The 144,179-nt window shown below is 32.1% G+C and overlaps 3 protein-coding genes and 1 long non-coding RNA gene across 6 annotated transcripts in view; 2 read left to right on the plus strand and 2 right to left on the minus strand.

Annotated features, from left to right (window-relative positions):
• Positions 1–35,248: 35,248 nt before the first annotated feature.
• Positions 35,249–77,962, minus strand: LOC143083963 (uncharacterized). 3 transcript variants are annotated; one of them, XM_076260382.1, is made up of 17 exons: positions 77,784–77,962; positions 76,395–76,529; positions 75,262–75,441; positions 67,824–67,919; positions 65,434–65,541; positions 61,364–61,474; positions 59,346–59,438; positions 53,657–53,927; positions 49,662–49,783; positions 48,163–48,368; positions 47,027–47,148; positions 45,474–45,609; positions 44,070–44,327; positions 42,216–42,457; positions 41,199–41,335; positions 38,131–38,414; positions 35,249–35,526 (listed from the first exon to the last, which is right to left on the minus strand). In XM_076260382.1, the coding sequence occupies exons 5-17, from the start codon at positions 65,459–65,461 to the stop codon at positions 35,488–35,490; spliced, it is 2,049 nt and encodes a 682-aa protein (XP_076116497.1). In that variant the 5' UTR covers positions 65,462–65,541; positions 67,824–67,919; positions 75,262–75,441; positions 76,395–76,529; positions 77,784–77,962; the 3' UTR covers positions 35,249–35,487. The 3 variants fall into 3 exon arrangements, with proteins under 3 accessions (XP_076116497.1, XP_076116495.1, XP_076116496.1); XM_076260380.1 differs by having other exon boundaries at positions 74,968–75,441; XM_076260381.1 differs by lacking the exon at positions 44,070–44,327 and having other exon boundaries at positions 74,968–75,441.
• A 9,966-nt stretch (positions 77,963–87,928) lies between these two features.
• Positions 87,929–89,521, minus strand: LOC143083970 (uncharacterized). The gene is made up of 2 exons (XR_012980960.1): positions 89,102–89,521; positions 87,929–88,477 (listed from the first exon to the last, which is right to left on the minus strand). It is a non-coding gene; the product is annotated as an uncharacterized LOC143083970 (long non-coding RNA).
• On the plus strand, positions 89,511–104,595 carry LOC143083969 (uncharacterized). The gene is made up of 3 exons (XM_076260386.1): positions 89,511–89,789; positions 94,329–94,562; positions 99,592–104,595. The coding sequence occupies exons 1-3, from the start codon at positions 89,609–89,611 to the stop codon at positions 100,263–100,265; spliced, it is 1,089 nt and encodes a 362-aa protein (XP_076116501.1). The 5' UTR covers positions 89,511–89,608; the 3' UTR covers positions 100,266–104,595.
• Positions 104,596–131,777: 27,182 nt separating this feature from the next.
• LOC143083971 (uncharacterized) overlaps positions 131,778–144,179 on the plus strand; it is a 22,951-nt gene continuing 10,549 nt past the window's right edge. The window contains exons 1-9 of the mRNA XM_076260387.1: positions 131,778–131,834; positions 135,365–136,160; positions 137,072–137,326; positions 137,973–138,135; positions 138,633–138,680; positions 139,275–139,319; positions 140,275–140,316; positions 140,956–141,000; positions 143,133–143,177. Of these exons, the coding sequence (XP_076116502.1) occupies positions 135,624–136,160; positions 137,072–137,326; positions 137,973–138,135; positions 138,633–138,680; positions 139,275–139,319; positions 140,275–140,316; positions 140,956–141,000; positions 143,133–143,177 (1,180 nt within the window). The 5' untranslated portion in view covers positions 131,778–131,834; positions 135,365–135,623. The remainder of the gene's footprint in view (positions 131,835–135,364; positions 136,161–137,071; positions 137,327–137,972; positions 138,136–138,632; positions 138,681–139,274; positions 139,320–140,274; positions 140,317–140,955; positions 141,001–143,132; positions 143,178–144,179) is intronic.

Here is a 144,179-nt window from a genome sequence, read left to right on the forward strand (position 1 = left end):
AAAAATGATCAGCAGGAGAGGTTTTGGCCCACAGATATTCTTTTTATCATGAATATGTTTATTGCAATGTATTTATTTTATGCAAAATTACCAAGTGAACAATACAAAAAACAGCTATAGTTTCAATATTGGCTGCTTCGGCTTGTTAACTTGAAAAAAAATCATAAAAGAGCTATATAACAATATGGGTTTATTATGACCTTTTTTAAAGTTAACAGCGAAGAGTTGTGATAAAGGAGACAAAGTAATGTGCTAGACCTACGTTTGTGTTGAACACACTTACTTTTTACATTAAATGTTTTTTAGCGCTTTAATTTAAAAGTTTCTAAACAAGTATAATGACATCGCAATTATATTTGTTTTACAACTACACCTGTACACTGTGTTTATTTATGTCAATTATAACGAGCACGATAACATGTAAACTAATTATGTCTGAAGATTTAACCACGTGATATTGTGTATTTTCATCATAGACTTAGGAGAGAACATTCTGGTTTTAATATTTATATTAGATCGGAAAACAGAAAGAGGATATTATTATCAAAAGTATTTAATTTAATCAATTTAATAGAAATCAATGAAATATATACAAAATATATACCGTATTTATATTTCGGTAGAAACTAACAATAATTGAAAGTCAAAATATTTTCAGAGTTGCAATTAAAAAATAATTAGGTATTTTATATGACAAGATACTCTGATTGGGTATTTTTAAATATTCATTTGTAAATGAAACATAATAATTAAATCTGAACATATCCTTGCATCATAATTATTTCATACCGTTTTAGTTAAGTTTTTAAATAATTGTTAATTATTTTCTTTGTATTGTAATATATCCATAAAACGGAAAGTAAAATACATTAATTAAATATTTAAATTTTATACGGTCATGAATAAGAATAATTGTGTGTTTTCAATTCACAAAGATTTTAGATCCTTGCAGCTCACAAAAAAACCGAAGTAATACTTTACAAAAAGCATAACAAAATGTAATGACTATCATAACCTTAATTCATGATTGTATACTGTTTTAGTATGGATTTATAAGTCTTTGCTTATATTTTGTATAGTAATATAGTCATATAGTGGAATGTTAAAATTTGGAAAAAGATTCATATGATGAATAAAATGTTCATCCGTAAACATTTGACGTTTGTGTTAATTGATATTAATATATTCAAAATTTTCGGAAAAAATTACTAAAAGGAACGTATTTTTATTATAAAATTTCAATTCTATTTGTGTTTGGTTTTTTTTAATAGTTTTACCTAATAGCATCTACGTATTTGTACTATGGTACGGTTTTGAAAATTGCATTCACTGTGTTGACCAACTATACTACACATCTTCATTTATTCACATTATAGATTACATTTCAAACGCACACTATCGGTTTGCGTTCTCAGAAATTCCGGATAAAATGTCAATGAATCCAGAGTCAAAACACTTGAAGTAGGTAGAATGACATTCGAATTCAACTATTTGATTAATATATGTGATGACGCAAATGCGTATTCTTTTCTTACGTTTCAGTGCGTATGCTTTTATTTACTATTTCGTGCGCTAAAATACCGCGTGCATGCAATAATATTAATTTTACTCGTGAAAGCGGATTTTCGTTTTTCTTTTCTAAATTCAGGACACGGCATGTTACTTTCAAGCACGGTCATCGTTATTAACAGTATTCTGACCTCTAGCTGTTTCTCTTTTATTTCTTTTTCGAGTGCTTGTCTTATTATAAACTTTTACCTTTTTCGAAAAGTTAATGCTTGTCTACCCAAGGAATAGATTCCTTAACTTTGTTATTTATTTGGCGTTTTAACTTTTTTTCTTTCGAGCGTCACTGATGCTTTTTTGTCGACTTAACTCGCGTCTGACGTTTATAATTTTAATTCTGGTATCTTTTTATATCTACATACCTTTTGATATAAATTGGTTATTTTGAAAGTATGTACTGGTATTTATAAAACTTTTGAATTAAGTTATTCTTCGGCAAAACCAAGTTTCCTATAGAATAAATAAATTGATTTAAGTAAAATCAGAAAATCCTTAAGGTTTTAGATGTTTTATGAGATCAAAATAAGAAGTCCCAATCAATTGCATGCCACAGGTTTCACCGCACATGCAAATTGGACTTTTAAATGTATCTATTATAGTTGGAGAGATGTCTCATTGACACTCATACCATATTTTCTTATATCTTGTTACAGTATTATAATCCTGATTACTTTTTGTTATTACATTCTGATTAAAATGGAAAAAAAATATCTAAAATTGTGTTTATTGTCAATTACAATATATCATGTATTAAATGAACATTGTTATTAATCATATTTAATAAATATCTAACTTGTTAAAATAGTCTTGTTTACTTTCAGCATGTTAATTGAGTTATTTAATTCAGTAAAAAATAAACTGTTGGAGAGTTGTCATCATTGGCATTCATACCATATCTTTTTTATATCTTGTTGCAGTATTGAAAGACATCATTAGTTTGAATAAAAGGTATTGTACATATATATTTACAATTTAAAGGTGTATATGTACTAGTCAACAAAAGAAACGATACAAGGCAATGTATTTTCCATATATATAGTCTGTGTTATTTTCTCATCAAAACTTTTGATTAAAGGCAAATACGTTATTGTTTTTTCTCCTCCAGATTGCACTCCAAACACAATGATGATGGGGGGATTGTCTTTATGAAATAATTATGCTTGTAATTATCATGATTATGTAATGATAGCGCATTACTTCATTCACCTGAATTGCATATTAAAGAGTTCAACTGATTGCACCAGGCACTAGCAATCTGAAATCAAATATCTCATCAGGAAAAAACAAAAAGATTTGAATCAATGATGAATACAAGAAATCCCCAATCTACAAAAGAAGACCACACTCAGGACATATAAAGGATAAATCGGACCGCAAAATTTCTGTTATTGTTGTAAATTGAGTTCGACCTTGAAAACTTATTTTATATACAATATAAGTACTACGTGACTTTATAAGTTGAATGTTGACTCATCATAACAGGAAGATGAAGGGTGTAAATATTAACGATTTGAACTTGACATCATCCATAGGTTACAAGTGGAAACATTATAGTATCTACATTAGCTTGGTTATTCCTTATATACCTTATTCATTGTATCATCCAATGCCTTTATCTTGAATGTAGTATTCGGGAACTATGTTACGGGTGGAGGAGGCTAAAATATGTACACGTTTTTATTTTATACATTAAAAAGAAACTAAACAACTCACTCAATGCGATATCACACCATGTTTCGAAATCTTAAAAAAGCAATGGTTGCATACATTTTCATTAGTAAGTCTAGTTTGGAGATTTCTATTTAGAGGTATTAAATTACTTCTAACGTTATCATCTAGTTAGAAGTTCTTTCTTCAAAGGGATTACACGTCATTCATTGTTGAGCGTGTTTATGTTCTTACATAGCGGTATTAATCTATTTTTTAACGCAATATATGATAGTTAATATATTTCATTTCCTCATGACATATTTGGTTTGTCCTTACATAATAGATATTGACAATTTATGTTAATTAAAGTTAGGTTGACAGTGCTCTTTTCTACTAAAAGAACGTTGCTCTCCTAGTCTTTAAGGTTGACATAACTTTTAGCTGAAAAGACGTTTCCCAGCATCTTACGAACGGATAAATCTCTACGAACGTATCGTTAAGGAGCAGTTATTTTGTTACTTACGAACGGATAAAACTCTACGAACGTATCGTTAAGGAGCAGTTATTTTGTTACTTACGAACGGATAAAACTCTACGAATGAATCGTTAAGGAGCAGTTATTTTGTTACTTACGAACGGAAAAAAACTCTACGAACGTATCGTTAAGGAGCAGTTATTTTGTTATTTACGAATGGATAAAACTCTACGAAATGTATCGTAAAGGAGCAGTTATTTTGTTACTTACGAACGGATAAAACTCTACGAACGTATCATTAAGGAGTAGTTATTTTGTTACTTTCAAACGGATAAGACTCTACGAACGCATCGTTAAGGAGCAGTTATATTGTTACTTACGAACGGATAACACTCTACGCACTTATCGTTAAGGAGCAGTTATTTTCTTATAATAAAATCCAATAATAAATTTCTACCGACATTGCAGTGTGTTCAACGACAACAGTTAACAATTTGATATTTTTTTTGCAACCTTGCATTTTATTGTTGTGGTTACACGTCAGTGTTCAAATTCTGTTTTTGAATGTTGGGTATTCTTACGTTGAGTTCCGTTTGTTTTCATATCGTGTATGTCTTCGATTTATCTGCCTTATCCATTTAAAAATAAAATTGAGAATGGAAATGGCGAATATGTCAAAAAGACAACAATCCGACTAAAGAGCAGACAACAGCCGATTGCCACCATTGGGCTTGCAACGCAGCGAGAAAATCCAGCACCCGGAGGTGGTCCTCAGCTGGCCCCTAAATAAAGTTTGTTACTATTTCAGTGAAAATGGACATAACACTTAACTACAAAACATATAAATGAACTAAAATTAAAAAGCATACAGGAATAACAAAGGCTAGAGGCTCCTGACTTGGAACAGGGGCAAAAATGAAGCGGGGTGAAACATGTTTTGTAGATTCTCAACCCTCCCCTTATACCTCTAGCCAATGTAGAATAAAGAAACCCATAGCAAAACGCACAGTAAAACTCAGTTTAAAAGAAATGTCCGAGTCCGATGTCAGAATAGGTACCAACAGAAACTAAGCAAAATGATAATATACACATAGATTAACAAAGGACTACTAGCTCCAGACATCGATTAAACTGATTAAAGGATTATGTCTTCATCATATATAAAAATAACATTGTTTCTGAAAGCCGTTGTTAAAATAAAATGGGGCATATGGTTTGCATTTGATTGATTGATTGTTGGATGTTTAACGTTCAGTGGCAAGTATTTCATGCATTTCACGACGAGATTAGCGTTAGATACAGGATTGAAAAGTGATTGAGGTGACAGAACTTAAATATGCTTCATTTATTATATCCACACGTCCTTTATATTGAACGACTAAAGAAAATGTTTTGGTAAATACTGTCTCCCTAAATATAGCACACAACAGGAAAGTCTAAAGATACGCAAGGTCCAATTGGTCCGAGTTGCTGATACGCCTGAGCGTCATTGTCGTGTTCGAGAGTATCTTGGATAGACATGTCGTTAACACCGCTAAAATGAGACGGGGTTAAAGATGTTTTGTGAGATCTCAACTCTCCCCTTATACCTCTTGCAAATGTAGAATAAAGAAACACATAGCAATACGCACAGTAAAACTCACTTTAAAAGAATTCCGAGTCCGATGTCAGAATAGGTAACAAAAGAAACTAATCAAAATGACAATGATACATAAATTAAAAAAGGACTACTAGCAGTTACTAAAATGCAAGCTCCAGACCTCTATTTAACTGATTGAAAAATATGTCTTCATCATATGAAAAAGAACATTGTTTTCTGAATGTCGTTGTTAAAAAAAAATGGCGCATATAGTTTGCATTTAATTGATTGATTGTTGGATGATTAATGTTCAGTGGCAAGTATTCCATGCATTTCAAGAGGAGATTAACGTTTGACAGATGATTGAAAAGTGATAAGGTGACACAACTTTGATATGCTTAATTTATTATATCCATACGTCCTTTATATTGAATGACTAAAGAACATGTTTTGGTAAATACTGTCTCCTAAAATACAACACCCAACAGCAAAGTCTAAAGATACGCAAGGTCTTATTGGTCCGAGTTGCTTATATGCATGACCGTTATTTTCGTGTTCGAGTGTATCGTAGATAAATATGTCGTGAACACCGCTATTTATTTATGTTTTAAGAATATTTATTAGGAATCAGTTACAGAAATATAAAGGTGCACTCGATATATCGTAAATTGATAAAGTTTTGTGTATCCTTGTTGAAAGTATGAGTCAGAACCAACAAAACTGCACTGTTATCAAAAGGTATATTTTTGTTTTAAATTGCATGCCCAAAATGAAAAGAAAGAGATGAGAAATATAAAAACAGAAGAAAATATAAACAGCATGCCATGAAAGCTCCTCAACGAAAACAATAAACAAGAAAAGAAAAAAAAATATATATGTACTAATATTTGGACGATAATAAAAACATACACAAGCAAGAGGCTGTCACAACGACAGCAGACCGAATTTATTAACATGTATTTGTGTCCTGGCAATATTACAAGAACCATAAGTGATGAGCAGTGAAAGTGAAAATCATCAATATCAAACTTGACCTCCATTTTGTCATCAGTATCAACATATTAAAATTTGAAAAGCTTGGGTTAAATAGTTCATGAGTAAATGCAACAGCATGAATGGAAGCATCATTTTTCGATCTTTCAAGGACCATAACTCCTGAACGGTAAAAGTCAAAATCGACATTATTGAACTTGACCTCCATTTTGTCATCAGTAACAACATTTTAAAATTTGAAAAGCTTTGGTTGAACAGTTGATGAGTAAATGCACGGACACGACTTGAAACGCCATTTTACAATCTTTCAAGAACCATAACTCCTGAACGGTAAAAGTCAAAATCGTCATTATTCCACTTGACCTTCATTTCGTCATCAGTAACAACACTTTAAAATTTGAAAAGCTTTGGTTGAACAGTTGATGAGTAAATGCACGGACACGACTTCAAACGCCATTTTACAATCTTTCAAGAACCATAACTCCTGAACGGTAAAAGTCAAAATCGTCATTATTCAACTTGACCTTCATTTTGTTGTCAGTAACAACATATTAAATTTTAAAAGCTTTGGTTGAACGGTTCATGAGAAAATGTACGGACAACATTTGATTGCCGCTCGCCCGACCGGCCGCCCGACCGCCCGCCGTTCATCCCCAATTATCAATAACCGACATTTTTGTCACAAAAATCCGGTTAAAAGAATAAGAAAGGCTATACAATTTTTTTTTTTAAAAACAAAGAAAAAAACACAATACATGACAGAACATCTTTTTATAGTTTTAACTGGTTTCTTTCAAATATTTATTTCAATATCTCCTTTTCTTTATTTGTTTCAGTATACCAGTTTTAGCTAAAATATAAATCAATAATAATCAATAAAGGTTAAGACGTGATCATTTGGATTTAAGGGGTTAGGGCAACGAAGTTATCCCGGATCCGAGTATGTTGTTTTTGTTTTGAAATTAAAAACTAGTGGTGTTCGCTCCTAGATTTGTTTTACCTCATGTTTGAGAAAAAACTTTTTACCGTTGATCTGATCCTAGATATGATTCAGAATGATTCCTATCCCCCTTCCATTCCAAAGGTTTACATGTATCCTTTTTCACATATATGTACTAAAAAATTCGAACTAATGTTGTAATGTTTATCAAAATCTCTTGGACGATTACTGTACTTGGTCTAAATATTTTATATGCTTTGCGAAAAGAATTGATCAATAATATTTTGTTAGCATAGTTTAGAAAAATTCTTTTAAAGTGCATATTGTTAAAACAAATCACCAGAAGCCTATTTTTTAATCGTAAAAGGTTCATTTTATTTTCCGTTGAATCTTGATACGTGCACATATACCTATAACGATTAATTTTACAACAAAGTTTTAAAAAATGAAAATAAAAAACAATATCCAGATTTCATCGTAAAACATAGACAACCACAATGTTATTTGAGCATATGTTTGTAAATATATATAAAGACTGCTTTCAAACAGGAGCCATTCATTCTGAGAAGGGCAATATGTCCTCAATATTACTCAAAGTTATAACTTGACCAGGAACTACGGGATCTTCAATTGTAAATAAAAAAAAAAAGGATTACAGTTTACTCTTTGTCGGAAAATATATCTTATATATGTCTTATGAGACGATATTACGGTCATTGATAAAAATTTAACAACGACAGCGACGCCATTGACACCGATTACCTATAATAAATTACTTTAATCATTCAACCCTCTAAAAGGGAGTTTGAATCAACCTACAAATCTGTTTAATAATCAGGAAAATGTAGACAATGGTTGCGAGTTAATTCTTTATTTCTATTGAGTAATAAGCATATAACAAAACTCTTCAACCATCAACAATCAGACACCAACAATCTACAAATATACCACTCGGTAAATATATATGTTAAAACTCGGCAAATCTACAAGAACAACACTCGGCCAATATACACAATGACCACTCGGATAAAAAGTCATATCACAAAAATAGCGAACTCCGAAGAAAATACAAAACGGAAAGTCTCTTATCAAATTGCAAACTGAAAATCTCAAAAACATCAAACGAATGGACAACAACTGTCATATTCCTTACTTATTAAACATTGGCAAATCAAATTAAACGACCCTTGGATAATATACATGTAATATGACACTCGGTTGATCTATAACATTACCAGGAAATATATTAAATAACACTAGGCCAATTTAGAAAAAAAAACTACTTGGTTATTATATTTGATAGCACTCCGCTAATCTACAAAATGACTACTCGAATAATATATTAGATAAATCCCGGCCAATCTACAAAATGACCATTCGTGTCAAACATTTTATAAAAATCAGCCAAAAAAGAGCACGACCGCTCGTATAATATATACGATAACTATCGCCAAAAACAAGTACGGAAATAAAGACGATAACACTCGCCAATCTTCAAATGACTACTCGGATAATTTATAAGATAACTCTGACCATCATATATTCTGTCATTGTTCATTTAGCTTGACCTTGAACAACACTTTTTTAAATATAAACAGGATAAGTACAACGTGATAACATTATTTGATTGTTGACTCATCATAACAGAAAGATATAGGTTGTAAATATTAACGATTTAAACTTGACATCATCCGAAAATTACAAGTACACACGTTATATTATGGTAATACACTTGTTTTGACTTTAATTATTGTACTTTCCAATGCATTTAATTATCAGTCTAATAATATTAATTATATTAAAGGTAATATGATAAAAATAACACATTTCAGTCAATGCTATAAATACAACTTGTTTCCAGAACTTATCAAACAAGGATGTCTATTTCATGTCTTCAGTTTACGACACTATGGCGGCGCCGAGAGCGATGCGTATAAACAATAGTGTGATTTCCCTTTAATCGTGTGCCAATATCTTAATTCTTTACCTAAAAACGGTATTATTTAAGTGAATTTTTTTTTCGGTTACGTTTTACGGAGGTTTATTAGAGCATACAATAGTAGATATCATTTGTGTCCCTCTCTCTGTAGTTTCAAATATGAGTGCTATATTATATGTGTCTGACATCATTGAGGCAGACATCATAATCAATCGCTGTATTGTATGATATATTGCTTGTTGTCTTTGGGAGGAACAACATAATCAATAGGCGAATTCTATTATGTGTTCAATGGTGTTGTCTAATGTCGTTGAGACAAACTATTTAATCAATCAGCGGATTTTATTACATGTTGTCTGGTGTCATTGAGACATACATCAAAGTCAATCGGCAGATTTTATTACATGTTGTCTGGTGTCATTGAGACAGACATCAAAATCAATCGGTGGATTTTATTACATGTTGTCTGGTGTCATTGAGGCATACATCAAAATCAATCGGCGGATTTTATAGGTTGTCAAGTGATTCTATAGGTTGTCAAGTGATTCTATAGGTTGTCAAGTGATTCTATAGGTTGTCAAGTGATTCTATAGGTTGTCAAGTGATTCTATAGGTTGTCAAGTGATTCTATAGGTTGTCAAGTGTCATTGAGACAAACATACAAATTAAATCGGTATAATCAATCTGTGGATTCTATTACATGTTGTCTGACGTCATTTAGACAAACAAAATAATTAATCGGGGGTTTCTATTATATCATGTATATGTCGTCTGTTGTTATTTAGGAGAGACAACATAATCAAATGGTGGATTTAATTATATGTTGTCTGACGTCATAAAGACAGACAACATAATCAATTGAGGAATTTTATGATATGTTTCCTGGTGTCATTAGGAAAGACAACATAATCAAAAGGTGGATTCTAGTATATGTTGTCTGGTTTCATTGAGACAGACATGATAATAAATCGTTGGATTACATTGTTTGTTGTCTGGTGTCTTTGAGACAGATATAATAATCAATCGTTAGATTATTTTGTATGTTGTCTTTTGTCTTTTAGACAGACACGATAATCAATCGTTAGATTATATTGTGTGTTGTATGGTGTCTTTGAGACAGCTGTAATAACAAACGGTTGTTTCTGTCATATGGTGCATTACGTTGAATTTAAAAATATGTTTTTTTTTAACTTTGAAACCTTTACATCAATATACTTTACTGCATTACACTCATAACAACAACATATTAAAGACGTGTTTCCTTCATCAAAGAGCAAATTATTCTGGCTCTAAGCTAGCAATTTCTATGATAGGTTTATTGTCCTGGGTTTATAATTTCTGATCCCCTTTCACAAAGTTGATACACAACTATCTTGTCTTGTTTTATTATAAAATGTTACTGAACAGGCATATTATTAGTCAGATAGTTGATAAAGATGTTAACAAATATACGGCACTACAGAATCAATTTTCAAAGGGAATGTCATTTAAAACTGACAACATCAATTAAATGGACTCATCTAATTTAATAAAATATGTTCACTGTTTATCAAATAGAACATCATTAGCAAACTAGTATGTCGACACTGTCTGCCAAGTGCTATCACGAAGTTAAGTGTACAAGATGAATTTATTCTGGTTACTAATTATTAACGTTATAAGAATGCAAGACCAATATTACCTATTTTTTTTTATTATAGTTTTATTTTCTTCAAAGGTACAGAATAAGACAAATATCATTCTACACTTGTTTTTATCAGCCTTGTTTTTTCACCTTTCTTATTATACTGTTAGTTTTACCTTTTAATTCCTCTAGACAATATCTTCAAATGTATAAAAGTAAATCAAAGTGCCCAGATGCAATTAATATGCAATACATCAACGACCGTCTATGTCGTTGAATAAGTTAAAGTGGGCTAAAATAGAACAAAACAATATATAGAACAAAACAAGCTTACTTACCTACTATAGCTATTACATCTACATTTTGCTGCTTTAAAATAACATCGTCGCCTATTATAGTATTACCTCATATTGAATAGAAGAGCAGGAAGCAAACATTTATTCAGAACGAGGCAGTGATTAACTGCTCTTCTTTTAATTGTACATCCAAGTAATTTAAGTGTAATACAAAATCGTTACTGTACTTATCGTCTTGACTTAACATGATAAAATAAAGACAGGATAACCAAAAGGATTTGCAATACAATGCCAGTACAACATAGGAGAATAAAGACTCTTTAAATGTCGTGCGTCCGATTGGATGTTCTGAATTTTATTTCATCACGACCTCTCAAATCTATATATCATTGATGTATAGATACGTCAACACGTGTTGGGACTAGATTACAAAACGGTACCTACCAAATAATCAAATTCATCTAACATAGGAACTATATAACAAAACGGTACCTACAAAATAATCAAAAACATCCAACATAGGGAGTTAGAGGCTTCGCTATTGTTAATAATCTATAAAATATTCACCAACGCTAATTTTTTTAAACATATGTTATAAATTGTTTCAATACCAAATTACCTAATGACTTTATACACTGACTGGTAGAATAAAAAAAGTCAGTCAAAAAGCTAAAAATCAATAAGTGCTTTATATGTCTCATTAAAAGCCTTCTTACACGCAAAACAAAGTAGAGATACAATTTTGGATAGAAGATAATTAATTGATACATTTCTATCTACTTCTATATTACATCATCTTAAAATTTTTGCTTTAAATACATGTAGAACAAATGCAGATACGGTCGCTTTTTAAGATTTAATATGGTAAGAAAACATTTGTTTAATGATATACGGCATTGCCCTTTTTAGATGGCTTTTGGGGAGGGGATCGTTCTTCGATTTTTATTAAGCTAAGACTGAAAAAATATAACGGTCCATTCATTAGAAGTCAAACATTATCGTTTAATATTGCTTTACTAAACTACCACCTTACACAATATGTCCGATTACCAATTGACAAGCTAAAAGTCTGACGTAAAGGAAGTACACCACTAATTCATGGCCCCATTGCTTTCTATGTTAAATTCCTCAATTTCAAACAGACACAGCTCTTTTGTTTGAAGTTCAAATAAAGTGACAATCGGTCCATGTCAAAGCAACACTTTACGGTGTCTTGTACTTGAAAAATCAACATATCTTTAATAGCATATAAGAAAGAACTGGTTCCCGGAACTTTGGATGTACCAAAAACAGGTACATCAGATCTGACAAACAGGAAAAATGTACCCTCTTTATAAAATGTATTAATATTCACAATTATAAGTCAAACAGTGTTCTACAATGATCATCAGTCATTCAGCTTTCATTTTATACCAACAATACCTAAATATTCTACATATTTTGAAAGTAATACTCATGCGTAGGAACTATTTTGTGTTAAATATGTACTACGTTCTGGTATGTGCTTTCTGTCCGGGACGAATTAGTGGTGCTACACCTAAACCCTGTATTAGAACCCATTACATTCCACAGAGTTTAGGAAAATGATGTGATATATTGAACTCGACGCAATCATCTAAAATCAGTGTTAATTCATTTGAAAGAGCACTAACCTGTGTGCGCAATGGCGGTTCATGGTTTTATTATCATAAGTAATAAGTGCACTCTTTTTTTACATAAACAAAAGTTTAAATATCATTATACTTAGACTATTCACATTTTATAAAACTATCTAATCCATCGACATGACTTCTTGGAAAAAGCGTTGCATTTGCGTAGATACATGTACAAATCAGAAATTAAACACAAACAAGAAATGTGTGCATTTTAAACAATGCGAACAAATATATACTATCTTTTCACTTCTGGCCAGATGGCAATATAATCGCCCTTTGATTGTTGTTGTCTTCACATATTACCCCTAGTATGGACATTGTTTTTCTTGCAAATATTTCTCATTAACCTTCCGAATTTATGTTTTCATATTCATTCCTCCAGTAGCAAGTTGGGGGTATTACAATTACAGTGTAAACACATTGGGTCATGCATTTTAACGATAAAGTATTTATATGGTCCGGTTGAAAAAGGTCAAAAGTTAGAATATCTGAAGATGTAAAACTGAATGCAAGTCCTCCTCAACATAAAAATATCCATAGTTGGAGTTAGATCTGATCAGTTTATCAATTTGTCCCAAAGGTAATACATCATACTGTAAGAATCAGCTTGCACTCACAGAAATACATAAGTTCTTAGGCAGCTTGCACTCACAAAAATACATAAGTTCTTAGGCAGCTTGCACTCACAAAAATACATAAGTTCTTAGGCAGCTTGCTCTCACAAAAATACATAAGTTCTTAGGCAGCTTGCTCTCACTAAAATACATAAGTTCTTAGGCAGCTTGCACTCACAAAATACATAAGTTCTTAGGCAGCATGCACTCACAAAAATACATAAGTTCTTAGGCAGCTTGCACTTACAGAAATACATAAGTTCTTAGGCAGCTTGCACTCACAAAAATACATAAGTTCTTAGGCAGCTTGCTCTCACAAAAATACATAAGTTCTTAGGCAGCTTGCACTCACAAAAATACATAAGTTCTTAGGCAGCTTGCTCTCACAAAAATACATAAGTTCTTAGGCAGCTTGCACTCACAAAAATACATAAGTTCTTAGGCAGCTTGAACTCACAAAAATACATAAGTTCTTAGGCAGCTTGCACTCACAAAAATACATAAGTTCTTAGGCAGCTTGAACTCACAAAAATACATAAGTTCTTAGGCAGCTTGAACTCACAAAATGGAAACTTATTGTCATTTGTTGAATCAATTTCAAAAGAAAGATCTCAACGTTGTGAACCCTATCAAAAGCTATACAAATGGTATGAACAAATTGCCAGCAAATCTGTTCATTTATTTGATTATTTGAGTCTTCCTATTCGTACATAAAATTGTGAAATTTGGTATATGGATGTGTACAGATCTTGTAATTTCTAGAGCCATAGAAAGATAACTCTCCTTTGGTTAAACTCAATTTTATAGATAAGAGTCCCCCTAAAACTTTTCTGGAAATTAACACATGGAATAAAGAAATGTGCCGGTAACATTACCTCTAGATCTGAATTTATAAAGATTTCCCATTTATTTTTCCATTGCCTCGCAATCACTTGTGTATGAGAACGACTTTTTGAGTGATTTACTTAAAGGGTGTTAACTCTTTCGAAGTCACTTCATGATCAAGGCAAATATTTATGGTACTCACATGTAAATCATATGAGGTCCGTCAATATTATTAGCAAACCCAAAGATGAAACTAAAAACAAATACATAGTCTGTAAGAATCTTAGTAAAACATACAATTTTAATTAATTTCAGCAATGATATAAACAAAATATTTAACAATAAGATACCATCTCTTGACCAACATTTAAATTTCTGTTGTTTAAGCAGATGCATGTAAAAACTGAAAAAAGACAAAAACAAAACATTTGACATACCCTAACCTTGAAACAAAAAGAAACATTAAGCAAATTTGAAATTAGTTATCGTTCCGTTGCTATTGAATCTGGAATAGATAAAGAAAGTGATACAGCATCTGGAAAATTTGAGATAAGAACACTTTTCTTGCTTTATCAAAACCAATTGATCTTTTCATACAAATTATCGGAATTTCAATGGGGACTAACTGTGCACCATTTATTGCGGATCTGTTTTTGTATTACTATGAGTTACAATTTATGACAAAAATCAGCAAACACCCATCGAAACAACATCTGATAAACAAATTGATTAATAATTTTAGATATTTGGATGATATTTTGGCTCTCAACAATGACAACTTCAGTATGTATACTAAAGAAATTTATCCTGTTGAACTTACTTTAAATAAAGCTAATACTAACAATGACCACTGCCCTTTCCTCGATCTTGATATCTTTATTACTAACGGAAAGTTTAATACTAAAATTTATGATAATAGTTATCAGAGGTATCAGGATTATAATTTGTTTAGGGGCCAGCTGAAGGACGCATCCGGTGCGGGAATCTCTACATTAAAGACCTGTTGGTGACCTTCTGCTGTTGTTTTTTCTATGGTCGGGTTGTTGTATCTTATAAGAAAACAATAAGATGGCGATTTCACGTATCTCTTAAATACAGTTTTGGGGAACGACAAGATGGCGATTTCACGTATCTCTTAAATACAGTTTTGTTGGGAAACGACAAGATGAACACAATATAAAAGAATCGTCTTACAATCAAATCCATTCTACAACAATTCACAATTATATATATATATTTATCATTAAGAGAAAAGTCTTTGTATTTCCCCAAAATATCAATATTCTGTCACGAACAAGTTTTGTTTTATTTCTTAATTAGGAAAATAAAACGGTCTGTATTTCTTTGTCTTCATAGCACGGATAATTACTTTGTAAATGAAACGCATGTTCCAAATATCTTAGTCCATAACAGGTCTTTAGATATTCGCAACTTGTCCTTATACTATTAGTTCATGAGTTTTCATAAGTTGAGTTTATATATATATACTTCCAAGAAATACACTTAACCTATTTTTCATCGTGGATGGATTTTACAATCTTTCAAAATTCCAAATTGACGAGAAAAACATCCTGTTAAAAGGAAGTTGAAACTTATGTACAGATGAAATTTCTGTCATTTTGTTTAAATTTAAACCGAGGGATTAACATTTACTGATAACAAGTTCATGACGCGTATTTAATTCACATTCGGAAGAAAATAACATCATAACTTCCATGAAGGTTAATTTCGAATCTTTCATTTCAGCATATTTCTAAGAGGCGACAGAAAGCCACAGACCACTAAACATTTCCCTATCATTTCTTTATAACGTTTTTTCGCATTAAAACAAAAGGCACTGCGAATTTGCAAAATGTTTGGTGTGTGTAATGTACAGTATTAGTCTCACATTATATCCAACTTTAAGGAAAATCCCTTTTGTGCATTTCATAAAATAAGCCAAAACAAATCCCTACTGCTATGGACAAGTCAAGAGATGTTTCGAAAACTATAAATTGTACCTTTTGCAACTGACCTAATCACTCATTCCCAAAACTGAATAGTTAAACTAATGCATCTAAAAATGTATTTTAACTTACTCCTTTCATTTCCACCCCATAAAAACTAAGAAATGAATCAGGAAAGCAAAGAACAAAAATAAAGAAGAAAGACTGTAATAACAAGGGACTATATTCGTGGACAAAGATAAGCGGGGTCATTAATTGTGGTCTTGGGCCAGAATTTGCAATTCTTCATTTCTATTTATCAAATTGTGTATTCTTTCAAGAATTTTATTAAAAGTTAGTTATTGCGGTAATGCAATCATTCGAATCATACTAAAAAAATGAAGGTCAAACAATTTGATAATTTTTGAAAATATGAATTATATAAATTTATGAAAGCCTAGATGACGATGTCATATTTGTCTTAATAAAAGTTTCGGAGATAGCAAATAGAGTTTTTATAAGATTATTTTAAATATTCAATACAAATATCATATAGCAATTAGTGTTATGAAGACTATAATGGAAATATATTATAGGTCTTTATCAATCAATTCTGAAAGTCTATGTGTCTGTCAGCGTTTAATAATAACGGTCAAATTAAGGAAATGAGGGACACAAGCCCCCTTAAGTTAAACTGTTTAAATCTTTCCCCTGAAAAGTCAAGTTTTAATAAACTGAGAACCATTGTTTTCTATTACTGTTCACCTTCTATTTCCCGTTTATCTGCAAATATCCGTCTTTGCGACCTTTCCAATACAAATGTAGAAAAGATTTAAATGATACACTATATCCAAGTTTATAATGTATAAACTAGGAATTGATGCAATTAATATCGGCAACGTTCTACATCACAAGGAGGTAACATCTAAAATTCCTATTTATTTTCAAAATCAATATATTCCTATTGTATCCTACAGTTAAACCATAGCACCTAAAATATTTAACTATAAACAAGCAATGCAGGACCTTGATTTAGAACAATACTCCGACATGTGACTGTTCCCACTCGCCTTATAAATACAGCCCCTCTGGTCATGTTATACCTGGAGGTCTAAACATAATTCAACATGAAAATCTCCGAAAGGTGATTTCTCATGGTCCTAAGTTTAGAGAACCCCAACACATCAATTGGAACCATAACTTCAAAATAATTATGGATTCCATTGAGGACTACGCCAGAGCATGGTCTAAGCGAGAAGAAATTGAACTGGATACTTTGTCAGAATGGGTTAAAACTATCAAGTCTCTGATAAAACGTCGCATTCACAAGTTGAAAAACTGTGTAAACAATCGACCAAAGTCCGTTTTCAGAGACAAAGATGCCATAAAATGTATATCATCTCTTCATGATAAGTATGTTGTTGTTCCTGCGGACAAAGCTTCAAATAATATTGTCTTTGTATGTAAATCGTATTACTACGAATGTCTTGTAAAAGAATTGGGTATAAAGGAGCACTCAGGTAATCCCACATACAAAGACATATCATTTGACAGGATGAGATTTTAGCAAATCATAAGGCCTTCATGGCTTCAATAAACATTACATTGAACACCAAATCGGAGGACTAACCTTGTTTGTATTGAAAAGCTTCATAAAATTCCGTACAAACAACGGTATATTGCTGGCTCATCGTGTTCCACTAAAGAATTGTCCATTAGATTGATAAAATTCTATCCGCAGTGAATGGGGGTCTTCAGAAATAACTTTTTTGGATTAGAGCGTCAATGATGAGTCTTTTGAAGACGAAACGCGCGTCTGGCGTATATACAATATTTAGTCCTGGTATCTATGATGAGTTTATTAAGTGACGAGTTGACAGTTCTCGATTTACCAGAAATAAACCATTTTTTTATTTATAAAAAAGAAGTTGTGGAATGATTGCCAATGAGACAATTGTCCACAAGAGACCAAAATGACACAGACATTAACAATTTTAGGTCACCGTACGGCCTTCAACAATGAGCAAAGCCCGTACCGCATAGTCAGCTATAAAAGGCCCCAATTAGACAATGTAAAACAATTCAAACGAGAAAACTAACGGCCTTATTTATATATAAAAAAAATGAACGAAAAACAAATATGTAACATATACAAACGACAACCACTGAATTACAGGCTCCTGACTTGGGACAGACACATACATAAATAATGTTGCGAGGTTAAACATGTTAGCCGGATCCCAACCCTCCCCTAACCGGGGACAGTGGTATAACAGTACAACATAAGAAACGAACTGTACAAATCAGTTGAAAAAGGCTTAACTCATCAGATGAACAAAAATACAAGTGAACGTGGCCAGGTACTTATACATCCCGGTATAAAAGACACAATGAACAGATCTGAGAGTACTCGCAGTTATCTGACAGCTAGTTCAAAGCCACTAACAACTAATAAAAAAAATCATGTATTTAAAACTAAACTATCAATCCGTACACATCCAACATCCAATGGATTTAGTGTAAAGACGTCATAAACAGCCAGAGAAAAACATGACCTTGTGCGTTGTCTTCGATTCCAATGTATCGTACATTCAAGTGAGCTATTTAATGTGACGCAATATGAGGCAGTAAGTATGTATCATTTCCTCAGGACATACTAGATATTGACCATTTATGTTAGTGAAAAGTAAGGTTGACAGTGCTTTTTGTTACTGAAAGACATTTGCCCGCCTAGTCTTTAAGTTCAAAATAACTTTTGGCTAAATCTGTGAATTCTGACCGTTAAATATTTAACATATTCTGGATGCATATTTTAATATACTTTTTCATTGCGGGTGTTAGAAGGGTAAATTTTACTTAAGACTTTGCATTTAACGTGTATATGCCAATTCAAAGCTAGGAATCGCATTAGGTGTAACATCATTAATTCGGACCCGGCCAGAAGCACTCACCAGAAAGTAGGACATTTTTAACACAAAACAGTTCCTACGCATGAGTGTAACATTCAAAATATGTAGAATATTTAGGTATTATTTGTAACAAATGAAAGCTGAATGACTGGTGATAATTGGAGAACACTTTTTGACTTATAACTTTGAATATTAAAAAAAACTACACCAAATTTTAAAAAGAGGATACATTTTGCTTGTTTGTCAGATCTGAAGTACCTGTTATGGTACATCCGAAGTTCCGGGAACCAGTTCTTTCTTATATGCCATATAATGTTTGTTGATTTTTTCAGTACAAGACCCAATAAAGTGTTGCTTTGACATGCAATGATTGCCACTTTATTTGAACTTAAAACGAAAAAGCTGCGCCTGCTTGAAGTTGATGAATATAACAGAGAAAGCAATGGGGCCATGAATTAGTGGTGTACTTCCATAAAGGTTGTATAAATGTATCAAAACGTTGTCGAAATAATTTCTGTAGAAAGTAAAATATCGAAAATACCGAACTCCGAGAAAACGTCAAATCGGAAAGTCCTTAATCAAATTGCAAAATTCAAAGCTAAACCACATTAAATGAATGGAAAACAACTGTCATTATGCTGACTTGGAACAGACATTTCCAAATGTGGAAAATGGTGTATTAAACCTGAGTTTATAATTAGTTAAACCTGTCACTTGTATGACATTAATGTTCTCCCTTTGAAACAATAACATTTAAGCATATACATGTAAAAGTATTGAGTTCAAAAACAAATGAAAACAACACATTATAAATGTCATGCGCACGAAGCACTTCTCTGGATTTACCTTCATCAGGAACGATCAAAGCCGAATATATGAAAGCCAAGGATAGGATCAAAAACTTTGAAGAGCAATAAACATTATACAAAAAAGTTCAATGAAATGTTTTAGTGAAATGCTTTTTGAATATCTAATAACAATATTTCAAAATTATCTGTATGCATCTTAATAAAGCTGCGTGTTTAATTTTAGGAAAACATATTTACACATGAGTCTGTTGCTTATGTACGGATCCTAGTTGGTCTCACACAGATTATACAGTTTCCTTTAAAGTCCTGCGCTGAAGATGTGCAAAGTTTAGCGATGGAGATGTAAAGTCTAGCGCTAGAGATGTAAAGTCTAGCGCTAGAGATGTAAAGTCTAGCGATGGAGATGTACAGTCCAGCGCTGAAGATGTAAAGTCTAGCGCTGAAGATGTAAAGGCTCAGCGCTAGAGATTTAAGTCTATCGCTGGAGATGTAAAGTCAAGCGCTAAAGATGTAAAGTCTAGCACTTGTGATGTAAAGTCTAGCGCTGGAGATGTTGCTCAAGTTAAAACTTGCAAATGTCCTCCATGGGAACTTCCCAAACCAAAAATGATATTTGATCTCCGTGAACACAATAAAAATAAAACAAATCCTCTTTTAATTCAGCAACACTATGCTGAAATTAAAGCCGATTATCTAGATTTTTTAACTGTCTATACTGATGGAGCATAAGATGGTGACAGAGTTGCATCTGCGGCTGTCTTCAGGGACAGAGCCGAAACTCTTCGTTTGCCATCTGATGCATCCAGCCTTACTGCAGAAACAGAAGCAATAATTCTGGCGTTGAAATTTATTGCTTCTTCAGATAAATCAAAATTTATGATATGTTCTGATTCACTTTCATGCTTACAAGCTATACAAAATACTATAAATTAAAAACCCAACAATTCTTAAAATTTTATATGTAATGAGGAATTTAAAAATTCTTCTGAAAGAAATAATATTTCTATGGGTTCCGAGTCATGTTGGAATCCTTGGAAACACAGCTGTAGACATTGAGGCAAAGAATGCCCTGGGTGACCCTTTATCTAACTGTGATATACCATGTACTGATTTTAAATCTAATATTAGGGAATATGTGTTTAATATATTGAAAAGTAAATGGAGTAAATGACAATAAATTACACGAAATTAAACCCTTATTTAGGCAAATCTTTTAATAATTTTATGTGCAGAAAAGATCAGTGTGTTATTTCTAGATGTCGTATTGGTCATACTAGTATAACACACGAGTATCTTTTAAAAAATGAAGATGAACCACAATGTGTACCTTGCAACTGCAAGTATACTATTAAACATGTCTTCATTAATTGTATTGACTTTGCTGGTATTCGTAAGAAGCATTTCAATGTCAATAATACTTGAAACAACAGAGAGAGGAACACAAGATTATTTACTATTTTACGCTCTACAGAACCGAAAAAAATGAACTTAACGAATAAGCCAAAGTGGAGAGTTGAAATTAATATAAAGTGCGTCAAAAGATCACCTCAATTTGTCGTTAAATATGTTAAAGTGAGCTGACATAGAATATACAATATATAGTACCTCTTTTTGAGTAATTTTAGTATTCAAAAAATAAAGCTTACTTACCTTCAATGGCTATCAAATCTACATGGCGCTAGTTTAGAACTATATCTTGAGCGTTTTAGTTTATAACCGCATAGTGAATAGAAGAGCAGGAGGCGAATAGTTATTCAGAACGAGGTAATGGCCAAGTGCTCTTCTATCAATATAACATACTATTCAAGTCATTAAAGTGTAATAAATAACCTCATTGACCAAGATTACAAAACGATTTTGCAACAAACATTACAGCACAAAAAAATGAGAAATAAAAACTTGTTAAATGTCTAGCGTCCGATATATTAGTATTTGTTAAGTTTAACTGTTGTTATATCACTATATTATCTTGGTGTAATTGTCAGCATGTGTTATGTCTAACGGTCTCAATATCGGTGTTGTCGTCGGCATATGTTATGTCTAGCTGTAACAATGTCGGTGTCATCATCAGAATATTGTAGCAGCTCAAGGGAAAAATGGCAGAAACATAAACACCGAAACCTCTGATACAGATCTGCTTAAAATCTATAGCGAATTTAAAGGGTATTCCAATTACTGTCTTCCAACAACTCATATGCATCAGTTTCAAAAATTGTACTTAATTTTAGACATATGTATATATACTTTTTAACCTATAGCTGTTCAATGTAACCTATGGGAGTGCAACCCGAGTATAAATCTCAATAACCGAAAATTATACCATAGCTATCCATGGTATAATTTTCACAATTATACCATGGTTTTGTTGTATAAGGTATTCAAAAGAAAAACATTGTCAAGACCTAGCCGCGGCCGTCTGAATTTTTTGATAGAAACAACAAAGTCAGTGTGGGGCCACTAAGCTAATTTGCCCGCTTTGCACCAGCTGAAATAAATGATTGCTTAGGGTGGGAATCGAACCCACATACACCAACTATGTTGTCCTATATTTTAAATGAACCAAGATTCGCTCCCAGAAAAAAAAAATAAAGTTTAAAAATATGTTGATTTTCGGTTATTAAATGGTAAAGTTTCTATAGGCTCCACTGTACAGCTACATTTACATGAATCACATCTAACCGTTTGTTTGGCAAGGTGGGTTAGTTTTTAGGGGATGGAGGGGACAGGAAGCACGCCCCTTTAAAGAACTTTAAATATGGTAAACAAATAACCTGTCACCTATTTAATAGTATTTTCAAATGTTGGCTTGCTTTACCCCCACCCCCGCTTTAAAAGTGTTTGATCCACACCCGGTTTATTAAACACTGCTGACATCTAGACTTTTAATGAAGCTACTCTATGTTTGACCGTTAAAATTAGATAGCGTTTTACTCTAAACAGGAATATATATATATATGTTAGATATATAACTGTTCCCAGCTCTAAATGAGCTATTTCTTCTTTTTTTTTAAATTATTGTATATCGTCGCATGTCAATGAATTTAATGGTAAACATTTTGAAATCCCGTTTAATTAATGTACGCCATGGGCGAGGGGGGATAGGACCTTTATCGGGACTCCGGGATAGGGTGTTTTTAAGCTCGGGATTTCGGGATTGACCCTTTCGGGATCCGGGAATTCTTTTTTTTCGAATTTCGGGACCTCGGGATTTCGTGTTTTTAAGCCCGGGATTGCGGGATCAGGACCCCTCCTACCCTCCCTCATGGGCTTCTGGTTTCAAGTTAAACGTGGAATAATGCATACAAACTCTCAGACAGATTCTTGTGAAATTAATTTCCTCAAAATCATTAATCAATATAAAAAATAAAAAAAAACATTTCGAACATTTTGAAAAACAAATAATAAAATTTAAAAAAACCTACCTTTTGCAGTTCAATTGTACATAAGTTTGGGATTGCAGCAATCTTCCAAAATATCAGAAATCTTTACTAGAAGTTTCTTGTGTCCTTATCCAGAACATCTAAGACAGTTTTTTCGTCACCAATGTAAAGATGCATCCATCGCTGTCGAAAAATCTTTTCAAACTGATTACCCGCTGTTTCTGAAGCCTGTGCTAGTTTTAAAAAGTAGGCGGAGCCTTAAGTGTTAGGTCGGAAAAGGGTTATTTTACAGATTCCTATTAAAATAATTTCGAAGTAAACAAACAAAAATATATGAAATACACAATTTTAAACAGCGAAAGATGCAATAGGTTAAAACAGATATTTCATATTTTTTGGAAAGTTTTGTGTTGTTTCGTAAATTATACCATAGTTTTTGTTGAAACCCCCTCGGCAACCTCACTCGACTTCGTCTCGTGAGGTTATTGCCGGGGGTTTCAACAAAAGCTATGGTATAATTTACGATACACCACAAAACAGTCCAAAAGATATGAAATATCTATAACATAACAACAACATAACAGTGGCATATATTTGAGATCAAAATTTAGTTAAGCTCAAGTCCAATAAAAAGAACTTGCAAATTTATTAATAATAACTACACCTTTAGTAATTTTCAAGACTTTTGCCTATGGTATCTTTAAAAAGGTTGATTCAATACTCATAAAGAGTTAAACAATAACTGCTATTATGTTCTCACGTTTGTTTAGAATATGAGCAGATATGGACAACAAATAATGAAATACAATTGACCTCACAGAACAAAATATTGGATATTCATATATTAAAAGTACACGTGACCTCATACTAATTATAGTGGATGTAATTCAAATGAATATACACGATAGGTAGAACTAAAAGAGTTATTTTTTGTTTAGTGTAATAGCTAACACTGAAATAACACCATAACTTGATTATTACAAGGTTTATAGTTGATTCCCTCGGTTTTAGTTTGTAACCTGATTTTTTTTCTCTCAATCGATTTATGACTTTCGAACCTCGGTATACTTCTATGCCTTTATTTACTTATTGGTAGTTCAATGATTCAGTTTAAGTTTTCATAATATGAGTTTTAGAAGAGACTTTGTATTAGTTTTGTCTCACTTAAAACGTATATCTCATCTTTGGTCAAACTGACCTTGACAATTAAAGTGAACAATACTACTTGGTTTTTATATTAGATAACACTCCGCTAATCTACAAAAAATACCACTCAGGTAATATAAAAACATAACGTTAAGCCAATCTACAAAATGACCCATCGAGTATTATGTGACATAACTTTCGGCCAAACTATCGGCCAATCTTAAATATAACGTTACGCCAATCTACAAAATGACCCATGAGTATTTTATAAATTACCTCTAGGCCACTCTCTCGGTCAATCATGAAATGATTTCATGGTTCATTGAATATAGAGCTGTGATAGTTTAAAATAAGTATTATTAGATTAAACTTCAAACTTAGTACAAATTGCAATTTAGAGCTGATTTCACGGTTCACTGAACATGAACATAGGATAGAGTTACTGTCGCAAGTAATGTAGGAAGGAACAATGGTACGGAAGTACATGTATACGGTTTTTCATAAATGAATATTTTTTTAGATGTACAAAACTTTTATCAAAGGATGTTTAACTTTCATGGTGCATATCATCTATCATTGTAAAATTTCTTTATCTTAATTTAACCCAAATACAAATATATCTGACACTCTGCAAGTAAATCGAAACATTTTACCCTTGGTTAATTTGAATAGAATAGTATTTTCCCTGGCAAATAATTTGTCGAAATACACCCCTTTACATTACTAGACCTTTGCTTGAGAATTATTTCCCAAGTCATCTAAAATTGCTTGCTTAAATGTTTAACTTCTGATATACATTTTAAAATATAGTAATCTACTCCTGGATTGTCCGGAAAAACGGCTAATATAATCCCGGGTTTTATTAATTCAATGAAACGGGTATCGTCGCTGCTTGGGATTAGTCTTTTAATTACCTCCATTTCATGCACATGTTTATATTGAACGGACTGCAATAAATTTTGATTCACTGCAATTTTCATTCTCAAAATGGATTGTTTTGAATCATTGCAAAATGGTCAAATGACTATGGATTTTCGCTAAAAATCTAGGAGTTTTATTCTTATACAATGTCATATCTGGAAATCTAAACATATCTCTTGAAGAACCATGTCATAAAGGAACAACAATTCACATCTTTTCGGAAAACCACAGTTTTGCTTATGTTAGAAAAATTACATTAAGCTTAAAATAATACCGCTGAATATAATTTTTCTATTAAAGAAAAACCAATGAAAATTCACAACAGCTTTCAAATCAACCTGCAATAAAAATAAAAGAAATAATACGCTTGATAAAACTTTAGCATTCCACTTTTTATGCCATATGATACACAATGAATGTATAAAACAAAACTAAACTTTTAGCTTATCGAAACTAAAAACTGAGGGCTAAAATTTTAGCTTTCAAACATTTTGGGTTCAATTTTTTCTGCTAAACTTTTAGCCATTAAAACAATTTTAACAAGTACATAAATTTTGTTTTTTTCATGATTTAAAATGCTAAAGTTTTAGTTTTTACAAGGATTTGTATAGTACTATACAAACCCTTGGTTTTTACAACAACATTTTAATTGAAAGTGAATGTTTATCTATTAAAATCAAATTTAACGGATTTCGCAGATGAGATTTAATGTTTGATCTAGACAAGTTACGTGTACATGTATACATGTAATTACATGAAAAAGAACTGCATTTTCCACATTCATTGATTAATATGCTGAACATGCTGATTGGTAACCTCAAATTATATTAATCAACGTTTGGTGGATTGCAATTGCTTAATCTATAGTTGTTTATGTTGTTTCAGAGGACTTATTTGTTAGTCCTCATTTGTTAATCAACGCTTTTCGACACAGAATTGTCAGTTATTTTAGCTAAATGAATTTTGATGATGCTTCTGGTATTATTCACCTCTTGTATACTATAAAGCCATATACTGAACTAGGCAGTATTGTATATGGTGTGTCCATATAACACTATTATTACATGTATTTTATGACGTTTACTCTACGGACCCTATTTGAAGTCAAAAGTCATAAAAAAAATTATTTTTGGAAATATGAAATAATGTATACCTGCAAATGGACAACAACCAACTATTGGGCGAGCTGCTTGTACATTTCAACAGCTAATTGAACTCGTACATGGCCATCTGAATACCAAAGATATTTTGTTTACATATTGTCATACAAATCAAAAGTAGTAAAACTAGTCAAATATATAAAAATACTTATCTTAAAGTTTGAGAGTTTCTCCTCCTTTTCTGGTATTCCTCTATCTTTTAAATAACATTATCATTTCTATTTAGAAAACACAAACAAGAGATGTTTTTGATACGGCCATAGATTCACATAAATTTGCGCCATTTTGTAATGTTTATAATTCTTTGTCGTTCAAACGCTTTAAATATACAATAAATCTATACATTTTCAAACATTTTGGTGATTTATATTTTTAAAGCGCTTTTATGATAAAGATTTTGTCTCTAAAATGTTTGGATTACCTTTGGATTATTTTGTTTATATATTAAATATTGTTACTACATTGATGGCAATTCATTAACGTGATTTTTTTTATGTGAAATAATTATGAATATCACAGAGCTGAGAGGGTGATAGAGCAGAGTGCTACCACAAGAAAACATTGTCAAACGCGGTGAAGCCAAGCTTGACAATGCTTTTCCGAGGGGTACCAATATGCTGTATCACCCTCTCAGTTATCTGTTACTTCATTTATTATACTGAATGTCCTCTCATTATTGTCTTTTACAGATGAATTTTATTTAAAAGTATTTTCTATGAAGTCACATTCGTAACAACGTTACGGGTATTAGAAAAATCAACAGAAGTGAAGTAAGATGTTTTATTTTTTTCATTTCGGACAGTTAAATAATAAAATCTGAGCCAAAACGTAGAACTTAAGCATTGTCTTTAATAACTTGATGTAAATTCCATTCATTGTCCTTTAAATTACCGATTTTAGATTGATCTAGAGGAGAGGGTGACATTAAAAAAAAAAACCCGCTATTATAAGCCATGTGATAGACTAAATTAACACCCTCGTATTAGCCAATCAACATATGATTTTTAACGTAAATTATTATAAACTCGATTATTTCGCTTCTCTGTTGTCGTACAACAATGTTGTCGATAACGTTGTATCAATGCACATTTTGTGTTGTGTAGTATTTGCGAAAATCGTATTGTAGGTGAAAGCTTTAAAAACGGGTATTTGAAAAAAAAGGAACGTAAATTTGATTCATGGCACTATTGGCACTCTAATGAATGCAGTTAGTAGCTATAAATCTATTGTCTTTTTCACCACAGCTTAATAATTATAAAAGACCCCCCATAAACGGAATGCATATGTGAGCCAAAATGTGTTCCTGTGAAAAAAAGTTCCAGAAGAATAAATATTACAGGAAATATTCAGTGGCGGATTCAGAGCTCAGCGAACTTTAATACCTTCGCCCCCCTCCCCTTTCCCCTTTCAAAAATTTAAGTCCGCCCCTGAATATGACCTGAGAGAATCACCCTTAGTTGCATACCAGAAACACAAGAATTTAAAAGAATATCTAACATCTTCTTAACTAAAATAGAGTATTTGCAATTTAATATAAAGAAATATGATTCACCGAGTGTCGTGCCCCAGAATTTTCGTTTATTTATATCATGTAGCTATAAGGCTAGGTTACCTGATAAGAACAATGCCTAGGTAATATAAACTTAACAGGAACACCTAGTGAAATTATATCATCAAATCAATTGTTTCTTACCAGCACATATATGCGTGTATTTTTGAATTATTCAAGTTATAATTAAATAGAAATTTGCCTACATATTTTTTTGGTTCAAAGTAAAACAAATTGTTATATTGACCGACTATTTCAAATATTCAAGAATATAAAAATATACAATGTGTATAAACTGATGAGATAATAAAATCTTATTTTGATTCTCTGAAGATATATACTGATAGAAAAACAGAAGATTATGTCCGAGAGGTAATATTAAGATGTTTGGATTGCTTTAAAGGACTCGTTGTTATTGCAACATCTCTGAAAAAAATGACTTCACAAGAAAAGGACAATTGTGTCTTTGGAATTGTATGAAGATATTTGGATTGGTTAAAGTATAAAAAAGATGTGGTATGATTGCCAATGAGACAACTGTCCACACGAGAACCAAAATGACACAGACATTAACAACTATAGGACATCGTACGGCCTTCAACAATGAGCAAAACTTATAACGCAAAGTCAGCTATAAAAGGCCACGAGAAGACAATGCAAAGACTTTTTTTTTTAAACAAAAACATTATCTGGTAAAAAGTAATATAACAGTACTTTTATTGTTGCTCATGTCAAACACAAAGTGTGGCCTTTAACACAGAGGAAAAGCTCACTGAAAGCTGCACGATTGATACAGCACAGGTTGGAGTAAATTCTACCTATCACCTATGTGTGAGTTTGCATCTTATTTTTTGTAACCACAAGAAAAAGTGCTTTCAACTCGCATCATATGTGAAAACGTTTTTCAGTGATGTGCCGAAGGTTGATGTTTGGTTTCCAGCACTCAGGTTTTCTCCACAAGAAAAATAAAAATGATCGCTATGAGATGGTCCATACAGATTAAATTGGCATGAAACCACAATTTAAGGTGGTAGGAAAATGACAAATTTTCTATACAATCACTCCTTGACTGTACAGATATAAGTAAATACAAATCATCTCAGAACTGGGGAACATTTGCAAAAGAGACCGGCTCTAGCAATCCGTGAGAATTGAAGGAATAAAGTATAAATAGACACTAACAGAAACACACATATATATCTGCCGAGTTAAAAAGGAAAAGAGCTTTCTAGTGGTGATCTCTGTGGCTTGGTAAACAACTTTGTAAAACCTTTGTATTTCAGATTATTGAAAAGCATGTCATGTTTTTTTTGTATGTTGATTCTTTAGGATTTCTTTTTGTGGCAATTAAACCTGCCCTATGCTAGCACAGCTGTTTTGTATATAGTTCTAGGAACTGAAATATGAGCCATTGCACTCCTGTAGAAAGTTGAAAAGTAACTTAGACAACTAACTGAACACCACAGATCTAAAAATGCTAAAAAAAACACCTTCAACTCAACATACATGTAACAGGTTCCAGACCAAATGTAAAATAATTCCCTTTTAGAATTCAAGAAAATAATTTTCCTTGTACAATCTACAGGTTTATTTTCTTTTTTACTATTGCAAACAAGTGGCTGCATGGCAGACCTTAAATGTCACAACCTACCATTCATAAGCTCAACACCAAATATAATATACCCCTTTAATAGAAGCCAAAAAAAACTTTGAAAAAAGTGATAAACATAAGTCGATAAGACAGACGGAGCGGAGCCTTTACACGACTTGCTTTCAATCCTCATCTTGGTGAAGCAGGTAAACTATGCTGCATACTTTAATATCACTTCTAAAGAAAAATCTTTGATAAATATAGATCTTTATTCTCACAGACATTCTTGATACAAAGTTACAAAGAAACTCTAAGTAGTACAATACAATATGTGATGTTAGAACAATTGGTTACTTATATATATAATAATAATTTTGGCATAGTAGGATATTATTTATAATGTTGGCTATTTATTATACTATTATGCAAATGAGAGTTTCTGGGATATAATAATTTATCATTTTTTTCCAGGATAGATGACACCAATTTCATTTTTCGTTTAGCCTTAAAAATATTTGCATTCTTTGTTTCACTGAATATATCAACTTTTTAATTAATATGAATTTTTGAATAATGATTTTTTTAAACTTCTTCCATAAAAAAAACTCAGAACAAGAAAGAACTGGGTTTTGAAATGATGATTTGTTGATAAAAAAGATTAAAATGAAACAAATTAAACAATGAAGGTGTCAGAAGACAGATTTCCACACACTGATTAAATGATACATGTATGTAGTTTCTATACATGTATTTTTACTTGAAAAGGGGTGATAATTAGCTAAATCTATTTTGGAAAAAGTTACTTCCAGTCTGATCTGAAAAAAAACAGCTGCGCCATGAGTGCATGATACGCCCAACGTCTTGTGTGGAAGTTTTATGCAATAATCATAAATAGTTTCTGAGAAAATTCTAAGTGTTTTTGAGACACAGCAGGACATGTGAAATCTCCCCCCCCCCCCCAGATCTTAAGATAAATATAACAAAGAAGTGTGTAAAGTTTCAAGCAATAATCATAATTTTTTTTTGAGATACGGCACGACATGTAAAAAAAAACATCCCCTTTTTTACAAAATACTCAATAACTCAAAAATAAAATTTTAAGTCATCACCAAAAAGTATACAGATATTAAGATTAATATAACTAAGAAGTGTGTAAAGTTTTAAGCAATAATCAAGAATCGTTTTTGAGATACGGTGCGACATGTGAAAAATAAAACACCCCTGTTTTAGTTACAAAGTGCTGTAACTCAAAAAGTTTAAATCTTATTTTCACCAAAAAGTATACAGATCATGTGACCATCATTAGAAACAACTATATTAAGTTTCATAAAATTTAGATAAGTTGTTCTCAAGTTACAGTGTGACATGTTTACGCCGGACAGACAGACGGACGGACACTGGACATTTGTATACCATAATACGTCCTGTCAAAATTTTGACGGGTGTATACAAAACAACAATAGAAGTGATACAAAATGTATATGAAGAAAAAATTGGTACATTTGGTCCAAAGTCATAAGAAAACTCATAATAGCAAGCATAGATGAGACCATGGATTTTAAATTGAAAGACCCTATGTATCTATGTCTTACCGTTATAATGTTACACTTATATGTCCTTTATGTTATATACAGAAGAGGAAATAACTCATATAGTTTCTAAATGGTTGGTAAAATGTATGTGTATTTTGTGTAGTGACAAAAGACAGATCAAACCCTTCATATATTAATACCACATACAAATTTAATAACCAATATAACGAATTTAATACAAATATCAATTTTGCTAACTAACCTGCCAATAGAAATAAGATGTGGTATACATGCTAATGAAACATATAACAATCCAAATCATGTGTAAAAAATAAACAATTATATGTCCAAGTACGACCTTCAACACAGAGCTTTGGCTCGCACTAAACAGCAAGCTATTGAGTGCCCCATTATTACTAGTGTTAAACAATTCAAACATAAAAGCATATTAAAGGTCTTCCGTGTACACTTTAAAGAACAGCTAGATATATGATTACAAAAAAGGTCTGATTGGACAAATGACAATTCTTGTTTTTAAAACTGTAAAAACTGACATTTTTCTCCTATAACTAGACAAAATGGAGGAAATTCATATATGTTGCTGATATTGCATCTTTAAAAATCTGCAAATGTAATTAACATTTTTGGCTGACCACTATATAATTAACATTTGTAAATACATAATCTTTATAACCTAATTACAAAAAGCAAACAACAAATCTTCTAGATTTAATACAGTTTAATATACTCATGCTTATGACTTCTGCTTCAAAGTAGGTCACTTATATTAACATGTGTATATCAATAGTAGTTAAATGCACATTATATAGACAAATAATTCCTTGTAATATTAATATGACAAAGCAGAGCATGTAATGATTATATAGTGGAGGCAGACACCTTGCAGGTAAAAAACAAACAGGAAGACATTTTTTATAAACAAAACAGATAGTACATTTTAGGTTCTAGAAATATTGTTGAGGAATTTTAACTTTAATTTTTTTAATTTTTATTCGTACAAAAAGTACTGAAATCATATGACAGTTAATAATATGCATCAAAATAAATCAATAACTACATTCTTATTCCACAAAAATAAAAGTTTAAGTATTTAAATTCTCATTATATCTGAATTCTAATTGGAAGACTTGTCTCAAGATGGTAAAAATAACTGATTTTAAATAAAATAGTATCATTTTTGATAAAAAGAAGAATAATTTTGATTATTTTAAACAATGCGAAAAAAATTTTAGTATGATTTTTCTGATATTCTTTTAATTTATGAAAAAAAACTATTCTTAAATATAAAAAGTACAAAAATCCAATGGCGGTCAATAATTTTCAGTAAAATGAAACAATATTTGCATTTAAGGAAACGCGTACAAAAATTTTATATCTTTTTTCTAAAAGTAAGCATATTTTATGAAGAACAGCCAATCCAGATGTACAAAAAGTACTGAAATCATATGAAGATTAATAATTTGTATCAAAATAAATCAATAACTACATTCTTATTCCACAAAAATAAAAGTTTAAGTATTTTAATTCTCATTATATCTGAATTCTGATTAGAAGACTTGTCTCAAGATGGTAAAAATAACTGATTTCAAATAAAATAGTATCATTTTTGATAAAACGAAGAATAATTTTGATTATTTTAAACAATGCGAACAAAATTTTAGTATGATTTTTCTGATATTCTTTTAATTATATGAAAAAAAACTATTCTCAACTATAAAAAGTATAAAAATCCAATGGCGGTCAATAATTTTCAGTAAAATGAAACAATATTTGCATTTAAGGAAACGCGTACAAAAATTTTATATCTTTTTTCTAAAAGTAAGCATATTTTATTAAGAACAGCCAATCCTGATGTACAAAAAGTACTGAAATCATATGACGGTTAATAATTTGTATCAAAATAAATCAATAACTACATTCTTATTCCACAAAAATAAAAGTTTAAGTATTTTAATTCTCATTATATCTGAATTCTGATTAGAAGACTTGTCTCAAGATGGTAAAAATAACTGATTTTAAATAAAATAGTATCATTTTTGATAAAAAGAAGAATAATTTTGATTATTTTAAACAATGCGAACAAAATTTTAGTATGATTTTTCTGATATTCTTTTAATTTATGAAAAAAAAACTATTCTTGAATATAAAAAGTACAACAATCCAATGGCGGTCAATAATTTTCAGTAAAATGAAGAAATATTTGCATTTTGGGCAACGCGTACAAAAATTTTATATCCTTTTCCTGAAAGTTAGATTATTCTATGAAGAAAAGCCAATTATGATGTACAAAAAGTACTGAAATCATATGACGGTTAATAATTTGTATCAAAATAAATTAAAAACTGCATTCTTATTCAACAAAAATAAAAGTTTAAGTATTTTAATTCTCACTATATCTCAATTCTGATTAGAAGACTTGTCTCTAGATGGTAAAAATAACTGATTTCAAATAAAATAGTATCATTTTTAATAAAAAGAAGAATAATTTTGGTTATTTTTAACAATGCGAATAAAATTTCAATATGATTTCTCTGCCATTCTTTTAATTTTATGAAAAAAAAACTATTCTAAACTTTAAAAAGTACAAAAATCCAATGGCAGTCAATAATTTACAGGAAAATGAAGAAATATTTGCATTTTAGGCAACGCTTACAAAAATTTAATATCTTTTTCCTTAAAGTAAGATTATTTTATGAAGAACAGCCAATCATTATGTACAAAAAGTACTGAAATCATATGACGGTTTATAATATGCATCAACATAAATCAATATTCCACAAATATAAAAGTTTAAGTATTTTAATTCTCATTATATCTGAATTCTGATTAGAAGACTTGTCTCAAGATGGTAAAAATAACTGATTTCAAATAAAATAGTATCATTTTTGATAAAAAGAAGAATGATTTTGATTATTTTAAACAATACGAACAAAATTTTAGTATGATTTCTCTGACATTCCTTTAAATTTATGAACAAAAAAACTATTCTAAACTATAAAAAGTACAAAATCCAATGGCGGTCAATAATTTTCAGTAAAATGAAGAAATATTTGCATTTTAGGTAACGCCTACAAAAATTTAATATCTTTTTCCTTAAAGTAGGCATGTTTTATGAAGAACAGCCAATCCTGATGTACAAAAAGTACTGAAATCATATGAGGGTTAATAATTTGCATCAAAATAAATCAATAACTGCATTCTTATTCCACAAAAATAAAAGTTTAAGTATTTTAATTCTCATTATATTTCAATTCTAATTAGAAGACTTGTCTCAAGATGGTAAAAATAACTGATTGCAAATAAAATAGTACAATATTTGATAAAAAGAATATTAATTTTGGTAATTTTAAACAATGGGAACAAAGTTTTAATATCATTTCTTTGACATTCTTTTAATTTCATGAAAAAACAACCTATTCTAAACAATTAAAAGGTCAAAAATCCAATGGCGGTCAACAATAACCATTTTCGTAGAAATAAGTTCTCTGATGTTTATAATATTTAATACGAAAATATTAATCAACACAAACAATTTAACGCTCTAAGCATCTTATTCTGTTAAACTATTTTTACTTTTGTATTGCAACTAATTTTATTACAAATTATAACGTGTAAATTAAGGTGTCTTCGTAGAGGTCCGCGTTCATCGATTGTAAACACTGTGGAGTTCGGTTTACATAAGAATTTTAAATATATACGTATCCGTCCGATCCGTGCATAAATTTAATTTACTGATCGATCGGTGACAGTTGTCAGGGTAACTCTCACATAGGTTATTTGACTTATCTGACGGATCCTATGGGTCACCGATCATCGATCACTCATCGATCAGTCAAACATCCGTCACCGATCATTCACCGATCAGTCAAGTTCACGTCAAACAGTAACGCCTAAGGTTGCAAGTACTGTACACTTCTCAATTGCAAACAATATGAAGATTATATCATGCCTATATTCATTTCTTGCAAATGCAGAGTGCAATTGCTTCATACTGGCTAAACGCTAACAGTATGAATAACATTACAAGCCTTATATCTATATTCTATTCGATCCAATATTAACCTTATTTCTTGTTAATGGCCAAAAGCCAACAATAATAATAATAGCATGTTGATACAATGTTACATAATTCAAAAGATATAATCTCTTAAATTTAAATGCCTTCATTTGTTCTTTGATCAGGTATACTGCCGTTCCTCTTTTCTTAAGTATAAAAGGATGCATCATGCATTTCTATTAGCTCTATTGTTTCCAAGAAAAACATATAAAAGCTGTAAAACATCTTCCATCCTGATTTCAGTAGAAAATCCTGCTTTAGTCACTTTAAGCATCTCTGTAAACCAGCAATACTGCATAAGTTACAGATGAATATAGAAGTCATCATCAGTTTACTCCTTTCTCTTTCTTTTTCCTTTCCTTGTCTTAATCTTAAAATAGAATATCCTGTAAATTACTATCTCACAAAAACTATGTTAAACCAAAAAAAATTCAATGGTTAAAGGAACATAATTTTCATAAATATCTTTGAGAAATGAAGGCTTGAAATAAAATGCAATGTATTTTGGGAAAAATTAATATTTTCAAGTGGCCTTAAACTCTTTTGAAAATATTTTATCTGCAATGATTTTTCAAATTGATCTAGACATTGCTCATATGAAACTATGATATAAGTTTTATAAAACTCTGGCAAGAGAGCACAAAGAATATAATTTTCCATCTTTACTACTGAAGGACAAGACCTATTTCGTTGAGCCACAACTCCTCTGACACCATACAAAGTCAGATATATTTGCAATATGATGAATGAATGTATAATGTTTGTACTTCCTAAATATGTTTTTAAAACCATCTGTTATACAGAACAAGAGTGCACACGCTGAAATGTCTCGCCTTCTTTACTAATCATTGATATTATGTTGATAGTCCTAAGTATGAAACTTTATTAAAAACTGTCACATAAACTTAACATTAACCAAGATAACTAAACAAAGACCAATGAACCATGAAAATGAGGTCAAGGTTAGATGAACCATGCCAGGCAGACATGTACAGCTAACAATGCTTCCATACAATAAATATAGTTGACCTATTACTTATAGTTTAAGAAAAATAGACCAAAACACAAAAACTTAACACTGAGCAATGAACCGTGAAGCTGAGGTCGAGGTCAAATAAAACCTGCACGACTGACATATAGATCATAAAATATTTCCATACACCAAATATAATTGACCTATGGCATATAGTATTAGATAAAAAGACCAAAACTCAAAAACTTAACTTTGACCACTCAACCATGAAAATGAGGTCAAGGTCAGATGACATCTGCCCGCTAGACATGTACACCTTACAATCATTCCATACAACAAATATAGTAGATCTATTGCATAAAGTATGAGAAAAACAGACCAAAACACAAAAACTTAACTATAACCACTGAACCATGAAAATGAGGTCAAGGTCAGATGACACCTGCCAGTTGGACATGTACACCTTACCGTCCTTCCATACACCAAATATACAAGACATATTGCTTATAGTATCTGAGATATGGACTTGACCACAAAAACTTAACCGTGTTCACTGATCCATGAAATGAGGTCGAGGTCAAGTGAAAACTGTCTGGCGGGCATGAGAACCTTGCAAGGTACGCGCATACCAAATATAATTATCCTGTTACCTATAATAAGAGAGAATTCAACATTACAAAAAATCTGAACTTTTTTTTCAAGTGGTCAATGAACCATGGAAATGAGGTCAAGGACATTTGACATGTGACTGACGGAAACTTCGTAACATGAGGCATCTATATACAAAGTATGAAGCATCCAGGTCTTCCACCTTCTAAAATATAAAGCTTTTAAAAAGTTAGCTAACGCCGCCGCTGCCGGATAACTATCCCTATGTCGAGCTTTCTGCAACAAAAGTTGCAGGCTCGACAAAAACACCAATTTTAAAGAAAATATTCAAATTTAGAGACCATTATTGATTGGTGTCTTAAACGCTTTTGTTCATGCTTAGTCGACATACTGCACACACAATTTAAAAACTTTATTGATTCAACACTTGCCCAATATTGTACCACTATTTTGCAGGCATCTTCTAGTATATTTAATGTTTCCAAGAGGCATTACTCAATATCATTATTAATCCTCGGCACTGATTTTTTAACTTATCCAAGACATTGCTGATCCTAACTTTGAAACGAGTTTTATATGATCCGGCAAGAATTGTAAACTAAAGACTTCATTATACACCTTTTCCCAGTTCTAGTAGAAAGTTAATCTTGACAAGGCTGATATTTGGTTTATGATGAGACTATTCTTTCAATATTTTTAAACGATGAATTGAGATTTGATACTTTAGAAAATGCCTGTACTTAATCAGGAATATGACAGTTGTAGTCAATTCGTTTGATGTGTTTGAACTTTTGATTTTGCCATTTGATTTTGGACTTTCAGTTTTGTATTTTAATCAGCATTTTTGGTGATTTTACTTTTTGGTATATTCTGAGTTCTGGCATTTTGAACATTGTCACAACCTTATCTAGAGACAGAAATATAGATTTCACCACTGCAACAAGTGTTATTTGATATTTCTCCACTCAATACAGTCACAGTTTTTAAAATATTTTTAAAAAAAATGAGGCCTGAAGAGAATTTTATATAATTACAATTCAACTGTTGAGAGTGGACAAATTTCATAATACACGATTTAAAGAGGTGAAATCTGTTTCTCTTATGATTTTTATCCTTCCATTTCAAAGATTTGTAGAAAGTTGTGTTCTTTATATGCAACATCATCAGACATAGTCATCTTTTAACATGACGCCACAAATACAAAAAATCAGAAGAAACCAAGAAAACTTTACATCATAATAAAATTTTGACCAGTCGTTCAATTTGCCAAGATATTTCACTAGTGAGGAAAAATATTTTTCTCACACCAATCAAGAAACATGAAACTATCACAAAAATTAGAGACACTAAGATTAATGTACTTTTAAGAAGTGAATGTAAAGGAAATCATACTTCTCTTATTAAGCCTTCACTTTCTAACATTTCAGAAATGCATGAAGGTCCAGGATCCTCTGTTTGCACCAGCTGTATTGGTACATCTATAATCTTGTGCGTTTCCAGTAAATTCGTCAATGGCCATCTGGTTATTTTGGGAGTGGATTTAGTTGGATTGTTAAGAAATTCCATCCACCATGTATATTCTTGGAAATTCAAAAAATTCTTCATTTTCATGACGGCATGTCTGGCCATTTCAATCCTGCTATCATCATAGTGCTGTTGGCATAGTTTAGGTATACCTATTCAATGAAATTATATCATAGTTTTATAACCTTAGAGCTATTTTTATAATGCTTTTAGTTTCAATGTTTGGTTGGCTTGATTGCTTTGTTTATATATTTGTTTGTTGAGGCATTGTAATTATAGATTGATATCTGCAATCAATAGATAGGCAGGACTTTTCAGTTTGTATACTTTTGATACTTAAATTTTATTGGATGTTAAGTATAATGCAGATTATAATGTGTACAAGCTGAAGCTGTCAGGGGAGTTTTCACAATTCAATTATACTTTACACAAGTAAAGCTATTGTTTTAAAACATCTGAGAGTCCAACATATTTCTTGATATTCCTAACCGGATGATTATAATCAAAGAGCTGAAGAGCTCTGAAGGGAAAAGACGGCCATTGTTCCAATTTTTAGGGGGGTATCTTTTGATAGTCTACATACAAAGAATGAGCAAAAGAACAGCTAGAACATATAGAAAGGCTGACAATAATGAAACTAATTGTTGTTTATTGTTATTTCATTTCCTTAGTCAAGAATTCATCATAGAGACAATTTGGACCAATGAGATCTGCACCTTCTAAATCAAAACATTTGATTTAAGTTGGGAGTTAATTATCTAAAATTCAATTGAATTTAACAACTACTACATTATATTTTAAAATTTTAATTATGTACAACTGAACGGCAGGCTAAGACTATTCTCAATTTTTTGTGACAATATTCTCAAGAAAGTGAGGACTGAAAAATCTATTCAGTTTTAATTTTCCATTGATAAAGTTCCCAGTTACAACTCTAATCACAGGGATACATGTACTTATAAAATCAAAAATGATTGATATAAAAGCTGTGTGAAGTTTGTTTCCAGATCCCACATTTTGATATATCTGTAAAATTCATGAATAAATAGCTTTAAACTACAAAAAGCAATATTTAAACAAAAAAATGAGAAAAAAAAATGACCACTACAATAATTATGTTGGTACGCAAAATTTTTTTTTAATTGATGACTACTTATATAATTATCATATATATACTTAATGTGACATTTTTAGTGTTCATATACATTAACTTTAATTTTAGTGGGTAATTACTCATCAATTGAGGTGCTCCTTAATTGGAGAAAGATTCTAAAAACATAACTTTACAGAAAGAATGAAAACTGCAGTTGCTCTCCCCAATCTCAATAGGTATAAACTACAAAAAGCAATATTTTTTTTTTTTTGTTTTTTTTTTTTTTTAACCATTTCAATAATTATGTTGGTACACATTTTTTTTTTATATATAGAAGGCTACTTATCATATACTAAATGTCACATTTTAAATGTTCAGAAACATTTACTTTGATTTTAGTGTAAAATTACTCATCAATTGAGGATTACTCATCAATTGAGGTGCTCCTGAATTGGAGGAAGATTCTAAAAACAGAACTTTACAGAAACAATGAAAACTGCTGTTTCTCTCCCCAATCTCATGTATCCCCATTGACATTGTTTACCGCGAAAGTTGACCTACATATCTGATTATAGCCTCAGATTCAAGTATTTCTTGTTGGTGTGTGAATCATCTACACTACAGCAAACATCATTAGGTTTATATTTAACAAATACGGATTTTAAATTAGTATACAAGTACTGTGAATGATTTTTATAATGAATAAAGGATATCCCTGTGTAGTGTGGCATTCCAACAATGACGTCACTAGGTTAGATATATTTAGAATATTTCGCAATACTGATTTTTCCGGACTGTAAAAGAAACGTATATAGTGTAAGGGAAAGCTCAATATACGATAATTTCATGAGAAACAGAAGGGAAATGTGCAAAAAATGTATTTCAAGTCAATCTGTTCTCCTTGTCATCAATTTCAGTATGACATTTTGAGGGGGTTTCCAAACTATCAAAACAAAATGATTGACGTGAGGGAATGATACTCTGGCCAACCCCATTAGGGAATTGACGGCTTGAAGCCGTCTTTCCCCAAAAACAAAAGAAGAAGTATACTTAGCAACAAAATTATTTTCATTTACCTGTGTATCATATAATGTAATTTTTTTTCCCAATTTGATGTTTTTCTATAAAAAATAACATTTCACAGCAGTTTTATACTTTGACTTTTAATAATTCATCCCTTATTTTTATTAACTCAGTATTTACATTGCAACATAGATCAAATTTATTTGTTCATTGTGTGTTTATTTGTGTCACTTCGTTTATGATTGAGTTAAGTCATTCCAATTGATATTTTATAGTGTGTCTTTCTATGTTGTGATGTTATACTACTGTTTCAGAAAAGAGAGAAGGTTTCGTACCATTAAAACGTTTAATCCTGCTACAAATGTTTGCACCTGTCCTAAGTCAGGAATCTGATGTTCAGTGGTTGTCGTTTGTTTATGTGGTTCATAAGTGTTTCTAGTTTCTCGTATTTTATATAGATTAGACCATTGGTTTTCCCGTTTGAATGGTTTTACACTAGTAATTTTTGGGGCCCTTTATAGCTTGTTGTTCGGTGTGAGCCTAGGTACTGTGTTTAAGACCACACCTTGACCTACAATGGTTTACTTTTATAAATTGCAACTTGGATGGAGAGTTGTCTAATTGACACTCATACCACCTCTTTCTATATATATATATTTGTGCTGTTTGGTCTTTTTTAACTATCTGTTTGGTTTCAATCAAGGTTATAAACATGAATGCACTCATGTTTTAAAATCAGTATACAAACGATTGCTTTCAAAGCAATGGAAGTAAAAGAAATAGACATCCTTTTTTTAAAACCACCTAGGTTGAAACTTACCCTGAGGAATAGTGTTATTTCCTGTTATATCTAAATCAAACAATTCTATTTGGTTTTGGCCAGCCTCAGGCAACCAAGAATCAGTTGAAAACTTCCTATATTTCAAAGTAACATGGTTAGGACGGTCACAATAGAGCCTAAAGTAAAAAAATAAATATCACATGAGTAAAACAAACTAAACAAATGTTGCTCGTTTCTGGATCCTATTTGCTTATATTACATTATCTCAGGTAAATATATATCCTAGAAGTATGAAGTTAAAGTGAAAAGTAAAGGTTTCATGGACCTTTACTTTACTAGGTTGATTTTCTAGGCATTTCACTAAGCTATGAACATGATGAAATTATAGTCAATGTCATGTCACATGTGACAAATGGAAACTTCTTACATGGCATCTTTATATAAGGTATTGAGCATGCAGATCTGCTGCCTACTGGAATAAAAGCTATGAACCATCACTTTCTGCAGATTAACATTCTATTATCTTGCAATCTGAGACTCTTTTCCATGGAATACAATAATTTCTGGGAATTATTTTATTCATCACACTTGGCCAAGGTATAAGTGCGAACATTAATTAATAATGAAGATACTCTGATAAAACTGCAGGTTGTTACTGCAGTTACAAGTATAGATATGGAATATTCTAATATGATCTTTTCCAACATAATGGTGCCCTTCCTATTTTTTTTCTGATTTTGTCTGTTGTTTCCCTTATTCTTGCAGCTCATTTGAAGAAAATCTGATCAAAAATGCTCTATAAGTATTAGAAATCAGTTTTTGAAATTTCAAAAAAAAAACTTTCAAAAAAATGATGGTTCAAATCAGATTTTTCTGATTATTCCTAATTTTAATTAGAACTTCATTATCCAAGTGATAAGTGTGAGAAATGTACAATCATTTCTAAATAGTTTGTTACTTTTGCTAATGTTTTTCTTGCTATGAACTGTTACATTTTAATTATGATTAATTTATTTATAAGAGGCTCTAAGCTGTATGTCACTATAAAATACATACCAAAACTGATGTTGGAAGGAATGGAATGACATCTCACAAAGAGAATTGTCTAACCATGATTTGACATCTCGTACACATGCTAACACTTCCTGGTGTGGTTTATCATGAAAACTTGATTCTATTTCCTTTTGTAGCTGAGGAAGTGTCATGGCATTAATCCGTCGTAATCTGTGTGAAATTACTGAAAATCGTTGATCAATGTCCTCATGTGTATGTCCCTTCAGAAGGAAGGACAGATAAGCCTAAAAGTATGCAGAACACAAGAACAATAAATTGAAATTTATCAAGAACTAAGACATATTCTACATATATATATAGAAGAAGGGAATATTTGTCTATGGACAGCAACCCAGCAACAAATAATAAAATCACAAACAAACTTCTTTCCTTAGTGACTCAACAAACCTAACAGCGCACCATACACATGTTTTTGAATTCAAGGATCAAGAGTACAAAACTATAGGTTAAATTAAACAGAAATTTTAAATTTATGTTGTACTGCTGCATGCTTATCCTATTTGACCTTCAGATATTTTGGGACTTGGCATAGATAAACTTGTTCTTACAAGCATGTTGTGTGCAATAAGTTTAGTATGGTCATATAATTTTTCTATTATCATGATTATGCAATGCACCAATAGCAATTACTGGTATATATATAACAAGAGGCTCACAAGAGCATAAATCACTCACCACTAATATTTTGTGTTAAGGGCATACCATACAGTTACAGGGGAGGTAATGACATTGCTAACGTAAAATGTTATTTTCGCGACATCAAACTATGACATATCGGGAAAAGATGCATTTTTCAACTATTTTTTATCATTCAAACTGATTTAATTTGAAAACGAGTGCATGGACCCCTATTTTTTAAAACGACATGTTGTTTCATTTTGCAGGGAGATTATGTGGACCAAATTTTATAAAACTGTAAATAGAGGATTTTTTATTAATTTTGATTAAAATACAGCAAAAAAATACGATTTTTTCTTAATTCATGACCATTTGATAAAAATGAGTTATTTCTGAATAAAAAATGCATAATTTTTTAGGATACTTATAAAATACAAAAATTACAAATTATCTCACAAAAAACAATTTGTGTTTCTCTTTTAAAACAAAAAAGTGATGGCTTTCTATCGAAAGGAAAAATACGGCCACAAATTCAAATTTTGAGCAAATATACAAAATTTCGACCTCATTTAACTCAAAAAGTAGCACATATTTTTTTTTACATATTTGATTTAATCAGGCAAAAACTAGCCTACATGGAAATTTTCATCAAATTGTAAATTCAGGACCAAAACTGTATTGTATGCCCTTAATCAGTATCATTAGTTATTTTGAAAGTATGAATGTGCATTTAAACATGCCATTTTAAAGTTATTGCAAATTATAGTGTCTGCAAACTAGATCTATCAGCAAATCATTGAACATATCTTTTTTTCTAAATGGGCCAACAAATATTTAATCTTTTTGTATCAGACTATCAAAAATATTTGCCTAAAGTATATCTGACATTTGCCTGAATACACAGTGTTAAAATTTGCATATCATACATATAGACAGCCAGACTAACAATTTGCAATGAATTGCAACATTTACCTGATTGTACACAAATCTAAGTAATTTTCACATCTACACACATCCTTTCATAAACTTTTCTCCAAAATTCTTTTCAAACTTGTTTTAATATTTCATCGATCTATTTCAGTAGTGTGTTTTCCATATTTTATTAGGACACAAATTCCAAGAGTGTGGCATTTTTTTCTCAGATTTAGGAAATTTAGTTTCAATTTGATAAATCATTGTCTTAACTGTACATACATACATATAAACATATATAAGTACCTCTTTGACATATCCACTCAAGCAAAGGTAACCAAGGAATCCTATCACATACTTGTTTTTATTTTCTCTTCCACAATTGTCACATTGCACATATAGTTTTGGGGGTAGCACATTTGTATTACTGGTTATTGCATTAACAAGGCAGGTAATAGTTAAGTTAGGATCATGTGGCCATTGTAGTAAATCTGTATACAGATAGAGTTGACTGCCATGAACTAAGCATCCAGTGATGTGGGTTTTTAAAGCTGGTGCTCCACACTTCAAAAAAAATGTTTGGATTTAGTGCATGGACATGTTGAACTTCTGTACATATGTGAATCCTATAATCAAAGCTAAAAAATTAAAAAGAAGAATGTATCTATAGTACATGGATTCCCCAACCACATTATCATTTTCTATGTTCAGTGGACTGTGAAATTGTGGTAAAAACTCTAATTTGGCATTACAAATAGAAAGATCATATCATAAGTAACATGTTTATTACATTTTAAGTTGATAAGTCTTCATCTTCATCAAAAACTACCTTAACCAGAAACTTAACCGTGAAGTGGGACAGATGGACAAACAAACACACAGACCAGAAAACATAATGCTCATAAATGGGACATAAAAACAATTTTTAAGCCAGACTCCTTTACAGAACAAGTGTCTTAATCACTACTGTTGAAGACAAAGTGTAGAGGTTTCAAACATATGATATCTCTAGAGAGAGAGAGAATATTACATCAGTACTGATTTTTATAGCCAATCTGTTCATTTGTTTTATCCTCTATATCAAGAGAATACTAAATTCTATGTTGTTTCTAAAATATTAAGCTTATTCAACCTCTGAAAATCTGCAAATAGGACTCTATTCTAATGTCAATTAACATGCTCATATCTGTAATATTAATGGATATTTTGGAATTTCAACTTGTCAAATATATTGATCTTAAACCCACACATTTGTACCATTTGTATCTACATTATCAATGATTATAAAACAATTGAAAAATGAATAATAATTTTTATTATGAACATCAATTTAGTGTTATCATTTTTGACACAATTACCCTTTCCAGATGTCACACTACTTACAGATATATGTCAATAACTTTTTAAAGTTGTGCATGCCTTATCAAATGATCAATATTGTTTAATTTGATATATTTTATAGTTTTGGCAATTTGGTAGAAATATTGAACATTATTGTAGACCATAACAATCGCTATGGTGAATTCAATGTTTTACCTTTTACTTTAACCTAACAATTATCAAACCAAATTTAAAATCATCATTATGAGATTTGGTAGTTTCTAATCCAGGTAAATTTTAAAAGAAAAAAACCTGATTAAAACTTCATGGTGACTTACTGATCATCTCATATCTTATTACTTGGATAATTGACAATGTACAACTGTATACCTTTGGTTTAGTCCATCCCTTAAAGTGTGGAATGTTAGTCTTTGACTGATCCATTCCATCAATGATAATACTCATCACTTCCTTTGACTTCATACATGCTTCGTCTTTCTTCTTGTAATAGTCTCTTCTTTCACTCCTATAAAAAAAATAAGCATTTGCTTCAAAATATTCATGATATCGGATCTTCACTATTTGGCATTTAGTTTGGTTTGTATGCTGTAGTTACAAAGAAAGTGGAATCAAGGGAATGTACTACAAAATTGATGGCAGCATACAAATATATTGCTAAAACACATCTATAACAAAATATTGGAGAGGAAAATAACAAATGTCATGTGTAAACAAATTAAAGTAGAGGCTCCGCCATGTTGCATTATTTGTGATTGATTGTATAGTGTTCTCATTGGAAATCGAAAAAAAAATAAAAGACAAGAGGCTGTCAGAGTGACAGCAAAGCAAATTTTTTAACAGTTACTTGTGTCCTGTCATTTTCAATATCACAAAGACCATATCTCATGAACTGTTAAAGTGGAAATTGCCTATATTAAACTTGACATCCATTTTGTCATTAGTAGCAACATTTTTGAAGAAGCTTTTTTTGTCAAATGTAGTACAATTTAAGAGACATTAATATACTTAAACGATTCATTCTATTTTTAAAGTAACACAAGTGAAACTGCAAGCTACTGCTCAATGATGATACCCCCACCGCAAGTGTATATTATTAATAGTGTAAAAATATGCAAGTGTTTGGTAACCAGGAAGTTATTGAGTGATGAATCTGAAAAGGCATCACACGGTATAGCTGACTTATATGAACCCTGAAACCAAATTTCAGAAATCCTTGTATTGTAGTTCCTGAGAAAAATGTGACGAAAATTTTCAACTTGGCTATCTTGTGTAAAATCATACAAGTATTCGGTAAACAGGAAGTTGTTGAGCAATGAATCTGAAACACATCACACAGTATAACTGACTTATATAAACTCTGAAACCAAATTTCAGAAATCCTTGTATTGTAGTTCCTGAGAAAAATGTGACGAAAATTTTCAACTTGGCTATCTTGTGTAAAATCATACAAGTATTCGGTAAACAGGAAGTTGTCGAGCAATGAATCTGAAACACATCACACAGTATAACTGACTTATATAAACTCTGAAACCAAATTTCAGAAATCCTTGTATTGTAGTTCCTGAGAAAAATGTGACGAAAATTTTCAACTTGGCTATCTTGTGTAAAATCATACAAGTATTCGGTAAACAGGAAGTTGTCGAGCAATGAATCTGAAACACATCACACAGTATAACTGACTTATATAAACTCTGAAACCAAATTTCAGAAATCCTTGTATTGTAGTTCCTGAGAAAAATGCGACGAAAAATATTCATGGGACGGACGGACTAACGGACTGATGGAAGGATGGACAGACAGAGGTAAAACAGTATACCCCCTTTTTTAATGCGGGGGCCGGGGGTATAAAAAGAAATGTGAATTGTATCATATAAGTTTTGGTTCAAGGGATTCAGATTCAATGTTCAGTTGAATAACATTACCTTTGTCTATCAAGGTGAACTTTTAAATCTTTTTTCAGCTGATCTTTTTTAACAGCATCTTTTAATTTATGCATCTCCATTTTAACCTTCATGCATATGTCACAAGGATTAATATTCTTTGTCTAAAAAGATAAAAGTATTCTAAAAGCAGATGAGATTATTGATCAGATATGTCCAAGTTTTGGAATTGAAAAGCCTGAATCACTCAACTGTAATATTTTGTATATCAATGATTATTTTTTTGCTATTTAATGATTACAAATATGCACACGCTATTTCCATTTTCTTAAAATTATAATTTTTAAAGTTGTTTTTTATAATTAGCCTTCAATACACTGTTCAATGACATCTGCCAGCTACACGTGTACACCTTACAATCATTCCATACACCAAATATAGTAGACCTACTGCATACAGTATAAGAAAAACAGACCAAAACACAAAAACTTAACAATAACCACTGAACCATGAAAATGAGGTCAAAGTCAGATGAAACCTGCCAGTTGGACATGTACACCTTACAGTCCTTCCATACACCAAATATACAAGACATATTGCTTATAGTATATGAGATATGGACTTGACCACCAAAACTTAACCTTGTTCACTGATCCATGAAATGAGGTCAGGGTCAAGTGAAAACTGTCTGATGGCCATGAGGACCTTGCAAGGTAGGCAAATACCAAATATAGTTATCCTATTACTTATAGTAAGAGAGAATTCAACATTACAAAAAATCCTAACTTTTTTTCAAGTAGTTACTTAACCATGAAAATGAGGTCAAGGTTATTGGACACGTGACTGACGGAAACTTCGTAACATGAGGCATCCATATACAAAGTATGAAGTATCCAGGTCTTCCACCTTCTGAAATATAAAGCTTTTAAGAAGTTAGCTAACGCTGTGCTGTAGCCGCCGTAGCAGCCGCTGGATCACTATCCCTATGTCGAGCTTTCTGCGACAAAAGTCGCAGGCTCGACAAAAATCATAATAACTCAGTTTAAATATGAGGCATATGTTTATAACAGGTTGTAATTTTCCTTTATCAATAGAATAATAAATTCTTTTTTTTTTAAAAGGTTCAAATACTATGTATTCTTTCCTTCAAATTTATGAATAAAAGATCAATTATTTACCTTAACAAAACTAACAATTTTCTCAAAATTTTCTGAAAAAAGTTGATAAAAACGTCTTTCTTTTATGCAAAGTCCAGGTATAGTTCTGTACTCATCATACATATACTTTATATTAATGCAATCTGGCAATAACATTACATCTCTTTCAGGGCTTGGATCTCCGTACTCATCTATAAAATTGTCCATAAATGCTACAGCGTGAAGACCTATAACAAAATAAAATACAAATTGTTGAAAAATTGATATATCTATTTTAAGTATTAATCCAAAAAGCAATATTCAACTAGTTCATTGTTCTATTTATTACTTTTAATCAATAATTTACAATGGACAAAACGATATAGAAATCTTCAGAAAAATTCAGAAAGGTTAGCATGGATCCTTGCATCATATTACTTAAAATCTAACAGAAGAATCATTTGAATGTTAATACTTCACTTTAATTAATAATAATATTTTAAATGGCTGACATTTCTTTTCTTTTCAAAGAAAACATACCTACAATCAAGGTGTGTTCTTGTTTCGTAATTTGAAATTGTATGCAACTGAAAATATGAGTTTTAAAAGCTATATATATGTCGTGTACAAGTTGCAATTTTGTTCAGGTTATAACTGGTACAAAATTTGAAAATAAAAATATAATCTTTTATCACAACACAAGCATTTAACCGTAAACATTTTTTTTATCATTTTTTTGTTATTGTCCGTTAATGCGATACCATTTCGGTACAGTTAAAGAACCCCTTTGAAGCAGTATAAATTATTAACAGCTGGAACCCTAGAAAAATATGGAATTGAACAAGTTAAAACCATGTTTAAGCAATATTTTGTACATGTTATAACTTGTATTTTTGCATTGTACCAATTATAACATGTACAAATTTTTGTACATGTTATATCCTGTACAAAATCGCAACTTGTACACAACATAATTATATATTTATAACAAGAATGTGTCCAAAGTACACGGATGCCCCACTCCCACTATCATTTTCCATGTTCAATGGACCGTGAAATTGGATAAAAAATATAATTAGGCATTAAAATTAGAAAGATAATATCATAGGGAACATTTGTACTAAGTTTCAAGTTGATTGGACTTCAACTTCATCAAAAACTACCTTGACCAAAAACTTTAACCTGAAACATGCACTTTCATTTTCTATGTTCAGTGGACCGTGAAATTGGGGTCAAAAGTTTAATTTGGCTTTAAAATTAGAAAGATCATATCATAAGGAACATGTGTACTAAGTTTCAAGTTGATTGGACTTCAACATTGGACTTCAACTTCATCAAAAACTACCTTGACCAAAAACTTTAACCTGAAGCGGGACAGACGGACGAACAAACGAACGAACGAACGAACGAACGAACGAACGAACGAACGAACGAACGAACGGACGAACGAACGGACGCACAGACCAGAAAACATAATGCCCCTCTACTATCGTAGGTGGGGCATAAAAATAACTATACATGCTATATACGCAAAATCAAACCTTTGATATTATGGTAATGGGTTTTTCTCACTTTCTCTACCACCATTATGTCTTTCTTCAAAAGTTTATATATCCTGTAGTAAGTGGCAATACTAATTCCCAACAGATCAGTCCATTTCCTCCTGTAAAAAAAAATCACCATATAAAAAGCTGATACATTAATCAACTAATACTTAAATATTTTTTTTTTATTTCAACCACAGATCTGTATCTGTCATGTTAATGGAATCAGTATCTGAAGGAAATGTTATCCTTTATTTGTGATTTTTTACAACAAGTTATACCCTGCAGCTCAATACCAAATAACACCTCTGCTTCAAATTAAAACAATGAGGAAGTCTAAAAAATTAGCCAAGGGTTGCCCCAATATTCATTTGGATCATAAAAACAAACAGGTTGATGCCTAAAATTGAAATGTTAGTAAATTAAACAGTTAGAATAATAGTATTTAGGACTTTATCCAGAAATAAATGCAGATTACATGGCAACTTCATTAATAGTTCATAGTAAAACATACAAAAGCTTTTGGAAGCCAAAGTGTTGATTGGATTGTAAAAAGTCATTTGAACATCTGAACTCCTCATGGAATATCTTCAGATCAATAGTCTGTTGTACTACATTATAATTTATTATACTTCACATTAAAATGCCATATTTTGATTGGCTAATACAACAAGGGTGTTAATTTACTCTATCACATGGCTGAGCGGGTGACAATTTTTTTTAATGTCACCCTTTTGTCTAGACCAATAAACAAGAGGCTCTCAAGAGCCTGAATCGCTCACCTGAATTTTTTTGGTTTAATCTCATATCAATGATTATTTTGGCTTTTCAATTTATTTAAATGTTCTTTGAATCGTCCTATTTTCTTCAAAAGCAAAAAAAAAATCATTTTCTCCTATGTTCTATTTTAGCCATAGGAGCTATGTTTCTTGACATACAAGGAAATGAAATATAAAATTTATACTAGATACTCTGAAACTCTAAAACTCATTTAGCCTAAGTTTGGTTGAAATTGATACAGCAGTTTCAAAGGAGAAGATTTTTTAAAGTAAGTCAACATGATGAACAAATTGTGAAAAAAGTCTTTAAAGGGCAATAACTCCTTAAGAGGTCAATTGACAATTTTGGTCAAATGGACTTATTTGTAGATCTTACTTTGCTTAACATTTTTGCTATTAACAGTTTATCTGTATCTATAATAATATTCAAGATAATGACCAAAAACTGCAAAAATTCCTTAAAATTACTAATTAAGTGGCAGTTACCCAACAATGGTTTGTTTGATTCATCTGAAAATTTCAGGGCTGATAGATCTTGACCTAATGAACATTTTTACCCCATGTCAGATTTGCTCTAAATGCTTTCGTTTTTGAGATATAAGCCAAAAACTGCATTTGACCCCTATGTTCTATTTTAAGTAACGGCGGCCATGTTTTTTGACGGATCAAAAATCGAAGCACACACTTTGTGCAGGATAATCTAAGGAACAATCATGCTAAGTTTCATCCAAATCCATTCAGCAGTTTCAGAGGAGAAGATTTTTTAAAGTTAGCAAATATGATGAACAAATTGTGAAAAATTGTCATTAAAGGACAATAACCCCTTAAGGGGTCAATTGACAATTTTGGTCATATTAACTTATTTGTAGATCTTACTTTGCTGATCATTTTTGCTGTTTACAGTTTATCTTTATCTATAATAATATTCAAGATAATGACCAAAAACTGCAAAATTTCCTTAAAATTACCAATTAAGTGGCAGCAACCCAACAATGGTTTGTTTGATTCATCTGAAAATTTCAGGGCTGATAGATCTTGACCTAATGAACATTTTTACCCCCATGTCAGATTTGCTCTAAATGCTTTCGTTTTTGAGATATAAGCCAAAAACTGCATTTGACCCCTATGTTCTATTTTAAGTAACGGCGGCCATGTTTTTTGACGAATCAAAAATCGAAGCACACACTTTGTGCAGGATACTCTAAGGAACAATCATGCTAAGTTTCATTCAAATCCATTCAGTAGTTTCAGAGGAGAAGATGTTTGAAAAATTGTTAACGACGACAGACGACGACGGACGCCAAGTGATGAGAAAAGCTCACATGGCCTTTTAGGCCAGGTGAGCTAAAAATCGACAATTCAAAGGACAATGAATTGAATTTACTTCAAGTAACTAAAGACAATGCCTAAGTTCTACATTTTGGCACAGATTTTATTATTTGACTGTAAAAAAATTTTAAAAAATGAAACATTTTGCTCCACTTCTGTTGATATTTCTAATACCTGTAACGTTTTTACCCCTGAAAAAAGCATTGTCAACCTTGGCTTCGCTGCGGTTGACAATGTTTTCTTGAGGTAACAATCTGCTCTATCACCCTCTCATTTCTGTGTTATTCATATAATGACATCCTTATTTTGTTTTGTAATCATTGCTGTGTTCTAATTGGCAAAACATAGATTGACAATCAGGCCTCTACAATAACTGTTTTTTCAACTTGTCCAGTCGGACAAGTACATACCAAAACTTACTTGTCCGAATGAAATTGTTACTTGTCCAAATTATTTTTACTAAAAATAACTTTTTTACATCTTAAGTTGATTAAGGAACAAAATGAATTTAAACAATAGAACAGAATTTGATGTTTTTCTTTAGAATACTTTTCAAAAATATGAGTCAAGTACAACTGAATCTAGTCATGTCACAGGACTTACATGACTTAGGTTCTAGTTTTCATCAATGCTAGTCAATGCTAGTCTCATCAGACTCTGCACATGAGGCACCATCTGATAGGCCTGTACACTCATTTGACATTCGTATCCTATAAGTTGAAAAAAGTGTATTCAAATACTATCAATAAAAAGAAGATAAGGTCTGATTACCAATGAGACAACTCTCAGCAAGAGACCAAACGACACAGAAATTTACAACTATAGGTCACTATATTGCAAGTATTGTTATTTTCTACTTATGATCAAATATGATTTTGTGAATTTTTTGGTAAATAAAAAAAAATATTTTTGTGAAAAAATTACTGGTATGGTATGTATTATATGGAACAGAATAAGGTAGCAAAATGAGGTGCTGATTTGTTTTGGTCCCGAAATGTCTCCTGCCTTGCCAAACTGTCTATCAATCATGTCTAATAAATATGTCTCCTACGCCTACGGTGCCAAACTGTCTATTAAACTTGGAGCTAAACCTGTCGAGGTGACGAACTATCCTGTAAAGTTACCTTATCTACAAAGCGCATCATTGATTCGGATCAGTTAGACTGGTTTCCGAAAATAGTATACCTTTTACCTTTTAAAATGTACCTGACAAAGAACCAGTTAAAAATTATCGATTGCAATTAGAAAAAGAAGAAGAAAAAAAACGGTTTTGCATTTGAATAAACAGAATACAGACACATGTCAAATAAATATTTGTTTTCTTGTTTTTTGTTTATAATTACTTTGTTCATCAAAGTTGGATTATTAAAATTTATTTTCTGAAAAATAATTGAACTTGTCCTGACGGACAAGCTTGATACAGCTTTTACTTGTCCGACCTTTTTTCCCTCTGGTACCGGCCAATCGGACAAGTGTTATTGTCGAGGCCAGGACAAATGCGCACAAACTTACTGTTCTATCTGGGGTTTTTTCATTTGTATCCTAATAAATTATTTATTTTAGCTAAATTTTATTAATATGAAAATAATATGTTCATAATTCATAGGGAGGAAACAGGAACAGCCAAACATACCTAAGGAATTTTGTATACTTCGACCTATAAAGATATCATATTTGTCCTACTAGAATTAAAATAATCCCTTTACATCATGCTTGATGTTCATTTAACATGGGAAGACATTATATTTTATAATATTTACACACCACTTATGTCAAATGAATGTTCAGTGTAATTTGAGTAAATACCGACAAATATAAAGCCTACCCATTTTAAATTAGCATAGACCTTGACATAAAGGAATTATTTCTTAATTATCAACTTACATACAAATTATTTTTCCATGGAAATTGTGTTTCCTTTCCTTTTTTTTATCTTTATACATGGTATTCCTCATTAATTCAAGGATCTTTGTTGATCGTTTTTCACCTTGTCTATAACCTTGTAAATCAGATCTTATATGTTGGACTCTATAAATGATATTTTCATCTTGAAATAATGCTTCACTGCACTGCTGTTTACATAAACATGGACTTTTAAGGTCTCCTCTGATTTTGTCAGGAAAAAGTTGATAAGCTTCTCTGTTAACTGGAATTTCTGCAAAGTCACAAAAAGTCAATTTATAAAGTACTCATAATGTCAATATTCATCCTTTCATCAAGATTCAAAAGAAGTGCAATCTTAAATGTAATACAGTTTAATTTTAACAATGCTAATCATAATATCACCATGATCACAGGAGAGGGAAGGTCTCTTTCTACATCAAGGAATACACAGATATGTGGAATGGGTCACTTTTTGGATATGCCAAATATTTGAATGGAGTGCAATTTCCCAAGGTGAAATATTTATTAGTAGTAATTGCCAAATTTAGGTGATTTATCAATGGGTATAATATTTTAATTTTGATATTATTAGTTACTTAGTCAATGTTAGTGTGCTAGTGACCTAATATGATATATATGGGGTCAGTAAATTCCATTAATGGGTTTCAAGCTTCATGACGTGTTCTTCATATATGAAAGTGTAATAATAAGCTTATACTGTGGTCAGGCATGGGGTAATCGTAATCAGTAATCGTAATCAGCTGTAATCGATTACATTTTGCAGTGTAATCCTATGTAATCAGTAATCATGCCATTTCTGATTACAAGTAATCATAATGTAATCGATTACATTGCAAAAAACAGGTGTAATCATGATTACTATTAGATTACTTTAAGATTACATTCATATGATTACTTGCTGATTACAAATCTTATATATATATACAATATGAAAATAGTTTTTGATAGGCAAGATGAAAATAAGAAAATGTAAAGCTTGAATGAAAATCATGAAACTAGTATTCACAATGATGGGACCTTGTTTAAAGGGATAAATTGTATCATCATTACTGAAGGAAATTGCCTCTCCAATATTTTGTTGTGAGATTGAGCTCTTATGATACAAGAATAAGCCTTAATTGCATTTCCCCCCCTTGATTGAATACTTCTGATATTAACTCCAATTTCATATAAGTTTACCCAATATTTTTACATAACTACTTTGAAATTCAAATGCAGAAAACATTTAGTTCCAATTTGACTTTGATGGCCGACATAAATATATGAGACCACTTAATTCATAATGGAAGTTAAAACCAGATTTCATGTATTGACAAATTTAATAAATTTTGTTTCCCATAAATTGGCGTATAATATGTGCTTTCTAATTTTTATTTTTTATTAACTTTGAGCCTTACGGCTCATCAGTATAAACAAGTACATGTACAGTGTATACATATCGCATAATATTACAAACAATGTGCATAGTAAACAAAAGGTGACGTCAGAAGTTTCATCAATACAAAATATCTTTTATTACAATAAACTGTTTCTTAATTTAAAGAGAAATGTATATACTTTCCTAAGTTACAAAGTTTTTTTATGTTTTCACTTGGCAATAATTCTATTAATTATTAATTAGATCAAGTATTACAAATTTTCAAACAAATAATGACAATCATCCACTTTTAACTTTATTGATATCGTTATTAAGACAATAAAATTTTAATACCCAAGCTCATCTATTGTTTGTTTAAAAAATGGAAGTAGTGATTAACACCTGTAAAAACATTAATGGATGTGTCAATTATGTCCCAACAGACAATAAAACTATACTTAATTAATTTTTCCTTATTTTTTTCAGGTTTTTTGTTAATTAGGCAGTTGGTTAAAATTTGTAGAAAAAATTAATTTATATCATTTACATAGAGATTTGAATAAGATGAATTGATTAAGGCTTTTAAAAAAATCACCAAAATTAGCTTTTTGTGAGGATAAAAAGTTATAAAAAAAACTTTGATATTGCAATATACAATGTAATCATAAGTAATCTAAAGTAATCATGATTACTTTGAAGAAAAGTAATCTAATGTAATCGATTACATATAAAATAGGGTGTAATTGTAATGTAATTGATTACATTTTATTAGCAAAGTAATTGTAATTTAATCGATTACATTTTAAAGTAATCGACCCCATCCCTGACTGTGGTTTAATCATTATTTGTTGGATACCATTTTTCGTGGGTTTCTTGGGTACATGTGTTCCAAGAATTCCAATGTTAAACGAATAACAAATTTTCTATAGGCTTTTTAATGTAGAGATTGGCAAAACCACGAAATCCAATACCAACGAAAATGCAAGTTTTCCTCAATCGACAAAAATTGATACTCACGAAAATAAATGAATCAACAGTATCATGTAAATACATGCATAAGGTATTGTATATAATTTTTCAAATTCCGAAATAAATATCCCTGATTGAAAACGACTTTTCTACATATAATTGCCGCTTTAGAAACCTATTTGATAGTAAACAGCAAAAATGTGGACAAATGCTGTCTTCACTTAGACTACCTACATCAAATATATTTTGCTTTCTAAGCAACGGTTTGTAGTCCCAACAAATTGAAGCAAATGCATTGGTATGCAACACAAGTATTAAAAGTACAGAATAAAATGAAAACTCAAACAACAATGTTGAAATAATAGGGTTGGTCCTATGTAAGATGCAAATACAATTACAATGTAGAACATGAAGTTTTTTAATGACTATATCAAGGGTATTTGGACAGAGGATGTTTGCTGTATGTCAACATTGGATATATCTAAATCAAAGAGCTTGCTATAAATTAATAAAATGGGTATCTTTGTCAACTTTTTGAACTCAATATATGGTAATAAATCTAACAAGTTCATGCTTGTGTCAATTTCTTTATTCCAGTTATGATTTTTTTAACCAATGTGTTCCACTATTCTTACACTTGGGAATCATTCACAGTCCAAATTTCCAGACACAAATCATTGTATAAATAAACAAGAGGCTTTTAAGAGCCTGAATCGTCCACCTATTATTTTTTATTTGCTTAAATCTTTCATCAATGATTATTTTTTTTATTGTTTACCCATATGTTCCATTTTAGCCGTAGTGTCTATGTTTCTTGACTTGCAAGGAAATGAAATACAAAATTTATACTAAATTCATTTGAGAAGATTTTTGAAGTTAAAAAACATAAAACAACTTGTGTAAAATTTTCCTTAAACATCTGTTAAAGGGCAATTACTCCTTAGGGTCGATTGACATTTTTGGTCATATAAAACTATTTTGTAGATCTTACTTTGATGAACATTTTTGCTGTTTACTGTTTATCTTCAATAATTTTCAAGATAATAACCAAAAACTGCAAAATTTTCTTAAATCAACCAATTTAGTGGCAGCAACCCAACAATGGGTTCTTCTGTTTGCATGATCATTTCACAGCTGATAGATCTTGACCTTTTGAACATTTTAACCCCATTTCAGATTTTCTCAAAAGGCTTTAGTGTCTGAGATATAAGCCAAAAACTGCATTTCACCCTTATGTTCTATTTTAACCATGGTGGCCATGTTTGTTGATGGATCAAAAATTCGATAAAATTCATAAACTAGATTCCTAAAGGAACATTCATTCAAAGTTAAGAAATATTAGGCCCAATAGTTTCAGGAGAAGATTTTTAAATGTTAGCAATCTATGAACAAATTGTGTAAAATTGTCTTTAAAGAGCAAGAACTCCTTAAGGGGTCAATTGACAAATTTTGTCATTTAACTTTTTTATAGATCTTACTTCAATGCTGAACATTATTGATGTTCAAGATAATAACCAAAAACTGCAAAATTTCCTTCAAACTACCATTTAGTGGAAGCAACCCAACAATGGGGAAGTATTGAATGAGACGAAATTATTGAGCGTTAGGCCTAAATTAAAATATTGTTTGTTTGCCCTTTTCCGACCCTATGTTTTGAAACAGGGTAGGTAGGTAGGTAAAATATTTTATTTTTTTCCCCAAAAAAATAACTTGGCTCGGTATATTTTTTTTCATGGGTAGGCAGGTAGGTATAATATTTTATTTTATAGATACAAAATCTGCATAATGTCATTTTTGTCTGTTTTGCTTTTGCTAATAAGTTTCTGGGACTACGCTTCGAAAAAAAGTATCATGTAAAATGTGAAGTTAATTCATATGCACTACTATTTTGTTTTCAAATATCAAAATATAGAGCTGTGCCGCATATTTTCAACGTTTAAATATGCCTGGAACTTTGAAGAGTTTTCGCTTGCACTAATATTCTGTACTACGTACCTTGAACGCTTACCTCTACCTAAAGGTTTTCTGTAAGAGATAACTTTGTCCTGGTAAAATATGTCCGGGCAGACATACATTACTAGTAGAAAAAGTCCCTAGAGTGTTTAAATTTTCGTGTGTGCCTATGTTTCTAATAAAAATGCTACAAGACTTAAACTTAATTGTCACATATTTTACATCGCATTTATAAATGATCTGTATGGAAAACTTGGGCGATTTTACTGCCAAATATTCTCCACTTCACAGGCTTTTGTCATCTTTGGTTCATGTCAGATATAAATAATATAGCAATGCTGGTCGAAGGCATCGTTAACATAATCTTCCTGATCTACGGATCACAAAAGGCCATCCCTACATAGAATACAACGTCCGTTTACACAAAATACTACGGTTTGTACACACGTTGATAATTTTGTATTATAATAAACAAACTTTTTTGTAAATGAACCCTGCTCTTCAAGTATAAAAATACAGAGTTAACGTACGTCATATCATGATTTCAAAGCGTTCAACATCAATTTCAAACAAATGCTTTGAAACTCTAAATGCAAGTGTTCATTTCAAACGCTCACGTGATACCAAACGGACTAGACCTTTCACGATAAAGATAATACCCGAGGATTCCGGTAAAAAAGTTTTGAGCGGGAAATACAAATAAAAGATTTTTGGTAGGAACGGAAAAATAAAATAAAATCTTGCTGATAAATACAAATAAAAGATTTTCAGGCGGAACGAATTTAAAGGGTCGGTCGGTAAAGGGCAAACAAACAATATTTTAATTTAAGCCTTAACGTATGGAAATGAACAAAATCCTGAAATCGAAAATTTTTCAAGATAACAAAAATTGGGGCTGGCGAGGATGAAAATCTATCAACTAATTTTAATTGGCCTTAGTTAAAAAAAAAGTAACCAATAAATGTTTCATCCAATTACCTTTAATACATAATAAAAACCAAATTGATCTATTTTTTAACAAGAACATGTGTCCACAGTACACTGATGCCCTTCTTTCAGTATCATTTTTCATGTTCACTGACCAATGCAAATGGGGTCAAAACCCTAATTTTACATGCAAATTAGAAAGATCATATCATAAGCAACATGTTTACTATGATCAAAGTTTTGTGACTTCAACTTCACCCTAATCTACCTTCACCAAAAACATTAACCTGATTCAGGATCGTGAGTATGGATGGATAGAAGGACGATGGTATGAGCAGATAGACACAAAGACTTAAGAACCATGATTTCCATGTTCTACATGTATGTTAGGCTGAGTATAAAAATTGGTGAAGCTATAAATCCAGAAAAGATCATGACATTATTACAAAATGAATGTCTTACCATCTACATAAGACTGCACACAAGAAGATGTATTACTATCATCCTCATCATCATCATCCATGTCATCATCGTTATTCTCATCAATGCTATTATCTGTAAATGGAAATGAAATACAAAAAATATATTTCAAAAGAAATCTTTTTGTATTTAAGAAAATTACATTAATTACATATATGGAAAGAAGGCAAGAATGTGTAGATTGACAAAACTGTTTAACATATCCATGGTCACTGTGTTAAAATTCAGTTCTCATATGAAAGTATCCTAGTGATGTGGCAGTATAAGATAATAGTTTTAATATGTTTGTGAAAAGTATTTTCATAAAAATTCTGAAGTGAACAGAAGGGATTGAATTATTTCATCCTAAAAAGAGTTCTGTTATGAATAGTTTACAGTCAAACCTGTACATTATGGTCACCCTCAGAAGAGAACTTAAATAACATAAAGAAAGGTGGCCTATTGAAAAGAGTTTCAAAATGCATAGTTGTAGCTAACATTATCATGTAAAAAACCTAATTTTTAAATCCTTTCAAATTGATTTGAACTAATGAAACAGGAACTTGTCCAACTATTTAAAAAAAATATCTAAGAACATCAAAGTACATTTTATACTTGATTAAACTGAAAATTTGACTCTTCTGTTTTGAAGTGTACAGAACAATCAGTTTTTAACCTATCTTTTCCATAGGACATGGGGTTCTCAACTGACCTAAGTTTTTTACCTTGACCTATGACCTTCAGAGTTCTGTATAGTGGCCGATCCAGAAATTTTCATAAGTGGGGTCCCACTGACTGCTTAAAAGGGGGCCCACTCCAGTCATGCTACAATTATTCCCAATATAATCAACCAAGTTTTTACCACAAAAAGGGGGGCATAACCCTTGACAAACCCTTTAAATCTGCCTCTGCCTGCATACATATTGACGCACCCACTGGTGTTAGTGAATAAACATGTTAAGTATAAACTTTAAAAATGTAAAGGTTTTCAAGAAATGAGCAGACACAATATTTTATGGAAGGATAGACTTATCACTGTAGGGCGACCGAAGTGGCGGACCTTAATAATTGAGTGGAAAGAGAACAGAGAAATGGAAGAATTGCAAAGTCTAATTGTACTGTGACAAGACCATTTAATATATAAAACAAGTATGTGTCCACAGTACACGGATGCCCCACTCGCACTATCATTTTTTATGTTTAGTGGACCGTGAAATTGGAATAAATTCTCTAATTTGGCATTAACATTAGAATGATCTAATCAAAGGGAACATGTATACTAAGTTTCAAGTTGATTGGACTTTTACTTTATCAAAAACTACCTTGACCAAAAACTTTAACCTGAAATTTGCACTATCATTTTCTATGTTCAGTGAACCATAAAATTGGGGTCAAAACTATAATTTGGCATTTAAATTAGAAAGATCATATCATAGGGCACATGTATACTAAGTTTCAAGTTGATTGGACTTCAACTTCATCAAAAACTACCTTGACCAAAAACTTTAACCTGAAATTTGCACTATCATTTTCTATGTTCAGTGAACCGTAAAATTGGGGTCAAAACTATAATTTGGCATTTAAATTAGAAAGATCATATCATAGGGCACATGTATACTAAGTTTCAAGTTGATTGGACTTCAACTTCATCAAAAACTACCTTGACCAAAAACTTTAACCTGAAGTGGGACGAACGAACGGACGAACGAACGGACGAACGAACGTACGGACGAAGGCATAGACCAGAAAACATAATGCCCCACTACTATCGTAGGTGGGGCATATCTGATGTACTGTATTCCCAACTGGATAGGTTTCCTCGTGGGTGTGCTAAGCAGCGGGCTCAAACGACACTTCCAATGGTTTTTTATTGGATAATATATCACCAGGCCACTTTTGAATGATGTTACAAAACATATACACCATGCCTTACTCATTAACATATTTAAACGAACTCATCCTGCAGTTTCATCGTTTAAATATGTTCAACTCGTAAATAGCGTGGTATATATAATACTTACCATTTGATAATCCACCATCCTCAATCATTTCTGAACATGCTGAATCTGTGTCATCATTATCATCATTACCAATGTTATCATCAGAGTCCAAAAATGGAGTTAAATCAAATACTTGTAAATAAAGAAAAATAAAAAACTTAAAATTTTACCATTCTGTTTAAAGTGACATGAATAAGTAAGCAAAATTTCCATTATGCCATAATATAGACAAAATATTGAGTAATATTCATTTTCTACTTTGTAAAATAAATTTATGATAGTAGAATAGTCACTTCAATGCAGCTTTTCTCAAAATATGACATACAATTAAACAATTCTATTACATGTATAAAGCTTAAGGATATGAATATATTTGTAACATTTATTAACCAATTGTTTACAATCTTTACAGAATCTAAACATTACATTGCTATAAAACCAAAAAAAGAGTGCAGACACTGAGATGTCTGGCCTGCTATGCTATACTTTATTAAATTTCAGTGTTTTTTAAGGTCTTGAAGATCAATGTGTATCTGTATAGTTATTCATCGTCTTAAAGACTTTCAGAAAATCTCATTTTGGGAGTAGTTAGCTAAAATTCATGTATATAAAATCATTTTTAAAACAATCAGTGAAGCATAAAGGCCAAGAACAAAGATCATAGATGCCAGCAGAAATGTCTTAACATAAAGCACCTGTACACAAGATATGAAGTACCATTTGACAGAGTTTCTGAAAATCTGTTTTTCCCTGGTGGTCCTTCATGTCCTTAATGAAAACCTGTTGGTCCTCATTTTTAATTCAGTCTCCTATATTGGACATGTTGGAATTCATATAATTATTTTGTCATATTAATAACAAGAGTGCACATGCTGAAATGTCTTGCCTTCTCTACTAATCATTGATATTATGTTGGTAGTCCAAAATATAAACCTTTACTACAACGATCACATAAACTTAACATGATCCAAGAAAATGAGATCAAAGTTATATAAATCAAACAAGAAATACATGTACACCTTACAATCTTTCAATACACTAAGTATAGTCCTGATACATGTGATAGTTGACCTAATACTTATAGTTTCTAAGAAACAGACTTAACCATGAAAACTAAACATTGATTAATGAACCATGAAATTAAGGTCAAGGTCAGATGAACCATGCCAGGCAGACATGAACAGCTTACAATTCTTCCATACAACAAATATAGTTAACCTATTGCTTATAGTTTTAAAAAAACAGACCAAGATACAAAAGCTTAACACAAAAGCAATGAACCGTGAATATGAGGTCAAGGTCAAATAAAACCTGCCAGACTGACATACACATCATAAAATATTCCCATACACCAAATATAGCTGACCTATTGCATACAGTGTTAGAAAAAAAGACCAAATCTCAAAAAGTTAACTTTGACCTCTTAACCATGAAATGAGGTCAAGGTCAGATGACACCTGCCAACTAGACATGTACACCTTACAATCATTCCATACACCAAATATAGTAAACCTGTTGCATACAGTACATGCAGTATAAGAAAAACAGACCAAAACACAACCAGATGCTCCGCAGGGCGTAGCTTTATACGACCGCAGAGGTTGAACCCTGAACGGTTGGGGCAAGTATGGACACAACATTCAAGCTGGATTCAGCTCTAAATTTGGATTGTGATTAAATAGTTGACACAGCATAGGTTTCTGACACAGAATGAATGTGTTCTAATGAACTTAAAATTTTTGTTTTCTCTTAGAGCAATTCACTATGCTGTTGAATATTAATCCTCTCAAAAAAATGTTTGAAGAAATTTTCTTTTTTATTTATGAAATTTCAAATGAGAAAAATTGAACCCAATTTTTTTAATCACATCCCCCTTTCCCTTATTCCAAAACTAATCTCAATTAAAATTTCTAATGGAGTTTGCAACAATAACTACTCATTTAAATACATCATAAAATATTAAGATGTAAAAAAACTGCTTGTTATCACTGAATGGTAAAGATTATTTTAATTTATCAGTTGGTAGTAAAAAGTGAATATACATTGAATATTGTATATAACAAAGATTTAAGTTGATTCTGGACAAAGAAAGATAACTCCAATTAAAAAAAAATCTTGCTATTGCACAATATTTTGCAATTAGATATTTCTTGCTTACTATTCTGGACAAAGAAAGATAACTCTAATTAAAAAAAAATTTGCTATTTCACAATATTGTGCAATTAGATATTTCTTGCCATTGAGCAATACTGTGCAATTGAAAAAACTTGCTATTGCACAATACTTAATATAATAATTTTAGATCCTGATTTGGACCAACTTGAAAACTGGGCCCATAATAAAAAATCTAAGTACATTTTTGGATTCAGCATATCAAAGAACCCCAAGATTTCAATTTTTGTTAAAATCAGACTAAATTTAATGTTAGTCCCTTTGGACTTTAGTGTAGACCAATTTGAAAACAGGATCAAAAATGAAGAATCTACATACACAGTTAGATTTGGTATATCAAAGAACCCCATTTATTCAATTTTTGATGAAATCAAACAAAGTTTAATTTTGGACCCCGATTTGGACCAACTTGAAAACTGGGCCAATAATCAAGAATCTAAGTACATTTTTAGATTCAGCATATCAAAGAACCTAACTGATTCATTTTTTGTCAAAATCAAACTAAGTTTAATTTTGGACCCTTTGGACCTTAATGTAGACCAATTTGAAAACGGGACCAAAAGTTAAGAATCTACATACACAGTCATGACAGTTAGATTCGGCATATCAAAGAACCCCAATTATTCAATTTTGATGAAATCAAACAAAGTTTAATTTTGGACCCTTTGGGCCCCTTATTCTGTTGGGACCAAAACTCCCAAAATCAATACCAACCTTCCTTTTATGGTCATAAACCTTGTGTTTAAATTTCATAGATTTCTATTTACTTATACTAACGTTATGGTGCGAAAACCAAGAAAAATGCTTATTTGGGTCCCTTTTTGGCCCCTAATTCCTAAACTGTTGGGACCTAAACTCCCAAAATCAATACCAACCTTCCTTTTGTAGTCATTAACATTGTGTTTAAATTTCATTGATTTCTATTTACTTATACTAAAGTTATCATGGTTATTGTGCGAAAACCAAGAATAATGCTTATTTGGGCCCTTTTTTGGCCCCTACTTCCTAAACTGTTAAACCAAAAACTCCCAAAAACAATCCCAAAAGTTCTTTTGTGGTCATAAACCTTGTGTCAAAATTTCATAGATTTCTATTTACTTAAACTAAAGTTATAGTGCGAAAACCAAGAAAATGCTTATTTGGGCCCTTTTTGGCCCCTAATTCCTAAAATGTTGGGACCAAAACTCCCAAAATCAATATCAACCTTCCTTTTGTGGTCATAAACCTTGTGTTAAAATTTCATAGATTTCCATTCACTTTTACTAAAGTTAGAGTGCGAAAACTAAAAGTATTCGACGACGACGACGACGACGACGCCAACGTGATAGCAATATACGACGAAAAATTTTGCGGTCGTATAAAATTTGTGCTTCCAACAGTTAATTTTTTTATGAGCAATCCCTCCCCTGCAATCAGAAAAATATTATTTGGCACAAAAACATGTCAATTTCTTTTCAACTGTCTCCCCTCAAAATACCTTGGCAATATTCTTGTCATTAATACAACATACAAACGCTCTATATTTACATGGACTTTTAACAAAGAATAAACTTATATATTTAACAAAAAATCATGAATTAACTTTAGGTGGTGTCAGGCAAATGTCTGTTTAACTGTAACAAACCATATGTAGGGAAAGTTCCATGACAGACACCACCCCAGCCCTTGCTTGAAGCTCTGGATCAGCAATTCATGTATAAAAGTTTATGCAAAGGAGCTTTCAATGCCACAGGCTGATTAGCAACCCTATGTTTCACACTTTGAAACTTTTTTCTGAAGGCAAAACAAAAAGAACATACCATTCATGCCATTATATACCTTTCTATTCTAAGATATAAGAATACACAGTAAACAATAACAAGTGTGTCAATTTTACATAATATCACATTTTCATCAACATAAAATAGTACCACACTTACCATTTGATAATCCACCATTCTCAATCATTGCTGAATCTGTGTCATCATTATCATCATTATCAATGTTATCATCAGATTCCAAAAATGGAGTTAAATCAAATACCTGTCCTGTAAATAAAACAAAAAAGTTCATTTAAACAATTTTATTTTCATTGACACGAATGTGTGCACACACTGATATGTCTCGCCTTCTTTACTCACCATTGATATTAAGTTGATACTCCTAAATATAAAGCTTTACTACAACAATCACATAAACTTAACATGATCCAAGAAAATGAGGTCATAGTCATATAAACCAAAAGAGAAATACATGTACACCTTACAATCATTCAATAAACTAAATAGAGTTGACCTATTGCTTAAAGTTTCTAGAAACAGTCTTAACCAAAAACTAATTTTCAACACACTACATATTACAACATTAGTATAAACGTAATTCTCTAGCCATGTCAGTTTATCTTCCTGTTTCAATGTTCAGCTTTAGTGTACAACTATGCAATTTAGTTAAAATGTGTGAACTATAACACTAATCTAAATAATGTTTAAACATAAATTCTAGCTTTATACATGTATTCTTATAAATACTAGGTTTATCACTCCTATCTACAAATGCTAACCAGACACTGGTTTCTAGGTCTGTATGAATGTTCCATTAAAATAAAACATCATACATGTCATACTAAGAAACATGCATGTAATGTAATTATATACACAGGGGTCACCACACTTCAAAATTATAGGGAGAAGTCACTTCTCCCTGGCAGTCAAACAGGGAGAAGTGAAGACCCAACAGGGAGACTTCAGGGAGAAGTGAAGGCCCAACAGGGAGACTTCAGGGAGAAGTGAAGGCCCAACAGGGAGACTTCAGGGAAAATCGACAGATCACGTTTATTCTTTTTATGAATAAAATTTTTTGTTACTTTTCTGATAATTTTTTCATGATAATTGCTAAGGAAGTACATTTTGTAAGTCCTTGTCTTGCCATGCTTGTAGTCTGAAATACTTTTTTTATTTACATGTGGTCCTATGCAAATTGTCAAAAAATATTGATTATTATCATGACATAAGGACCACAAGTTAGTGGCACAAGAGCTATATTTATTCTGGTAGGTCTGAATGAATTGAAGATTTGACCTGGATCAAATTATGCTGCATAAGATTTTAAAATTAAACCAAGTCCAAGAACCTTTTAAAACAAAAATGATAATCAATTAAGAAAAGTTAAAATACGGTTTCACTGTCTTTCATAGCTAAGATCATGATTCAAAATGCATTTGTTCTGACATAAAATATTATTTAATAAGAATTCAGAGAGAAAAATGTTTGACATGTGTTGAAAACGTAAAGTAAAACTGTTAATTTCAAATCGTGTACATGAAATCGCACACATTTGCGGTATTTTCATGGAAATGCTGATTTCCAAAATCAAGTTGCCGTTAGAAATGTATGTTATTGATTCTAAAACACTTCACGAGTGTTTAAATATGACTAAATCACAAAAAGTAACATCAGAAAAGTCGTATTTTTCATAACCGATATTGAATAGGTACTTGTAAATCAAAAACAAATATGGTGCAATCCACGTCAAAAATTTTCACTTTATATTTTTCAAAAATATACGACTTTGGAAGTAAATATTGCCGTTCCTTATCAAATTAATGAGCAGATATTCATTGAAATACTGTTTAAAGGACCTTTAGCTGAAACAAAGCACATGTACAAAAATGTATCAGTCTGTAAAACAAAATCCTGAACAAAAAACCGACTGTGTTTTGTAGTTTATAATTGTTGTGCTGGTTCCCGGCAGTGTACTAAACTACATACGTAGTAAAAATACAAGCGAATACCGTTTTTGAAAAGAAATCTGAAATTTTTCATGGGACATCACAGTTTGTCAGTAAATATAAGAACATCAAAATTAATAGTACATTTCAATATGGATAAGGTAAATGATGAGAGATAAAAAGATGAAATGGCGCCATCTACAATTTTCAATAACAAAGATGGCGGACAATAAACAATCATAACAAAATCTAGATTTTTCTTTTTTCTTGCTTATAGTACATCCTGGCATGCAATTTTCACGTTGATGTATGATACTATCGCAGAGAAATCAGTTCTGAATTTGGCGAAACATGCTTTGTATTTCTATACCTATCGGTCGTTTAACTTTACGTTTCAATCGAGAATTTCTCAAAAATCATGAGGCGACATTGGGGAATTTTACTGAAAATCGAGGGCGACATAAACTTCTCCCTGGAGCTTCTCTAGAGCGAAGTGGGGAGACCTAGAGCCATTCGCCTGTTGTGGTGACCCCTGTTAATACATGTACTCACCATGCTAACGTTCAATCAGAGTAAAATAATACTAATCATTTTGCTAATTACCATTTGAAAATTCATCATTCTCAATTTTTCCTGAATCCGAATCTGTGCCATCATTATCATCAGATTCCAAAAATGGAGTTAAATCAAATCCTTGTCCTGTAAATATATACAATACAATTTTAAATCTTATTCAGTACATCACATACTTTTTCTGGGGTACTTATTTTTCGTGATTTTGGTATTGTAGATATATTTGCATGTACATGGTGTAGGTATAGGCCAAGTGAAAACTGTCTGACAGGCATTATTACGGATCATGTAAGACACATGTATGCAAATAGCTAGTAAAGTTATCCTACTACTCATGATAACATGAACATTAACATAACAAAAAATCTTAACTTTTTTTCAAGTGGTCAATGAAACCATTTAAATTAGGTCAGGCACAATTGACATATGACAGAAGGGATGTTTTTAACATAAGGCATCTTGTACAAACATGACAAAGTAAAAAAAGTTCAAAAGACATTGATTTTAAACTAGATGTGTCAAAGCAACACGAATGGCCCCGTCCCAAAAAGTTGAAAAATCTGCAGATTCAATATAAACACATGTGGACACAAACATGATGGTAGCCTCACATATCAAAAATCAGCTCAAAATCTGGAGGGGAATAGAGAAAAAATCCGTATAACTGTGATTTTCAATAATTTATCAAAGTCTAAAGCCTGTAATTTCAACGAAAATTAGCGGAGCAGAACGAAACTTTAACTTGACCTATAACTCATCATGGTTAACTCACATACCAAAAATCAGCCCAATATCTGAAGGCTTTTAGAAAAAAAGTCTGTATAACTGTGATTTTCAATAAGTTCTCAAAGTCCAAAGCCCGTAATTTAGGCAAAAATTAGTGGAGCGGAACGAAACTTTAAATTGATCAGTAACTCATCATGGTTAACTCACATACCAAAAATCAGCCCAATATCTGAAGGCGTTTAGAAAAAAACTCTGTATAATGGTTTGTTGCGGAATGACAGTCAGAGCTCTGACATAAACAAGTCAGAATAAAATGACTTCCATAGGTCAGATATAATTTGATGTAAGTGTTGTCTCCCTTCTTGCACTCAACAGAATATGACTTGTACAGGTCAGTTTATGTCAGACTTTAATTTATCATAAAATGACTTCCACAGGTCAGCTTTTGCATAAAATATTGTGACTTAATATCTTCATATTCTAATAAGATTTATGTCCCTTTTTAATGCATTTTGACTTAGAGAGGTCATTTTTGTTCTGACTGTAAGCAGTCATTTCTACCACTTTGTTATCAATCTCCATAAAATATAGTGATTACTAGTTTCGAATCAAAGAGTTTAAAAAGTGGGGCTCATCATACCTTCTTCTTTCCAGAATCTTAACATAATATATTTATCTCATCAAATTCAATCATTTCCAAATACAAACAAAAACCAAAGCAGAAAAAATGGATCATACAATTTTCTGTCAATATCAAAAGATTTACAAAATACAATATTGGATACATTAACTAGTACCATGACAATACTTCAAATCTTCCAAGGAAAAAATAAGGGATCTATTCTCATCCACTTTTAGCTAAATTTATCAAGAGCAAAACATTTATTATTTTAATATTTCATTGAGGTAAATACTGTTGTGCAAACTGACTCAAACAAGTCACACTATGTTCTGACTTCAAAGAGTCAGTCAAAACTAAACTTATTTCAACCTTTAAGTCTAGTACTGTCATATTGATTTAAAAATGTATGAGAAAGCCAGATATGGCAGTATGGGACAGAGAAAATATTAAGGTCCCCTAAAGTCACAATGAGGACAAAAAAAAAAATATTTGGTATATTCAATATTATTTAAATGCATTTTCTTTTAAACAGGTCAAATCATGTTTTGACTTAAAACAGGCAGCCCAAAACTAAATTTATTGAAATTTTTAGAGTGGGGCACTGACATATGATATTAAATGAAAGTATGGGAACGTCAGACATAAGAAATATATGTAAGATCCCCTAAAATAAATAACCATTTGACTTAATTGTTTCTAAACATTTATCAAATAAATTCACAAATGGCAGATTCAGAAGCAGGGCTTAAAGGAAGTACACCTAGCTTTGATTGGAAAATTTGTTCTGCAATCTGACTTGAACAGGTCAAATCATGTTCAGACAAATTGACTTAAACAGGTCAAATCATGTTCTGACTTAAAAGAGTCTGTCAAAAACTAAATTGCTTGCAAAGTTCTGTAAAAGTTGTGCATTATCATGATTGTGATGTGATTGTTAGAATGTATGGATACAAGTAGAAAAAAAAAATCACAAAAAATTAAGTCACAATTATAAGAACTATATATATAAAAGATAATTTGGTATATTTTTGATATCTTAATATTTCATTGAGGTAAATCCTGTTGTGCAAACTGACTTGAACAAGTCACATTATGTTCTGACTTCAAGGAGTCAGTAAAAAACTATACTTTAATTAAGTATTGCAACTTTAAGTCTGGGATTGTCATATGCATTTAAGAATGTATAAGAAACTCAGATAAAAGACACCCAATAATAAAGTCACAAAAATGTGGACTATAAAAAAGTGTATTTGGTATACTATTATTTAATATTCAAATGTATTTTGTTAACAAATTTCTCCAAATTATTTAAAATCTTTTATTATATTTCTGTATTTTCATGACTTTTTTTCTGTTAAATTAACATTTGGAACTTTCGGTTTTAAAAAACATTATTTTAAAAACCATTTGACTGAATTGTTTCTTAAAAAAAATTATGAATTAATTAACTCAACAGTAGCAGATTCAGATATGGAGGGGGCTTAAAGGAGGAAGACTTAGTTTTGATTGAACATTTTTTTTTCTGTCAACTGACTTTAACAGGTCAAATCGTGTTCTGACTTCAAAGAGTCAGTCCCAACTAAACTTATTTCAACTTTTAAGTCTAGTTTTTTTCATATTGATTTAAAAATGTACGGAAAAGCCAGATAAAAGACAGAGGAAATCAGGTCCCCATACGGCACAATAATGAGGACTATAAAAAAGTTTATTTTGCATATTCAATATATTTAAATGTATTTTGTTTTAAACCGGTCAAATTATGTTCTGACTTCAAAGAGTCAGTCAAAAACTTCAATTTAGCTAATTATTACAACTTTTTAGTCTATATAATATATTATTTTATACCATTTGACTGAATTGTTTCTAATAAACCTATCAATTAATTAACTCAACAGTAGCAGATTCAGATAAAAGGGAAAAAGGGGGGGGGGCTTAGAAGAAGAAGACCTAGTTTTGATTGGATTTAATTTTCTCTGTAAACTGACTTTAACAGGTCAAATCATGTTCTGACTTCAGAGAGTCAGTCAAAACTAAACTTATGTCGACTTTTAAGTCTAGGATTTTCATATTGATTTTAAAATGTATGACAAACCAGATAAAAGACTGATGAAATATGGTCCCCTCAAGTCACAATATTGAGGACTATAAAAAAAATGTATTTGGTATATTTTATATTCAAATGTATTTTTTTTAACAAATTTCATCAAATTTATATCTTAAAAATTTATTTTATTTCTGTATTTTCATGACTTTTTTTTCTGTAAAGTTAACATATAGAACTTTTGGTTGTAAAAAATCATTATTCTAAAAACCATTTGACTGAATTGTTTCTTAAAGAAAATTAATTATCCCAACAGTAGCAGATTCAGATAACGAGAAAAAAAAGGGGGGGGGGCTAAGATGAAGAAACCTAGTTTGATCGGATTTTTTTTCTGTAAACTGACTTAAACAGGTCAAATCATGTTCTGTTAAAAAAATGTTGAGGAGAAAATACTATGAAAATCAGACTAAGTTTGGTGACTTTGTTGTCCTTCAAGAAGTGGTACATATAAATACATAATATTTTCACTACAACTATCTATTGGGTGTTTTTTAAATAGATTTTTTAGCAACATTTATAACTTTGTAATTTATGTTCAATTGTACACTTGTTATTCTTAATATATATTTTTTTGGGAACAAAATCTTGTCAGGGTTTCTTATGGTACTAGCATGACAAGAGCATTCATATTCTTAAATACTCTAAACATTAAAAACAAGTCATTATCTTCAGATCATTTTGAGTCTTTCTGGCCTTATTAAATTAAAGTCAGAACATTCAGACTTTCATAAGTCAGAACATTCAGACTTTCATAAGTCAGAACATTCTGACTTTCATAAGTCAGAACATTCAGACTTTTATAAGTCAGAACATACTGACTTCCAATGTTCTTCTCACTTCTGTAGAAACAAAGACTATCTATATTTCAAAAAAAAGGTTAATGCTTTATGTGGCTAAGCATCTGGGGTAAGAATTATAGATGTGTAACTTCATAGGAAAACATATATGCCATATAATTAGGGATTGACCCTGTACATGTATGTCATTCAAATCTTCTTGAAATGACGAACAGGAATATTATATGGTTTAGGGGTGGTGATCCAGACCATTTCAAAAAGGGGGATGGGGATGACCCCCATGGACTTTCCCTTTATTTCATTTGATTTGTTGTGTTGTCCCATATAATAATATATAGGCTTAAGGGGTGGGGATCTCAACCGTTTACATGTTTTCAAACATGAGGGGGTGGGGTGACCCCAAGGGACTTTATCTTTATTTCATTTGATTTGTCTTGTTGTCCCTTACACTAATATATATGGTTCAGGGGTGGGGATCTTGACCATTTACATGTTTTCACACTGTAGGGGTGAACAACCCCCCCCCCCAAGGGACTTCCCCTATATTACATTGGGTTTGTTTATTTTCCCATACAAGAATATATATAGTTTAGGGGTGGGGATCTCGACCGTTTACAAAATATAAGAACATTCGCAAATGGCAGGGGAGGGGGTAAACCCAGAGACTAGCCCGGTATATTTCATTCAAATCAATTTGACATTATAAAAAGGAATATATATGGCTGTTTACAGGTGGGGATCTCGACAATTTTCAAGATATAAGATCATTCTCAAATGACAAGGGGTGGGGCGACCCATAGAGACTAGCTTGGTATATTTCATTATACTTTACAGAGAGAAAAAATTGAGTTAAGGGGGCAGGGATCTCGACTGTTCAACATTGTCAAATGACAGGGGTAGGGTGATCACTGGAGCCTTACCCTACATTTCATTTGATTTGTTTTTAATATCATATTCCATGTTCATAATTGAAAAACCCGTTTTGTGAATCTCTTTATAATGTTCTCAAGTTAAAATCATTTTTGAAATAAAAATAAAAAAATATTTCGGTTCTTTTAGTTAAACCCTCCCTTCCCTTTTCCTTTATTAAAATTATTCCGATTTCATTTCATTTTCATTAATATCAATATTCAAAAGATCGTTTTTCTCATTGGAAGAAACGAAAAAACAAATATATTTATAAGCCGCAAACTCGGAAAGGTTAAAAAGTCAATTCATGATTGAGTTTAAAAATAGAAAAATCACGTGATGATGTTCAGCTCGAAGCAATAATTTTACTTTTAAAATTGCACTGACTGGTTATTAATGTTAATACTGTTTAAGACAACACGAGTTGTCTCCCGAAAATAACAGTTCATTATCATAACAACATTTTCTGACCTGAACAAGTCAGAATTGTCAGACACCAGGTCATCTCAAAGGCCACGCGTCCGTATTTACAGGTCACGCGCCTTCATGAAACAGCAACAAAATCACTTGCAAAGACCTTCTTCACACGCAAAAAATATTAAAATGGCCATGAAAATACGGAGGTAATATGTATTACCTTCTGAAAACAGTCAGGGGACTTACTGAAATAAGTGATTTTTAAATCACTTATTTGAGTAGCAAATTCAAGGTTTTGTCACAAATTGGGATTTTGTAGTCTTTTCAAAATTTTAAACACATAGGTTTAAATAACATCTTTTAATTAGTAAAATTAAAAAATATGAACTTTTTGCTTCTTTTAAGTAGCAAGGTTTATGCCTTTGATGCTATCATTTACCTGAAAATTCTATTTTAGTTGAAAAAATGCTATAATAATGGCTTTACATAATGCACTAATACTTTTTAACAGATTTTTCCCAGCAGTGGGAGTATTTTTCCTGTGAAGTTCAAGGTTTCATCTTCCAGATTATGTAATAAAATTTTACTGTTCGTGGTAAAAATCTCACTGTTCGGGGGTGTTAAAATTAGTGGGGGTTATTAAAATAATGATACTTATAGAAGTGATTTTTGGGAAGGAAATTGAGGTATGGTACTTAAACAAGTGATTTTTATGTCATTATCCTAGATTCAGTACAAAGGTCATCATCTGAAATGACCTGGTCAACCTATCAACACAGATGTTGGTTCTGATAATTTTAGAAACATAATTAGTCCCTGGATCATTAGTATTCTATATTTAAAGCTACAATAAAATTAAATAACTTCTTCTAGTGATTAATTTGTGCTACTTAGAAAGGTGATTATTAAAGAAAGACAACTCTAACTTCCAACCTTTGTGGAAATAATGTTACTTGAATCAGTGATTTAGAAAATCACTCATTTAAGTAAGTCCCCTGACTGGAAAATGACCACATTGACCTAGATTTTCAATAAAAAAACGTAAATAATCACTATATTTTCAATAACTTCTCGTTCGAGAAACTCCCAAAACAACGACTCTCAAACACGTGATCTCTCGCAAAAAACCACGTGATCGTATGTGTCTTAGATCGGCGGCAAATTCAAAATATCTTCTGGTTTGACGGACTCGATGGAAAACTACGCAAAACAAAAATTGACCCGTACAGGTCAGAATGTCAAAACATTTTCTGACTTGAAGAAGTCATTTTATTCTGACTTGTTTATGTCAGAGCTCTGACTGAATGACAGAATGACGAATTACGGAAAGACGGAATTACGAACAAGGGTAAAACTATATGGCACCGACAACTTCATTGCGAGGCCATACACATGTATATCCCCATAACAAGTCTGTTTTTCTCGCCCGATGACGCTACGTACATTAACATGATTAAGGTATGTAAGGTGTTAATTTTTTATATAGCTGAATATATAGACTAAGTAATACCATATGCACCATACACATGATAAGCACTAAAATAAATGTATATCATCTCTATTCTTTTGACAGAAATAAAAGAGAAGCAAAAACAGACAAACCTGATTCTAAGTTGGAAGGTCTGTGTGTCAAAATAAATGTAATAGTGCCATGAATTAGACTTGGTACATCAGGGTGTTGCAAGGTGATTTGTTGAAAATTGTCACATAAATATTTTGTGAGTGATGATCTCTGCTCCTCAGTCAAATTCCTAGTTTCATCATTGTAGTCCTCACAACTATCCAAGGGATCTCCTATTTTTGGCATTAATTTAATGTTTTTTGAACAATTTTGAATATATTTCAAAATATCTAGATGCATATTGCTTATATCCAGCATTAATTTTGAAAAGTCACCTTTAGTAAATTTCTCTCCTTGCTCTGACGTATCTTTGGGACAACATAGAAAGGTTTTTGTGTTGTTTGTCCTTTGTTGATGAGTTTCATCAATCTTTTGAACATTAATTGATTTTGTTTCAGAATTGTCTCTTCTTTCAGGGGGGTTCCTTTTTATGTGAATTTCTGATGATTTCTTCTCTACAAATAAATTTAGATCTTTAGATAAAGTAAAATTGGAAAAAAAATCAAACTATTTATAAATGTAAAATGGAACAAACATTAGTATGATTGTTCATGTTGTTATGACTTGATGTAGATCTTTAGAAGTCTTATGTTTAATAGTGATGTTGGGTTTCCTCTCTCATTCATTTAAACTCGCATACAAATTTATACATGTTATAGATAACACTTACAAGTTACATCCTTATATTCTGATCATAATGCAAATCATCTGAGAAAATAAAATATTTTTGAAGTCCAGCATAAAATAAAATGTGAAGTATATCAACAGAATTTGTGAGAAAGTTTTTAAAATTTAAAAATTTTCCGATAATAAAAATAATGCAATGTTCATTTCTGTAATCTGAATGTTATTCTTCTCTTGTATGATTTTTTTCATAATGTTGTGCTTCAACATATAGATTTGAAAACAATACATTTATTTTAGTATTTCTGTTCTTTACCCTGTAAATGGTACAATGTACATGTATATTATAACACAATTTCCTCCATACATTGACATACAAATAATAGGTTTTTTTTATTAAGAGGTTAACACTGTAAGCTGTACATGTAGGACTGTTCTTTCCTGAGGACCTCAAGAATATACATGTATTATTTAGGTGTACACACATTTTAAGATCAATTTGTACAGTCAATTTTCAGCTCTTTCATTTCAAAGATTAGTGCAAGAATACTTTAAAATAGACCAAATTCTTTTGTCACTATAATGTATATATTTACTAATTTACATTTGCTTTTTATTGATTTTGCTATTTTCTAATTATTTTTTTTTAAATTAGAAAATAGCAAAATCAATAAAAAGCAAATGTAAATTAGTAAATATATGCATGATAGGAACAGAAGAATTCGGTCTAACTTTAAAGTTCATATCAAACTACATATATACATTCTCATATCATTTACACTACCTTCAAGGCTATTTCTATTACTTTCTTCTGCATGACCATTGCCATGAAAGTTGCTTGTGGAAAGTATGCAGAGGTCACAATTTTTCACATTCACATTGTTGTCATTTGTCACTGTACATGTACAATTTATAGCCTCTGAAAAAATTTTCCATACTGTAGTATTATCATTTACATTTATTTTACATACCTAGTACGCACATACATGTATTTTGAACATAGGCTAGCTTAATATATTAAATATAAACTTAACCGTGACACTAAAAAATCCATGGACATTGATGGAGGTCCACAAATAGTAAACTTTAAACATAAGGCTCACCTGATTTTTTTTTATTTGCATCAATGATTGTTGCACTATTTCAATACTATACACATTATCAATGTAAATGTACTGCAAAATCAGAAATTATTGCAAGGTTTTTATTAAATTATGAAAAATGTGACAGAGCTGTAAAAGCATTAATTTGAACTCTCATTTTGAAATATTTCATATTTATCATGTTTATAAACTAAACAGGATTTTCTCAAAATCGTAAAAATTTAATCGCATTTAAATCTAAAATGACAAAATCGCAATAATAAATGCATGCAATAATTTCTGAATTTACAGTACATCATGTTTCATGAATTAAATAAGAAAAATTGAAAAATTATCTTCCAGAGTTTAACTCCTATACTTCAAGGAGGGTGGTAAAGAGTTATTTTCGTGCACATGTTTTGCCATTTTCATTTCACATGCAGCCGTGCAAAAGATTCGTTATTCACCGTGTTTTACTATAATTGGTAAAAAGATCAACGTGCAAGACATTTTTAATTGTTCACCGTGAAATGGCAATTTTATTTCGCATTCTTTCATGCAGATACCATCCCTTTAGGCCCCTAATTTAATAATCAAATAAACAGCGAAGTGTCCCCACCCCCATTTTTACTCCGTGATATCGTAGCCCATTACAAAATCACCAAAAATTAGAATATATATAAAGTATATACATTGATATAAGAATACAAAATATAAGTTTACTGTGTCATTCATGTCATTGTAAAAAACAATTTTATTGAGGATAATGTTTACCTCTAATCTGCTAATGTCTCTAATACATTGTTCACTCAGTTGTTCACATCCTTATTTATCTGTTTATAAAATTATATAGATAAAAGGTATTCTATTATAGTTTTAGACTACTTTCGCTTTCCACTTGTCCATATTTTACTTTTAGGTAGACCAAAAAATAATGACTTCTTGAAAGGCTATTATATTGTTTTTTCTTTGACGCCTTACATAGGAAGGCGTCAAAGCAAAAAATTAAAATAGCCTTCCAAGACGACATAATTATTTGGACCAACTTTTAGGATGACCACGAAGTTGCTTCAAATGTCAATTTTACTTACATTGTATTCGGTCGGTAGTTATATCCTGCATTCCTTGATTGTCTATACATGTATTAGTCCATCTTGACATGTGTGGACCCTCATAGAACATCAAATTTGTTGTAATATTGTGCAGAAGTCCCCAGCGGATACAAAGGAAGGGCACCATCTTGGTGCAAACTTGGGGCGTGTTTTATTCAATCCGGGTCTGTTCGGGGTTACACTAATGACTGGACCGAATGACCGGAACGAATGACAGGACTAAATGAAAAATGCTAATAACTTTTTCATTTCTCAAAGGATTAATCTCAAATTTGAAATATAATAAGATTTAATCATTTAATATATACTAGATTAAAGAAAAAAAATATATATATTTTTTTAAGAAGCTTTAGAAAACGTGACCTGACCAACGCTGATAATGACAGGACCAACATCGACATTGAGAGGGGATAGGACCTTTATCGGGACTCCGGGATTGGGTGTTTTTAAGCTCGGGATTTCGGGATTGACCCTTTCGGGATCCGGGAATTCTTTTTTTCTAATTTCGGGACCTCGGGATTTAGATTTTTTTAAATCGGGACCTCGGGATTTCGATAGTGTTTTTTAGCCGGCCGTGATTTCGGAATCAGGACCCATCCTACCCCCACCCCTCCCCCCTCGACAATGCCAGGACCAAATAAAAATGCTAATATTTTTTTTTATTTTTCAAAGGAATTATCTCAGATTTGAAATATAAAATAAGATGTCACCTTTAAATACATAAATTTTATAAAAAATCCTTTATTGGTATTTATTACCAATTTAAATAATTTTATTCAATCAATTTATGCAGTAAAATAATACATAAACTGAAGTTTTGTAAGCATACACGTGATTGTTTAACATTCAATATAGTCACTCATTGCCAGTTAAGTACATTTTATACACGAATTTTTTTTTAATATTATTTAAGGAATGAATGTAATATTTTTTTTCTGTCTATTCGAAATAAAATCAAACATGTGGTGCACACTTCAAATAGATAGAAATAAATATCACAGTCATTCCTTATAATTCAATTCTTGAAACTTGTGCGCAGAACTTTAAAGCTTGTGCCCGACGCGCTAGCCTGACCACTCGACCACCTACCCTCTAGGAACAGTATATCTAAGTTAATCATGTTAATATATATGTTCCTGCTAACCTCTAGACAAATTTTACCAAACATTGAAATTGAATATATAAAATGAATCGATGAATTATTTTATACCTCGACTACTTACTTACCCATTGATAATTGAGATTTAACATGTAATATAGAAGCGAAATAGTTATCCGGTCAACCAAGGGTTCCCTAGAATCCTATCTCTCTTGGTCTCTCCATAGTCCCAAACCAATTCTGCACCTTTTGGTATATCAACTTTAGACACCAAGAAAAGTTTCTTATAACTTTGTCCTTTATCATGCACCACAGATATAAGTTTACAATTCGGAAACTGTTTCGAATGGTTGAAATATCGTGCTAAATTTTCTTCTTCCTTAAACAAATCTCCGAGCTTATTCCGATTAGCATCTAACACTAAACTCTTTACAGGATCAAATACTGCTACTGGAGGCAAATTGTTCTCTGCATATTCCTTCTCGCGATCTTTATTTTCGGATTGTGTGATCCATTGTCCTTTGTATTCTGTTAAATGAAAATTCGATGGAATATTGTAGAGAGCGAAAACGCCACATCCAACGTTCTTGTTCACAAATTTTCTTTCATAAAATTGTCTCCCGGAAATTGATTCTGTTGCAGAATGAATTGTTTTTCTGGATATTCTAGGCAAGTCTACATAATACCCCCTTGGTTTTGTACATTCTTTAATCTTGTGTATAATTGCAAGCTTTTTGAATCTTCTATAAAATCCCGAACTTGCTTGATGATGAAGGTCTACAGCCTCAGTTCGAGCACTTACGTATCTAAGGTAAATACGCTTTAAATCAGTACTTTTCACTGCAATGTCAGACGACTTCAGTAATTTCACAAAATCTTCAATATATGGAACAAATGCTCCAACGTCCCTTGGGTGTCGATTTGTTCCTCTTAAATTGGGATTCCTAGGCATTTAGCGTGCAGATGTACAACATTAGGGAATTCAAATTAGGCATTTCAAGTGTTATGTAACACGTAGGTTAATTGACCATGTTGACATATCAAATGTAATTTAGTAATTGTATGTTGAAAAGTTTACACAGTGCTAGCTATATAGTTTCATTGGGATAGCGGTATTTGTGAACAATTGATAAGTTCATGCATATGCTTTTCCTTTGAAAAATTATTATGATTAATACAAAGGTGGGTTTTCGACAGCATCCCATTGGCCTTCATTTAAAAGAGAAGCAGAAGATACCAAAGGGACATTCAAACTCATAAGTCGAAGACAAACCGACAAAATCATGACAAAAACGAAAAACGACGACAAGGCAAAAAGCACTACACAAAACACAACATTGAAAACTAAATTATAAAGACTAAGCCACACGAACCCCACCAAAACCAGGGGGATCGCAGCTGCTCCGGAAGGGTAAGCAGACCCTGCTCCACATGAGGCACCCGTCGTTTTACTCATGCATATATACAAATTAGGTGATCTCATATCATTTGTAACGGTCAACCAACTCGTGATGGCGTCCGTAAAATTTTCGCAGGGATTACTTCAACTTTACCACTTGGAACCCTTAGTTTAGTAGCTTCCTGGTAAGCAGCAACCCTCTATCAAGAAAATCATGATAGGAAACGCAAGCCTCTGGAATATCGTATCAACTGTGAGATATATTCTCCATATGCAGGCGCTGCTGGATAGTAACTTAGAAATTGCAGTATAGAAGACAGCCTGCATAAAAGCAGACCAACTCTAAATTGATTTGGAAGCAAATATTTACCAGCGAAACTACTGTATTCTAGCACGATCAGCACAATTAAAAACAAACAAGGTTGAATGAAATAAAAAGCATGAGTTGCGTAATTTTTTATTTTTGTTTACTAAAACATGAAACAAGTCATGCAATCGTGAGTACTAATTTAAGAAACGGAACGAAACGAAAAGAAAATAGTTCGTTCCATATTTTAGGAAAGCACAATAACATTTCTAAAATAAGAAACGGAACTGTTTCGTTTCGTTTCGTTTGGTTTCTTGCTATAACATCACCCGGTTTTCTCGTTTGAGAACTTTGTGTAACCGGAGAGCCAGATTTGTCTCCAAAATTTGCAACTGCACCAGCCGGGACCCGGCCTTGCGCAGTGGTAGAGAGATGGTTTACTTTGCCAGGGGTCCCGAGTAAAGACCAAGACTGGTACAGTGGGAATTTGTGAGGCAAGTCATTATCTACATGTTAAATATGGTGCTTCAATTGAAAAATCTACGATGAATAACAGGGAATAAATAGTTTATCATGAGTTTGATGTTGATAATGACTCTTTAGCAGTGGCGGATCCAGGTGGGGGGGGGGGTTCCGGGGGTGCGCACCCCCCCCCCCCTTTATTTTTGCCGATCAATGCATTTGTATCGGGACATATGTTTTGCACCCCCCCCCCTTTGCTCTGGGTGCCCTGGGTTAGCACCCCCCCCCCCTTTCGAAAATTCCTGCATCCGCCCCTGCTTTAGGTTGGGAAGTGTCGTTCCCTTGACCTAGTAGATATATAACCGCCCTCCAAAAGCTGCGCCAGTGGTGTCTCCCTTATCTCAATTAAAGGATGGCTTACTGTGCCAGGGTTCCCGGGTGCGAACCCCGGAAGGTATATAGTGATAATTTTGGAAGACAAATCAAGATCTCCGGCTACATTTGTTTTACATTTTGTCATACTCGGACATCCTATAGCTTACAATACGGAATGGGTTTTGCTCATTGCTGAAGGCCGTACGATGAACTATAGTTCTTTTCAACCACATCCTTTGGTCCTGGTGAACAGTTGTCTCATTGTATCTTTTTCTTAAGAATTGAATGCTTCTTTTTATCATTTTATTGGGGTGTAAAAGCGTGGACCGAAGCACATTTTGTATGTAGCGCGGAAGCACATTTTGTATGTAGCGCGGAAGCGCTTCATTTTAAAAATGTGCGCACGATTAACGCTTTTACACCCCTATAAAATTATAAAAAGAAGCATTCAATTCTTATAATTATATTTGTATGCTACAACCATGAATTCGAATTAAGAGTTATATATAAAGCTTTTCATTTGTTTTTTCTTTGGTATTGTTTTAACATTGTTGTGGATAGCACGTGCAATAAGAGCTGTAGTATTTTATACGGAAATAAAATTTTGACATTGGAGTGCCTTAATTTGCGATTGTTGTCAGCCAATCAAAATTACGGATTCTTATGAAACATACATGTAATGTAATTATTTACTAATAAAGACACAACAAGAGGTACAATTGATACAAGAAAACATAAATATAACCTATCACAGTCTACAATATTAGCAGAACTTCATTAGGCTGGCTAATTAAAACAACTGCAAATTAATGATCGCCCTTTCCTATCTTTTACAACACGATAGTGGTGTGCATCAAACATTTAAGCTGGAAAAGCGGAATACAAAAATGATCTTAATGTTTTCATTCTGTCATGCATAAACTCCTTACTACGAAAATTTTAAGTTGTGACGATAACGCTTTTCTTCCTATAAGACGATCATGGTACAGAAACACAAACATCACAGTATAATTAACAAAGGGGAAGCATTGTAGTTTCCTTTTCAGTATTTCAAATATATCTTGTTAATTTTCAGATTAAAAAAAAGAATCACATAATCCTACCGATTTCGACACAAGCTCATTAGGATCTATAATTATAGTGTACAGTACAATCAAACAATCAAAAAACACGCTTACATTTAACTTTCAAAGTAGCACTGCTAAAAACCTTTAGAATTAATCATTCAAAAATTAACCATCGCTTTTCCTTTCCGACGGTGATGAAACCAAAGATATCATGTGATAAGGCGGAGTACATAACGACGCTAATAGATGGTCGTCTTGTCAATAACACCATGCACAGTCCACGCACTTAGCAAAACTGCATAAGGCCTGTTCAAAAAGATGTTTCCACTAAGATCAACTTTATGCCGCACAATACATGCCTAAGGAAGTTCTGTTAATAATGTAGACATCGTACCTGATTTTGTTTCGTAATTGGTAGAAAAGTGCAATAGTAAGTTGTTGATCTTTTTCCGGCAAGTAAAAAATGACTTTTAGAATTTAAACGTGTGAAGGTAGGAAAGAGCGATCTTCAACTTAAATTTTTCAAAGTTAGGGGTTTATGACAGAATGAAAACATTAAGATCATTTTTGTATTTCGCCTTTTGTTAGCTTATATCTTTGATGCATATCACTATCCTATTGTTATGGATAAGAAAAGGCGATCGTTAGTTTGTGTTTGTCCTTACCGGTCATATGACTTTCTGCTAATAATGTAGACAGCGATATAAAAAAGAAGATGTGGTATGATTGCCAATGAGACAACTATCCACAGAAGACCAAAATGGCACAGACATTAACAACTATAGGTCACCGTACGGCCTTCAACAATGAGCATTTTTTTAAATTTTTCCTTGTAATAATAGTCGTGTCATAATTTGTAGGAAAGTGCAATAGTAAGTTGTTGATGATTTTTCAGCAAGTGAAAAATGACGTTTAGAATTTAAACGTGTGTAGGTAGTAAAGAGCGATCGTCAACTTAAATTTTTTAAGTTGACGATCGCTCTTTCCTACCTACACACGTTTAATTTTGAAAAGAATTCTTTACTTCCAAAAAAAAGAGTTTCCTACCAATTACGACACAGAACGAGGTACAATCAATATAAGGAAATAACAAAACAAACTATCTCTATCTACATTATTAGCAGAAATTCATAAGACAGGCGAAGATGGACAAGCTCTTTCGATCGCCTTTTCCTATCAATAAGAATATGATAGCGATGTGCTTCAAAGAAATAAACCTAAAGGTGGCGGAATACAAAAATGATCTTATTATTGCCATTCTGTCATGCACCCCTTATTTCGAAAAATTTAAGTTGACGATCGCTCTTTACTACCTACACAAGTTTAAATTCTAAACGTCATTTTTCACTTGCTAAAAAATCATCAACAACTTACTTTTGCACTTTCCTACCAATTACGACACAGAAAGACAATTAATATAAGGAAGAATAAAAACAAACTATCGCTGTTTACATTATTAGCAGAACTTCATATGACCAGTCAGGACAGACAAACTAAATCAAACACAAACTAACGATTAACCTTTCCTATCAATAACAGTATGTTAGTGATGTACATAAACGAAATAAGATGAAAAAGGCGGAAAATGATCTTAATGTTGCTGTTCCGTCATAAACTCCATACTAACAAAATATAAAGTTGACGATCGCTCTTTCCTACCAACACTCGTTTAAATTCTAAAAGTCATTTTTCACTTGCAGAAAAAATACCAGTAACTTCGTATTGCAGTTTACTGTCAATTACGACACAAAAAGGGGTACAATTAACACAAAGAAACATAAAACAAACAAAAAATGGCTGTCTTCATTATTAGCAGAATTATATAAAACAGATTAGGACGCACAAATAAATCAAACCCAAACTAACGATTACAATTCCTATCAAAAACAGTATGATAGTGATGTACATCAAAGGAATAAGCTGAAACAGGCGGAAAAAAATCTTTTAATGTTGTCATGCCGTCATTACGGGGCGCCGAATGGGACTCTTGTGGTTTTGTACTCAAAATTCAATTTTGTACGGACAAAAGTGACTTTTGTTCAACAAAAATAAGTTCAGTTTAATAAAATTTGTATCATACTACAAATTTAAAATTTTGTCATACAAAATTATCTATCAACGGACAAAAGTCACTTTTGTCATGACAAAATTCATTTTTGTTACACAGACTTGAATTTTGTTACCTAATTTGAAAATTGGGCGACAAAAGTCAATTTTGTATTCAAATTAGTTTAGTTTGGTATCTGTGAACTAATTTGCATACAAAAATGACTTTTGTTACACAAAATTGACAAAAATTAATTTTGTCTCAACAAAATTGCCAAAATTGACTTTTGTCTCAACAAAATTGACAAAATTGAATTTTGTGTCAACAAAATTGACAAAATTGACTTTTGTCTCAACAAAATTGACAAAATTGACTTTTGTCTCAACAAAGTTGACAAAATTGACAAAATTGAATTTTGTCTCAACAAAATTGATTTTTGTCTCACGAAAGTCAATTTTGTCACATAAAAGTCAATTTTGTCACATAAAAGTCAATTTTGTTGTTACAAAATTGAATTTTGTCGTCACAAAAATGAATTTTGTCGTCACAAAATTGACTTTTGTCTCAACAAAATTGACAAAATTGACTTTTGTCTCAACAAAATTAACAAAATTGACTTTTGTCTCAACAAAATTAACAAAATTGACTTTTGTCTCAACAAAATTGATTTTTGTCTCAACAAAATTGATTTTTGTCTCAACAAAATTGACAGAATTGACTTTTGTCTCAACAAAATTAACAAAATTGACTTTTGTCTCAACAAAATTGACAAAATTGAGACAAAATAAATTGAATTTTGTCTCACAAAAGTCAATTTTGTCTCACAAAAGTCAATTTTGTCTCACAAAAGTTAATTTTGTCTCACAAAAGTCAATTTTGTCTCACAAAATTGAATCTTACCTCACACAATTGACTTTTGTGATTTAATTTCCATATCAGGTAACAAAAGTCAATTTTGTATGCAAATATGTTTATATTTGCATACCTTTTAGACAAAATTGACTTTTGTCATGACAAATATGAATTTTGTCTACAAAAATGAATTTTGTCATGACAAAAATGAATTTTGTCTACACAAATGAATTTTGTCATCACAAAATTGAAGTTCTCACAAAACAAGTCTGTAGCACATAGTTTTGTAAGACAAAAATGATTTTGTTATGACAGAATTGAATTTTGTACAAAACCACAAGAGTCCCATTCGGCGCCCCGTAGTCATTAACCACATACTAACAAAAAATAAAGATGACAATCGCTCTTTCCTACCAACACACGATTAAACTCTAAAGTCTTTTTCACTTGCCGAAAAAAGATCAGCAACTTACTATTGCACTTTCTTACCAATTATGACACAAAAAGAGGTACAATTAATACAAGTAAACATAAAAACAAACTTTCCCTATCTACATGATCAGCAGAAATTCATAAGACAGGTTAAGACGGACAAACTCAATCAAACACAAACTAACGATCGCCTTTTCCTATCCATAACAATATGATAGTGATATGCAACAAGGATATAAGCTGAAAAAAGGCGGAATACAAAAATGATCTTAATGTTGTCATTCTGTCATAAACCCCGAACTAAGAAAAATTTAAGTTGACGATCGCTCTTTCCTACCTACACACGTTTAAATTCTAAACTGCATTTTTCCCTTGTCGCAAAAAGATCAGTAACTTACGATTGCACTTTCCTACCAATTACGACACAAAAACAGGTAGAATTAATAAAAGGAAACATAACAACTAACTATTGCTGTCTACGTTATAAGCAGAACTTCGTAAGACAGGTTAAGACCGACGAACTAAACAAGCACAAACTAATGTTGTCATTCTGTCATAAACCCCTTACTATAAGAAAAACATGTCGCTAGTGAGTTGAGGCACAGACACAGCGTATATATGTCAACCATTTTCGGATAGTGACACTAAACTGATGAAATGTTGATTTCATTAGTTCATCCTCATAACTCTGTTAGCAGTTTCTTTGTCGGGTAACCTCTGTTAATAAAGTCAGCATAGTGTAAACATGCACAAGCGTAACGTATTAATTGTGACGTGTAAACGTCATACGATGGAGCAGAGGGAAACGGAAATGGCGCTTTTCACAACAATTTTCTTCTAATCACGGTACACTAATTATATTCTACTATACCATGGAACATTAAAAGGCTTCTTTTTTGCAGTTGATGTCCTAGAAAAATTGCATAAGGCATGCAGGTTAAAAAAACCACAAACATTACGGTAAAACATGGTCTCCTTGTAAATAATACCACAATAATTAAAGACCTCGGACAGTGATGTAACAGCACAACATAAGAACAAACTGTAAAAATGAATTAAAAAGTGCGTTACTCATCAGATCGACATAAAGCAGAAAAACAAATAACAATAAGAATAAAATCACAAAGTACTGATCTATGACCGAGTTACTGAAAGCTAGTTGAAACCCAATTACAGCTAATAAATGGGTTTGAGCGTTCCTGCAAGAAGGAGGTAAATCCAGAAAAGCGCTTCGGACGCATGAAGTTTACAAATAAACTCATCATAGGTACCAGGATTTAGATTTTGCACGCCAAACGCGCGTTTCGTCTACAAAGGCTCATCAGTGACGCTCGAATAAAAAAAGTTACAAAGTATAATTTTCATCTGTAGCACTGGGTCGATACCTCTGCTGGTGGACTGTTAGTCTCCGAGGGTATCATCAGGTTAGTAGTCAGTGTGTCGACACTGACATAATTTATAAAATAACTTTTTTTTAAATTTTTCCGTTGATAAATTTAGAAATTAAGAAAGTATGATTTAAACTCCTCAGGCAAAGTTGACCTTAGATAGGTTTGGCTATCATTCTGTTTAGGCCCTTTTTTGTCATATAACTCTTTACGTGTTCATGTTCTTATACATCCTTGGTTTTCAACTTTCCTGATAAAGGTAAATCCAGAAAAGCACTTCGGCCGAAGCACATTTACAAAGTGTTATTTCCAGTTTCTAGCACTGTGTATGAGGGCCATAATCAGTGTATTTTATGTATCTCCGAATAAACCCCGTGTGGCAATGACATAAGATCCTCCTGTTTTACCCGTTTATTCCCTTAGAACGGTTAGTGAGGTGACCATCAAACCGTTTGTTAGTGCGAATATAGGATCGTTTAGGGGGAGAAAAATCTTTGGAAGACATTTTCCCTAGGGTTTTATTTCCGACAGAATAAACATGCACTATTGTGAAGAAGAAGAAAGTGTATTTCTTATACTGGAAGTTCCACACGCCAGAATAATTTAAAAAATCAGGTTCCTGTAAAATGTAAATTTATTGTTTATTATCAAATGACAAATTTTAGATGGTGGTAAAATTCTATACATAAAAAAATATTTGAAATTCTTCAAACTTTTATTTGCCAGATCGAATTTTAATCATATAGGAACAGACATAGAGTTAAAATTGTTAAGCCATTCTAAAGTCTATGTTCAACACAAGTCTTTTCTTTTTACACTTTAGGGTTCATTATTATCATAATACATTTTCTTTAGAATGGTGTAACTAAACTCTACTGTAGTTAATATTTGCCAGTGGATCAGACCATAAGTTTGTTCAACTGAGGTCCTTCAAGACTTATCATCGCTAACGTGGCGAATATAATATATATATGAATTGTTACAGTTAGGAAAATGTGGATGTCCAAATAATTTGGACACCACATTTTCCTAATTAATAATCAACATGTGGGTTAACCCGACTAAATTCATGTCGTGAATTCCTGCAAGGACTGGCTCAGCTTTTTAAATAGCTAAATAAATATTGTTCACAGTGACATTCCGCAGACTCGTTTTCGAAAAGTCAAAATTGTCCTCCAAATATTGATGATGACATTATCAGCCTGTATCAGGTTACATCACCATCACCATTATCGGACACAACCCCTGAAATATTATTCACATTATTATATTTTATAATGAATTTCAAAGGAAGCTGAATTTACAGAAAATTCTTCAGGACTGAATTAAATCTTAAACCACGTAGAGTAATTCATCAAAAGGGAATTCACAAATTAGACAGCCTGGTTTTCCCGCAATCTTTTTTTAGAACATACATTTATGATTAAGCAACTGACCAGCGCTACATTCTGTGTGGAAAACTGTTTAGGTAAAAATGTTAAAATTGCTGACTTATTTTAGCATGTCCACTATCGATAGCGTCTCAAATGTTAGGGGTCGAATGCAAATGGCGACACGTATTCTTTCGAGGTTGTGCAACAATGTTTGTTTACAGTTGACGTATACCCCAGTTTCTTGTTTGTATTCCAAAGAATCTGCATTATCACGGAACGCATCTTGTTCCAGACTTATAAGAGAAGCACTCAGTGATTTCGAAGACACAGAATTTCAACCCTTACGAATAAGAGGATATGCATTATAGTCGCCGTCAGCTGAAATTCGTAGCGGTTATCGGTAAAAATAATCTAAACTATCAATCGCGTTTACTCGAGATATAGTTTTTTACATTCCATTCAAAAATCGCATTTAGAAAAACCACTACTGACCTACCTTTTAAGTGATCGCACTGTAATAATCCTGACCTTCACATTTTCCAGAATATTTTCCATTGTAATTCCGCCATCTTCGTTTCTATGAGGATCATTTGTTTACATATGACATTCGTCACTGTACGCAGTTTCCTGAAATGTTCCTTTCATTGATGTGATAAGGTTTCCCGCGCTTTATGCAAATTTTATGAAATTGAACTCCACGGAAACACTTCCGGTAAAAACAATGGCTGATTCCACCATTCAAAATCGTCTATGAAAAGTGAAGGTCAGGATTATTACAGTGCGATCACTTAAAAGGTAGGTCAGTAGTGGTTTTTCTTTTTGCGATTTATGAATGGAATGTGAAAAACTATATCTCGAGTGAACGCGATTGATAGTTTAGATTATTTTCAACGATAACCGCTACGAATTTCAGCTGACGGCGACTATAGGTAGAAATTTTTCCAGGGCTAATGTTGATACTATACAGTATCTGGAAGATAAATCCGGAAAAGTTCTTGATATAATGGAAGCACAGGAAGTCATGAAAACAGGTGAAGGGGTTTTCACTAAACGAGTATCATTCAAGTCCATGTTTGAGGATGGTTTCCGTTCTCTTGAACTAAACATCGAAGGAAAGAAATGTCCAGATCCAAGTCTTCAGTTCGTTACAGACGCTTTTATATTAGGATTCTTAGAAGAGAAAGGTATGGAAAAATTGTAGTTTTTGTATACATTTTGATTTATGTCAAAAACCCCAAATGAAAAATTCATGATGTGAAATTCACAGGTGCTTGGGGAATACCCCCCCCCCCCCTTTTTTTTGTTTTAACTTTTTTTTGTTGTTATAAATACACCTAATCGCTATTTATTCCATTCGGGATAAGTTTTAAAATTACACAACTTTTTCATCCAGTTGAAGCTATCTGGGACCCTGTTTAAACAATTCACCATGCATGATACTTTTTAATGAGACCTGTTTAAACTACCGTAAATACTTCAAACAAAATATTTTTTTACTTCAATTTTAATTTCGAAAAAAGTGGATCGTACTATATCAAAGTTTCTTGATGATCACTTTCTAAAGTTTTTTCTCCCTCAGCTCACTACTGATGACCTCCATTTTTCGGCCGGTGACCCAAACAGGAAGTTGTATAAATGACTGTTTTTCCCGGAATGGACTAAATAGCGATAAGGTGTATATTAGGCAGTGCCTGCATATGGAGTATTTATCTCCCAGTTGATACATTATTCCAGGGCTTGCATTTCCTATCATGATTTCCTTGATAAAGGTTTCGGATCACCTAAACTTGGGGATCACAATGCTGGTATACCATGTAGTGGGTCTCATTGGGGTCTAAGCGTGATGCGGGATTGCCGATTTTTCATAAGCGTGAAACGTGAAAGTCAAATTATTGTGTCGTGAAAACGGGAAATGAGGTCTTGCGGGACCCTGGAAATGCCAAAAAAACAGAATTGCTTACACACATATTGTAAGCAGGATACAGCCAGGAATCTAACAAATCAGTAAGCGGGATCCGGGATCGGAACCCCCCCAATGAGACCCCCCATGTATACAATGTACACTGGTACATGTACCAGTATTGCTTACAATACTGGTATAAAATTTTATTTGAGTATTGTGTTTTTTCTCTTAAAAATACTATGATACTGGAATATATGAGTGTATTCTAGCAGTCTAGTCCAAATAATTATGACGTCTTGAAAGGCTATTTTAATTTTTTTGCTGTGACGACAATGTAATCTTTCAAGACGTCATTTATAATTACATGTATTTGGACTGGGTCACTGTATACCAGTATTGTTAGAAGAAATGATCAAATTTTAAAAGTTATGTTAAATTTTGATTAACAGATTAAGTATGATAATTGTGCATCAGCCATCAGGAAGGTTTTAGAGAAGTACATTAATTGTCATGATTGTTGTACTAAGTAAGATTTAGTTAGAGATTTGGCTCATGTTGATAAGGAATACCTTGCTATTTATTGTCTGACAGATTTATAAGAAGACAAAATAATATCTGTACAACATTTTTATATTCATTCATGGATACATGTACATACTATGAATATAAACCAATAAAGTGACACTTGCTACAATAAATATCAATCAAATCATTAACATAATTCAAAAATGTTTATAAATTAAATATTAAACTGGATAATTGCTCAGCAATGTGTAGTATGATGAAAACTACTTCTCCAGTTAATAACACCTTATAATTTGTAGAGGTCTTGTTTGGCCTAAATATTATAGCAATTTGAAAAGTTACCATACATATTCTTAAATTTGTCCTGACTCCACTAAGGTTTAAGGTTTTCATAAAATAAAAACACATTTCACATTTAACAAGTTACTATATATGCAATTAACAAACTATGACAAAATGTGTGTATTTTGTAAAATTTCTTGATTTTCCTTGATTTACATCTTTTAAGTATATATCATGTATATATACAATGTGAGGGTGTGTTTAAATGTTTTGTAAATCAGGAAAAAAATCTAGAATTTTTTAAAACATTCTTAATGATTGAGTACAATGGTAGTAGTTGACAGGTAAATTTCCAAAGGATACATTTTTAAACTTTTATATTGCACTTTGAATTCTATACTACTAAAATAATGAGGTCCAATTTTGTCAGCTGGCATGACGTAAAAACGACTAATCAAAGAATTCAACTTTATATATGACTGATATAGGACAATGGTGTTGTCTCTTTTTCTCGTTTTTGTCGAGCCTGCAACTTTTGAGAAAGCTCGACATAGGGATAGTGATCCGGCGGCGTAAGCTAACTTTTTAAAAGCTTTATATTTTTGAAGGTGGAAGACCTGGATGCTTCATACTTTGTATATAGATGCCTCATGTAACGAAGTTTCCGTCAGTCACATGTCAAATGTCCTTGACCTCATTTTCATGGTTCAGTGACCACTTGAAAAAAAAGTTCCGATTTTTTGTAATGTTGAATTCTCTCTTATTATAAGTAATAGGATAATTATATTTGGTATGTGCGTACCTTGCAAGGTCCTCATGCCCATCAGACAGTTTTCACTTGACCTCGACCTCATTTCATGGATCAGTGATCAAGGTTAAGTTTTAGTGGTCAAGTCCATATCTCAGATACTATAAGCAATAGGTCTAGTATATTCGGTGTATGGAAGGACTGTAAGGTGTACATGCCCAACTGGCAGGTGTCATCTGACCTTGACCTCATTTTCATGGTTCAGTGGTTATAGTTAAGTTTTTGTGTTTTGGTCTGTTTTTCTCATACTTTATGCAATAGATCTACTATATTTGTTGTATGGAATGATTGTAAGGTGTACATGTCTAGCGGGCAGATGTCATCTGACCTTGACCTCATTTTCATGGTTGTGTGGTCAAAGTTAAGTTTTTGAGTTTTGGTCTTTTTATCTAATACTATATGCCATAGGTCAACTATATTTGGTGTATGGAAATATTTTATGATCTATATGTCAGTTGCGCAGGTTTTATTTGACCTCGACCTCATTTTCACGGTTCATTGCTCAGTGTTAAGTTTTTGTGTTTTGGTCTATTTTTCTTAAACTATAAGTAATAGCTAGGTCAACTATATTTGTTGTATGGAAGCATTGTTAGTTGTACATGTCTGCCTGGCATGGTTCATCTGACCTTGACCTCATTTTCATGGTTCATTGGTCTTTGTGTAGTTATCTTGGTTAATGTTAAGTTTATGTGACAGTTTTTAATGAAGCTTTATACTTAGGACTATCAACATAATATCAATGATTAGTAAAGAAGGCTCTTGTGTTTATATAGATTAGACTGTTGGTTTTCCCGTTTGAATGGTTTTACACTAGTAATTTTGGGGCCCTTTATAGCTTGTTGTTCGGTGTGAGCCAAGGCTTCGTGTTGAAGGCTGTACTTTAACCTATAATGGTTTACTTTTTAAATTGTTATTTGTATGGAGAGTTGTCTCATTGGCATCACACCACATCTTCCTATATCTATTGATTAAAAATTATACCATTCCAGGCCCTTTTGTTTTCCACATAATTAATATTACCAATAATTAACATGTTGCGTGTGTGCTATAGTATTATAGAACTTTAGGGATAATTGATCTATGTAAAAAGTAAATTTTTCAATTTCTGGTGCGGGAATTTCTCGCTACATTGAAGACCTGTTGGTGACCTTCTGCTGTTGTTTTTTTCTATGGTCGAGTTGTTGTCTCTTTGACACATTCCCCATTCATTCTCAATTTTAAATTGCAGAAACATTGTCAGCAAGGTCAATTAGAATCGATTATCACATCCTAATTTTAACGGTGATGTTGTTTATAGAGCCAGTAAATGAAGATACGATTTATCGATTCTTTGAACAAACCTAATCTAAAAGGTAATCAATTTAACACTAAGATCTTTGAATATTGTTTTATCGATGTTACCATTGCTTACTGTCCTACAAGATTATCCTGTTGACACTTATATTTTTGCATTGCACAAGGTCTTGTTTTTCTCAGACTGTTTATGATTGATTGATTATGTTTAGCAGAGTAAGACCTACAATAAGTCAACATGACCGAAATCGTCAATTAATCCCTTATAGTTCTTGCCCTTCAAAGACATTTTTATTATTTTTACTTGTTTTTTTGCAGAAATTATGATATACACAGAGAAACTTTAAATGTCAATAATGATCAGCAAAGTAAGACCTACAAATAAGTCAAACATGACCAAATTCTTCAATTGATCCCTTAGTGGAGATATTGCCCTTGAAAGTTAATTTTTACCATTTTTTAAGTTTTTTGCATAAACTATATGATCTATATATAGAGAAAAACGTTAAAAGTCAAACATTTTCAGCAAAGAAAGACCGACATTTTCAATTGACCTCTTGAGGAGTATTGACCTTGAAAGATGATTTTTACCATTTTTTTAAAGTTTTTTTCTAAAACTATAATATGATAGAAAGACAGAAAGTTTAAATGGCCAAAAATGTTCAGCAAAATTAAAGACCTACAAATAAGGTCAAACTTGACTGAAATCGTCGATTGATCTCTTACAGGAGTTATTGCCCTTGAAAGATATTTTTTACCATTTTTTTTAGTTTTTTGCAGAAACTATGATCGATAGACAGAAACTTGAAATGGCAAAAAAGTTCAGAAAAGTAAAAGTAAAACCTACAAATAAGTACAAGGAGCCTCTTGTTTATTTACATATCTAATGCAAACATGTTTATATATTTGCAGATTTCCATGAGGATTGTTTGAGATGCATGCATAGAATACCTGAACAAAGAGATAGACCTATAAAAAGTGATGAATCATATATTTGCACATTATTAGCAAATCATCTGTTCTCCAGGCTAACTATTCGGTTCTCTGGACATCATTATTTTTTAACAAATGACTATCACAATAAGTTCGATGTTTGTCCTTGCATGAAATGTGGTCAGCAGATCAGATATCGGAATACTGGAATTGGTGAGTTATTTGTCATAATTTGCATATACATATATTTCTTTGAACAGCCACATGAATATGTGACAAGATTAAACCAGATCTTCTGAAATGTCGACCCTCCTCCTTTTTAGCTCACCTGGCCCAAAGGGTCAAGTGAGCTATTCTCATTACTTTGCGTCCGGCGTCCGTTGTCCGTAAACTTTTACAAAAATTTTCTCCTCTGAAACTACTAGGCAAAATTTAACCAAACTTGGCCACAATCATCATTGGGGTATCTTGTTTAAAAATTGTGTCTGGTGACCCGCCAAAATAATCAAGATGGCCGCCATGTCTAAAAATAGAACATAGGGGTAAAATGTATATTTTGGCTTATAACTCTGAAACCAAAGCATTTAGAGCAAATCTGACAGGGATAAAATTGTTTAATAGGTCAAGATCTATCTGCCCTGAAATTTTCAGATGATTCAGACAATGGGTTGTTGGGTTGCTGCCCCTGAATTGATAATTAAGGAAATTTTGTCCGTTTTCGGTTATTATCTAAAAAATTATTATAGATAGAGATAAACTGTAAGCAGCAATTATGTTCAGCAAAGTAAAATCTACAAATAAGTCAACATGATCAAAATGGTCAGTTGACCCCTTAAGGAGTTATTGCCCTTAACAGTCATTTTTTTTACCAATTTTTCATAAATTATTGTTATCTTTTACAAAAATCTTCTCCTCTGAAACTACAGGACCAAATTTAATGAAACTTAGCCAAAATCATAACTAGGGTATCTAGTTAAAAAATTGTGCGCAGTGTCCCGGCCAACCAACCAAGATGGCCGCCATGGCTAAAAATGGAACATAGGGGTAAAATGTAGATTTTGGCTTATAACTCTGAAATCAAAGCATTTAAAGCAAATCTGTCTTGGTTAAATTGTTTATTAGGTCAAGATCTATCTGCCCTGAAATTTTCAGATGAAGCAGACAATGGGTTGTTGGGTTGCTGCCCCTGAATTTGTAATTTTTAAAGAAATTTAGCCGTTTTTGGTTATTATCTTGAATACTATTATAGATAGAGATAAATTGTAAACAGCAATAATGTTCAGCAAATTAAGATCTACAAATAAGTCAACATTATCAAAATGGTCAGTTGACTCCTTAAGGAGTTATTGCCCTTTATAGTCACTTTTTAACATTTTTCATTAATTTGGTAAATTTTGGTAAGTTTTTACTAAGTTTTTTCCTCTGTAACTAAAGGGCCAAGTTCATTACAGATAGAGAAAATTGTAAGTAACAAAAATGATCAGTAAAGTATGATCTACAAACACATCAACATCACTAAAACACAATTTTGTGATGAATCCATCTGTTTCCTTTGTTTAATATGCACATAAACCAAGGTGAGCGACACAGGCTCTCAAGAGCCTCTAGTTAACTTTAAATGTTGATCGATGTAATAACATGTACAAAAGTGTACAGTGATTAGCCAATGAAATGAATGATTTTACAAATAAACATGAATTTGACATGTATACAAACTTTGAATATATAGCAAAGTGCTCTTGACTAATGAAATTGTAGGATTTGATGTGTCTTAATCGTGAAGAATGAATGTAAATCATGTTCTTATATGTCCTATTGTTTAGGTCTACTTATTGTTCAAAACAAAGAATTTCTATAAACATGATAAATGAGTGATAGCTGCCCAAAGCATATTGATATTTATCAGCTTGAAAATATTAAATTTCATGATTGAAATTGTTTAAAAATTGAATCGTTAAACAAGCACTAAAATCAAAATAATTTGAAATTTACCGGTGCAGTAAACATTGGTACCATTAAAGTTATAAGTTGAATACTAATAATTTCAAAATTACTAGAAAAATCACAATATCAAAGCAATGCAAAAACAAATAAAAAACTTTTAAAATTAAATATTATAACTCCAATCTTTATCTAGAACACGATTATCAAAAAACTCGGATTACTGGATCCGCGGTTGGTAAAAATAGTATTTGCAAATATTCTGATGCACTTAAAACAGGAGGTTAAATAAACCTTTGAATTTCATATAAAAGGCATTTTATTTGAACATTTAAATTTTAGTTAATCATGTCAATTACCTCACTTAATGAAATAGTATTTGATGTAAAGTGCTGAAATAAAATTTAGCTGTAAGTAAAATTTTGCATTTATTGATTTGAACTGTAAACAAACAAACACATACATGATACTTCCTCACTAAGATATATTAAAACTTAAAACCTTTACTAAATTCTTCCATAGATACAAAGATTTAGTTTGGAAGTTTGGCTGTACCTGTAGAAAACTTATTTCTAACGGAATAGCACATCCTACATGTCCTAATTTTTACGGTGATGTTGTTTACCGAGCCCGGAAATTTAGATACGATCAAGTTAAACTTATCAATCCTTTTAGTAAACTTATTCTAAAAGGTTACCAATTCAATACTGTAAAAAAAAACACCGTAAGGGAACCGATCACCCACACTTGTAAAAGTGAAAAGGCTTAAATTAATTGTAATATATAAACAAATGTGTTTTCAAATTAGTATTATCTGAATAATTCCTTATTAATTAGTAATGTACATGTAAGTATGCTAAAATTGTGTATACATTTTTTAACAATGAACAAAAATTGGTGAATAGACCATTTTCCTTAACCAAAATTAATAGATAACTCTTAAGTTAATATAAGTTATATATGTAAAAATGAAATGACTTTGGCTTCAAGTTTGACCAATTTAGACAGAATGGCAATTTATGTTTAGGAGGGTTACATACATCTATAATCTTCATGAGTAAACTTTTCACATAAAGTTTGTCTATAATGTCTATGTGTGGTCATGTATATCTAAGAGTTGCTGTACCAATACTTTATCAAATTTATACACTTAAATTTATAAGAGTCTCAAACAAATTAACTTATAAAGTAAAATAGTTTGTTTTACATACATGACATATATATATATCTTTTATGTATTACATTTTAATACTCTTAAAGAATCAGGCTAGTATTTTATATTACCCATTATTACCCAATAAAACCCAGGTATTCCCACCAGACTGAGCAATACTCATAAAACACCTGTTTTTAACAACCCTGTTTATTACTGTTTTATCTTTAATAATTTTTATGTTAGTTGAGTCTTGAAGTTATTAATATTAGTTTTATTTTCAACCAATTGAATCAGATATCTTGTCAAGTTGGTACTGTAGTAAATATACTTCAGGGCAGTTGTAACTCATTGATAGAAATTCTTTGTTTTGAACTGTAAGTTTTATTAATAAACATAAAACAGTAAAATTTGTCAGGAAATCTGGTAAGGCAGCTTGAGACAACAGATCGGAATAAAGCATTTGATAGAACTCTCAAGTCATATTTATACATTCTATTTTATATGTACTATAAACTGAAGCATACATGCAGTTGTCTATTTTCATTTAAACTAGATTCTATTTCATCAAACTATTTAGTTCACCTGGCCCGAAGGGCCATGTGAGCTTATGCCATCACTTGGCGTCTGGCGTCTTCTGTCGTCTGTCAGCGTCAGCATCGTGGTCGTTAACTATTTCAAGAATCTTCTACTCTGAAACTACTGGGCAAAATATCTTCCAACTTTAACTGAATGTTCCTTAGGGTATCTAGTTTATAAATTGTATCTGAAGTTGTGATCTATCATCAAACATGGCCGCTGTTGGTAAAATTAGAACATAGCGGTCAAATGCAGTTTTTGGCTTATATCTCTTTTTTAACTAAAGCATTTAGAGCAAATCTGAAATAGTGTAAAATTTTCATCAGGTTAAGATCTATCTGCCCTGAAATTTTCAGACGAATCAGACAACCCATTGTTTGGTTGCTGTCCCTGAATTGATCATTTTAAGAAAGTTTTACAGTTTTTGGTTATTATCTTGAATATTATTATAGATAGAGATAAACTGTAAGCGGCAATAATGTTCAGCAAAGCAAGATCTACAAATATGTCAGCATGACTAAAATTGTCAATTGACCCCTTAAGGAGTTATTGCCCTTAATATTCATTTTTTAACAATTTTCGTAAATTTTTGTAATCTTATACAAAAATCTTCTCCTCTGAAACTGCTGGGCACAATACCTTCAAACTTTAACTGAATGTTCCTTATGGTATCTAGTTTATAAATTTTATCTAAAGTTCTGATCTATCAACAAACATGGCCCCTGTTACTAAAATTAGAACATAGGGGTCAAATGCAGTTTTTGGCTTATATCTCTGAAACTAAAGCATTTAGAGCAAATCTGACATAGGATAAAAAGTTCATCAGATTAAGATATATCTGCCCTGAAATTTTCAGACAAATCAGACAACCCATTGTTGAATTGATAATTTTATGGAAATTTTACAGTTTTTGGTTATTATCTTTAAAATTATAGTAGATAGAGAAAGTGTAAATGAGAAAAATGTTCAGCTAAGTAAGATCTACAAATAAGTTAGCATGATCAAATTATCAATTGACCCCTTAATGAGTTATTGCCCTTAAAACACAATTTTTTACATTTTTTTGTGTGTCAATTACTTTTTCAAAAATCTTCTCCTCTGAAACTACTTAGCCAAATGCTTGCAAACTTTAACCAAATGTTACTTACAGAATAAATATGATCAACAATTTAAAATCTATCTGCAGTGAGATTGCAGACAAATATTTTTTTTCAATTTTGAAGCAAATATGACCAAAACAAAGATTTTTTTTAGTGGCATTTTTAAGCAAACACCCGATATATATACATTAAAAAGCAGCAAATATATAAATCATGATTGATGAATGAATTGAGCAAAAAAATTCAGGTGAGCAATTCAGGCTCTTGAGAGCCTCTTGTTTACTAAAGAAAGCGAAATGTAATTGAAAAGTAATCTATAATTACATCATATTTAAGACTTATTGTTTTTGCTTAGTTTTCTTCTTCTTCTTCCGCCGCTTTTAAATTGGAACTTGTCCGCACAGCTGCCAAGATATGAATTGATTATTTAAATTCTAATCATTCTAATTCATTGTTTATGTTATTTAAGGGAGTGAATATTTATGGTATGGAAGACCAGACATCATGTTGTTCACTATGGCAGGAGGTGGCTGTAATATTATATATCCAGAAGACTGCAGTACAGGTGACAGAGAGTTTGATGTAGACCAAGCAGAAAATCAGATAATTGAAATTGATTTGAAATCAACAACATTACGAAAAAAGGAAAAAATTGAGCAAGTTGTTGCACAGACAATTACTTATTCAATGTACCAGAGGGTACGTCAGAGAGAAAAAGGCAAAAAACTTCCTCAAGCTTTTTTAATTCCTACTATTGTTGCAAGTTCTGATTACTTTGATATTTATATGTATGATACACAGAATGACATCCTGTTAAGAAATAAAGGAGATCCTATTCCTATTTGGAATAAGAATAAATTTAGTGCAGAGGGTGAAACATTAAATTTATCAAACATTTTAAAAATTTGGATGACATTGAATCATTTTACTTTAAAGCCTAAACTTTCAGTAGAGGAGATTAAAAGTTTAAAAGGAACATGTGATTTTTTAGGTCGTATTCCGCCAAAACGCTTACATTTGATTGAAAAAACAATTTCTATGCAAAAAAAATTTGTCCCATTAAAGGAGATGGAATTGGAATTGGATGTTCCAAGTGTTCCATTAAAACAAAAGTCTCTACCCAGTAATTATGAAGAAAAATGACAAATCTACATTCATGGTATTGACTGCCAGCCATATGGTTGCCTATAACTGCTTACATCTACTTCATTTGAACTCTGGTGGATAGTTGTCTAACATGTTTAACCCCGCCACATTATTTATGTATGTGCCTGTCCCAAGTCAGGAGCCTGTAATTCAGTGGTTGCCATTTGTTTATGTGTTACATATTTGTTTTTCATTCATTTTTTTACATAAATAAGGCTGTTAGTTTTCTCGTTTGAATTGTTTTACATTGTCTTATTGGGGCCTTTTATAGCTGACTATGCGGTATAGGCTTTGCTCATTGTTGAAGGCTGTACGGTGACCTATAGTTGTTAATTTCTGTGTCATTTTGGTCTTTTGTGGATAGTTGTCTCATTGGCAATCATACCGCATCTTCTTTTTTATATATATCATTGGCAATCATACCATATCTCCTTATTTTTATATTTACATCCTTATTATATTTTCAGCAAAAAAGTTAAAGACCACCAATTTGTACTTTCCATTACAAAAATATTGAAAGCTCCTGTCTGAAAATCTTCTATAGCAGCCTTGGTCTTAAAAGTGGCACAGAGAAACATCTTTTTGTCTGATCATTGACAACTCATTTTTACTCATTAAAAAGTTTTATGAAGTTGATATTTCAACACATGTCCAAAGGTATAAAACATAATTTCTGAAATTTGATTTTCGTCCCAAAAAAGAGTTAAAAATGTGTTCTATTAAGATGGATTGTGTTACAAAAGATTTGTTTCTTTTGAACTGTTAATTACAGAAAATTTCATGACTTTCTCATTTTTAAAAAGTGGTTTTAATAATTATTTAGATTTTCCATTAAACATATATGTTAAAGAAAATGACTCATCAAAGCAATCTTTATTTCTGTCTTTATATACTGATAGTTAGATGGTGTTAGAATTCATTTAAATGGACAGAATGGAATTTTTTAGGGGGGAGAATGTTGATATTAGAAAAAAAATGATAAACTTATTTGTTTTTAAGATGTGATAACGTTATAAATGTTGGTTAATTAACCCTTTCCTCCATTGACATTTTTTTTACACATACCTGATTCGCATAGGATTTTTACATTAAAAAAAATCATCAGGTTTAAAGTATCAATGCATTGCAAAAAGGAATATTTCATCAATGAAATTCCAGTCAAATATTCTCTTGAATATCAATTTGATATTAGATACAAATTTTATTAGGTCTGATAAGATTTTTCCTAGGTAAGACGTTTCAACTGAGGCACTACACACATTTTCTGCATTACAATTACATGTAATGTAATGATTTCTTTAGTTAAAAATCAATGTAATGCCTCCATTACTGTACATTACTTTTCATTACAAATTGGTTAAATAAATAAAATTGCAGAATATTGTAAAATAAAAATAAAGTAAATAAAATATTAACAAAAACAAAAGAAAGTATTGAATAAAATATTGTCACAGTTAATTACTGTATTAAATAAATTGCATCAAACTTTAAAACACAGATAAAGGTCATGAAGGTTAGAAATATAAAAACTTCTTTAATTGGCAAAAAGGGGGGGGGGTGAAAATTATCAAGTCTTGATCTTGGTTTCTGATATTTTTGTATAAATGATTATGGGAATATTTTGGTGGTCCATGAAAAATCTTCTAAAAAAATTATTAAACAAAATTATATTGATGAATGGAAAAAATATGGAGATGAAATTTCATAATTCTATACACACCTTACAGGTATTTCAATGAAAGATTGAATATGTCAATCAACATTTTTACACCAAACTGTAATTTGGGTCCTGATTAATATCAAATTGTTTTTATTGTAATCAAATCTTATGTTTGTCCTCATAGAGCCCTTAGGCATTTAACAAGATAATCCTTTAATGACACATTTATTATATTCCTTTGAGTTCCCTTTATGATATAATAAGAGGAAGATCCCTATTGATTTGTAAGTCTCCAAGGTCAAAGTTAATAAATATGGAATTGTGTAACACAATATTACTGTCTGAAATAATAAACCAAAATCATATTTTAATGCAAAGAAGAAAAAACTGCCATCAGGTCAATATTAGCTGGTCCCCTTTATCTTGGGCATGGGGTATGTGAGCTGGCTCACTAAGGTTCTTTAAAGTTAAGTCTATCTCTTTCATATGAAATAAAGCCAAACAAACTCTCCTTAAAATTATAGTATACCCTGGTAAGTAGGTCTGATTTTTTAGGGTAAAAATTCTTTTAAAATATTGTGTTTTCACTAAGCCTGGTTCATCTTCAGGAAACCACATGTCGAAATTGTTAGCTTGTATTCTGCATAACACTTACATATTTTCTATAATAATAAATGATTTATGTTTGTTCTGCCAATGCGACACATTGGGATGAAAATTTGGTAGAAGTGATGTTAGCTCCTTGTATTAAGCTTTGTATTTCAGAAGGAATAGGAGTTTGGTATACAGATGTCTTATGCAAGTTATGGTCTGATTTTTCCATCTGGCATATGCCCATTGTTTTTTTCCTCATTTTCATTGTTCAGTGACTTCTTTAAAAAAAATGTATTTTATTAGAGCCCCGCCTTTAGGCGGGTCGCCCTATAGTGATCAGTCCATCCGTTCGTCCGTCTGTCCGTACCACTTTAACTTTGTGTCCGCTCCATATCTAGAGAACCATTATGATTTCATACTTTATACTTTATACTTTACATGTTTATTAACAACCACCAGAGGGCGTGTCATGATGTATGTACAACTTCCTAGGTCAAAGGTCAAGGTAAAAAAACTTTGGTTTCAGTTGACAACCCTGTCCTGTGGTGAAGATCGTGTCCACTCTATATCTTGAGAACCGTTTTGATTTCAAAGTTTATACTTGACATCCATTTTAACTAACACCAGAGGGTGTGTCATGATGTATGTACAACTTCCTAGGTCAAAGGTCAAGGTCAAAAACTTTGGTTTCAGTTGACAACCCAATGTCCTGTGGTGAAGATCGTGTCCGCTCCATATCTAGATAACCGTTATGATTTTATACTTAATACTTAAATGTTTATTAACCAACACCAGAGGGTGTGTCATGATGTATGTACAACTTCTTAGGTCAAAGTTCAAGGTCAAAAACTTTGGTTTCAGTTGACAACCCCGTGTCCTGTGGTGAAGATCGTGTCCGCTCCATATCTAGATAAACGTTATGATTTCAAAGTTTATACTTGACATCCATTTTAACCACCACCAGAGGGCGTGTCATGATGTATGTACAACTTCCTAGGTCAAAGGTCAAGGTCAAAAAAACTTTGGTTTCAGTTGACAACCCCGTATCCTGTGGTGAAGATCGTGTCCGCTCTATATCTTGAGAACCGTTATGATTTCAAATATTATACTTGTCATCCATTTTAACCAACACCAGAGGGTGTGTCATGATGTATGTACAACTTCCTAGGTCAAAGGTCTGTCTGTCTGTTGGTCTGTCCATCGCTAACAAATTTGATCAACTTATTTACCCCACGTTATTGACAACGGGGCCCACAGAGATGGCTCCCATCTAAATGGTATCTAGTTATTCTGTGATTTTCTCTTCAGGATGACTCTCATACTACTTTTTCTTAAAAAAGGACACTTATTACATAGCCTTTTATTGTCCAAATCTGATCATTCGACATTTTAAGGTGATATTTTTATAAAATCTTTTCAAAACAAGATTTTTGCCAAATTAAGGTAGATTTTCAGTAGATGTAGTTTAGAAAATCAAAAATAATTTTGTTCATGAAAGTAAACAATTACATACAATGAATTCATATATTGATGACAAAATGGTGCCAGTTGTAAAAAATCATTGAATACAGATGTCATTCCCATCAACATCTAAATTTCTGCATTTATTTTGTACCTTATCAGATATTACAGACTTCTTTTATAAGTTTGAAAAATGTTAGTATGTTATATAGTTTAAATTAAAAAAAATCATGAATTTAATCACATGTAAATACATAAACAAAAGGTGTATACATACTGTTATAATTTATATTGAACCTGTTTTTAACGACTATGTTTAAAGCAATGATTTTATTATTTCATTGTATTTCAGCTTTTATTTGATAATATTTGTTGGAATTTTTTTAATGTTGATTCTGTCGTCAAACATTGTAATTATTTAAAATATATACATATAATTTTTATTTTACTTATCAAGTATCAATCCATGTCAGTCCATTGCATTATTTTTCTACTCTGAAGTTTGTAAACAATAATGTTATCTCAATGTACATGCAATTTATTGGCATATATTTATATATATATGAATATATAAAATTTAATATAATAAAATCATTAATAACATGATCATAATGATATAAGTAGACTCAATTTCATTACAAAGGAGTATTGCAGTAAGGGCACTCACAGTTCCTCCATATCTTATTAACTTATTTCAGTTGCATTCGAATATTTTTATTTGCTTGATAGACTTTTTTATGTATTTTACATAAGCATGTAGGGACATTAGCTTCAAAAATACAAACCAGAACCCGAAAATGTCTTTACAGTGGTTTACAAAATTGACAAGTTGAGAAAATTTAAAGTTCTGATTTCACTTTTTAGCTCACCTGTCCTAACACTTGGCGTCTGTCGTCGTCTGCTGTAAACTTTTTCAAAGATCTTCTTCTCTGAAACTGCTGAACTAATTTCAACCAAACCCAAGGAAAATGATCCTTAGGGTATCTAGTATAAATTTTGTGATTTTTATTCATTTTCATCAAGAACCATGGCCACCATGGCTAAAAATAGAACATAGAGGTAAAATGATTGAAGATATTGATTTGATATTTGGTATATAGTTTTATCATGACAAGTTACAGATCAAGTTCGATTTTTGTTCCGGTCTGATGATTTCGTGCAGAGTTATGGTCCTTTGACTTAGAAAATTCACTAAAATAATCAGTTTTAAACACTCTTTTTCATCATGCTTGAAGATATTGACTTGATATTTGTTATATAGTTTACACCATGACAAGTTATAGATCAAGTATGAATTTTTTAACCGGTAGGGGACTATGTATTGCCATGCAATACTCACAGAATGCTTGTTTATTTTGCCTCAACCAAATGCTATGATTAATATAAACAATGCTTATTACCATAATTAGTTATCAAAGGTACCAGGATTATAATTTAATTCGCCAGACGCGCGTTTCGTCTACATAAGACTCATCTGTAACGCTCAGATCAAAATTATTATAAAGCCAAGCAAGTATAAGTTGAAGAGCATTGAGGACCAAAAATTCCAAAAAGTTGTGCCAAATACGGCTAACGTAATTTATTCCTGGAATAAGAAAATCCTTAGCTTTTAGAAAAAAATCAAAGTTTAGTAACAGGAAATGTATAAAAAATGACCATATAATTGATATCCATGTCAACACCGAAGTGCTGACTACTGGGCTGGTGAGACCCTCGGGGACGAAATGTCAATCAGCAGTTGCATCGACCCAGTGGTGTAAATAGTTATCAAAGATACCAGGATTATAATTTAATATGCCAGACGCGCGTTTTGTCTACATAAGACTCATCAGTGACGCTCAGATCAAATTAATTATAAAGCCAAACAAGTACAAAGCTGAAGACCATTGAGGACCAAAAATTCCAAAAAGTTGTGCCAAATACGGCTAAGGTAATCTATTCCTGGAATAGGAATAAGAAAATCCTTAGTTTTTAGAAAAAAATCAAAGTTTTGAAACAGGAAATTTATAAAAAAAAAGACCATATAATTGATATTTATGTCAACACTGATCACACAGATCAAGTGCGATTTTTGATGGCGTCACTTATCTTGTTCTTGAGTAATGACCCTCCTTTCTAATGTTATATGTAAGCGAGGGCACTATATCCATTATTTGGTTATATTCAGTAGTTCACAGAAGGTCTGAGTAAAATCAGAAATTTAAATTATGTTCTAATTCACTTGTTCAGACAAACATAAAGAATATATTTGCACATCGCTACTTAATTTATGAAACCTACCAGTACTTCAAACCCAAACTGTATACTCTTATCATTCTTGATATAAGATAAGAAACACATTTCTGAAATTGTCCAGCATGGTGACCATGTAATTTAATTAAACATTATACAAGCTAATTCAAGCATCATTTTACTGTCTACAAAAACATTGGATTCACTACATATGCCACGTGAAATAACGTCCACTAAATACACTGCAGACAGAATATCTAAAAATCTCTAGACAGAGAAATTTGTTTATTACTGAAAAATTATTACACAAGGGTTTTCGATATCACAAACTAGTCAAAACATTTACTAAATTTTATCATCGGTAGAAGGACATCATTCGTAAATATAATTCAACATGCAGACTTCTTATACTAGCACATTCCGGTATTCCACATCCAATTTTTATGGTAATATTCTTTACAAGGCACAAAAAATGTCGACATTCACCTCAAAAGCTAACAAAACCTTTAAACAGACTTATTAAGAAGGGATATATTTACGATACTGTTGTCAGGTCATTAAAGATTGCATATTTTGGCTTTAATATTGATTCACTTATAGGGTCTTTCCATCAGAGATAAACACATGTATTCTAAAATCAGTTGCTGGCATGATACGGGTTATGTTCTTCTCATATATTTTATTCATTTTTATACGTCCGTTTACGGGACATATTATGGTTGGTATACCGTTGTCCGTCCGTCGTTAACATGTTGGACATTAACTCAAAAACGCTTTAACCAATTTGCATTAAACTTTGGTGAATTGTTTATATCTTTTGACGTGAGCTCCCTTTCGTTTTTTATAAATTTTAGATTTTACGTTTCCGAGTAATGGGGTTTTTATTCATTAAAAAAGGGGGATTTTCAAGTTTTCGGACAATAAATGTAACTCAAGAATGCTTTCACCAACTTGCAAGAAATTGTGGTGAATTGTGTATATCTATTGACATGATCTCCATTTTGATTTCTATTAATTTTAGATTTTACGTTTCCAAAATACAGGGTTTTATTCATAAAAAGGGGAATTTTCCAGTTTTCGGAGAAAAACTCAAAAAAGCTTTCAGCAGTTCTTATGAAACTTTGGTGAATTGTTTATATCTATTGATGTAAGCTCCCTTTTGATTTTCATAAATTTCTAATATGACTTTGAGAATTAATTGAACTTTATTTGTTTATAGTCTGACAACAGATTTACTGAGTATTGCGCAACAGCACAGTGTATTGCACAACAGCAAGAAATCTTTAATTGAATATAAATTCAATTCATATAACCAATTTCAAGTTCTTTGCTTACATTTATTCAGAAACCTATAATATGTCAAATATTTAATTTATACAATCCAAATTCAGACCTGTATCAAGCTTGAATATTGAGAGGAGTATTGTGTTCATTTTTGCTCCAACTGTTCAGGGTTTGACCTCTGCGGGCGTAACCAGCTGCGCTCAGCGAAGCAGTTTATTGTTTAGGGGCCAGCTGAAGCACGCCTCCGGTTGCGGGAATTTCTCGCTGCATTGGAGACCCATTGGTGGCCTTCGGTTTATGTCTGCTCTTTGTTTGGGTTGTCTCTTTGACACATTCTCCATTTCCATTCTCAATTTTAAATATCATTATTAGTACACGTCAGATTGATCTCTGATTTACATAACAATTATACACTACTGTAAATATGTCTACGCTGTAGTTAACAATGTGGTCACCGCCTAACCTCGATAACTGAAAACAAACGAGATCCTTTTCTCATATACTACCCGCGAAATTCAAACCAGTTCTTACAATAGGTACTACTAGACTAAAACATATTACTCGTAGAGCATATATACGTCTTAATAATCTAAATGGATTTGTTGGCAAGGCAAGGTTCATTGCTGTGACGGAACTTAAAGGGAGCGTAGAAGACGATCAAGAAGGCGTAGACAGCAACGTGCGCTGAGAAATCTAGGTGAGACAGTGGCTGACACGGCGACAACTGTATTGACAGACTGAGATACTTGAAGGAGATCAACAAAGAAGATCCCCATGGTTATAAAAAGTTCCTCTGAGTGGACGTTGATATGTTATGGTTGTTTTCACTGCTCTTTTCTTGAAAGTGACACCATTAACTGAGATTCGTCACCAGATTGGTACGCATGTTAGATAGAAATTTATATAAATAAACTCATAATAGATGCCAGGACTAAATTTTGTACATACGCCAGACGCGCGTTTTGTCTACAAAAATCTATTCCTGAGGTAGAAAAGCTTTAGTATTTCAAAAATTAAAATTTTTGTAAACAGCTAATTTATAAATATAACCATATCAATGATAATTCATGTCAGCACAAATGTGCCGACTACTAGGCTGGTGATACCCTCGGGGAAATAAATCTCCACCAGCAGTGGCATTACTTACTGTTTGTTTCATATATGTGCATATATATAGGTATTATCAGTATTTTTCATAGATTTGATATCCAGAAGTTGATTGGTTAAAGACAATTTCTTTTTGGCGTATTCATGGTAACAACCCATATGTTTTTGATAAAATATATTGCAAAAAGGGGATAAAGATGTGATATATATCCCCAAATTTGGTCAAAAGTAGACTTTCAATCCTTTGGAGTGATACCTTTTCTGAAACTGTTTATATATATACATATATATATATTATATATATAAACAGTTTCAGAAAAGGTATCACTCCAAAGGATTGAAAGTCTACTTTATATATGTATATATATAAACAGTTTCAGAAAAGGTATCACTCCAAAGGATTGAAAGTCTACTTTTGACCAAATTTGGGGATATATATCACATCTTTATCCCCTTTTTGCAATATATTTTATCAAAAACATATGGGTTGTTACCATGGATACGCCAAAAAGAAATTGTCTTTAACCAATCAACTTCTGGATATCAAATCTATGAAAATATATATATATATATATATATATATATCAAGAGATCAAATAAAAAAAACATTTGTCGTTTTTTTTGTCTCATTTTTTTTATAAAATTGCGTCAAAAAGATCGTGTGAAAAAATAGTGTTTGTAAACATTTGCCCCGCCGCATTTTGTGCCAGTCCAAGGTCAGGAGCCTCTGACTCTTGTTAGTCTTGTATGCTTTTTTTTTTTTTTTTTTTTTTTTTTTTTTTTTTTTTTATCTTTGTTCATTTATATGTTTTGGAGTTTAGATTACGTCCATTTTCAATGAACCAGTACACTTTTTATTTAGGGCCAGTTGAAGCCCGCATCCTGTTGCGAAATTTCTCGAGTTGACCCATTGGTGGGCTTCGGCTATTTTCTCTCTTTGGTCAGGTTGTTGAATCTTTTCCCCAATGTCCCCATTTCCATTCTCAATTTTTTGTTGGCCGTATGCAGTAAGTAAGTTTATTCCGAAAACCTTTGTGGATACAATGGTATTACAGAAAACAATAACAACAAAGTAACCCTCTGTCACAGCGATGGTGAAACAAGAGGTTTTCATAGAAACATTTAAACGTGTACCGGATTGCCTAAAAATGATTAATAGCAAAGCAATATATAATTTAAAGAAATAATGTTCCCTTTTGTTTTTAAAGTAGAATAACTTGGTTTCATGTTTAAAACACTGTTAATTGTTAGGTATTTCTTCCAGAATCGTCTGCGTTCTTTATTGTTTGGTAGTCAAATCTTGTTTGAACACATGGAAACCTTTCAAGCTGTGATATTTGAGGTTCATTTGTTGATCTTTCGTATTGGTGTGTTATATTTCTCCGCTGTATAAAACTCAAAACATCATGTACATTTTCGTTTCCATCTCCTTCAGTGTTTGGTTTGTACAAATCACAATCAATGTACAATTTGTCTCTTTCCATACGTACTTTTCTTTTTTCTTTTCTTGCCTGTTTTGCAACTGGGTATACAGTTTTTCGTTGTTGTGCGATTTCTTTTGGAAATTGTTCTTTAACTCCGAAATATGTCTTTTAATTTGTATCCATTTTTTAGCACAATTTCTTTGTCCTTAATTGATACAAATTTTGCTAATATCGGACGATTACCTCTGCGACCTCTTTTTTCCGAATCGATGGACGCATACGAAGTTGACTCTTTTGTCAATATTCAACTTTTGTTTGATAAAAGAATTAAGTTTATCCTCAGTGTTTTCTTCTGGGTGAAATTCGATGCCAGTAAAGATGAGGTTGGTTTTCATAGAGCGCCACTTGAGCTCTGTCGCATCATCTTCCATATTACACAATTTAGAATCTATTTTTTCACTATGATCTTTATGTTGTAATACTGCAGTTTCCAAGGTTGTGATGTTTGAAATGTTCTCTTTACATCGATCTACTTCTTTGTGCATTACATGACCAATGTTTTCAACGCTCCCCTCAATTTCATTGCTTTTATTCATTGCACATTCGAGGTGCTTTTCAACATAGTTAAATTTTTCGACGAGTAAATTCACCGTGGATTGCATAACATTTATCTTCTCCATTTGCTGTTCAAATTTGACAAATCGATGCTGAAGATCTTGCACAACTTGTAATAAACTGTCAAGAATCGTAGCAGTTTTGGTGTCAAAACAGTATTCAGACATATTTTTTTTATGATAAAGTCTCAAATTCAGCTAAACAGCAAGTATATATATATATATTTATTTATAAGTACGTCTGAGTCAGTGACAACCCTACAACAGATGTATCCATCGGATCGCCATCAATGATGCATGGTGATACATGGCTGTGTACATAATGTATATACAACTCGTCTAAAAATCAACCCAACAATGTTAGATCTGTAAATTTGCTTTCGCAAATTTTTGGTTCTTCCCTCGTCGGGATTCGAACCCATGCTACTGTGATATCGTGACACCAAATCGCCTGCACTGCAGCCGTCCCGCTAGACCACACGATCACCTGGGCTCTTAAAAAATAGAGCTTTCGCTGGCCGTGTGTTACCTTTCCACGTCAGTTTTAATCTAGCGGCGTACTGCAGTACATGATATATAAGGCATGAAGATGTTACATATATATATGTAATTCTATATTGAGGTATACCGTTTCGAAGGCGCCATATTGAAAACAATCTTTAGAACAATAGGATACTATTGGTGCATTGCAACGTTAGCGTCGTCAAATTGAAGATCTCGCTCAGAGAAGAATATTCTTCTCAAATTCTTAACGTTTACCTTTATTTTTTGGATAAATTTGAATTGCTTTTTACACGAACAATCATAATATTAAATATATCTCAACTAATTCATTCAGAATAACGTAATATTCTATTTTTCGGGAGCTCAAATTTCGTGACCGTTCCTTAGCAGTACACCCGGGTCTTTCTTCCTACGGTGACCTATAGTTGTTAATTTCTGTGTCATTTTGGTGTCTTGTGGAGAGTTGTCTCGTTGCAATTATACCCATCTTCATATTTTTTACTAAAATAATTTCTGAGCCTACGGAAAATACGGACATTCAAACAGAAAATAACCCATTCAACGGGTGAAAAATAATCTTGATGTTCTTATAAACACACTTTGAAGGCTAAATTAATCATTAGCTTTCTAAAAATGAATTTAATTGCAAAATTACTTTCATATATTTGAAAAATCCTCCGTGGCCAAGAGTGGCTATTTGTTCGGCTATAGCCGTACGAAGAGTGTGAGGACTATTTGTCCGGCCATTTCAGTACGTGCACATGCCATTTTATGTGCGTGTGGACTGAGTGCGTGCAATATTATCTTGAGAAGCACCAGAGGTCGCGTGTAATCCGATCACTGATGTTGAAATCAGAATTCGTGATAATTTATCCAGTTTTTAGAATTTGATATGCGAATACGATAGTATGAACTTATAAGAAAGATTTAATTTTATAAAAGTGACTCAAAAATAATTGAAATCATGAGGGAAAGGGGAATTAAAGGGTAATTCATCAGATAACTAAAATTCGAAAAAATAACCGTATAAAAAGTAAAAAGTATCACAGAAGAGTATAATTGAGAAAGGCCTTTAAAGAACGGGGGCTTTACAAAGTCATGCCAACCCAATATAATTTAATTATACTCCGAAAATGAAACTTGCAATTAAGTAGCCCGAGAACTCAGTTGAAGGGATTTACACGCTCTTTGGGAGATCTTTAAGTGGGATATAGGGGTTACAAAAAGTAGATTGTAAAAAGATGGGATATGAACTAGTATAGAGGACAACAAAGAGGAAAAAGAAAAGAAGGATGGATAAGAGGGACACCCTATGTGTATCGACCCCCCTCACCCCTTACGTAGCGCATTTCTATGGAACACTTAATGCATATGTTCCAGACCGTATGAGTATTTGGACCGTACGCGTACGGTCTGACTAATATCAAGAAGTTGGTCAAGTTTATTAGATACAAAAGCATATAACAGATCAACATAACTTAACTTTCAAATTGCTTTAAAAAAGTTCAATTGTAATTGAAATAAAAACTTTATATTTAAACTATATAAAAAATTCACGCTAATTAAATCTGTTAATCTCTTGTATTTAGCATATCGATCAGTAATACATTAATTGAATTATGATCACTGAAATTGAAGATATCGGAAGTAAACATAATTTGTGAGGACAATTGTTTTAGAATATTTAGCAACTTTACGAAAAATGCAGATGCAAAGGAACATGCATGAACTGCAAACATGTAAATGTAAAAAATATTACGTTAAACTTGTGGTAGCAAGTGTCACCTTGGGAGAGAGTACCAAAATAGGATTCAGATATATAATTGAACAAATATTTAATTTCAATTGTTCCTGTGTTCATTTTATCCATCTATTTGTAATAATAAAAATTTGTAATTGAATTTGTGATAAACGTTTGTTTAAATTTAACCAATATAACCCATAAAATGTATGGTCAGCTCAAACTGGACCATACGCGTATACTTATACGGTCCGACCGTACGCGTATGGTCGGACAGTACGAGTATACGTATACGGTCCGGACCGTACGCGTACAGTCAAAATACTCATATGGTCTGGAACACATATAAAAACATCCCTCTTGGGATTTCATAATTGAAATAATAATATTTTTCAGTGTTGTATATTTTTTTTGTGACAAATTATATAGAAATATACACGACTTTAATTCTGACTCTATGGTAAGGGGTGTATAATTATGTTCAGGGGCAGCTTCAGACATAGCAATTTTGTTTAGGACGGCCATTTGATATTCGGTGAATTTTTTTTTGGGGTGGGGGAGGGTTAAAAAATTTCATTATCACTTTATACTAAGCCGGCTTAATTTTTCGCGAGGCTTTATCGTGCATCAGTTTCTTTTCATTATTTTCAAGACGTAATACAAATACTAAAACAGAACAGAAAGTTAAGCTTGGAATAAAGAATATCAAAATACATATATCGCAAAAATAACTAAGCTGTTTTGTATATATATAGAATGAAATTCAAAACAGTGTGGCTGTGGCCATTGATTGACACATTAAATTCATCCATTGACTGGGACAATTTAGGTGAACGTTTGTATGTAACGACCACTGCTCACTATGTACTTTTTAAAGACACTTAAACTATGGGGTCACCAAAGGTTCTCAACACCTTAATAAAATAATTCGAAAAATTAATCAGAAATAACACGATGTTTTGATTTATATCAATTATATAAATCAAAACATAAAGGTTATTCCTGATTATTTTTTGGAATTATTTTATAATTAAAGGCGTTAAGAAACCTTTGGTGACCCCACAGTTTAAATGTCTATCGTAGGTACGTCGTGAACAGTGGTCGTTACAGACAAACGTTCACGTAAATTGTCCCAGTCAATGGATGAATTTAATGTGTCAATCAATGGCCACAGCCACACTGTTTTGAATTTCATTCTATAAGCTTCACTGCAGTAGACATGCATATTTTGTCGAAATTTGGATCTTGTGCTAAATGATAAAATTTATATCCATATTATGTTTGAACCTTTGTAGTCTAGGTACATGTAATCTTTATTGTTTCTTGATTATTCTTCGTAGAAGGTCGTATGGTAACCTATAGTAGCTTAAATTCATATCATTTGATCTCTGCTTGATAATTGATCATTGACAGCTATCTACTTCTACGGGTGTGTTTAACTAAATTGACTACCCATGAGAGTCCCGTGAGTCGGCAATTTGACTATTATACCACATTTCCTTTATCTTTCTATCAGGTTTTGGTCTATTTTGTATGCAATATTTGCCACTGAACATTAGACACTTATATATCAATCCCATCTGTCACTGTTTGTACTGTGGTGTCTTTTTCACGTTTTTATATACCGTCTCCTATACATGTTCATGTTGAAGCTTTCTTGAGCAGAATTTTTTTTATGTGTTTCGCATTTCAAAATTAACGAATATAATTATATAGGCCGTTGAAAATGAAAATGAAAATTTTACGGACGTTTGTAAGATGTTCGGATAGAAGTAAGAGTCGAAGCCTTATGGGCTATAGCTAGGACATAGTATATTGTTCCATGTTATAGTTAAACGAAAAAGAGAGCAATTAAAGTCAATCTTTTGAAAAAGATAGAGGGTCACTGTGGATTGTTAGAGAAACTTTCTAGAGTTCGCTTCGAAATTACAAAGTGTTGAAAGCAATATTTAGTGTAATTTGTTTTAAGTTCAACGGATGTGTGTACCACATTCTTAGTCATTTTATAACATTAAAATTACATCGACCCAATATATTTGTTCGTAAATTCCATATTCTGCAAGCCATGCACTTGTCTGTCAAAATCGATTAGTGTTTTACTACGCAATGTAGGCATTTTAATTATATAATTTTAGAAATTGGCCGTTTCTTTATTAAAAATGACACATTGAATTATCATACCAAATAATTAGGTGAACAAAAATATGATAGAAACTTAAAATAGGTGCATATCCCTTGTTGATGTGTGTGAAATGTCAAATGCTTATTCAGCAAAGTGAAATTTCCTTTTAAATTTGTTACTCACTATATTTTTTTGAAACGTATACTTGTATATTTAATTTTCTGAAACCTATTCGGTTGCCTTTTCTCTGGAAAAAAAAAGGAGCTGTCATAATGGTACGTCGCTTGAAATCCATTAAAAAATTATGATATTTTTTAGAAATAAAAGATGTAACGAATTTATCACTGAGACAGCAATCTAACAGAAAAAAATAAAAATAAAACACATGCGTTTAGAATCCATCTTCCGATATTCTGCACTGTTGGGCAACTGCCCACTAGTTCAAGCGGGTGTAAAAAGTAGTCATCAAATCTGATGGAGCGATCTTCCATAAATTATCTTAAAAAAGCAACAACAACAAAATAGTCGATATGACGACGGTTACCAAGGTTTTGACTTGAGATTTGTTTCGAGGTTTATCAATATTGATCATTTAAGGTAGCACAATACAAAGATTTCATAACTCCAACTCCCAAGTTTTAAAATGCTGCAACTTTCTCAATAATGCTTGAAAATTTATAGAAGTGGTAGTTTTGGATAGCTAACAGATTACTCTTTCAAATTAATGCAATGTTAGTATTATGCAACAATTATGTAACCAATTATAATGTTAACTGTGTCTAAAATATTTTTCACCAAATTTCCACTTTCAAATGAAATTAGCTTCTGCATAGGTATTCCTAGAGGGTTGATTTTAGTATATGTTGTTCCTATGGCCATTATCTACAAAAGGGTGTCTCAGATTTCAGATAGAATGTATAGAACAAATTTAACACCTAATTAAACATTATCTTCTTTTATGTGGTTAGAATGTTTACATGCACTAATTACAGATTTATGAGAGAATGGAATCCCCTAGGGACAATTTGAGACACCCTTTTGAAGCCCATGATGTGTTGATTAAGATTTCGTATATATAGTTAGAGAGATGATAGAGCTATATTCATTCAAGTGAACTGACAGAGATTTGCCACTTATTACATAATAATTGATTACATAATGATTGTATATTAAAAATATTGCATTCATATAAATGATTAATCTTTTATCTATCTATATATACCTCTTTTATTATTTTTTATGCATTCATAAGAAAGTTACAGCATTTTAAAGGTTAGTGATTGGAAGTAAAAAAATCTTTGTATTGTGCTACCTTAACTAAGAGAAGGTTAATTAGAGATCATTCCTATAGAATGCGGGTATGGGGTTTTCTCGCTCTGTTGAAAACCTATTGAATCGCATGGTTGTCTTATGCTGTTTATATAGCTCTTTGGTCGGGTTGTTGTCCCTTTGACGCATTCTCCATTTCCATTCTCAATTGTATGGATGTATGCATAAAAGAGGGGCGAAAGATACCAGAGGGACAGTCAAACTCATAAATCGAAAAATAAACTGACAACGCCATAGCTAAAAATGAAAAAGACAAACAGGCAAATAACAGTACACATGACACAACATAGAAAACTAAAGACTAAGCAACACGAATCCCACCAAAAACTTGGGGTGATCTATAGGTGCTCCGGAAGGGAAAGTAGATCCTGCTTCACATGTGGCGCCCGTCTTGTTGCTCATGTTATTACAAACCCGGTAAATAGTCTAATTAGGTAGGTCACATTCATGAAATGGAAGGGGATTGTAGTTACAACGTAAGGAACATATCCGATATTATCTATGAAACGGTTATTCCATAACGGTCAACCAACTCGTGATGGCGTCCGTAAAATTTACGAAGGGATGATTTGGAACTCTTGGTTTAACAGCTTCCTTGTGAGCATCAACCCTCTATCAAGAAAATCATGATAGGAAATATAAGCACGGGACTATCGTATCAATTGGGATACATAAAGTGTTTAATAGAGATAACAAACACATGCACACACAAATAGCGCACACGCACAAAAACAATGGTGTAACTGTAATTACTTATTACGTGCATTTGTTTGCACGTGCGTGTCCTAAGTCAGGAACCTGTTGTTCAGACCTTTGTTGGTGTAGTTCGTAAATGACTCCCGTTACTCTTTTTTTTTTAAAATAAATTAGACCGTCTCTTTTCTTGTTTGAATTGTTTTACACTAGTCATTTTTGTGTCCTTTAAAGCTTGCTGTTGGGAATCAGCCAACTTAAAAGGTTATCTGAAATCCTTTGTACTATGTTACAGATAATGAAGACTGTACTATGACTTTGACTTTTTACACATTGTGACTTCAAGGATGCACTCATTCCACATCTCCTTTTTTTCTACATATGTGACCACAAACAAAAGTATAAATATATTTATAAAGTATGCGCACGGAATATATATATGCATTTGTTCCGCACTGAAAATATTGCTTCCGGCCGCGTTCCAATTTAAATACGATGTGTTTGGTTATTAACATTAGTGTTCCACATTAAACGTTGACGTGTTAAAATATAAAGAATATAACACATTGTGTTCAGTCTTTTAACGCATATGTACAAGAACAGTAGTCTGAATTGAACACGTTAGTGTTATGATACTGTAATTGGGAGTGAAACAATACGAATAATGGTGATTCGTATTATGATTTGACGATAAATGTTTTTTAGTTGTATCAACATACTAAGCAAATTATAGTTTGGTCAAATGAAATTTGAAATATGTTACAGGAGCGTATTTAAAAACATGTAAAATGATCGATTTTTAATATATTTTTTTTTCAAAACGACTTAAGTTCTTTGGGTATGTTTTTGAACAATCTAAAGATGTAAATGCCACAGGCACTCGTCTCAGATTTTTTCCCCTTATATACCTTTATATATGTTATGTAAAGGTATATATACACATGGAAAAAAGTATTGCAACACCTTGATTTTTTATAAATTGAAAATCAGCCTCTTATTTTGGATAGAATATAATAAAATATTTGTAACATAATATTGAAACATAGTTTATGATAACATGGGCATTTAAACGAACAAAATATAAATGAAAAAAAAATGTTTTATCTAACCACAATTTTAATAACAAAATGAAGTGTTTTTTGTACAAAAAAATGCATTTTACAACTTTTACTGTAGTCGAACTTTACAATGTCAGGCATTTCAAAATTAATCTCAAGATGATTGCTCACATCATGGTTGATCGTTAAACGCCAAAGAATTAGTACTTTGTGCACAGCCTCCATTCAAACGGATAACCGCCGACTTAATTGTTGCCAAGGTAGCAGCAACCATTTATGATGAAGGGCATTGTTTATTTCATGACGTGTTTGAACTGTGGTGTCCTTTCGTGCACTTTGCGCCCAATAGTGTCCCATATATGGTCGATATGGTTCAAATCCGGGCTACGATCGGGCAAAGGAAGATGAACCGAATTCCATTAGAACAATGGATCTTCCTCCACAATGCTAATTTCCAACTTTGGCGAGCTCTGCACTACGTTGGATACGGACAACTGTGTGTCTGATCGTAAGCAAAGGTCTCCGAAAAGGTTTTATCGCACGATAACCAGGAGCGATGAGCTGATCTCGAACAGTTCTTGTTTAAAGGCTCCTGTATGGCCACCACTCTCTTTTTTGGATTGTATTTTATGCAATGGGTTTCCTTCTGATCAACCTTCATTATGCTTGATTTTCCCAAGTTAATGGTATAAAAGGTCTGCTTGATCTCGGAAGGTCTTTAACATCGTTTGTTGCCTGATTTTTATTCTCAAAACGACGTATAGTGGAATGGTGATGACCAAAAATGCTTGCAATTGTCACAGCGACATACCTGCTTTTCCCATGCTGATAATCTGCCATCTTGCTGCAGTCAAGAGTTGTTGAGGACCCATTAAAAGGTGTCAATCACATAACTTTATAAACTTGGTTATTTAATGTGTTGAAAACAATGAGGATAAAAACATCTGTTTTGTTGTTTATGGGTACAGTAGCTGCATGTGCAGATAAGAAATTATCGAGTCGATATTTATTGATTAAACTCAGGTGATATTTAGATACTGTTTAACTAGTTCTATTTCAGCAATTTATATCACCAATAAATAAAGAGTGTTTTTAATTTCAATTTTAATTTGGTGTTGCAATACTTTTTTCCATGTGTATAGGAAACAAAATTATGAGACGAGTGCCTGTGGTAAATGCTAATGAAAGAGTTGCTATTGTAAAAGCGTTCTGGTGTCGAACATGATGCGTTCAAACTAATAATTTCCCCTGAAGTTAGAACGCCATGTGTTCTAAACCTGTCCGCGTAAAAATTAGCGCGTGACGTATTAAAGATTCGCTCCGTTTTGCTTCGCACCACGGTGCGGAGCTATTAGTTTCAGTCGAAATTCACGCCATCTTGAATAAATTACTTATCACGTATAGATTCTGATTGGATGCGGATGAGATACAGCAACAGCTATTGGCTTAAAATAGATAAAGAATTACAGACTTTTCTCGGACAGGATAACACATCTAATGCCGGAAAATTGTCTATGTGTATTTCAGTTCCGATCAACTGTCATTAATTCATGTTCGTTTCATTATGTATATATTTCACAGATAAATTCAATATTTAAATATCAATTATTAATACGCGTTTATTTGCTTTAATTTTGTTACTCTGCAATTTGCACGATTTGCTTTGCTAAACACTACAAAAATTCAGGAGCCTGTAATTCAGTGGTTGTCGTTTGTTTATGTGTTACATATTTGTTTTTCGTTCATTTTTTTTTTACATAAATAAGCCCGTTAGTTTTCTCGTTTGCATTGTTTTACATTATCTTATCGGCGCCTTTTGTAGCTGATATGCGGTATGGGCTTTGCTCATTGTTGAAGGCTGTACGGTGACCTATATTTGTTAATGTCTGTCATTTTTGTCTTTTGTAGATAGTTGTCTCATTGGCAATCATACCACATCTTCTTTTTTTTTTTATATTATCTGAGGTTTATAACTTCTGACAATCTAGATATTCTGGAACTCATTCATCATTTATTCTTCATGTGATCATCATTTTATATTGTTAACGTTTCATTCCGTACATCTCTTTATGTGCGCCAGTTTTAGGAGTTTTATAAAGGACAGTGTAGGAATCCGCGTTACTTTCCCCTTTCTTGTAATGAGAAAACTGCTCAGCGAGTCGTGTGCACAACTGCAAAGAACATTCAGCGGACACGTTGTCCAAAAGAACAATTCGTGGCTAACCACAGCGTGAGTTACTTTCAAAACATTACAAATTATGTATTTACATCAGCGACGAACTGTTTTAATATATTTTCATATGTTATAAAGAAACTATGAACATTTAACCGTTCAAACTGTACGTATCTGCGATTACACGATTTAATTCAAGACAGAACCCGACGTGTGCAAGCATATTCATATTTTTATTATTATAAAGAACTTTAACAACTTAATATATCTACGAACTGTTTATCCGTATTTTTAATGGACTTTAACATGTTTAATTATCATTGAACACATTGTAAAATTGTATTTATATTTGTATTTTCAGTTTTTCACCATTTGGATTGGTAGTGAAATAAAAGTCAGCTCCTGATTGTTTTATCTTTACTTAAACCCAGTCGTCTTGGTTACACTCACTGGTCAGGCCAGTACAGTGAAAAAGCTACAACTTGCCTGTTGTTTTTCTTGGATAACGTACGCCACTCCACGACAGTCAACAGACCAACAACGTAGTTTCAACGACAACGTAGCAACGTACATACGTACATACCTTTACACTGACAGTGGACTACATATCTTGTGTGTACTCGGCAGCAAACCAACAACGTTGAACAAACATTGCCAACTTACATCATGGATCCCAGTCACGCGGAACAGCAAGAAGAGGTTCAGCCCCCAGAGGGAAATGTCCCAGATCTAGAATTATTACAAAATCCGTCTAAAACAACAAATGTAGATGAAAATGCCGAGACTAGGCGAGTGCGTGAACTTACCGAAAAGGGACAGGGAGCCTTTATAGAAAAACGTGACAAGTTCTATCACGACTTAGAGGCCCTTTGGTCAAACCTAGACTCTCAGTTATTAGAAACGACCAAGCCTCCCAACGACCTCCAGCAATTGTTAACAGCACAAGATAAAATTGTACAAGCCTGTACTAAGTATCGCAGGCTCACAGACGAGTACTTGACATTCCTGAAAAATACAAAAACATTAGACAGCCTTCAAGACATTGATACGTGCAAATTCTCAACGGATATCCGATTGTCTAAAGTCGAACTGGCAATTGAGACTTTACACGAGCATCGCTTCGCCCTAACACAGGCTAAATCCACTAGAACAAAGACCTCAAAGGGTAAGAAAAGCTCGCACAGCGGTAGCTCTAACGTGTCAGACATGTCAAGCCTGGCACGGAGAAAGCGAGCCAAGGCAGAGGCTGCAAAGTCTAAGATAGCATTTGTCGAAAAACATGCCCTTATCCTACAACAGGAAGCAATGTTAGAAGAACAAGCCCTGTTCAGACAAAATGAAATGGAACAGGAAGCCAGTCGTAAACAGGCAGAAATGGAGCAAGAAGTCGCTCAACGTAAACAGGAGGCTGCTCACAGAAAAGCGCAATTAGAACAAGAGGCTTTGCGCAGAAAGGCTCAAATGCAACAAGAAGTTGCACGAATAAACCGGGGAAAAGCCGAGCTGAAAGCCAAATTTAACCTTCTTGAAGCACAGAGAGAAGCTGCAGCCGCTGAAGCCGAGGCTCGTATCCTGGAATACGATGACAGCCAAGCGGTTAGCGATCTCCCTGCCGAAAAGGAAGACCCGCTCCAGCGTGTGCAAGATTTCGTCAATAAACTTCCTGTATCAACTGTTGTAAAGGAAGTAACAGGACCTCAAAAGAAAGAACAAATTCCTGTTAAAATTGAGCTGAGACATGAAGCACCAGCGTTCGTGCCATCTGTGGCACTGAACTTGCCACCACAAACACCTGAGGTCTTGCCTACACGTGCTAAGTCACCAGATGTTAATGTATTCCCAGATCTGGGAACAGTAACTGGAATAGGAAAACAGGGCGTTTCAGCAAAGATCCCTGTCTCACAGCAAAATCAAGGCATTATAGAAGAGATCCCTGTCTCACACCTAAGACAAGGAGTTATAATAGAAGAGACCCCTTCTGCACACCTGCAGCAAAACAATCCTACGTTAGAGATAACCAGATTTCTCCTTCGCAAGGACTTGCTGTTCTCCCGGCTAACAAGCTTTAACGACGAGGCAGAATCATTTCATACATGGAAAGCCAGCTTTAAAAATGTCATAGACGAACTACAAGTTTCAGACTCAGAACAGATAGACCTACTTATTAAATGGCTTGGACCAGAGTCAGGTAAACATGCCATGAGTATAAGGGCATCAAATGCCAACAACCCAACAAGAGGCCTACACAGATTATGGGAAAGACTGGACGATCGATATGGTGCTCCAATAATGTTGCAGACGTCTCTCGTCAACAAACTTGACAACTTTCCAACACTGACAAATAAAGACAACTCACTCCTTTACGATTTGTCAGACATTATCTCAGAAATAGAGTATCACAAAGAAAATCCCAAGCTGGGATGTTTGCTAGCTTACTTCGACTCGTTAAATCCTATTGTGGAAAAACTACCATACGGACTCCAAGAAAAGTGGATAACAAGGGCTTCAAGATACAAGTCTAAATATGAAGTTGCCTTTCCACCTTTTACAGAATTCTCTGCCTTCATCAGGGAAATGAGCAAAATTAAGAACGATCCTGGGTTCATCTTTGGTTCAAAGGTAACTCCAAATACAAAAGACGCTACGCCAAGGTTCACACCTCAGACGTACTCTAAAGTCAACGTCCATAAGACGGCTGTTGAACAGCAAACTGAAGACAGCAGTCAACAACAAGGTGTGTGTATCCTACACAATACAAAGCATTCCTTGAATGAATGCCGAGCATTCCGAGCCAAAACTATAGAGGAACGCAAGGAACTGTTGAGGCAAAACAATCTTTGCTACAAATGCTGTAATTCGACTATGCACAGAAGTCGTGATTGCAACGCGAGTATCAGTTGCAATGAATGCGGAAGTAAACAACACACCACCGCATTACACACTAATCGAGTGTACCAAACCAAAGGTGCACCGCCTTCACCGCCTAGATCAGTCGACGGCGGGGAGCAACTTGAGTTAGCTGAAACCAAGCTAACCTCTGTTAGTTCAACTTGCACAGATATCTCCAAAGACGGCAACATCAGTAAATCTTGTGCCAAGATACTTCCTGTGAATGTCTTTCACAAAGATAATCAGGACAAAGTAATTCGCATGTATGCAATTATTGACGACCAAAGCAACCGGTCTCTCGTGGCTCCTGAATTCTTCAGCCTATTCAACGTACAGGCAGAAACAAAAGATTATTTGTTATCCACATGCTCCGGCAGCAAGGTTACTTCCGGTAAACGAGGAAACGGCTTTGTCGTGAAGTCTGTACAAGACAATACTAGATTCAATCTGCCTGAACTGATTGAATGCGATAACATTCCCGATAATCGGAACGAAATTGCTACACCTGAGGATATATTGCAATATCAACATTTGCAAGAACTACTAAAACATATCCTCCCGATTGATGGAAAATGCAAAATCCTATTGCTCATTGGAAGAGACCTTATAGAGGCACATCATGTCCTTGATCAACGTCTAGGACCACCAAAGGCTCCATTTGCGCAAAAGTTAAACCTGGGTTGGATTATCGTTGGAGAAATACGCTCCGATAAGCAACATGTTCACCTTGAACTCACTAAAAAGGAAACAAATCCAACTTGCAGTGTTGTGAAACCACATACAAAAAAATTACCTGAGTGTAATAAAACCAACACCCAGTCAAATGAAATTCAAACTGATTCGTCTAAACTTTATCCCCGTTTACATGGGCAACCGAAAATGAAATCAGCGACTTCAATCGTCAGATTTGCAGAAGCCGAAAAGTTCACTTCGGAAGCAACGCCACCAAAAGTGAATGCCGACAAAGAAAAGTACATCCGTAAACATTCAATTTCCATGGAAAGCTTCAATTCGCCTTTGAATACTCAAGGACAAGAGGAAAGCAGAATAACCAATTCCAACTTAAGTCACAGAGAAAAGGAACATGGTACCGGATGGTCTACTGTACGCCGTAAACGTCAAGGAAAGCATCCGTCTCGCAAGACGTCCTCGTTAGATCGCATATCCGTGTCGAAAGGAGATTCTTCCATCAGAACTACAGCCATGGAGTTGGATCTTAGATCGCCGCGATCTCGTCGGAAACACCGCCATATCTAGGATAGAAGCTGTGAAATACCCAGCCTCCCGTTGGACTACTTCTTAGTGAATATTTGTACCGTTGTTATATATTTAACATTTTATTTGTTTTCGATAATGGAATAGTGATGTCAAATAGACCTCAGACGGGGAGTATTCTGGAACTCATTCATCATTTATTCTTCATGTGATCATCATTTTATATTGTTAACGTTTCATTCCGTACATCTCTTTATGTGCGCCAGTTTTAGGAGTTTTATAAAGGACAGTGTAGGAATCCGCGTTACTTTCCCCTTTCTTGTAATGAGAAAACTGCTCAGCGAGTCGTGTGCACAACTGCAAAGAACATTCAGCGGACACGTTGTCCAAAAGAACAATTCGTGGCTAACCACAGCATGAGTTACTTTCAAAACATTACAAATTATGTATTTACATCAGCGACGAACTGTTTTAATATATTTTCATATGTTATAAAGAAACTATGAACATTTAACCGTTCAAACTGTACGTATCTGCGATTACACGATTTAATTCAAGACAGAACCCGACGTGTGCAAGCATATTCATATTTTTATTATTATAAAGAACTTTAACAACTTAATATATCTACGAACTGTTTATCCGTATTTTTAATGGACTTTAACATGTTTAATTATCATTGAACACATTGTAAAATTGTATTTATATTTGTATTTTCAGTTTTTCACCATTTGGATTGGTAGTGAAATAAAAGTCAGCTCCTGATTGTTTTATCTTTACTTAAACCCAGTCGTCTTGGTTACACTCACTGGTCAGGCCAGTACACTAGACACACCTCCAGAAAGGCACACCTCAAGAGTAATGTCTATTTATAATTGTTTTATTTTTCAACACGAAATTTAGATTTTTTAAAAGCATGGGTGTAAAACGCACACTCTTAAAGTACATTCATTTTTTATCAATCAATATCTAAAAATACCACATTAACAATAATTATTAATAACCACAAGCACACATATTTATACCTTAAATTAGGGTAAAGATCGTTAAAAACTTCCATTTGTTGGTAGAGCGAAGCAGTTTATAGCTTTTTAGAAAGCCAAAACTTGTTTTTTTGATTTTTTTGTCAGATATTCGTAATTCTCCGGTTTTATCTATGTATTGCCAATATAATATTTTGCCCGCAAACCCATACTTTTCCCTAATTTTGTTACATATATTTTAAGAAGCCATATTACGGAAACTCTTATAAAATCTTTGCTATTTTTTCATAGGTTTTGAAAGCAATGACAATTTGACGAAAAACCTAGAGAGAATCATTACCTGCCAAAGTTTCAATAGCTTTATATATCTTAAAAACAAGGACACGGCTCGATAATTTTTCTCCTTTTTTTAGTTCTGTTATTGATCAACTATCAATTATAAGTTTTTTTAAAACGCTTGTTTTGTTTTAAACAGAGTACTTAGCAAACATCCTTTGATTTCTCCTTAATGTACCGGAGTTTTTGTTTAGAGTGCTTGATCATTGTATTACATGTAAAAAGCTTCACTGAAGAAAATTAACAGCAAAACTTTATTTAGCAGGTACGTATATCTATATCTATAGCACATCTCGGCGAACTTAAAACTAATTATTTTAGTATTAATCAACAAATTCATACTTTGTCAGGACACACTGAAATATACAAAGAAGTAGAACATTTTGTTTGAACACATAACTGTGCTGTAACGTCATAATTCGATTAAAAAAGGAGGAGGTTTTTTTGTGAGAATACATTAAAATAATCATATTTTCTTATGGTTAAACAATTTTAGATTTATACAGAATTGTTTTGGACAATGAAATATGTTTAAACTATATTTATAGAAGGTATAGAAGCTATTGAAACATAAAGCGTGTGATGAAAAAATATATAGTACTATCATTCAATAAAGAACAATTTTGATATGTTTTGAAAAAATAATATGTTTATTTCATCCCATTAAGGCGTTTGCTATTTGTAACATATATATACATGTAGAAATTGAGTCACTATTTTTTAGGTTATTTTTTCTTCTTTGTTTTGTAAACGCAATATGGTATCATTCCTGTAATGACATTTACTTCATGAAGATTTATGCTAGCTAAAAATGTGCTTGATCAGCAACTGGGCGTGTGTTAATAATCCAATTATTATCAAATTACTTTTTGTGAAACAGCGTCGAGTATAAAAGCTAATAATTTAGTTATTGTTAAATCTTTTCTTGCAACTTATGAATTAGAGTGTTGCAAGCGTGATTGCGCAATTTCAACACAAAAGATATGCCGACGTATAAACATTGGACGATTCAACTTATTAATGAAATTGAACTTCATCTGTTTTTAGATTCAAAAGATGCTGGGCAGTACTTTGCAGGTACGTTTTGTATGGTAAACTAAGTATGTTCAGTTGTAAACTTTTAATTTTGTTTTTGGAGCAACGAAAATAATTTCGAAAGATTTTTTAAACAAAAAGAAAACTATTCAGCATTTTAAATACACAGTATTACGAAGATGTTGTTCTAGAAGTAAACGTTAACATGATTTTTTTTACAAAGCACATGCTATTTGGGAATGGACCCACCTTTTCCGTAAAATAAAAATATTTATTCCATATCGGTATCATTTTAGAAGGTTTCTCTATTTGATTTTTAAATTAATAACATTTTTTCACCGAGGTATAGAGCCGATCACAGCATTTATCGTCAGAGTGATTTTACATGTAATGTTTTAGTAAAATGATTGATGTACATTTTTTTTGTTTTTTTTTAAATATTTGTCATAACAAATATTGTTTTCTCTCGGAATATGTAATAAAAGAGTTACTGTCTTTTGCTTTGATAAATATGTGGTTGAATTTTGAAAACTAATATAAACTTCGGCCGTTGGTCTCAGTGAACATCAGTTTTTCAAAAGTCAATAAAACAACATATTTACCACACCAAAATACAGTAAATGTACATATCTACTGTTATTATAATATCGTATTCACAAAAACAAGAGCACTTACAATAAGTGAAAATAAGATGAAATTATATATTTTGGAATTTGTTATGAAAAAAAAATAGAGAAGGGTCTTTCCTCCTAGAGCATGTTAAACAATGTGCAAATGGCAAAAAAAAAATAAAAAATGACGGTCTCCCTTTTGAGAGGCGTCTAGTTAAATGTAAATACATGTTAATTCTTCAAAATCGAAATTGTTTTGTTGTTTTGCACGTAGTGAATGTGCATCTGTGATCATCTGTGGAGCGAACTCCATTTTCATACCAACCGTAATCTTGATAAACAGTGATTATAAAATATTTACCAGAAAAGCTGAAAACAAACGTCATAAACAGTTACTATAGTCAGAAACATATAACATATGTCTCTGCTATAGTCAATAAGATCGAACTTCACTGATATTTAAAGTGGGGTGAGTTTGCATGTTTAAGATCGTTTAAGTTCATCGTGTATTTTTCATAGGTGGGATGAAATCGCAGACCTTTATTCAGCGGTATTTCAATCCTTTTCATAAGTTTTGTTAGACTAATTTTCAATGGGATTTTACCCTTTTACATAAGTTTGTGAGAATTCGTAAACAAGAGTGCAGCCACTGTGAGTGCAGGCTGTGCAGCGATGTTTTAGAAAGGTGCCTTTTAGAAAGTGGGCGAGATAGTGAAAAGGGCGAATCGGTGTGGGGCGAGTCATCATAGATTCTTTAACAACTTAAATTCCCCTATATAGATCTATATATATATATATATATATATATATTTATAGAAGGTATATAGAAGCTATCCATTCTATAACACTGTGTTATAGTAGTCTCAGGGAAAACGTATGAACAACATGTTCAATACAAAAAGGATCAAAAAGTTGGTTTCTCTCCCCCGAACTATTATAGTGTTCTATAACTACAGAGATCTACAGACACTCGTTGCTCGGTGAAATCTAAATGTATTTCCTCTTCAAAAGACGACCTGTCACTGTCTTAAGTACTATATTTGTGCTAATTTATGTTTTAAATATGTTAGCACAAGCTTGTACTCTGAATGTTACTCCGGTCAATCTTCCGTTTTTTTGCTCCTGAGTCCTGGTCGGGTTGTCTCCTTGACACATTCCCCGTTGGTAATCTTTGGACTACTATTCTCTATTTCTGGAGATTATTTAAATGAATTGCCGTTTACTATGTAGAAGGCAGAACAGAGACTCTCCAGGGGCGGATCCAGCTATTTAAAAAAGGGGGTTTCAACCACATGTTTCAACATGTTCAAATTCATTGATCGTCAAAAAAAAGGGGGTTCCAACCCCCAGAACCCCCCTCCCCTGGATCCACCACTGGAGACATATTGCAGTTAAGTACAATTTCTGTATTGCACTTACATATAATGTCTTAATTGTTTTTAAATGAAGTCAAGTCAAGAAGACAGGAGTGAAATACTTACAATGACTTAATAAATACTCCTGAGTACAGTTTTAAGAGGGTGGTAAAGGGGGGTGCTTGCATGAAAAAAACGTGAAATAAGACATAATTTCACGTTGAACGTGAAATAATTTCTGTAATGAACGTTGCACGAAAAATAAATACTTTTATTTCAACCTCTTGTGACTGAGTCACTGTCTTCTTGTATATATTAACTCTTTGTTTTACTTGATATTCCCGATTTAGTATACACATTTATGATATAATTGGTTTACGGCTTTTAAAAAAGTATTTCTTGACGATCCCTGCCAAGTGTTTGAATTTTATTTGAAAAATACTGAGCACTCAAAATAAGACTTTGAAAATCACGAAGCACGTAAAATTAAATAAGCAGAACACGTTGAACGAGGCACCCGTCATGCACGACTGAACGTCAAATAAAAAAGTAAAAACATGTTGAACGTGAAATAAAAAACGGCGATCACGTTGCACGAAAATAACCCTTTACCACCCCCTCTTTTAAGATTCCTGTCATCTGTGTATTGTAAATTTTCTATAACTTTCAGAATTAAAACTTTGAATTGAGAAACAGAATGTCATGATAAATTTAATTCATTATCAGTGATTATAGGAATGGAACCAATCCATTTCAATTTATTGTATGAAATCTACAAAAGTGCTCCTACATGTACGTAAGGTGGCACGTAGTATTTCCTGGCCCATAAGGGATAATGATAGCTTTTTTTAGAACTTTCACCATTTTGGTGCATTTTAATATCTATTGACATGAGCTCCTTTTTGATTTTTATAAATTTTAGATTTTACATGTCCCAGTTACGGGGTTTTATTCATAAAAAAGGGGGATTTTGAAGTTTTCAAACAATAACTCAAAAATGCTTTCATGAAACTTTGGTGAATTGTTTATATCTATTGATGTAAGTTCCCGTTAGAATTTAAAAATTTTAGATGTTACATTTCTGAGTAATGGGGTTTTACTCATCTAAAAAGGGTGATTTTCCAGTTTACAGACAATAACTCAAAAATGCTTTCAGCAATTCTCATGAAACTTTGGTAAATGGTTTATATCTATTGTTTTTTCATCAATTTCAAATATGACACTGAGAAGTAATTGAACTTCATTCTTTGAAAAAGTGACGGGCGTATCATGCGCTCATGACGCAGCTGTTTATCATACACGTTAGCATGGTGAGTTTTTATTTTTCTGAGTTATGGGGTTTTATAGGGGGAAATTTACAAAAGCGCAAGTTATAACTGTATCAGCAGTATCTTTAAAGGAGCTAGATTTTTAAGTTTTCACATAAAATTCAGTAGCCTTTTCTTAAAAAAAACCCAAAATTTAAAAAATCTGATTTTTTATTCTGTTAAACAAGTTATTTTTAGAAGAGAATTGCTGAACTACATTTTAAGCATGTCTTCACCATGCATGTAAAAATTGTTATATTAACAAAACAAATAGGCCACTTAATGAAACCTAACGAAAACAGAATGGCCAGATACTTGTATATACAAACAACATAAAATCACTTGGTACATATCTGAGAGTACTCACATTCTAACTGACAGCTAGTTCAAAGCCACAAACAACTAATTAAAAAAGTCTAAGACTAAATTATCCATCAGTACACATCCAACATTCAATGGATTTAGTGTAAAGAGGTAATAAACAGTGACAAAGAAAAACATGACCTTGTGCAATGCCAAAATACAGGTATGAACAGATTGTAGATCTATGAATGTATATATGTATACCATTGTATACAACAATAATATTTAGTCTTCTTTTAATTTACTGATATCAAAATCAATATTAATACCAATGAAACATTATTCAATGATCTAATCATTGTGTTGAATTGATAACCTTTTATATACTATAACAGTGTTAAAAGTATTTTTTTAAAGAATAATGTTTTCTAATCATGTCAATAAAAATAATGTTATTTTGATTTATAACACATATATTTTTAATCTCAGATCAGTCTCTTACTAATTTAAAAACACATGTACAGCATATAACATGTATAACAGAATGTACAGACGATATAAAGAAAATACAGGTACATTTTATATTGACAATTTTGATTTTAAAGAAAACCACTCACTTACTAATTTCGTTGTCATCGTGAAATATGATCATGATGTACTGTTTTCTCCATTAAAATGTGCATGTCTTAATGCTTCTTAAATTTAGAAATAACTATTTAAGCACATATGCTAGGCCAAGTTTTATTTTTTTTTATGAAAATCAGTCTTTGGTTTTTATTTTAAAGATTGATCAAAAGTGTTAATTGCAGAACTGTACGGCAAAGTAAGGTTTATATACAATAAACAGTTGGATAACAAGATTAAAATTGAACCAGAAAGTTTGTGTGACAAAAAGTTTTCATATTTGAAAAATGCACAGGGGCCATAACTTGTTAAACTACACACCTAATTGTGTATTGCTACCTCAGATCTACAGATATAAGTCAAATGACTGAAAATCACCCTAATATTAGAGTTTTTGCCTTTAATAGATGATTTTAAGCTAATTTCTTAGTTTGATTTACCAAAAATCTGTAATGGATAGGAACATATGATGGAAATTTAAACATATATGCAAGTATCAATATTCTATAGATATGTAAAACTATGCTATCATTATTTTACTCATAGTTTAAGACTGTACAGTGACATATAGCCTTTAATTTCTGTGTCATGTAGTCTCTTGTAGAAGTTTATTTCATTGGCAATCATACCACAACTTCTTATTTTTATTATATAGATGAAAGATAATAGAAACAACAGGTGAGCAAATTCAGGCTCTTGTGAGCCTGCTGTTATTTATTATCATGAGTAGGCATTTACAGTATACTGATTGAATTAGCCATTTACAATATAATTTTAGGTGAATTTTGGGACATCAGTATTAAAGCTTAATAAACAGAAATTCACAGGAACAACTTTGTTTGGTCTAATGATAAATGATACAAAGAAACTGCTGAAGTTCTGGCTCGACACTGGAGAATTCTTAAAAGACAGGTTACTATAATTATTATTATTTTGATATATATAATCTCTTAAAATAAATAGTTGTGTGCACCATTCTTTGACAATGAAGAAGTTGACTCCTAATTTTTAGTCTTTTAACAAGAAACAAATTATAAGGGCTTCAACACCCTATAGTGATCAGACTGTCTGTGTATCCATCTGTGCTTCCAATTTTATGTTACAAATAATGTCTTGTCTGTAACACTGCAACTTCTAACCAGAACACAATTAAAGTTGCTATGCTGTTAGATTTAATAGATTACCATGTCCAGTTGTGACATCCAGTGTCAGAATTTTCAAAATAGCCATCATGCTCAAGTTGACTGCTTAAACAAACATGTAATTTCAATACAAATCCTGTCTGCATGGTCTCACTCCCGTCTGATATTTTGTGCATTATTATTTTCGATATTATGTACCTCAATGTACATGTTGTAAGATGCAAAATATAATTTTTTTGTTTTCTTATTGTGCAAATCACATATGATAAATTATATAATTCAAAATGGGATCTTCTGCAGTTACTGGCAGATGGCTAATGAATTTGATGTTTGTTATAATATATTAAGATCTATTAAAACAGTATACATGCAGTGAGGTGAGAGATTTGCTTCGCTTTGCAGGCTTCACTATGAAATTGAGATGAAGAACAGTAATAAAATTGTGATTTTTTCCTGTACATGTACAGATTTTGTTGTCATTAATGTTTCCCCAATATCCTCTTTTTTCAACTATATATAGATTATATATATATGGCAGATTCCATATAAGAAATGGAAATGTCTGTCAAAATGAATAAATAAATAAAAATAATAAATACTGTTATTTGAAAGATAATCTGTGAATGTTTTGATGAATAATGATATTAGATGAAATTATAAAAATGTATATGATTTTTTCCGTTTAAAGTAGAAATGATTAAAACAAGTTGAAAAAATGCCAAAATTTTGACGGAATTAACTCCCTGGTCCCATTTTTTTACACTGCTAAAACTAGTGTAGTCTGGTTATTCAAACATTACTGTTCCCAAATCTGTTTCTTTTTTTTAGTCAAAAACATCTGTGATATATATATTTTTTTCACTTTCAAATATCTTGCTTTATAGCTCAGTGTCTGTCAATAAATCTTATTTCAGGAACATCTCTGTAAAAACTTTCAAAATCATTGTTGGTTCCAATATATGCCAGTTAAAACTGTAAATCAGTTGTGCATAAGAAAAAACACATGTTGATTCTTTCATTTAACTTTATTCAAGCAATAGTTTAAACTTATATGTTTCCTACATAAGATCTGTCAAACTTGTTTTCTTTCGTCTGAAACATTTGAATGTGCTAACAGTTAAGAGTTATTTGACCTGTGGTGAAATCTTGTTAGATGCTAGGCTACAGTATTTTCCAGGAAATTTAAAAATGACTTTCAACTAGGATTTGATTTCCAATGTCAGTAAAGAAAAAAGTCAAATATAAATTGTCTGTCAAAATATCTTATGTATGAAAAATCTTATGTCAGAATCAAGTCTGTCAAAATTTTATGTCCGAAACTGAATTTGTCTGTCAAATCTTATGTCAGAAATAATAAAGTCTGTCAAATCTTATGTCAGAAATGATAAAGTCTGTCAAATCTTATGTCAGAAACAATAAAGTCTGTCAAATCTTATGTCAGAAACAATAAAGTCTGTCAAATCTTGTGTCAGAAACTCAATTTGTCTTTCAAATCTTATTTCAGAAAAAATAAAGCCGGTCAAATGTTATGTCAGAAACAATAAAGTCTGTCAAATTTAAGTCTTATGTCAGAAAAAATAAAGTCTGTCAAATCTTATGTCAGAAAAAATAAAGTCTGTCAAGTCTTATGTCAGAAACAATAAAGTCTGTCAAGTCTTATGTCAGAAAAAATAAAGTCTGTCAAGTCTTATGTCAGAAAAAATAAAGTCTGTCAAATCTTATAAATAAATGTCAGAAAAAATAAAGTCTGTCAAGTCTTATGTCAGAAAAAATAAAGTCTGTCAAATCTTATGTCAGAAATAATAAAGTTTGTCAAATCTTATATCAGAAACATAATATTTAAGGCTTTGTTAGGGCCCCGCCTTTAGGCGGGTCGCCCTATAGTGATCAGTCTGTCCGTCCGTCCGTCTGTAACACTTTAACTTTGTGTCCGCTCCATATCTAGAGAACCATTATGATTTCATACTTTATACTTTAGATGTTTATTAACCACCACCAGAGGGCGTGTCATGATGTATGTACAACTTCCTAGGTCAAAGGTCAAGGTAAAAAAACTTTGGTTTCAGTTAACAACCCTGTGTCCTGTGGTGAAGATCGTGTCCGCTTTATATCTTGAGAACCGTTATGATTTCAAAGTTTATACTTGACATCCATTTTAACCAACACCAGAGGGTGTGTCATGATGTATGTACAAAATCCTAGGTCAAAGGTCTAGGTCAAAAAAACTTTGGTTTCAGTTGATAACCCCGTGTCCTGTGGTGAAGATCGTGTTCCCTCCATATCTAGATAACCGTTATGATTTTATACTTAATACTTAACATGTTTATTAACCAACACCAGAGGGTGTATCATGATGTATGTACAACTTCCTAGGTCAAAGGTCAAGGTCAAAAACTTTGGTTTCAGTTGACAACCCTGTGTCCTGTGGTGAAGATCGTGTCCGCTCCATATCTAGATAACTGTTATGATTTCAAAGTTTATACTTGACATCCATTTTAACCACCACCAGAGGGCTTGTCATGATGTATGTACAACTTCCTAGGTCAAAGGTCAAGGTAAAAAAAACTTTGGTTTCAGTTGACAACCCCGTGTCCTGTGGTGAAGATTGTATCAGATTATCCATACAACTTATTTACCCCACGTTATTGACAGTGGGGCCCACAGAGATGGCTCCCATCTCAATGGTATATAGTTTATTTAAAAAGGACGATGCTTATAATTTTTTTTGGTCAAATTGTCTAAATATCTTTATTAGTAAAGCATGTATTCAAAAACAGAAGTTCATTGCTGATGACTTTTGCCTAGCATGCTTATGGGAGTTGTTTCTCTTTCTTCTATGGAATCTGCCATATATTATTCGTCTAAATAACAGCCCAACAATGTTAGATCTGTAAATAAGTGGAAGCAAATTTTTGTTCTTCCCTGGCTGGGATTCCAACTCATGCTACTGAGATATCGTGGCACCACACTGCAGTGGTCTATGCCTGATGGTCTAGACCACTTGACCACCTAAGCTTGACAAAAATGAACCTTTTGGTGGAAGGGTGTTACCTTTCCTTGTCAGTTACATCTGGTAACCAAAAGCTTGATTTTTGCACTTAAAAGGCTGAAAATGCATGACATATTTATATTCAATATGAATATTCACATTTTGTCTACTAAAACATCAAATTGTTCAAAAAATGTTCTCCATAGTTTCCTACTGGTTTCACTGTTTCACAGATATCCATGAATATAGATACTAGTTTTTGGTGTTTTTCAGCCTTATTTTTTTCCTATATATATCTGGGTGTGTTTTAGGGAAAGATATGTTCAAGAATCTTCTTCTAGTAGTGAGCAATCAGATGGAGATGATGAGTATTACAATGAGCCGGTCCAGAACATTGATAACCTTTCAAATGAAGACAACCCCTTTGTTACACAACTGTCACAAATTTTACCAGAAAGAGCTATCAGTATAAAACATTTGGATGTTCAACATGCTGAAGACAATTTTTCCCAAGGATCAAAGGATGAAAGCTTAACTGATGAGTCCACAAGGTTGAACAGAAAACAGTTGATGAAAAGTATTAGTTTAAAAGCAATTGGGTTCAAATTCCTAGACATATTTACTTTAAAAGAACCACCAAAAAGGTTCAAAGTCAGAGAAGCTGATGAAAACTTTGTTGAAAAAATGGCGAATGTAATGGTTGAAAAAAATTCTGTAAGTGTTGATAATGCTCCAAATATAATTGGCCTTATTGACATAGATAAAGTTGATTACAAAGAAGAAAACTTTTCTAACTATGAGGTATTTATAGTGGATGGGAACCACAGTATTAAAGCACAAAAAGAGGCATACAGACAGACAAAAGACGAACTGTTTAGGCATCGTGGAGTTTTCATATACTGTGGTTTAACAGAAAATGAAGCAATTCTGCTTGGAATCAGCAGAAATGAGGACACTGAATCGTTTGTGAAGTTCTCTGATTTTCAGAAGGTTGATGTACTGAGGCGTCGATTGTATTCCATGACAGGCACACCAGCCCATGCTGATCCACCTACAGTTCCTAAAGAATTTAAGGATGTATTTATCACTCTACTTAACTTGCAAGGTGTAAGTAACAGTTAATTGCATCTATATAGATCTTTTAAACATTGAAGTAAGAAATATGAATGGATCTGGTTTATGTTCATGCAGAAAATCTTTATGCTCTATTTGACCAAACAAAGTTGATAGGGAAATGTTAACAATTGAAGTAATCTGCCTTAAAAGAAATCAACAAAATTGTCTAAAATCAAGCCAAATCAAATCAAAGTTTTAAACTTTAAACATAAAACTACTCAATACTACATACAGGCAAGACAAATCTCTGTGTCATCAGCTTTTCAATCAAAAACAACACCAATTCAAACAAGTATCATAAGTTGAAATTTTTGTAAGTTACAATTTATGTCCAGAACATTTTTTAGAAAGCATGAGTCTGTATAATTTATATTACTATCTACAATTACATGTAACCCAGTCAGTAACCAATTTATGCTTATATTATAAGATTATGTTTGCTTAAGCATACTTGTCTTTATAGTTAACACTTTCAATTCAACAGTAATGGTTTTTTTTATATTTGATCAGAAAAAAAATAATTAGCAATTCCTGCATGTATCTGCTTTACCTATAGATGTTTAACATTGTGTATCTTAGAAGCATAGTGAACATCGTGAAGGTATCAACTGAAAACTTAAAATGTTTCAAATTTTGTTCTGTTTTGTTTAAAAAAGGTGACTACTCTACTGAAGTCTGCTCCATAAATCATGCATGGTACCCAGAAAGGTACTTTCAAAATGGAGTAAACATCTGAAGAAGCAATTTTATAATTTTTGAGCATTTCACTGTATGAAAACACTCACCAATATTTAAATTCCGAAGTGCCTTCTCCATGCATGAATTTAGGAAACTGCCATGAGAAAAAATTATATATGAAATCATTTGTAATTAACTACAATGACTGTTCTGTATTTTCACAGAAAAAAGCAGTAGACAGCAAAAGCATGCTGAGGTTCCTTGCAACTGGACTTTCCTATCAATGCTATGAACTGTTTAAGAATATATGCTCAAAAAGCACTGGAAAGATTCCGGCTTCAAAATTTGATGGGTTAAAGGGTTTGAAGGAAGAAGATGCATTATTTTGTCTCATCGATCTCTCATGTAGCAACCTTCAAAGAAAAGATTGGCAGAAATTTAACTACTTGTGTCAAAGCAAGCAATCAAAGCCAAAAAAGGTATTTTTTTTAACTTTTAGAATGTAGTAAGATCTATGCAGCATAGTTTATGCATAACGAATTATTTCAGTAAACCTGTACATGCAGTCTACACTTCTAGTGAAAAAAGGACAGGATTAGGATTAATACAAATCTTGGAACAAATCTGTCATCATCTGAAACAAAAATTCAATAACAGTCAATTAACTCTTGATGGCATCCATACAATTTACAACAGAATAATTCCATCTTCACCATTTTGAACTCTTGGTTAAATAGTGCAGCAACTCATGATAGCAAAAACAAGCCCTGGAATATTATATCAACTAGGAGATATGTGCCCCATATGCATGCTGGAATGTTTTCTACGTAAGTAAAGGCCTGTACCAAGTCAGGAATATGACATTTGTTATTCATTTTTTTTATGTGTTTGAGCTTTTGATTTTGCCATTTACTTGGGGACTTTCCGTTTTTAATTTTCCTGGGAGTTCAGTATTTTTGTGATTTTACTTTTTGCTACATAGAAAAGGAAAGTTTGCAATTAAATTGAGTATGATCTATTGGTGCGTATATTGGTAATGACCCCTTAACCTGAAATAGAACACTAACAACAGATTAAAATTATGTTAGACATTCAATTTTTAGTTTATGTCTGACATTTTTTCAGTTGAGGAAAGATGTAACACTAAATATAAAGTTCCAAACAAAGTGTACTCAGGGTTTTATTGGACAGAAACAACTTGCAGGGAATTACACCTGGTTTCATTTCACTGATTGTAATAACAAGCAGATTATCTTAACTGATAAAGAAATGGAAAGGCTGGTGTTTTGTAAGTTCTTTATTTATTTTTTTAAATATTTGTTTTTGTTTTTTAATGATAAGTAGTTTTAAACACTTTCCAAATGCTACTGAATTTCTGGACAAAACTTTGGCAATTAGGTCCTTTAATATGGGACCATTTTTCAATCGAAAATCAGGTGAACTCCAAATATGTCTCCTTTTCTGCATATTCATTGAAAAAAATATAAATTCGAAAGTTTTGTATATTTTTTTTATAAGAATCATTTGTTGAAATAATACTTTTCTTCAATTTAAATACACAACATGCGTAGTGTAAAAGATCTGAAATCTCTTACCTAAAACATTGGCATATAGATCTATGGCCTAAAAAGTTGACATATAGATATATGGCATAGATCATTGGCATATAGATCTGTGGCATAAAGAAATATTGACATTTTAAGAACTATAACCTAAAGCATTAACATATCGACCTATGGCATCTTTTAACAGTTAATTGGAATTTTCATTATCTTTTTTTTTCAGCATCAAAAGACAAGAGGCTTCCCATATCTTCAACTCCAAATTTGGATGGTAAGTTTTATTAACAAGAGAAAACAATGAAAAGACAATTTTTTTTTTTAAATCAGTTTTTTTCTTACAATTCCATATTAACCCTTGAAAATTGATATAATACTGATGACTGTATTTTTGTTCAGCTGAGATTTAGGGAAAGACAAGAGAATAGTGATTATTTGATAGATCTTTTATATTTACCGTTGCTCCTCTGTAAGTCTGTCTGTCCCAAAAGTTATTTCAGTTTTTTAACTTTTAAGTTTCCTTCAACCAAATGTTGTGAAACTTATACACAATGCTAATTATTACCACCAAACTCAGATTAAGTTTGAATTTGGGTGTTGTCACTTTCACAGTTCTCAAGTTATTTTCATTTATAACTAGAAACAAATAAAAAGTATACACAATGCTTATTACCACCAAATGAAATGCAGACAAAGTTTGATATTTGGTGGGGTCTTTTTTGCTGTTCTTGTGTTATGTTCCATTGTAAATACTAAATTGCAGAGTTTGCTGTATTTATAAGTGGGAGCATGGAAACATTTTTATTTAATTTTTAATTTTGAGTATATGAACAATTAGAAATTAAAAGAAATGTAATGGGCTTTTCAGATGAACAAGATTTTGTGGATACATCCTCATCTCAAAGAAGCAGTGGTAAGTTTTGTGATTAAAATAGATAACAAGCAACCAGAGTAAGGGTTATAGCAATAAACAGAAAAAAAACTAAACAGTTTTTGTAGATGGCATCCAATGAAATTTACTAGATTACAGGCTCTTGATTCCGGAGAGGCACTAAAACAATGTGACAGGGTTTAACATGTTTGTAAGCACTTGACACCCCTCCTAACTTGGTGTAACGTTGAAAGGATAGAACAAACTCATTAACAATCAGCTGAAAAGAATCACATCAGTACTCCAAAAAGTTTGTTCTCATTGCTACCTAATTATATGTAAAATTAATCTCTATCGGTAGGATTCACTTTCTTAACAGAATAATATGTCAACCTGTACATTGAATATTAAAGAAATAGAGAGATTTGAACACACCAAAATTGTTGATTGCAGAAATGTGCCATATCTTATCGGTCGTCCCACTGTCTATATCACTCTGTTCAGCTCTTAATATTATTCCGTATCATGTCTTTGTGACGTCAAATACGTTGACCCGGCCTTAATAACTTTGACCCGGACATATCAGCGACGTCATAATGTTTGAACCGACGTTAATAACTTTGACCCGAACTTATCAAGTCATCTTTTGTGTGCTGGTGAATTAAAGAAAACACTTCTGAAACACGCAAATATAGCCCGACAAATCGATTATCAGATTATCTGCATATTGATATTGTAAAATATCAGCTGCTTGACATTATATGAAGGCTTTTTGATCTCGTTCGCCACGCTCACTCGACAAAAAGCTTCATATTATGTCTCGCAGCTGATATTTTACGATATCAACATGCAGATAACCTGATAATCGGTACATATATTGCTGCTTAAATGATTAATCTCCTTCATTAAAATGAAATCCTTAGTAATTTTAAAATAAAAGTTTGTTTGCATATCTTTTTACTTGTTATTTAAAAAACATAGGTATTTTTTTCTTCAGACCTTGATTCAACAGATAAATTTTTGACAGGAGCAGAATGTGGTAAGTTTTGGCTCACTTACAATAAATGTCACTGAAGTCAAACTATGGCATGCTGATATTGTAATCTGTCGTTGGCTTTTCAACAGTTGTGAAAATTTCCAGTAAGTCAATTTAAGGAGTATCACTAAATGTAAGTCAATGATATATGATATGCATTTTTCTTGGGTTGGCATATCATTTCCCTGTAGATCATTTGGATGCCATCCCAAGTTGTTATACATTGTACTTCTAAAATTTACTTTGAAACTTTTGAACAGTATATTTATAAAAAAAGAAGATGTGGTATGATGGCTAATGAGACAATTCTCCACAAGAAACCATTAATGACACAGAAATTGACAGCTATGTGTCTCTGTACAGCCTTCAACAATGAGCAAAGCCCATATAGTATAATCAGCTATAAAAAAAAATCACAAAATTACAAATGTAAAATAATCAAAACTAGAATACTAACTGCCTAATTAATGTAAAAAACATTGAACAGAATGTGGTGGGGTTTAATAAATTAGTCCGATCCCATTCCTCCCCGTAACCGGGGACACAGTGGTGTAACAGTGCAACATAAAAATGAACTATAAAAATGATTTGTCAGTTTGTGGTTATAGACACATTTATATACTGAAATATGTTCTATTTTAGCAGCTACCACTTCGTTTCCGGGAACTACAAGTTTTTCATCTAATGGTATGTTAGACAAAAGACTTTTTTCATATTACCGACTTTTGACTGGTTTATATTATTGTTCGACAGGTTACCTACGACATCCAGGTACTTGGTCAATTAAGATAAAAGTAAAGAAGTGACATCAAACATTAGATCTGTACAATTCTTAGGGGAAATATACTGCTTCATATTCTCTTTACACGACAAACTCATTGGTAAATAGTAAAATTTCCCCTCAAACCACACCAATTAAATGTTTAATGTTACTTCTTAACGTTGCTCTTAATCGACTGAGTGCAAGGATGTCGTAGGTTATAAACAGTAATCAAGGATAACTTTTGTTTTAATGTTTCTGTCTTACATGTATATACTGTTTACTGTAATTGTGTATTCTACTTGTACTCCTCTTTACACCCTTTAGAAAAATCCTTTTCAGTATTTAAATGCAGTTCAAAAGAGTTTGCAATTTTTTTAAAGTCTGCTATTTTATATTTCACTCTTAGGGAGCTACCATTTGATTTTTATGGGGGGGCTAGGATGAAAAATTTTGTCCTGCCTTTTTTTTTAGCGGTAATCTCTGTCCTGCTTTTTTATTTTTCACTCTGTTCGGTCCTGTCTTTTTTTTTTAGTTTATCCTGACTTTTTTTTACCTAAATTGTCGTCCTGACTTTTTTTTTTTTGCAAGTGTCTCAGCCTGCCTTTTTTTTTACTTAAAACTCCTGTCCTGCCTATTTTTTTCAAATTTCATCCTAGCCCCCCCCCCCCCCCCCCCCATAAAAATCAAATGGTAGCTCCCTTATTTTTCAACATGCCTGGCCACGTAAATTGAAATACTTAATGAAGAAAACTGTTTTGTTCCAGGAAATCCTTCTATTTTTTGTTCCCACACTTGTCACCCAGTATATTAGCATTAATTTAGAGTTCCCAATATCAAATATAATCTTTTTGTATGTGATCAAGTTTACATGCATGTGTGAAATTTTCTAATTTTTAAATTTTCAAATATTAAAAACAGATTAACAATTTCTTTTTTGATAAATGGGATTTTTAAACCCTATATTTTATTTTTACTTAGTCATCACTTTTTAGGAACACTTTATTTATAGTGATTATGATAATTGTCACACCTGAAACAAAGTTAGTTAGATAAGAACTGCTTCTCATTAAGTAAAGTTATTGTATATAAAGTTGAATTAATTAATTTAAAAGGTTGTGGGCTCTGTTTTTTCTTTCCTACCTATAGGAGTCTATTGCTGTATTTTGAAGAAAAAAGACTTTCAATTAATGCGAAATTTTCAGTGATAAGTTTTCTGCTTAAGTAAGCTTGAAAGGAACTTCTTCTGAAAGATCAATGTTATTATCTAATAGTTTTATTACTATCAGTACATAGCAGTACACTATTCCAGGCCCTGCCCTTAGGTCATTGTAAAGATTTCTGTCTTAGTCATTTTGATAAGAGTAACTTTAGATACATCAATGATTTTTTTTTTGAATTTGCATTACTATTAGTACACATCAGATTGAAGATTATTTCAAGGCCATGCCATCGATTGAAGGTTCTTGTTTAGTGACTTTGAATTAAGTATAAATTTTCAGTGTAAAGTTTTCTTATTTAGTCAGTTTGACAGGATCTTCTTGTGAAAGATCAATGATACTTTGTATAAAGTTGCATGTCTATCAGAAAATATCAGTTTTGCAATTTTTTTAGAGGCCCTGCTGCTTAGTATATGGTCCAATGATTTTGAATGTTAAGTTTTCTTGTTAAGTCAGTTTGATAGGAGCTACTGATAAAATAAAAGATATTTTGCATAGTTTTAAGTGGTACATCTATTACTATCCATAGGCAGATCCATTACTGGATCATGACTGGAGCCCCCCCTTTAGGGCAGTCAGTAGGCCCCCCTTACAAAAATTTCTGGATCAGCCACTGCTATCAGTACATATCAAAATGATGACTGTTTTATGGCTCTGTCCTTAGTCATGGTACAGTGATTTTAATTAATAAGCAGTGATGCTGTCCATCAAATTTGCTTTTTCTAAAATTCTGCAGACAGACAAGATGCAATGTTTTTATTATTATTTAAGGAGAAACACTTTCTAATGACCGGCTTACAATATTATCCCTATTATTATACACAGTTCTGTAATTGCAGGTAGCAAAAGTTCCCTGGGTATATCATTTTCAAAGAAACTAAGTGGTAAGTTTTGTAAAATTATTCTTGCAAGATTCACTCTTAAAAATATTACATTACACAACCATGGCTTTCTGTTCAATTGTTTGTAAAAAGTAAAATCACAAAAATACTGAACTTAGAGGAAGATCAATTTGGACAGTCCATAATCACATGGCAAAATCAAATAACAAAACGCATCAAAAACGAATGGACAAGAACTGTCATATTCCTGACTTGGTACAGACATTTTTAAATGTAGAAAATGGTGGATTAAAACTGGTTTTACAGTGCTAACCCTCTCACTTTGATGACAGTCTCATCAAATTCCGTTATATTTACAATGGTGCGTTAACTAAACAGACACACAATCAATAAAATAGTCAAAATATAGGTACAGCAGTCATCATCATGTAACAATTTTAAAAGGAACAATTTAACAGAACACAAAAACATCTATCTACAAACACATTCATTGATTTGCGTGTCTGACGTCAGAAAATTTTATACGTCACATGTATTTGTCTTTCAATGTACATACAAACAATTTTAAAATTTCACATATGCAATGTTAGCATACAGGGTTAAAAAATCAAAAGTATGTAAGAATAAATTTCAGAAATAGACCAAGATTTGAAATAGTCCAAAAGTTATATAGAATTTATAAGAATCCACAAATAGTTAATTCCACTATGCGATTGAAGTGAAAATGTTTTTTTAAAACACATAAAAACTAACTTTACATGTTTTGAAATATTGTTAATTTTTTTTATTAGTCAAGTTTACTGGGAACCACTTATGGCAAGATTTTAGTATGCAGTTGTTATACTCCTGCTTTAAAAAAGTTAGGGTATACATGTTGTTTTCAATTTTTTTCTCCCTCTGTCTGTCTGTCACTCATTCCCATGAATAATTTTTCCTTGAATTTTTCTCAGGAACTGCTTTACAACTGCAAGGATTTCTGAAATTTGGTTTCAGGGTTATATGAGTCAGCTATACCATGTGATGTGTTGTCAGATTCATAAGCAA

Source organism: Mytilus galloprovincialis, chromosome 7, assembly GCF_965363235.1.
Source record: "Mytilus galloprovincialis chromosome 7, xbMytGall1.hap1.1, whole genome shotgun sequence".
NCBI classification, from domain to species: Eukaryota; Metazoa; Mollusca; class Bivalvia; order Mytilida; family Mytilidae; genus Mytilus; species Mytilus galloprovincialis.

What these genes read in the sequence shown, in the direction of transcription:
- LOC143083963 (XM_076260380.1), bottom strand. Translation starts at nt 75,244, where the DNA reads ATGCTGGATATAAGCAATATGCATCTAGATATTTTGAAATATATTCAA. An exon ending in ACCTTCCAACTTAGAATCAG is followed by an intron (nt 67,920 to 74,967) that starts GTTTGTCTGTTT and finishes ATATATTTACAG; the next exon opens with GACAAGGATTTGATTTAACT. An exon ending in GAATGATGAATTTTCAAATG is followed by an intron (nt 65,542 to 67,823) that starts GTAATTAGCAAA and finishes TTTTATTTACAG; the next exon opens with GACAGGTATTTGATTTAACT.
- LOC143083969 (XM_076260386.1), top strand. Translation starts at nt 89,609, where the DNA reads ATGGAAGCACAGGAAGTCATGAAAACAGGTGAAGGGGTTTTCACTAAA. An exon ending in AGGATTCTTAGAAGAGAAAG is followed by an intron (nt 89,790 to 94,328) that starts GTATGGAAAAAT and finishes ATATATTTGCAG; the next exon opens with ATTTCCATGAGGATTGTTTG. An exon ending in ATATCGGAATACTGGAATTG is followed by an intron (nt 94,563 to 99,591) that starts GTGAGTTATTTG and finishes ATGTTATTTAAG; the next exon opens with GGAGTGAATATTTATGGTAT.